The sequence below is a fragment of the Rattus rattus genome, chromosome 14 (genome assembly GCF_011064425.1).
Source record: "Rattus rattus isolate New Zealand chromosome 14, Rrattus_CSIRO_v1, whole genome shotgun sequence".
NCBI lineage: Eukaryota > Metazoa > Chordata > Mammalia > Rodentia > Muridae > Rattus > Rattus rattus.
Genome location: NC_046167.1, coordinates 1,820,885 through 1,936,839, shown reverse-complemented (window position 1 = coordinate 1,936,839; position 115,955 = coordinate 1,820,885). Strand labels below are relative to the sequence as shown.

Below are 115,955 nucleotides of genomic sequence, written 5' to 3'. Positions count from 1 at the left end.
GGCAAGGCTGGGTGGAGAGAGCGCCCCGCATTCCAGGAGATGTTGCCTCTGCCAGCCGAAGTCACCAGGCCTGGAGTACCCTAAAGACTGACCAAGTTAAGGCTTGCGTCAAGATGACTACCTTCCCTCAACATGCTCCTGCTTTTGGCTTAGAAACATGCCTGGGTAGCACCTCAACAGGGTCAATCACACTCCCCACGCCTCCCTAGTCCCGCGACTTCTGTGGGCATCCACTATCTAGATCCTCCCTGGCCCCCAGGATTCTGGCAACTGGGAAGAAGTAAAGCTTTGGGGAGAGAACGCACTTGGAGGCCCAAGACTTGGGCTTCTGCACAGTAACCCGAGGTCTCAGGATCCCTAAACAAAATAAGTGATCCTGGTCGCCAAAACCAAGTAGGGTCCCTGCTCAGGCAAGAGCTTCGGTGCCTTTTTTGAAAACTCAAAAGAAGGAACGAAGAAATGCTGTGGAGACCAGGGAGACTGCAGCCCCTTGCTCAGGGAGCGCAGGAAAGGAGATCCGGATGGCTGAAAGCAGCACCTTCCCGCCAGTCTTTCTTGAGCTATGTGTAAATCGGAAACCATGGGTCTAGTATAAGCAAGCCGAAACAAAGCGGAGTCCGAGGGCCCCACATCTTCCTTAAGGCGCTGTCCCGCAGTTTATGGGCCTTTAGGGAAGAGAAAACAGAAAGGATTGTTTCATTCCTTTATTAGAAAACACAAACGAAACTACTTCTCTCTGGGCCGGGAAATTGCCAATCTTGCGTTCCTAGGCACCTCCTGACCTTAAGGACTCTTCTGGGGAAGGGGAGAGGTCAGTGGTTTCAGTACTCCTGAAACTACCCGAGTGCCTTTTCTCCTGGAATTTGGAAAGTCTGGTTTGCTTACTTCGAAAACCCCTGAATCCCGCCTAAGCACAGGTGCATAAGCAGCAAGCCAAGGTCACCAAGTAACCGGATCCCCTCCCCCATCAACCATAAATCCTGTGGTCTGTGTCAGTTCTCCGCTGCTCCCTTTCAAGAAGTTTCTGTTCGTTTTATTTATTTAATTTTTCCCAGCCTGAGGTCCTCAGTGATAGACTCCAGCGTGGATTTTAATTGCTTCAATCAGCAGTCTTTCTCCTCAGCCGTCAGTCAAAACCTGGACGGTGGGTCTGGGGACTCAGCGCCTGACTGCACAGGAAGGGGACGACCCCCCCAGGCTGGCTCAGCTCAGCAGGCAGACATTTTTAGGCTCGGCTAAGGAAGGAGATGAAATGAGTCCGTTGGCGTGGAAGCGATCCACCTTCCTCCCTCTTTGGTTCCTTCCCCGTGCTCTGGAGCTCTGCCTGATTGCGGCCAGGTGGCCTGGGCTCTTGAGGTCACAGCGACCTCCGCACGGGTTTGGAGGAAGGAGGGTACGAAAACCGCTTTTGCTCGGCCGGCCTCAGCCAGAGACAGCTCTCAAACAATGAGCCAATCGATGCACATGTGAAGTCGCTTTCAGTCACCCCTCCAAGATTGTCAAGGTCTCCCTGGTGCCCAGGGTCACCGAGGCCAGCGTGCAGCGGGCTGCGGTAGCACCCTGGACAGCGCGTCCGGGCCGAAGAGGACCTGGAGCGCCTGTGGCTGGGTCAGCGCTGCGCAGGCACGCCTCCCACCCCCGCATCTGACTCGCGCTCGAACGCACAGCCTCGCACCTCACGACCCAGCTCCTCCATTTCCCTTTCGTCACTCTCTGGTCTCCCCACCAAACTCCTCTCCCTAAAAATTCCCTTGGGTCCTTTCCACTTTCCAATCTCCAGACTGCGAGGATCAGGCTACTCCCCCATTTAACCACCGCGCAGAGCACAACGGCGCGTCCCTACGCCCCGACTCGAACACTCACACGCACGAGCACTGGCATACGCAGACAGCACGTTTCCTGTCCCTGTGTGACACCCACCCTCGTCGCGCGGCTGCTCCAGCCCTCGCGCGGTGCCCTCCTCCCGCCACACGCACTCGCACACGCACGCAGGCGCGTGCAGGGTCGAGCCGAAGGCAGCTTGCCCGCAGCCACTCGGAGGCGACCAGCGCCAGACTAGCAGAACCCATGGCATCTCCCGGCTCTGGCTTTTGGTCCTTCGGATCTGAAGATGGCTCTGGGGATCCTGAGAACCCGGGAACAGGTAGGAAAACCAGAACCTGCAGCGGGAGAGCTTTGTGGATGGATTAGGGTTTGCCCGGCTACGCAGATGATCAAAGCTTTGACATCTGCAACAGGAAACTTATTCCGGCGCTTCGCCTGGCTCCCTGGGTTAAGTCCTTAACTGTGCGAGAACCCCAACCCCTCCCCTCAGCCCTTTGTCCCCCTGGGAAAAAGCCCAGGGTTGTCTCGGCCCCTTCCCCTAAACGTAGGTTCCTAAAAGACTGCTGCATCTGCTGTCATCGGAAACCTGAGCTTTGCTTAGGGACGTCTAGACCCCGGGCAGGGAAAGACAATATAGGAACCGGGTAGAGTTAAGGGTCTGAGAGGCAAGCGCCGCGAGAAACAAACATCCTCGGGTCTAGGAAAGCCAGCCCCGGCGCGAACAGGGAGGGTCTGGAAACCCGAGGACCTGGCGAAGAAGTGCAAAGGGCCGCGGTGTGGACTGCTTTCTTTCTGGGACACGACAAGATGAGGGCTGGCCCGGGCGCCAGGTTCCCTCGGGCTCCCCCACCTGCTGAAGGCAGAGTCGCTAACCCGTGGCCGCTCTCGAGGTTGGCGCCGGGTCCCCAGACTCCGGACTCGGAGACCTGGTTCACGTAGAACAAAATTTCTCACTCCCCCGTCTGTTCTCTTTCCGATTCGCTTTTCCCTGCCTGGCGATTGCAGCGAGAGCCTGGTGCCAGGTGGCCCAAAAGTTCACGGGCGGCATCGGAAACAAGCTGTGCGGTGAGTGGTGGCGCGGTTGGAGAGAAGGGCGGACAAGGTCGGGGGCGCACGCTGGCCGGAACAATGCCGCCTGCTCCGCTCCGTGCCTGCAGCCTATGTCGGCCCAGTCCCTCGGTTGCGGGTGGGCGGGGATGTGGGAGCCGGGACGGTCAGGGGCTGACCTAGGTCCGGCGCTCCGTGTCCTTGTCCAGCTCTGCTCTACGGAGACTCTGAGAAGCCAGCAGAGAGCGGCGGGAGCGTGACCTCGCGGGCCGCCACTCGGAAGGTCGCCTGCACCTGTGACCAAAAACCCTGCAGCTGCCCCAAAGGGGATGTCAATTATGCACTTCTGCACGCAACAGGTAAAGAGGTCGGCTGGCCAGAACCGCGCTCCACCCCTCGGACGTCTGTCCCCGCCAAGTGGGTGACAGAATGGGGTGGGGGTGGGGACTCTGAGAATCTTCCCCGGAATTGGAAGGATGTGGGGGTCTGTGTGCTGGAGTTGTTCCAAGAACGCGGCCCTGGCCTTCCCCAACCCGAATCGGAGACCACAGTGCCCTGCACTGGAGCAGCCTCAAATAGAGTCGGAGGTGGCAGTGGCAGCGATGTGCACCATAGTAGGCTTCTTGGTGCTGCCCCAGCCTCTGGGTAGCACAGATTTCCAAAATGCCCTGGGAAGTACTTCGGAATTGCAGGGAGTTTTACGTGTTCGTTTGGATCCAAAGTAGTTTGTAACCGTTATTTCAAAGAGGAACGATTCTGTTTACCTGAGCCCTAGGCGCTAAATTTTACCTACGCATTCATGACTCCCTGGCTTCCAAACAGTGCGTGAACTCGCGCACACATCCACACCTCCCCCCCACACACACCCCAACTTTGGAAAAATCCGCCCTTCAAAAAAAGCCAGAGATCATAACTTGGCATGAATCACTTTTCCTGGTTTGCCGGAAGGTATTTCTCAAACATTTCGGAAGTGGAATATTGACAAACCATTAAGATGATTTACTCAAATAGACCATTTGGGACTAACGCTTGTGAAACGGACAAGCTGAAACACTCATCTTGGGAAAAAAAATTAACCAAGCAACGTAATTTGTTACAAATAAAATGCAAAACTTAATTCCGGGAGGAGGTTTTATTTGCTTGTGTTTCCAGATGCTCTGGTTTTGTTTGAAACAGGGTCTTCTCTCCCTAACCCGATGTGGTCTCCGATTTCCAGAGATTCCCCCTTATTTTAGCGTCCTGAGCACTGCGATCACATCAAATCAGTTCAAAGCAAAATTGCCCATTCACTAATTGCCAGGGTCTTTGTAGTGACATCTAAAATGTCCCTCCCATTCCGTTCTTCAGACCTGCTGCCGGCCTGTGAAGGAGAAAGGCCCACTCTGGCATTTCTGCAAGATGTTATGAACATTTTGCTTCAGTACGTGGTGAAAAGTTTTGATAGATCAACTAAAGTGATTGATTTCCATTATCCCAATGAGCTTCTTCAAGAGTATAATTGGGAATTGGCAGACCAACCGCAAAATCTGGAGGAAATTTTGACGCACTGCCAAACAACTCTAAAATATGCGATTAAAACAGGTATTGTGCAACCAGTAATAATAAAGCTATTTTTCCCTTTTGCAATTTTATTTTTTCCCTATAAAACCGTTTTTCTTATGGTGGGTCGTGTTATTTCCAAAATTACAAAGTTACATTGGCTTAAAAATAGTCATTATTGGAGTGATTCAGAGGCACCTTTCTAACAATAACCGAGCCATAGTCGGGGTATAAATTATGAGATTGGCAAGGAGATTAATTGGAGGCTGTAGAAGCAACCATTTGTCAGCAGGGGCCAGTACCCAAAATGAAGAAAGAAAGGGAATGTTGAAAGGGATGCTGTAAAGACTAAAGATGCAATCCAGTACACCTGAACTGCATGTGCTAGTGTCAATTTTCTCCACCTGGAACTAGTCAAGAACCCCAGCTAACCAGCCTGTGCAATCTTCAGGCTCGAGGGAGAATGCTGTAGCATTGTTTCAAAAGACTTAATTTTAGATTTCAATTCCAGTTTTTCTCCTGGTTTGAAAGAAGTATGGAGGCGCGCGCACGCGCACGCACGACCCGCTCCCCCGCCCCCCACCAATGCTTAGCAGCCCAGTAGTATTACTCAAGGATTTTCTCCTTCGCTTATGTGGATAAGAATACCCGAATTGTTTAAGGGTCCATTTAAAGATGTGTGTTAGGGTCTATTAGAGTCTCACAACATCCTTTAAAACTGGGTAAAAGGATGTTGTAGTCCAGGGGCAACATCATTCGTACCTCCAGAGCTTTCTTCCTCCCAGGTCCTGAGTGCCCTGCTTTTTTCCCCTACATTGTCTCTAATCATCTTGATACATGGTGAAACAAAGTAAAGTGATAAATATGAATGCCTTTATGAGGTGGAGGAGGGAAGGCTTATGGACTTACAATGATTTGTAGACGTAAAGATGTGCTAACGAATGTGAAATATTAAGTAGGCATGGGTTACCATGCAAACGTCATGCTTTATGCTGCCATTTTTCCAGTAGTTTATTAGTATAACAAAGGACAAACATTTTAAGAATTTTGCTACAAACATGGTTTGGCCTTTTTTCCCCTGAGCATTCTTTATATGATTAGAGAAGAAAGATTTGTATAGATGCCTTGGAAAACTGATTTATTGTGTAATTATTATCCACTTTGTAAGACTGTAGACTTGGAAATAGAGTCGAGCCGAAATGAGCTGAACTTGATTTCCAGGGAGTATAGACATTTTTTAAATATCGTCAGTTAGTCCTCCTGAAACACCAACGGAATATACACGCCAAGCATGTGAGATACTCTGCTCCCAGTTACTTTGCATGCACCCACCAACCGAAGCTTGAGCCGTGCTTTTAATCTGTCTCTGCTTGACCCATCCCCCACACCTGACATTTAAATACGCTAATGGCAAAACTTCCTACCGTTTGTTTATGCTGCTCACAAATAAAAGAGAACACGTACTTTTTTTTTTTTTTACCTCTTTGTTTTCAAAAGCTGCCAGCTAGTCTTCGAAATGCAATTTGGAATTAAGATAGTGGGAATTGCCAGGCAGTGGGAGTAATAGTTCTATATATCGATGCTCCACCATCGGGGAATAAATGGGTTCGTTAAATTATCAGATTGTTGCTATAAGTTTTGTAAAACTGTTAGTCAAATGTTGCTGTGGTGCATCTCATTTAGAGTGAAGATAAAATCTGTTAGATTAAGATGAATATCTCAATATTACTGATGCCACGTTTTGTCTTCTGCCCTTATATCCCTAAATAGCACTTAAAAAAAAAAAAAAAAAGGCATACATAGGCAGCCTTTGTCTTCAACGGAAAAGCTTGTGGCTTCTTATACTGTTAGTGTCCTGTTTATCAGCTGACACTACCTAGTCCATCAAAGCAGTTGCACTCCCTGTCCCCATCCAGTATTCTTATGATCCTTTGAAGATCATTTTATAAAATGTCACCTGGCCCCTCTTAACTTAATTTCTGTCTGGCCTGGAGCTTTATAAAGGATTGAAGGGCAGTGGAGATTTTTAAATGAGGCGTCTATGTCCTATTTAAATCACTTGTAAAGAAGCGGTAGAACTAGAAACTTCCATGGGTGGTAGGATTCTAGCACGGTATCTGCAGGTATTTCTTCCTTTATTTGTGGTAGCTGGGAGGCATAGGTTCATGTTAATGTAGTCTCCAATCTTTAAGAGAAGCCTTAGACAAAGGAAACTGAGCCCAATGTAAGAGGCACATCCTTCCGTGGGTTGTCAGTTCACAAAAAGCAATTTTAGAGGACGTTTGGCTTCTCTCCATCTGACTGGAGACTACCAGGTCTTATTTGCCAGGTGTTAGTTTTTGCACATCTTTTAGGACTCATGTGCTAATCTGTGCATGAGACACCCTGTGCTTGGAGCTCGCTCATCCTGTTCAAATCACGTGGGCCCCGGGCCCCCGCAGGATTCCAGCTCTGCTGGAATTACCGACAGATTCAGAGGCTGCTTCTCATGCTCTCAGACAGCTCTGAATGGGTGCAGTGGGAAACCCTTGGAGGCAGTGCATGGGGCCCCAGGAACAGAACAAATGTAATTAGGGGGATATTTCTGCCAGAACCCCAAATGGCACGCTGTTCTGACCAGTCAAACTACCTAGCTATGTAGTTTCATACAATCAGTGAGGGAGAGCTGTGGCACAGGAGAAAAGTCAGATAAAATCGGACCAAGGCAGAAAACTATATGCAGGGAAGGAAACCCAGTAACAGAAGCATCTCGCTTGCCTTTAGTTTACCACAAGTATTTGTTCAGAGCTCCTGCACATGCCCTAGAATTCCTCTCCGTCTTATTGAGAGGTTTTTGCTGCCAGAATTTCCACAGTTAAATCCTGTGTGATAATAGGAAGGTTCAGCTAGAAATGCATATAAATTATAAAAATAAATCCAGATTGATTTCCTCACTCAAAAAATGATTTGGGGATGGAAGAGTGGAGGGCCCTCTGGAGAGAGAAGTGGGCTGTGATGTCAGCTTCGGGCTACAATGAAATGGGGAGTCAATGAGGCAGAGAGAAGAGAGTGGTGTGTTGCAACAGCAACTGCAGCAGCTGAGGGACTTTATACCTTTTCTGAATGAGTAAACTGATGAGGTCAGAGTCAAAGGGACCGCGGAAGAGAAAAAGGGAGCGGGGGCATGATTTGAGGCCTTAAAGGAGGTAATGCAAAGAATTAACTGGAGGTGCACAAATACCAGTCCCTCTAAAAAGCGCTCCTTCCTGGTGCCTGTCTGTTCCCATTGTCAAACTCTCTAGCTGCATGCCTCCTGCTGATAAGAGAGCCATCTAGTCCCAGAGATAAGCAATGTGCTTTCCCCAGTGTTGTCCTTTATCTTGTTTTGCCCACGCTTGGGATGTGAGACTCACATCACGGGCGCTGGACAGATGTCCAGCAAGTGACAGATACTGTTTTTTATCAGATACCACTTCCATAATTATGCTTCCTCTCAAACTGCTAAACACAACATGCATCTCTTGGTCGCCTTCTACGAAACAAGATGGGAAACAGGATCCCAATGAGATATTTATAATCACATTTTAAATAACAGCCTCCAGGGTGTGTGCAAGTCAACCCATTTACAGAATTTTAGAAAAATCTAAACATTAATAAGATAATCCTTTTAATGGGTCAGTCTATCGTAGAATGTATTATTCACATATCTGTCAACAAGACAGTAATGCTGGCTGCTCAGCTTTGTTCTAAATTTTACTATGAGGGACCTCTGTTGACTGTAATCAAATGTTCAGACAGAGAAGATCTGTCAAGAATTAGCTTTGTCTATTCCATCTCTAGACACTCATCACCTTTGAATCCAAGACTAACCACTCAGAGTGTCCTATTTTTTTATTTTTGTCTTGTCTTTGTAATCATCAGCCATTTGTCACTGATATTATTACGGATGGTGGCATGCCTGAAGGATGTCATGGTATGACTGATTCTCGGGACAGCTCAACAAAAGGGCTGTTAGCAGTATTGATGCAAATAAGAGGAATGATTTGGGGTACTATAACATTTTAGTTTGCAATTATATTGGAAGTATAGTAGGAAATGTTCTAGTCTCCACGTTGTGAAATACATATTATTTTTATAGGGCCTATTTAGTGTATGTCTTAGGGAATATTATGTCCTAAGTAGCCCCTGGTTAGAGGAAGGGTTGCCTCAGTGTGTGTGCACATATGTGCATGTGGTATGTGTCTTGTGCCCACGGGCACGTTTACATATTTGATTTCTGAATACGCATCTCTTGTACCTGAAGTGTCTTTCAAGATTCTTTAGATATAAAAACCATGTGTTTGGGAGACAATTATTTTCACTGGTTCCAATCCTAATTCCATTTTATTCAGGGCATCCCCGATATTTTAATCAGCTGTCTACCGGATTGGATATGGTTGGATTAGCAGCAGATTGGTTGACATCAACAGCAAACACGAACATGTAAGTAACTGATTACACAGAAACCTCTTTTGTGTAAATCCCTTCGCATCGTGTGTTCTCCTTACTCTGCCTTAATTAAAGAAATAGCCTTGATATGTTTTTTGATTTTCTCAAACTTTGCAAATATTTAAAATGCGAAAGAGACTTTAAACATTTTGATTTAAAATAACTCATCATGTAAAAGAGAAATAAAAGCCAATGTTGCCTTTTATGTAGTCCTACTATGTAATATTCTGCATTCAATACCTTAAACTATCCCTATACATTATACCAATATTTGAAGATCTTGCCTTTAAGGCAATGGAAAAATTAGCAATATTTTAGAAAACTTTTATAAATAATTTTATATTTGATATTTTAATCTTACATCAATAATTATAAGTTTTAAAAAAGGAGAAATTCTGCGATATTACAATAGTAAATAATTTATCTGAGTTAAGGACATAAAACATGGTCATTTCTGTATTTCAGGTTCACCTATGAGATCGCCCCTGTATTTGTACTACTGGAATATGTGACACTAAAGAAAATGAGGGAAATCATTGGCTGGCCAGGAGGCTCTGGTGATGGAATCTTTTCTCCTGGTATATACATTTCATTTTTTCTGTTTTGTTCTTCTGGTATGCTATGTTATAAACATCTATTCTGTGTTTCTGATTAAGTCACTTAAGCTGTGTTTATGAAAATAATGAGTATGGCTTAGTCCATTGAACACACCTTGGAACTTACTAATCTCATGCTTAAATACCAATTATCTGTGCTCGACCGAGTACAGTCAGACGTGATATCACCTCATACTTCTCCATGACCCTGCGTATAAGAGGTATAGATAGTGCTGGTCAAAAGAATAATTGCCAATAAGGAAATTCACCCTTGCTGCATTCCTCAGAATGAGTGAAATGAAAGCATCATTTAACACAACACTCGGTGTGTAAATGTATATACCGAGCTATATTTCCCCCGAAAAGCCCATTCCCTCTTTTCTCTAGTCTCTGGAATAATGAACAGAGAAGTGGATTTAGACTCATTCAAGGAGGGCATCGAGTGCATGGAGAGGTGGTTCCTTAGAGCTAGAAGAGAGTGCTGATTTGTTTGAGGTATTTTCTCTCCTCTTTATCACACCACAAGATGTTTCCTATTTTGCTTCTGATTACCAGTCACTGCGTGCTAAGCTCCCTTATTTATACCTCTCCCAGCCCAGAGAATCAACCTGAAACAAAATGCTGTGACCTTGACTTGATTCCTAGATGAAAAGGGAGTTAGGAAGGCAATGGAAAAAGTCACTGACCCATGAAAAAGTAGCCTGGTGTCAGAGTGATACCTAATCAGTGAGAGGAAGCCAGTCTTCAGCAAGCTGTGATAGGTGGGTTGGACAGGAGAGGCCAGAGTTACACCTGCAGCTGTCAGCCAGGCACAGCTGGGCACAGCCAGTCAGGATTCAGAGCCCTCTGAAGTCTGCAAAGGAAGTGAGAGGTGAGAGGGTCTGAAGAAGAAACAATGACCAAGCAGTAGTGGCCTCAAGGACAAGACTTGTTTGTGTCTGATAAACCATCTCACCTCTGTTGTTTTGTGTTTTTAAGTACATAGCATGTTTTTTTTTTCAGATACTAAAGGGAAATGGAACAGAAAATTAGCCTAAAAAAAAAAAAAAAAAAAAAAAAAAAAAAAACAGTCATTGAACACTAGTGGTGATGGATTCTTTCATTTTCTAGGCAATTTAGTACTTATTCTCCCTTCCCGCTAAGTTTGTGGTTTGTCTTTATTGTCCAAGATTGATGCTTAGAACATATTTTCATGAAGAACTAGGTACAGTTACAAGGGTTACGATGTCAACATCATTTCTACCTTATTCATTCAAGAGAATATTCATATAAGGATAGTGTTGATTGGAAGTTTAAGTTGTCCCTGAGATGCACCAAGAACAACATGGTTCAGTTTTAATAGCTCACAGAAGTAGGAAATCTTTGCTAGTCTAAAGAGGGGCCATGCCTAATTATCTAGCCTGTCTTGGAACCTAAATGCCCCAGATAACACACACCCCAAGAAATCCTGCTTGTTGGTTCTGCTAGGTTCTGTCTGACACAGTGGATGGTGGCAAACAGTGGTTGGAGGCTATGAAACTTCTTCCTTTGAGCCTGAAGATGCATATGCTCTAACCATGGTGTAAAACCCATAGATGTAGCGTTACATTGTAATATAAATATTCCAAAGTCAGTCAGAGGGTACAGCAACAGAAAACAATGCAGATCTGTCCTTGCTCAACTTCCTACAAGAAGAGCGAATGTATGTAGCATCCTAGTTTGCTAGTAGAAGTAGCCTTGCTCCTGGGCTACAGAGTCAAATGATCCAAGGGACAGGAGTACAGAAAGTAGGCTCACAGGCACGTCCTGGTGCCCTCCGGTCCTGGGAATAATTGTAAGACTTGGGTCTTTGACGTGGACAAAATGCTTAGCTTATTTTGACTGTTGTCCAGTTCTGCTCATCCTTACCACAAACACCCAGGAACTTGGTGCTTCCTGAAATTGCCTCACGACTCCTGAAAGAATTCCGTACATGCAATTTACCTACACCTGAGAATCAGACAGCACTCCAATCTTTGGAAGGCCATAAAGGATAAGGACTGAGGGGGGTAAAGGCCCGACTTCGTCTCAGATCTTTTCCTAATATAATCATTAGAGGTTGTAGGGCATCACTTCTGATCTTCATGTGGTCTTGCACAAATCCCTTCATCATCCTCAGAGCTGCAAAACCTTTCGCTGGAGGATGACTGAGATGCAAAATGAGGAGCAGGAGACCAGGATTGAAACCTTCTTGAATAATTACACATGAAGAGTGCTTTCTTTGTTTATATTCCCCTTTCTTTTCTAATCCCCACCCCCCCCACCACCTACCGCCCACCATCCCTTCCCCACCAGACTGAGAAATGTAGCAAGAGCAGCTGTTCTCAACTAGGGAGCCAGTATTGCCCTTCCAAAAGAGGGCAATGTCTGTGGATATTTTGGGTTGTCATAGCTTGGGAGAAAATGCTGTTGACAACTGGAATCCATGACTGAGGCTAACTACCCAACATTACTTCCAACAACACTCTTTAAGAAGTTCTCTAGCTCAGAATATCAGTGAGCGCTAAGACTGAGAAATCAGAAGCTAGAGTGAGCCCTGCTCAATAGCTTTCCATTGAGTACAGCATCACAGGTGGGAACCTGGGTATCTGATCAGAACATACTTGACCTGTTTTCTACTGTCCTGAGTCTCTAGGGCCTAACAAGGTAGCAACTGCCTACATTCTGACTGTAGAGATGCCAAGGGCTGGTTGATGGCTTTGTACCAAGTGCCCTGCCTGTATCAGAGTGCAGGGCTCATAAGGCAAAGGTCATAGCCCTGCATGGACTCTTCAACTTGGCAGAGCCTGCCTGATCCTCAACTAGAAGAAAAGGCTGTGGAATAGTCTTAAGAGTTTCATTCTTAGATTGGGGCAGAGAGGAAACACTTGGAGTTCACTCTGCCTTCTGATCCTGTGTCCGCTATGCGTGCCTAGTCAGTGCCTTCATATTTCCTGGAATATGAAGCAAAATTCCTAAGATTCTGAACAGTCCTGCAGAAAGTCCCATTGCTTGTGAAGTGAGACCCTCCTTACGCAGCAGAGTAAAACGTGATCATGTGAAGTCTTGACAGTCTTGAGGAAATACAAGAAATACAACTCTACATGGAGCTGAAATCAGCAGCAGCATTGCATTCGTGAGTGCAATTGTATCTCAGGGATCTCTTTGAGAGAAAGGGCCTTTTAAGAGGAATCAACAGAGGATGAGGAGATAGATGAATGTGGATGTTCTATAGGAACCATTAGCAGGATGCAGAGTAAAGGGCAGCGTGTTGGTCTCAATTCAAGGACAAGACATTGCTGAAAATGAAAAGAAATAGTTATTTGCCACCATGATAGTACAAGAATTTTATAGGCTTTGCTATATTTATAAACTAGAGAGAAATGAAAGAAAAAAATCTCTTTTTAGAAATCTCTTCAAGGGGTTGGGGATTTAGCTCAGTGGTAGAGTGCTTGCCTAGCAATCGCAAGGCCCTGAGTTCGGTCCCCAGCTCCGGGAAAAAAAAAAAAAAAGAAAGAAAGAAATCTCTTCAAGTGGGCATAGTGGTACATATACGAATCCTAGCATTTGGAAGGCTAAGACAAAAGTATCATGAATTCAAAGCCAGCCTGTGCTATATGATAAGACTTTTAAAAAGAAGATTTATATATTTTATTTATGAGTACACTGTTGCTGTTTTCAGATAAAACAGAAGAGGGCATCAGATCTCATTACGGATGGTTGTGAGCCACCAGGTGGTTGCTGGGAATTGAACTCAGAACCTCTGGAAGAGCAGTCAGTGCTCTTAACTGTGGAGCAGCCATCTTTCTAGCCCATGATAAGACTTTTAAAAAGAACTCCCGATCAGAGTGAAATAAATGAAAATTCCCCTTGAAGTTTCTCTCTCCCCATCTCACTCCCACTCTTCCTCAATCTTCCTCCCTCTCTGTTCCCCTTCCTCTCTGTCTCCTCCCCTCCTCTCCCTCTCCTTCTCCATATCTGTTTCTCTGTTGCTATGTCTCTCTGTCTCTCCAGGGTCTCTTTGAAATCCTAACTGTTCTGGTACTCACTATGTAGCCCATACTGGCTTTGAGTGCATGCACCACCACACCCAGCATTTAAAGTGCTTTTCTTACTGTAGTTGGGGCCCAAGGTGCTTTCCTGAACCCTCTTAGCTGTATCTTAGAATCTGAAAATAGACTTTATAGGAGCTGTAAGGTCGGTGCCTTTTCAATTTTCCCAGTCATGACCCCTTTTTTCCTGGGAAGTTTTCAGTCTACCTGGGTTTCTAGACATATAAAATAATCACAAATATAAAATTATATATAAATAAATTATATATAAAGTATATATATAATTATTATAAAATTGTTTTAAATTTTTTATGTATGATACCTTTGGACTCATTAAAGATGAAAATGAATTTGCAAAATAATGAGATAAATGTTTAGTTTATTAAAAATAGCCAAGCCTTAGGTGGTTACTTGATACTGGACTACGTAAAGATGTCACCATTTTTAGAGTTACTTCTTATTTTTATTTTATAACAGTCAATACATTATAACGCCACATTGCATCCATATTCAATATCAAATGGCAGAAGTGTATTTAGGGCCATTTTAGGAATCATTGAAAATTTTGTTCGAGACCTAAACCAATATTCATTCATCAGTTATTTATGAACTCATATCAACAACTCAAACAGCAGCTTTCAAATCAAACATTCTAACACAACACCATCCAGATACATTGGTATGTACCAGCTAAGTCAAATGATGGAAAAATACTAAATGTTTGTTTTCTATAATTAAGCCATTAAGTTTCTGTAACAGCAGAAAATCTTGTGTGTATAGTAAAAAGCATTGCTACTCATAACATACAATAATCTTGTAACTGACTCTTTAGGCAGCATTGACATTGCACGCTTTGATGGGGAGGGCAAAGTGAGCATGATGTGTGTTTAGAACCAAGGTTACAGTGACGTCATGTGATGTGACATGAACTGTTGAACACTGCTAGAAACATCCCAGACTTAGTATATGGCTGATTTTGAAGTAATTTTTGGTTGTTGTATATTCAGAAACGTTTTACTGTTTGCAACTTTGCAGACTCTTCTCTCCACCAAACTCTGTTACATAATCCCATATTGGGCTGTGACCCACAGTTCAAGAAACTATTCTAGGAACTCAAGAAGGATGACCAAAATGCGAATGCTTCACTCCTTCTTTAAAAGGGGAACAAGAAAACCCTTGGCAGGGAATAGGGAGGCAAAGTTTAGAACAGAGGCAGAAGAAACACCCATTCAGACCCTGCCCCACATGTGGCCCATACATATACAGCCACCCAATTAGATAAGATGGATGAAGCAAAGAAGTGCAGGCTGACAGGAGCTGGATGTAGATCGCTCCTGAGAGACACAGCCAGAATATAGCAAATACAGAGGCGAATGCCAGCAGCAATCCACTGAACTGAGATCGGGACCCCCGTTGAAGGAATCAGAGAAAGGTCTGGAAGAGCTTGAAGGGGCTCGAGACCTCATATGAACAACAATGCCAACCAACCAGAGCTTCCAGGGAGTAAGCCACTACCCAAAGACTATACATGGACTGACTCTGGGCTCCAACCTCATAGGTAGCAATGAATAGCCTAGTAAGAGCACCAGTGGAAGGGGAAGCCCTGGGTCCTGCTAAGACTGAACCCCCAGTGAACGTGATTGTTGGGGGGAGGGTGGTAATGGGGGGAGGATAGGGAGGGGAAGCCCATGTAGAAGGGGAGGTGGAGGGGTTAGGGGGATGTTGGCCGGGAAACCGGGAAGGGGAATAATAATCGAAATGTAAATAAGAAATACTCAAGTTAATAAAGATAAAAAAAGAAAAGATAAAAAAAAGAAGAAAAAGAAAGAAAGAAATAAAGAATGCTGCTTGCATGAGAAGTGTTGACAGAGAATGGAAGGCTGTAACTGCTTCTGTGCCCTCTAGGTGGTGCCATCTCCAACATGTACGCCATGCTCATTGCCCGCTATAAGATGTTTCCAGAAGTCAAGGAAAAGGGGATGGCGGCGGTGCCCAGGCTCATCGCATTCACGTCAGAGCATGTATGTGTTTATGTTCTTTCCAGCATAAGATCTCAGGGATGGGGCCAGTTCAATGAATAATGCCCGGAAATGCCCTTTCTCTCAATGTGCTATTTCCAGGAGACACATCTTGAGAGAATGAGGGGAACATTGAATTGAATTGAGCTGAGCTGAATTGAGTTCCTTATCTCTGAAGTGTAGGGAAACCTCAAAGATAAAGCAGAATTTATACCTCTTATTTTAACAAATTGTTTTTAATTATGTGTATATCTGTCTATGGGTGTGTGCACATGCATGCTGGTACTTATGGAGGCCAGCCGCCTCCCTGGAACTGGAGTTACAGGCACTTGTGAGCCACCTGACGCGGACAGAAACTGAACTTAGTTCTCTGCAAGAGTAGTACCTGGGGGGATTGGGGATTTAGCTCAGTGGTAGAGCGCTTGCCTAGGAAGCGCAAGGCCCTGGGTTCCGTCCCCAGCTCCGAAAAAAAAAAAAAAAAAAAAAAAAAAAAAAAGAGTAGTACCTGGCTCTCTAACCACTGAGCTGTCTCTCCAACTCCAAAGCGGAACATACTTCATTCCAGCTCCCGTGTGTCTGTAATACTGTGTGGTGAGGGATAGGAGCAAGAGAAAAGGCAGTGTGGGGGGCTGGGATTTAGCTCAGTGGTAGAGCGCTTACCTAGGAAGCGCAAGGCCCTGGTTCGGTCCCCAGCTAAAAAAAAAAAAGAACCAAAAAAAAAAAAAAAAAAAAAAAAGAAAAGGCAGTGTGATGTTCAATTCTTCCGAATCACTGATGCAGTGCTGTGTGTAATCCAAACTCTACAAGGCCCGAGGGATGCACTCTTTCTGGTTAAAGCTGGAGTCTTAGTGATTAGACAGATTCAACCCTTGTGGTGCCTTTAGCCATTGAACTCGAAGCTGCCTGGCTTGATTTAGTTCTGTATTAGTTATGTTTTAGCATGAAACGGTCTAGGGAAAGATTAATGTCCTCCTGGTTTCGGACAATTCAGTCCACTGTGGTAAGAAGGAAGGTGGAGAAGAACAGTCACATAATGACGAGCCAGGGAGCAGAGATTGATACGCTTCCTCCTCTCCGATTTTGCTCTGTCCCCAGCGCTAGTCCATGGCTCAGTGTTCCCCACTCTAGGGTGGTCTTACTCCCCTTAGTTGATCGTCTCTGGAAACACTCTCAGACATACTTAGAAACGCTCTACCTCATTCTAAACTTAGTCAAACTGTCAATAAAGATTAGGCATCACAAGTACCAAAAAGAAATAACGTAGGGGTCCTTTGTATCTATCTTTGAGTCAGATCGATGCTGTACACCAGCTCCTGCCTACCACTGGGGTATTAGCTCGACAGAGGCTAAGAAGTTTGGTCTTCCTTGTTGGATGGAACTTAATGCTCCTCCTGTGCCCCTCAAAGAGCACATACTACCCTTTCTGCTACCATGAAGGCATGAAAACAATGTTCCAGTTGGTTCACATACAAACAGCTCTCTATTTCTCTCTTACCTAGCAGTGCACAGCAACAAAAGAGCCACACTGCAGCAGACTATCCAACGTCATTAAGACTAAGTGCTGCCGACACAGGTCTCATGATTTGACCTATATCAGGAGACGACTTTCATTTAAGTGTTGGTTCTCTATGGGTAAAACAAGCATAATCTTTCCTGTCTCTATTTCCCCGATGTGAATTCGGATCCCTAAATAATTAAATAGTTCTGTATGCTCAGCTTCAAACTGCCCAATATTGCAGCTTCAAAATGGTTTTACATTAAACATCCTTTTCTTTGGCTCTCTAAAGTTGCCCCAGCAGCCAGCCAGCCACCCTATGCTCTCTGCCTTTAGGACAACCTTTCGAGCCTCACGGTCGATAACGATGGCTTAGCCTGTTTTAGAGAGCTCAGGCCACATGTGTGCTCTGAGACTACTTTTGCTATACTTTCCTTGTATTATAAACTCGAAGCTCGTTCCTTCATTTCTAAGAGAAAGAAAGGTAACGCGTCTGTTTAATTCTCAATTCACATAAGTAAAAATGATAATTCGATTATGAAATTTACCTGGAATACCAACTGGCTCTGGCTTAGACTTTCCATTTTGACACATGGGTTATTTTTTAATGTGTGGTACCTCTGATTATTCTTTGACAGTCCAAAAGTATGGGCGAACATACACAGAAGAACTGCAGCAGACCCATACAGGCCCTGTGCATGCTGCCTCCGTCCCTCGGAGTTCCTATGACCTTTGCTTATGCTGAATTAGACGCCCTTACTTTCTTGGTGCCTTCCATCCCCTCTAACTCTTATAGTCTTTCCATCTCATCTTCCACAGAGTCCCCTGAGCCTTGCAGGGAGGGATTTGATGGAGAAATTCTGTTTAGGGCTGAGTATACCAAGGTCTCTGACTCTTCACGTAATATCTGGCTGGGTCTCTGTGTTTGCTCCAATCTGCTGCAGGAGGAAACTTACGCACTGATGACTGGGCAAGGCACTGATCCACGAGTATGGCGGTATGGTATCAGGAGCCATTTTTACTGCTACATCTTTTTAGAACAATAATATTTGGTTTTACCCTAGGTCTCTGGGCTATCTAGTCTCAGATCCTTGATGATCCCAGCAGTAATGGGTATGAGTTCCATCTTGTGGAACATGTTTTAAGTCAAATCAAAGATTGGTTGGTTATTCCCACAAGCTCTATGTCACCATTGACCTAGCATAACTTACAGTCAGGACACCATTGTAGATCAAACTGTTTATGGATAAATTGGTTTTTACTTTTCTCTTTTGGTAACATCTTTCTGGCCAAAGATGCTGGAACATAGGGGTGAAGGTTCTATGTAAACACGGGCTCAACTTCTTCATGTTCAATGAGTTATGTGGGTGTTGTAAACTTAATGATTTTTACTTTCCACGATAAACATTCTGCTGTGAATGTTAAATTAGAAGTTGATATTAGATTGTTACTCCTTCCCTTTGCCTGGAATAAGCCACTTTATCTCCTAAGCCAGACTAGAGGGACATTTAGGGAAAAGTTCCCCAGCTTCTACTTGTACCACTCACGCAGACCATTTTAGATACAGACAAGTGAGTCCTGCTCTTGAACTTACAGGTAGAGAATTCACTTGATTTCCATCTCTAATTCCTTTAGATCTGATTTATCATTTCCTGTAGCTTCTCTTGGCTTGGGGCAAGGGAACAAATTCCCTATGTATTGTCATTTTGTCATTTTGTCCTTTTGTCCTTTTATTTGCACCTGCTCCTGAAATAACTCCAAAAAATCTGAAGAAAGAAAATTATCAAGTCTTTCCTAAGTCACCTTTTTCTCCAGTCTAAATATGGCCAGTCCTTACAGTGAGGTTTTTCAACAAGGAAGGAAAAGGAGCTGCTGTGCTGGTGCAGGAAAGGGAGGGGAGGGCAACTGGCTTCAATGTCTTTCTTGCTCTTTGAGATGTTTGCCCAGCCCTGTATTTACAGGACTCAGAGGAGGCCCCAGAAAACACTTGCCTGCTGCCAGGAGCACAGGAAAGCTCTCTCTCTCTCTCTCTCTCTCTCTCTCTCTCTCTCTCTCTCTCTGTGTCTGTGTGTGTGTGTAGTAACTTTGTAAAACAACAAGCTTGCTTAATAGAGGAAGAACCAAGCTCCAGAAGTGAGCAGTGCTTGGTTCTGGATCACACAGCCAATGTGGCAGAGCCTGATCTACAGCCCCTGTTTCTCAACTCTTTCTGCTACTGGGTTGGGAGACTGAATGCCATTCTACAGCTAGGAGCTCCAAATTTACTTGTAGTGTGTTGTCTTAAGTGATGTTCTCCTTGCCTGATTATTGTAAAGCTAATAATTTCCTAATGTACCAAACCGGGTCAAGTTACTGTTATTTTATTCTGGGTGCTGACTTTGTCATGTGGCAAGTTTAGTTAGAGCCATTGTCCTAGTTAGGGTTCCTACTTCTGTGATGAAACACAATGACCAAAAGCAAGTTGGGGAGGGAAGGGTTTATTTGGCTTACACTTCCACAGCACTGTTCATCACTGAAGAGAGTCAGAACAGGAACTCAAACAGGACAGGAACGTGGAAGCAAGAGACGATGCAGAGGCCATGGAGGGGTGCATTAATGGCTTGCTCCTTATGGCTTGCTCTGGCTGATTTCTTATAGAACCCAGAACTACCAGCCCAGGGTAACACCACCGATAATGGGCTGAGTCCTTCCCAATCAATCACTAACTAAGAAAGTGCTCAATCTTATGGAGTGTTTTCTCAATTGGGGCTCCCTCCTCCCTAGTGACTCCAGCTTGTGTCAATTGACATAAGCTATCCAGTGCAAGCATGGAGATGAAAATAATGTTTAGCAACGCCATAGCCCATCACATCCAACTGGAAATTTCACACATTGTGTGTGCAGGGGAGGGGGATGTCACCTCACGCACTCCTTCCTCTTTTGCAGAGACCAGTGAAGCTTCATCTAGAGAGCAGTATAGACTAGAACTTCATCTAGCTGATAAGTAGGACAAGCTATTACATTTTTTTTTCTGTGTTCAAATGAGCTGCTTTCTCGTAGAACTTGGATAAGACTAAATTAAACAAACAGTATTAGAAGTGAGTGAGTCACTGGGCTGCAGCAGAGGTAGTACTGAGGCAGGCCATGAGCAAAGGGCTCCAGGATGATTTCCCTGCAGTATACAGCATCACAAGATCACAGCACTGGTAGGGCCATACAGCTGTTCATTCCACAGTCATCCTCTGCTGAATCATCACCTCCCCCAAGGTTTCCATGAAAGAAGAGCTTAACAAAAAGTAATCTAAATGAGTTCTAGAGAAGTTCTTAAAAGCTGATATAGAGAAATCTAAAATCCAAGCTCTAATCTCACCTGTCACTCTGAACCCTCAAAACCCCACACTTTGGGAAGTGTTGCACATCTCTCTTTTGCATTCATGTGACACAAGCTCTTCTGGAAATAGCATCCATGAAACAGCACAATGTCATTGAGAAAGGCTCTTTCAGGCAAATCCCCAGGACAAAGTCACTTTGCAGATCAACTACTGCAGGTAGACTGTCTAGACTGTCTTCACACATCCCCTCAGCATCTTGTGAGAAGTAGGGAGACGATTGCTCTGCTTGATTTCTTAAAGAATGCAGGACTACCAGGCCAGGGTGGTGTCACATAATGTTCCCATGCATGTTAGAAAACAGTTTACAGTTTTTGGAATAGACATCCTGGAGGGAATAAATTTCCAAAGTAGTTCTCCTTAAGTAACTTCCACGAAAATACAAAAAGGTTTTTTTTACGTTCTACACAGCATGGAAAAGGACCCCTCTCATGAAATTCAATGGCATGTGTGAGGCACAAACTCAGCCTTACAGAAGAGAACATGAGCCAAAGTCAGGTCAACTTGAGCAGGCCTGATTTGCCTCTGTGTTGACCTCTGTCTCCTTCCATTCTCATGTTACTTTCTCTTCACTCTTACTCCCGGCAAAGAACTTAATAGCCTTGCCTAGGTGTGAATTACTATAACCACATACTACCTCTCCTAGAGGTATTTTTATAACCAGGACTAATAAGGGACTAAGGCAGTGTGGCATAATCCCTGAGCTATGAGATTTTTTATTTCATCTTTCTTACCCTTGCTCACCCTTCTTTGTCCTTCCCTCCCCTTACTCCTCTTCCCTCCTGCGTTGCTTACTTGAGGGAGATAGGAGCAATAACCCAATGTCTGAACTTAGGGAACATATGTTGTCATGGGAAGTGTCTAAAGGGAAGTCATCTGTCTTAAAGTCCATGAGGCTGCATCCCATGTCGGGTGAAAGGCCAGATGAGGAGTGCTTGGATAGGCATTGTCTTCAGGTTAATATAAAGTCCACAAGTTTTAAAATTAACTCAAAATGGGGATGAGGTCTGCTTGGTCTCCTCATGGGCATTAATTCAGGTGAGTTACCTCATTTCCTATTCCTCTGTAAAAGGAACAACTACCTACATGTTTGTCAAAAAGATGAAGGAAGCTAATAAATACATAGGAAGGGTAGAGCCCAACTACATGACCTTTAGTGGTACTCTAGAAATGATGGCCAGCATTGCTGCTATAACCAGATACCCACTTGGCATCCCTTGTGCAGAAAGAGCTGAACTCGCCCAGGTGAGATGGGTGTAGCAAAGAGAGAGGGGGAGAGAGAGAGAGAGAGAGAGAGAGAGAGAGAGAGAGAGAGAGAGGCGATGAGATGATAACTTGTTCTTTAAAAGAGACATACCGCCTCACCTCCAATAACGAAGGTGTTGTAATCTTCAATAACAGAGGTATGGGAAGTACTAAAGCCCTACGTGATGAAACAGTAAGCAAAGGCCATGAGTAAATAAATATAAATTCAGGAAGAATTAATTCACAATGCTGAAAGAGTATAAATTCTCTATTGTTATGGATGTCATCTTCAGACTTCTCTCTCTCTCTCTCTCTCTCTCTCTCTCTCTCTCACACACACACACACACACACACACACACACACATATATATATATATTTGCCATTGATCTTAATTGAAGTTTTCAAAATTTCACTTGAGGTAACTAGAGAGACCTGAGGTTGTCATCACACTGGGTAAGAGTATAAAAAGGACTATGATTTGTAAGAACCTACTGAGGGCTACTAGATGGTACATCATCTATGATATCTATGCTAGTCCTGCCTAGAGGCAGATCTATTGCACCTCGGTGTTAGTAAACCAGTGTCAGGGACATATGCACATATGCAGGAGGATACTAGGATCTGCACATGAGGGAGAAAGTTGTGTCTTTCTGAGCCTGGGTAACCTCACTTAATATGTTTTCCAGTTCCATCCATTTTCTTGGAATTTCCATAATTTCATTATACCTTACTACAAATCTATTGCATATATTACCACATTTTCACTATCCCCCATCACATGACAGACATCTGGGATGACTCTGCTTCCTGGCTATTGTGTGAAGAGCTGTATTGAACATGGATGTGTCTTTGTAGTGTCCTTTGGATATCTGCCTAGGAGTGGTACAGCTGGGGCACGGGAAAACTCTGTTTTTAGCTTTGTGAGAAGTCTCTTCATTGATTGGCACAGTGGGGACACTACTTTACACAGGAACGAGCAGTGTACAATGGTTCCTCTTTCCCCAAATACCCTTGTGAGGAGTATGCCAGGTTTGTTGACATTTGCTTTCTTGATTGTCATCATTCTAACTGGGGCAAGTTAGAATTCCAAAGTAGTTTGACTCTGCATTTCTCTAATTTCTAGAGATGTTGTGAACATTTAAAAACCTACTTATTTGCTATCTGTCTTTCTCTCTTTGATAACTGTCTGTTTGGATTATTGGTCCATTTGTTACTTGTCAGTTGGGGGTTTGAAGTGTTTAATTCTTGTGGTTCATTATATATTCTAGATATTAACCTCTTGTCTGAGGTAGACCCGACAAGGGTTTTCTCCCATCTTATTAGCTGTCAGTTCATTCTACTGACAGTTTCTTCTGCTGTGCAGAAGCTTCTAATGTCATGAAATCCTGTTTGTCACTTTTGGGGTCTGTTGTCTGTGCTACTGTGGCGCAGAAACTGTTGCCTGTAACTTTGTCCTGAAGTATTTTCCTCTAACAGATTTCAACATTCCTATATGAAAAATACAGAAACGAAACTTTGCATCAAACTGAAGTTTTGCTTTAGTTTGAAATAAAAATCAAACAGGTTTAAAGTGTTACTAATGAATAGAAATATGACTTAGTTCTAAATGAGCTCTAACCTCTGTCAAGGTTTCATTCATAACCTTTTCTAAATCAAGAGAGAGGAGAGGGTTGTGCTCATTGATGAACAATAGAGTATTATACTAATCTTCATTATCGAGAAACAAATTTTACTACTTGAGGCTTTCAAATTTGTTCATAATTTTGTTTTTTAAAGCCACCCATAATAATGTATCCTTTCCAGCCACATATTGGGATAGCTATTCCTATATGAAGACCACCTGACATGGTGTTCTTAACAAGCATCCTCTAAGTTCTCCCTGTACAACTTTCCCCTCAGAATCCTCAGCATCTAGGAAGAAGCTTGTCTTTTAGATGCTATTTCCCTCTGGTTTATATACAAGTGGTTGCATTATGAGATGCAAAACATTAAAAGCGATTTCTTATGTTGTCTCATACACAGAAAGGCATCCCATTCAACTGATCTCTGCTTTCTTTCTTATTAAATGTCTTTGTGACCCTCAATTTCCTTCCTCCCCGTGGATGCCTTACTATTTGTGGGTACCACTTAGCTATATGCCTCTGTCCCTTTTCCTGAAAATACAAATACTGCCTGGTGCCTAATTTTCTTTTCTCATGCCTTATGTTGCCTTTGTTCCCATCTTTAAACTCTTTTGAGGCATGTAAGTTTCCTTAAATCTGTGGCATTTTTACAGCAATCAATTATCCTTTTGTAATTACTCCTCAATTACAGATCCCTGTTCTTTCTCATTAAAGACCAGACAAGAATGTGCCACTCATGGGCAGGTGCAGCAGATCTCTTACTTAGCTGCAATTTGTCAATCTGCAGATCAAGGCTTCAGAGCACATTTACTGAGGGGCACAGTTTGAGGTATTTGTGCTTTTTTTTTTCCAGCAAAGACAGCTGGTCTTTGCTCTGAGACAGAGCTCTCTGCTCTGAGCCCTCCTGGCAATAAAGGACTGAACACTGCTTTCCTCTGAACTTCTACTCTGGGTTTCCCAGTGTCTGCCAAATACAAAGAACAGCGGTTTATGGTTGAAGGGGTAGAGAGGGGACAGTCATCATCTTTTAAATCCCTGGCCTGACTGAGCTCTTTATCCTACCTCCCAGGTAGCTTAGTGACAGATATCTACTTATTCATTTTGAGGTTGTAAGAATAAGCTAATGGCCCTTTCTGGTTACTTCTAGCTACACTGAGGTTTTTAGAACTTAGCCCTTTGGTGTGCCCCCTTTATTGGTTGATGTTATTTGTTGCTGTTAAAAACATAAAAAGCTCTTCTGCTTTATTAGATGGTTTCCCTAAAAATATACATGTTAAGAGTTCGTGTACTGCATACTTAAAATTTCAGATGAATGGAAACTGGGCATTTGGGAAGAAGATGCCTCTTTAGAAGCAGAATTTAAAATTCTACTCAGCAGCCCTTTGGAGATGTAAATTGAGCTCTCCTTTTGGACGGCTTAATGATCTGTAGTTAATAGTAAGAGGCTGATGGGCAGATGCAGTACAGCTGGGCTTAGGTTAGTCTTTCTCAGCTCTCCAAATGTCACAGCGATTACAGCCTTCAAGACCCAGAATTCAGACAGGAAGTAAAAGCACAAAGAGTGGCCAGCGGGCTGTCAGTATGTCCCACCTCCTAGGACTCCAGAGGAAGAATGCGGGACTTAGGGTCTACTTCCCTTTCTATTTGATGCATACAATGTCACCAAATATGTGAAAAACTAAGTAAAGTTTCTTGAAACTATACAGGGGAGAATAAGAGGAGAAAGAGATCTTAAGAGAAAGAGGGGTGTGTGTGTGTGTGTGTGTGTGTGTGTGTGTGTGTGTGTCTGTATGTATGTATGTATGTATGTATGTATGTATGTATGTATGTGGGGGTAGTAGAATACATGTGATGTGAAAGCAGAAGAAGATCACTGGAGGTGGAAGGGAAACAGCCAGAGGGGAACGGAAGACAGGGGAGAGGACTACAAGAGACAAATCAAGGAAAATGAAATACCCATGAGAATGTCACAGTCAGGTTCATTAGTTTATATGCTGATAAAAAAAATCAGAAGAAAACCAGGAAGGAAGGAAGGAAGGAAGGAAGGAAGGAAGGAAGGAAGGAAGGAAGGAAGGAAGGAAGGAAGGAAGGCAGGCAGGCAGGCAGGCAGACAACCTTTGAAGAGCAAATTGTAAGTTTGAGAATCTTGCAGTGCATTGTTACTGGAGGCAGTTGCTGAATGCTTGTGAAAAGTTGGTTTAGGGCTGGGGGATTAGCTCTGTGGGCAAAACATACTGAGTTTTGAACCCCAGTACTCACATAAAAAGCAGTTGCTCACAGTGTTGGTAATCTCGGTATGTCCCTCCTGAGAGATGGAAATGCAAACATGGGAGAATTATCCCAGGGTTAGCATGGCTTACAGGTGGAAGGTGACTATTGATACCCATGGTTGTCCTCTGACCTCCACAGGCAGAGAGAGAGAGAGAGAGAGAGAGAGAGAGAGGAAGGAAGGAAGAAAGGAAAGAAAGAAAAAAGAAAGAAAGAAAGAAAGAAAAAAAGAAAGGAAGGAAGGAAGGAAGGAAGGAAGGAAGAAAGAAAGGAAGGAAGGAAGGAAGAAAGGAAGAAAGGAAGAAATTGGTTCAGAATTACTTTGTGCTGGGACCTTACATCCAGTTATAATTCTCAATATGTTTTTATATTTCCTCAAGAAACTCATTTGAATTCAACAAAAATAACAATAACTAAAACAACCCCATTTAAAAATAACCCAAGTATTTGAATAGACATTTCACAGAAGAAAATCTACAGAGGGCCAAGAAGCACATGAAGAGAGTCTAGGTCACTCATTAGAGAGCGCACATCAAAAGCACAAAGTATTACCATCACATCTACTAGAAGACTGTCCTCAAGAGCCAGAAAAGCACAAGCCAACTTCAGGAGGCAGAGGCAATAGAATCTGAAACTAGAGAATCAAGGATTGCCTGGGCAACACAGAAAGAAGATCCTGTCTCCAAAGCAAGCAGAAGTAATAAACGTTGGCGAGGATGTGGAGAAAGGGCCACCTTTGTGTGCTATTGGTAGATGTGTTAAAAAGCACAGTAGCTGTAGAGTGTAGTAAGGCAGTTACTCAGAAGTTAAAATTATATTAACCATGTGGTCCAGTAATCCTGCCTCTAGGCATGTACCTTTAGCAATTGAAAAGAGCATCTTAAAGAAGTATCTGTACACTTGTGCTTCTAGCAGAACTATAACCACAGTAGACAAAGGTAGAAGCAGCCTGACTGCCCATGCTAGGGAGAGGACATAAACAAAAGTATAGTGAATGCTATGCCTAAAATAGTCTAATTTTCAGGGGTGAGGAAAGAGACAATAAGGAGTTACTGTTTAGTGAAGAATTTTGGCTTTACACAATAAAACAGCTCTTTGAAATAGATGGTGGCAATTGTTTATAAAGTATGAATATAGTTAAGAACACAGAAGTGGTTATTTCTCAGAGGTGGTCCTCATGCTACTTAAGTTACACAGTTAAGTGTTACACCACAACCAGTCTGGCAATATAGATCTGTGGGCACAATAGTGACATGAATGTTACAGAGGCAAACGGCTTGTTTCCAGTTGGATTTAAAGCATGCTCTACAGTAGGAAACGCATGCCTGGCAACTGACCAAGAAGCCATGGCTGGGGAGCTCATTGGCCCCAGAGGTAAACCTACTACTAGTTATTATTTTCCTAAGCTGACACAGCATCATACCCCTACCCACAAATCCCTATCTCTATACCCACAGAGTACTGAAACTCTCAGACCCCATCAGAAAACTTGCTTTGTTCAGGAAATAGTGGTTAACACAAAAACTCAGAACTAGTCAAAGTACCCTGTGGAGTGTTTGTCCACAAATGGTGCGTTTATATCACATCCTTTGCACAAGGCTTGGGGCCTAACATGGAAAGGGTTGGGACTGGAAAGAACATAAGAGCCACAGGTCAGAGAGGACCAGATGGAAATAGGGTCTTCTGTACATGACAACTGCACGCATACACTCCCAGAAGCTGTAGTTGCTGTACAGGACCCTCACGTGATAAAGCCAATCTACATTCTGTAACAGACTGTGGAAGGACTCAGACTCCTTTCCTAGGTGAGGACCTATTGAGAATGATGGCTGCTATGGAAGCAAGGGTGACTGTTACTTAATGGAATGGTCCTCTGGCAGGTTGACCATGCTCCAGTGAAAGGCTCCACTCCTATGAGCATGTGGGTAACACAAACTGAACTCAGTGGGTTATTCAGAAGGAGAAGGAAAGAAAGGAGGAAGAAGAGGAGGAGGAAGAGGAAGAAGAAATGAAGTCAGGGAGAGGGTAGAGGGAAACATAAAAAGATATTGTATGCATATGAAATTTTTAAAGAACTAATAAAATTAGTATATTTATTTTAAAACATATAATAAATAGATAGCCGAGGAGTTAAGAGCATTAATTACTCTTTTGGAGGATTTCGATTCACAGCACCCACATCGGGGCTCACTAGTGTCTGTAACTCCAGTCATTGGGGATCCAATGCCCTCTTCTGGTCTTTGTGTGCACCGTCATGGTACACAGACATACATGCAGGCAAAACACCCATATACCTAAAAATAAATTAATTAAAATTCAAAACCACACGTATAATAACTAAAACAAACATAAGCCCAGCATGAGTGAGCAGGTTATCCTCTGAGAAGCCCAGACATCGGAGGAGCAAAAGGAAAACAGGAGAAAATCCAGGCGGTTGGATTCTTGTCTTCATAAAGAACTAACCATAATATCCTTTGTATTCTTCACAGAGTCACTTTTCTCTCAAGAAGGGAGCTGCAGCCTTGGGGATCGGAACAGACAGCGTGATTCTGATTAAATGTGATGAGAGGTGAGCGCTGACCCCCACTCCCCCAGGTATCTCTTTGTCTACAAAGAGGCAGTAACTCCTGGGCAGCAAAGTTGCTTCTGAGATGAAGCCACACAGTTTCCTGGGGGCACAGACTCCAGGCAGTTCCAAATGCTCTTCCTTGAAACCATAGTGCCTTTCACAATTCCTGGAGGAACTGGAATCTTTCCTAAATCAATCAAAAATGCCTTCACTGGCCGGTGTAGAGGGACATTTTTCACTTGGGCACATTAGCAGCAGGCGTCTGAAGCAGTGATCAGTGCAGAGGAAGCACTTAGCTTACGTAATCTTCCTGAAGTAAATGATGCCCCATCAACTCAAAGGCTTTGGGCAGCAACCAAGGGTTCTCTTGGGGAAAGTCTGTCTTAATTGTCACCCAAGATCCAGAGCTTTCTAGGAAATAGGTATGATTCTATTTGGGGGTTGGAGTAGCAGTCAAAAGCATCTTGAGACTAACCATGTAAAGTACAGCTAACTGACAAATACGGATCTTAAGAAAAATCAGATTCAGACCATTCACTGAATTAAAAGGAAGTGGGTCAATGAGGCATTTCTTGGTTCAAAGGTGTTTATCAGATAGTTGTGCTCTGTCTGCCACCGTATCCCTGCCTCCAGAAGTGGGAAGATGCCATAGATCAGGAGACAGTTTATGGCTGGGTGTCTAGTGTAGGCTATACTGAAGCTTAAGGAAGCTACAACTGTCCTCTGATTGACATTCATGGGTGTCGGTGCCCGTGCTGTCAAGGTACCGAGAAGCAGGTGTAAGCCTGCAAGGTTTAAGAAAAAACACATACTCGGGTCATTCGTGTTATGAAAATGCCAAAGCTTTACTGAAGTTCACAGAATATATACCCCAAGTTCACCAGTGGAGAATTCCAGGAAGCACAGTGGAAAAACAGGCTTACCTTCTCCCACGAGGAAAGAAAAAACAGGAACAAAAAACAGGAATCTACTTAATACTGTTATTGCCAGGTGAACACCCAGGCCAAACAGAAAGGTCAGGATGTTCCTTTGTTAGGAACAAAAGCCTTCCACTTGCATCAGCAAGGCTCAGCAGGGATCAAACATTGAGGGGCCCAGGAGGGTCCAACACATGGGAACTAGCTTTGGTGATCTATTTAAAGCAGAACTCAGTCCTTAGTTGAAACCATAAAGAAGGGCTACCACACATATTCTATTTAAGCTTTTGTTTGATTGGACTGTGTTCTCCTGAGCTGAAAAAAAAAATCAAAAACTATTCTAAGTTTATATATACTCAAATAAAAGTAAAGTAAGATAGGGTGATATCCAGTTCATCACTTGTATATTAACGGAAATTGCCATAACAGAAAATTATTTTTACGTGTAAAAAATGAGTCAAAAGAGTGACGTGAAAGTCAGTCCTTTACTCACAAACTGGAATTCAAGAGTTTTCTTTTCTTGTTAGTAAAAAATTTAATATTCTCAGTGATAGGACTACTGAATGTTGATTAATATGTCATTGGGTCTATTCTTTTTCTCACTTGAAAGTAATAGTCACAGATTTTTAATTTAGTGGAATCCAAATTAGTGGCATGTTCATGTGTCTAAAGGACAGGAGAGTACATTAATATTTAGGGGAAAATATGTGTGGAAAGAATTGAGTATTCAAAGTTAGAATAAGCTGTTGGAAAAAAAAAGATGTTTCTTAAAGATTTAGTTTTAAAAAGGAAAAGAAATGTGTGTTTTATGGATAATAACTTAGAAGGGTACAGAATTCACTCGTCATCAAAATGGGCCCTGTAAGTGACTTGTTTGGCTTCAGTGCGGTGTCAGGCATGATGACTGTGGTTACAGATGGTACAAATACCACAGCCCAAGCAGCAATCAATGAGACATGAAGTACTACAGGGGACTGTGTGACAGGGAGTCACACAGTGGTCCATATGCACCTAGTTGGACCTCTAGAGGAACGGTGGTGGGAGTTAGATGGATAAAGAGGAAAGGAAAGAACGTTCCAGGCAGGGACCAGGGCACATCTCAAGCATGAGTCATATAACAACTCATGGTAGAAGGATGTGGTCACAATGTCCTTGTCAGGAAGGAGCTTGTGAGCCACGTTGAGCTGACTTTCTGTTGAAATTACAGACTGTCACTGAGGTGTCCTGAGCAGGGAGGAAACACTGTAGCTCTGTTTGTAGGATCAGCTTAAATGTGCATGGCGCGTGGGCTAGAGGACAGAAGTTGGTGGCTGTGGTAGCAATGTGAACAGGCGGCGGCAAACAGTGGACGGACTGCGTGGACAGGGAACACAGGAGTGGCATCCAGGCTGAGAGGGTGGGTCAGGGATGAATGTCAGACTCTGGCTTCTCAGCTCAGATGGCCCGGTGCTGTTCTTTAAGATAAGGCACTCTGCTAAGGGGAGGAGTTGTGGAGACTTAGAGATAGTGAGTTTATACATGGGAGTGTAACAAGTAGTGGTTGCACAGGCGAGCTCAGGAGACGGAGGAAGCCAGGAAGCAATGGGCCTAGGAAGGAACCCAGGAAAGAAGAATCAGAGTGGTCAGAGGACAGAAAGGGGAGAGTCAAGGGCCATGAGAGTTCCTAGAGGCAGAAGCTGGTCAACAGTGTTAACTCTGCCTCCAGCGAAGTGTGACATAGTTAGCACCATAATCAAAAGGAGGGAGCTGCTTAGGCTGTGAGCTGGTTCAGTAGAGGCGTGGGGGCTGAAGGCAGTTTATGGGACTGGTAGTGAGTGGTAGGTGTGGAAAAGAACAACTAAACTTCCAAGTCCTAGAGGGTGAGTCCAGAAAGGCCGATGCCAGGAGGAGTGTTAGTCCGCGGCCATCTTTGGTTGTATGTGCCTGTTAATGTTGATAGGTCGGAAACAGGTGGGTACTGTTAAACCCAAGATGATTTGAGCATGATTCTTTTCTTCAATTTTTGGCTAATAACTATGTGAAAATTTTGAACATTTTTTTAATGCAAAGTAATAGGCACTATAGAAACTATAACTGTTAATGACTATCTTTTTTCTCAAACTTGCTATAATCTGATTTGCAAACAATATAATGATTAAAATGAAGTACCAAATAGGAGAGTTCAGAAATAGGGTACTGTAGGAGCAAATGGAGTACCACAGTATCAACAATAATTGTTTTTATTATAAAATTACCTTTAAAGTGGTGTGTGTGTATGTGCATGTTGAAGCCAGAGTTTTCCTTAGGTACCGTTTGCCTGGTTTTGAGACAGATCTCTCATTGGCCAGGAACTCACTGGCTAGTCTAGGCTGGCTGAGGACCCCCTCCCCCACAGCCACTGCTGCCACCAGCATGGTGACCACTACGCAGCCCTGTGGTTAAATAGTTCTTCATTCTCCACCAGTCTGGAGCCTTTCCTCTGCTGTTGTTTGCCCCTTACCCTATTTCCGAAGGGCTAGATAATTTATTTGGATTGTCTGATCTTTTTCTCGTGATTGAATTCAAGTGAGGTGTCTGCAACAGGACTTCCAGGAAAGCAAGCTGAGCAACCATTTCTGATTCTTATCTGAATTGTTTTGGGGATTTTCGAAATGGTCATTTTCTAACTCCATCCGTTCTTCATTTGTCAATCCCTGCCTTCTATGGGAGGAGGCTCATTCTGTTTTCCTGCGTCTTCTCTTTCTCTCTCTTGCTCTATCACCCACGTGGACTCATGGCTACTTTCAGAAACTAATTCTCTCACCGTCTCCCACTCCCTCTCTTCTATTTCTCCATCTCTTTTTCTTTTCCCGTCAGACTTTCCTTTCCATTATCTCAATTGCTAGTAATTTGCTGTACCGGTGCAGGAGATAAATCTGGCAGAGACATGTGGTTCCTGGTTGGCACTGTGGTAGAAGGGGTCACTGGCTGCACCCAGCTCAGGCAACAAGAATTCTATTAAGCGACTCTGACTGATGTTGTTGGAACACAAATTAACTACTAGTATTTTGTGCACATTTTTGCTGTTTTAAAAAACGCTCTTCCAGCTTTTGAAATCACAGCTCCCTGTGCTTTTGAAAGTACCACACTTTGTCATACAATTTACTAAAACAACTGGAAGTGTAAACAATCCGGGGTCATTAAACTCTTTTGTTAAATTAACGAAATTGTAGCCAAGGCTACAGCTGAGAACGCTAATGACCTCCTTCAGAAACCCGGGGAGCACACGTGCACAGTAAAAGGACAGACCAGCAAAGACACTGAACCAGTTATTATAGAGCAGAGCTGCAAAGCCCAAGCATCCAATTCCCTCTGAGTTTCTATGCAGAGAATTCAGGGGCATTTGTGATGTATTACATGAGGAAGTTACAAAATAGTAACAGCCAAGATTCGTTGTTCTTTACAAGTGGGCACAGTCCAGCTGCCGTATGTAACTGATCTAATTAATGCATCTAATTAGAACACAAAGTGGTATATTGCCTCACATGGACCCTTACTGACAGTTTTATTATGGTATGTGGCCACACAGGCAACCATATAAAACATCATGGCAAGATAATTTTTCATTTAGCTTATAACAAAGCCACAGATGCCAGGGTCACATGATTGGTAAGTAAGAAATCAGGACTCAGACTCAGAGAGCTACTAACTTTTCACCAGTTAAGAAAGCTACTTCCTCTCTCTCCCTTCATTAATAGAGTCACATGCGTAGCACCGTCTTAACTGCGTTACACATACATTTTAGTGGCATCCAACGTTCATACTGTAAAGCCATCATAATGAAAACTGAAAACATGCCCATCACACAACAACTGCCAGCCACCCTCTTCCCCATGCCTGCCAACCACTGTTTACATTTATTATATATTCTTTATATATGGATTGGGTAGACAGTTCTATTACTCTTGGTCCCTACTTGTTAAAGTATGATAACCCTGTGACTTTTTATGAGAAGTCTTAACATAATGTCCTCAAGGTTAGTTCACATTTATATCTTGGTACCTCTTCCTTTTCAGGGGTAAATAATATCCCATCGTATACATGTATACTGCATTTGTTGACTTGTTTTCACTCTGGGGTATATAAATCCATTAGCTCCTTGGTTAAATGCGTCTCTAAGTATTTTATTATTTTCTTTTTTAAAAGATTTATTTATTTGCTATGTATACATGCTTACCTTTGCATCAGAAGAGGGCACCAGATCCCATTACAGATGGTTGTGAGCCACCATGTGATTGCTGGGATTTGAACTCAATACCTCTGGAAGAGGAGTGAGTGCTCTTAACCTCTGGACTATTTCTCCAGCCCCAATATTTTACTATTTTCAATCGAATTGTTTTCTTATTTTCTCGTTTAGATAGATCATTGCTGGCATAGATGATTCCAGTGATATTTTTTCCCCTTGTGGATTTTGGTGTCTAGCAACCTCACCGAATTCAATTATTATTTCTAAACGACTTTTCAGTGGAGTCTTTAGAGTTTTCCCTCCATACGACCTTTACTTTCTGTTAGTCTTGGCTGTGTTTTACTTCTGTTCCTTGCCTTGTCTCTGGCTGGGATGTACAGTGCTGTGTTTACTAGGAGAGACAAGACTCGCCTTCTTATCCTTGCCTTGTCTCTGATCTTTAAGCTTCCAGTTTTCCAGCACTGAGTACAATGTGCTAACTCTGGACTTTTCATATTTACCTACACGTTTTGCTATACCTAATTCATTAGGAGTTCTTATCACAAAGGGATGTTGACTCCAGACAAATGCTGTTCCTGCAACTGTGGAAATGGTCATGTGTTAGTGGTTTTTTTTTTTTTTCCCAAAAAATTGATACAGTTTTTTCCTTAACCAAGCTAGCTCCCAAATAATGGAGACTGGAGTATTATTTTTATTTACATCTTTAAGGCACAACAACCAAGCAATATCAATCCACCTTAAACCTCTAAACTAATCTGGCTACCTCTCAGCCAAAATCCCTGATATACTTGCAATTTATGGCTTTCTCTACTCTAGCTGTTTTGCCATGGTCTCTCTTGAACTCTCTTCCCATGACTTGAATACCCACTTTCTCCCTCCCATCTTTCCTCTCTTCTTCCTTCTTTCTTCCCCTGGCTTGGAAGAAGTCTATCCAATTCTCTCCTCTGCTCAGTGATTGGCTGATCAGCTCATTATTGACCAATCAGGAAATAATAGGTAGCAATATTTACACGACATTAAGACAGGAGATTCTAAGAATAAGGACTGTATCCAGAAATGGGGGCACAGAAATCAGCAGATGAATAATACAAGGACAATTTTTACACAGTGCACAATAACACACCTACTGTCATGCTTTTGTCTTTCATTCTGTTGAGATATGGTGGGTTGTGCCTTTTGACTTGTGTATGTTGACACACCCTGTATCATCACAAGGATATATCATGTTTAGCTGTGTTATCAGATCCTATTGAAATATTACTGTGTTGAACTTGCTTGTGTTCCCTTAAGGATTTTTTCATCTGTTACTATCCTGCAGGTTCCTTCTTTGTAATATCTTTTCTTTATTTTCACATCGAGGTAACTCTGACCTTACAGAAAGAATTTGGAATATTAATTCCTCCCTTATACAGAAGACTGTAGACCTCAATAGTTATGATTATTCAAATGTCTGATGAAATTCACTAGTAAAGCCAGTAAGGGTTTGTGTGGGGGGTGATGGTAAATTTTTATTGTTGATTCAATCTCTTGGACTATACTTGGACTCTCATTACCTAAAGAAGAATGTTCACAAAAAATTTGTTTAAAGAGTGTTATTGTATTGTTCTTAAATTTAATGGACAAGTATATAGGGTATTACATTTTGGTATAATGACACTTACTTTGAGGTAGATGATTTTAATTGTGTCACAGAAATGTCCTAGTTTTCTTAAATTACCAGGAATTTTTTCTTTTTCTCTTCTCCCCTCTCTGCCTCCTTCCTCCTCCTCCCCTTCTTCCTCTTCTAGAATAGATGCTGTTGACTGTAAAATGCCTTTCACAGCTAGGTGTGCTGGCTCATGCCGGTAATACCAACTCTTGGGAAACTGAGGCAGGTGTAGGCCAACATAGTGAATCTCTTTCTCGAGAGGAAAAAAATGCTTTTTGCACACTAGTTAGGGCACCACTGCGGTTTCCCCGTTTTGATCTATTACAGAGATAACGTACACTAAGATGCTAACAGTTCCCATCTCCACATACCTGTACCAAATCCTATGTGGTTCTGGTGGATTTCTGATGTCCTTGTTCATTTTCAAAGATGTCCTGATTCCTTGGAGACTTTGTAATATTATTTGTGAAACGTTTCCATATTTAACAGAAACAGCAAGTTTCAGAAAATGAATTCCATCCTTTTCTCTATGAATTTTAGCCCATTATTACCCATGGTAGACTTGTTAAGATTCCCACCCAAATCCAAGTCTGGTACTGGGGTGACTGCTTGGAGCAACTTTCTTCCCAATTGTTTCTACCTTTGGATTTGGGGAGTTTGGCAGTGTTTGTTTGAATGTTTGGTTTGGGTTTTTGTAATTAGGTTGTTCTTTGCTTTAAATATTTTGTATGCCCCCTCCACCCCCAGCATGTGCCCTGTGTGTTGGGAAAAGGATGCTAGGATGCTGGGTGCCCTCCTTTGATATCTACTAAGTCCTTTGAGACAGGGTCTCTCACCCAACCTGGAGTTCACCTTTTTGCCCCCTTGTTTATCTGGTTTTTGGCTAGGCAGGCAGACCAGTAACCCCCTGTCTCCACCCCTTCTTCCTACCCACCACAACAAGGGTTACAGGCATAGAAAGTGATTGCCTGGTTTTTACTTGGGCAGGAGGGATCTGAACTCAGGTCTTCTTACCCACAGGGTATCTCCCCACCCCTCACAGTTTCTCTATGTCCTCGAGTCAACTCTTAACATTCGTATTTGCCTAAGGAAGAATCGAGTATTTCCTCGAGATTAACCTATATTGACACAGAGCACATTTTATGCATTCAGAATTGCTCATAGCCTCCTTTCTCGGCCGAGATACCGCTACTTCTCTTGTTACTCTTGTGTGTGTGAACAGTCTTCCACTTTCTGTTGAAGTGACCCAGCTTCTGATGTCAAGAGCTTGCTCTCCTCTGATGTCCGCCTCACCCTGACAACAGCACCTTTCCTTCCTCCGCATCAGCTCAGGCTGTCTCCTTACCCTCCTCTGTTACCTAGATGGTTTTCTATTTCCTGTTTGATCTCAAAACATTTGGGCAAAACATTTTCTTCTAAGGGTGATTTGTAAGGTGCTTCATATTTTTAATACAGAATAATCTCCCACCATTATTTTTCTCTATTTTTTCATCTTTTTATTCATTTTGTTTTTTGTTTGGTTTAGGATTTTTTGAGACAGGATTTCTCTATGTATCCCTGACTGTGCTGTCTGTAGACCAGGCTGGCCTTGAACTCAGAGATCTGCCTGCCTCTTCCCTCCCCAGTGTTGGAATTAAAGGTGTATACCACCACTGCCTGACTTATATTCTTTTTTTATAAAATTGTTTTTATGCAATATATTTTGACCATATTCTTTTCCCTCCTCCAACTCCTTTTGGATCCATCCTACCCACCAAACTTCATCTTCTCTCTATCTCTCCAAAACAAACAAAAATTAAATCAAACAAACTAATAAACAACAACAACAAAAAAATCCTAGGATACTAAAACAAAATAAAACAAAAGGCCCCCACAAAACCATAACAGAGTTCATTTTGTGTTGGTGAACTACTCCTGGGCACAGGCCTTCTCTGGAGAGTGGTTGGTATATCCAGTGATAATCAAAGAAACCGATTTCCCCTTTCCCTGAAGACTTCAATTACCGAAAGCTTCTTGGTTAGAGTTGGGCCCCATGTCCATGTTTCCTTCTCAGGGTTGGGACATGTTTTCCAGTCTAAGTCCATGTGGGTTTTGTGCATGCTGTTGCAGTATCTATGAGTCAATGTGAACATCAGCCCAATTGTGCCCGTAAGATGCTATCTCTTTAGAGTACACTCTCACCTTCCCCCCTTCCCCTACCAAACAGATCCCTGACCCCAGAGGGTTTGATGAAGACATCCCATTTAGGACTGAGTGCTTCAGACTTCTCACTCTCTGCACATTGTCCATTTGTGGGTCTCTGTGCTAATTCCCGTCTACTGTAAGAAGTCTCTCTGATAAGGTCTGAGCAGAGCTCTGCTCTATGGGTAGCTCAGTATATCATTAGAAATAATATTGCTATGTTCCTTTGGCAGAATAATAGTACTAGGTCTTCTCCCAGGGTCACAGCCTAGCTATTTTTAGGTTCTTGGCCACCTAGCAGTGTCAGGTATGAGTTCCATCTCATCAAATGGGCCTCCCAACATTAATGAGAGCAGGTGGCTGAGACAGCGTCTCACTATGTAGCTCAGGCTGTCTCGGACCTCACTATGAAGGCTGGCTTCAAACTCTCAGAAATCCTCCTGTTTCTGCCTCCTAAATATTGGGATTAGAAGACTTTGCAACTACCGCCACAACCACCCAGCTACATTATTAGTTTTTGATGTTCTACAAAAGCCATTGGTTTGGTTTTTTGTTGCTGTTGGGTTTTTTGTTTGTTTTTTGTTTTTTTTTTTTTACCTCATGTGTTATTTAGAATATCCAAGCATGATTTAGTACATGATGTTGCGTGTTAGGCAGAGTTTTGTATTTTGTTATTTTGTAGTTTATGGTTTCCCACCCCATTTAGTCCTCATAGAAAACTTAGGACAAGCACTACTGTTTTATAAATGAATAAAAGGAAAAACTTATTGCTTCTAATATAGCTAAGTTAGACTTGAATCTGGGATAGGATCCAGTTCTACCACCGTCAGCTATCACTTATCTACAAAGTAAGCAGTGATAATTCTGCATTGTTGGCCGGGAACATGGGAGAAAGCATCGCACGGTGAACACCTCTAAACCTGCTATTCATTATCTCTGCCAGAGGCACTGCAACATTGGTTAACAATTTCCATGAGTCCTCTCTTCGCACATGAATGCTCTGGACAAAACCAGGCCCATTTCCTAATAATTAATGAAAAATCTGGTAGGAACGTTTCAGGTTCTGAAGGACTGTAAGAAGGTCAATCAGTATTCAGCACCTTCTGTATGACCATCTGGAAGCCTGCATAGAGATATGCCCTCTCTCTATTAATGAGTTCATGTAGATACATCCTCTCCTTTATGACCTCCACGTAGGAAGATAGTTTTCACCTTTGGGTGCACAGATACGCAGGCATGAACTACAGCCCACAGTCCACAAAGACTTACCTATCTGGTATTTTACCACAAAGAGTTTCCTAACTAACTAGTGTCTTTCTGGTGTTTTGCCCAGGAACTTAGTATCTGACACTACAGTGTGACTTTTTAAAAGCTACACTTATCAAAAACTTCAACAACAAATTATCCTACCGAATCCTCAGCTTGGTTCAATCTCCCTCACCCAGCTGCCAGTGCCTTCCTCCACACTAATGGCTGGCACCAGTGGTTACAATGAGCTCACTGGCTTTTGGACATGTGAATGTGAAAGGCACTTATCACACACACACACACACACACACACACACACACACACACACACACACACATATATGGTAGGCCAGGCACAGAGAATGCAAAGCTGCCATACAGAGCCTCTTATGTACTACACAGTGCTTATCTGGAAAGGCTAGAAACCAGACAGACAGCTATAAATCCTCAGAAAAGCCTGCTGGTGGTCACCCAATGTTCCCTGGCCCCATAGCATATGGGCAGGCAGAGGGTGTCTGTGCTACATCTGGAGCCCCTTCTGCTTGCTTCCTGATAGCCACAAGGGCTCTGAACTATGGATCACATGAAAAGCCTTTAGCTGGCTTGCTACTTTATTACAGTGACACGCGGGCCGAGTGTCCATTTCTAAAGCATTATTTCTCTATATGTGAACTGGGTCTATCCACATCATAATCATCATGTTAGAAATGCAGCTTCCTACATATTTGTCTATCTATTGTTTCCTTCCATGTTAGCATGGGAGACGCCCTGGAGTGTAAAGTGTTCTGTCACCTTGCACGGCAAATCATAAAATCATACCTGCTCGTCGTAAGTGCTTATAAATATTTTTTCAATAACTTAATCCTTCTACTCTATACTGACCTACTGATTCAAAACTCCCTAAGATTGAAGCAAAGGGATGCACATTTTAAAGTAGTATTTGAGTGGTTTGGGGGCTGTGCTACATATTAGGCATTGGGGTGCCAAAGTAATGCAGTTAATTATAGGATCAAAGAATGGGAAGGTTTTTACACCAGTTTTGTTCAGGTGACTTTATTGTTGAGATTTCAAGGATGCGTGCTCTCTGTCATGTCTAGAGGACATTGTCTATCAACCTGAGCCTCTGGCCCTCACAGTGGCTCTGTCTCCTCTTCTGAGATTTCCCTGGAGCCTTGGGTGTAGAGGCAGCAATGTAGGCTTGTCTGCTGGACTTGGACACAGTCACTTTTTCTCTGCATTTTGCCCAGCTGTAGATCTCAGTAATAGTTCTGTCTCCTGCAAAAAGAAATGTCTTGGATGAGGGGATACATGTACATATGAGCAACAGTAAATGGTCTCATCAAGTTGTATACATGTGTGCATGTGTGTAAAGAAAAGATCTTGAATTAGGTAGTATGAGAAATAACACAGGAGGACCTAGAGGAGGGAGGGATGGTGGACGTTATATAGATAGAGTGCCCACATAGGACATTTTCAAAACAAAATAACATCAGTAAAAAAGCAATAAGTCTTATGCCCGCAGCCCCATACTGTCTGTCTGATCAGACATTAATATCCTTAGATTCCACTATGGAAATGTATTAGGAAGTGAATTCTACGTTCACTGGTGTTTCCCAGGCAGTTTTGGATGATAATTCTGATTCCTGAAAACAGGATGTTATCACCAAAGAATACCACCTCTCCTTGGTTTTCTTCAGGGATTGGCCACTGGAAGACTATATACATCTATGCCTCAGTAGATGGCTCCACACCCATTCACATACAGGCAGCAAGAAGTGGATTCTCAGTGAGTTAGAAAAAAAATGGATGAGTACCTAAATTTCAGAGGGGAAAACGTGATGATAAAGACAAGATAAGTTGTAGGAGGGAGATGATGTGGGGTGGATTTGATCAAAACACATTACCAAATTCTCAGACAATTAAAAACGACAATCTAACCTTTCCAAATAGCCTTACTAATCGAATGATCCCTTTAAGTTTGTCCTGGTAACTTTATGTTTATTTTTGTTATAATCCATGGTCTGTTGACAGACTCTGGTATCAGGTGGTCATTTCCCCTCTCAGCCTCTTCCTCGTTTGTTAAATGTAATGAGACTAGAGCTATGCCTGGAGGTCATTCCCAGGTCTAATGTGCCCCAACTCTTGACCACTCAGTAACAGAAGACTGGTTTACATGTAACAAAATACGCTGATGTAATTTGAGGAGCAAATAGAGAGAGTATCAATTCATGCAAGACTCTTGAAGCCTGTGGAAAGTGGAGAAATTTAAGAGGTGTATAGATAGTTTCTGAGAGTTTTCTTTGAAGTTCCACATTTCTATGCAAAAATACTGTGGCAATTTTAACTCAAATCTTTCTTTAAGAGAGAAATGCATTGCCAAACTTTCCTCTGAAGTTTGAACAGTTTGATAGAAGCAGGGTGGAACATTCTGTGATCTATGCCACAGCTTCATCAATGGTGGGTCACAACCCTATCGAGGGTCACTTAACCTGGGGAGGGTCATGAAATACCAAAAGATTTATGACTATGCAATGAGCAAAAATTAATTCAAAACCAACATGTAGTGATTCCAAGATGTTTCTGGCAGCACCCAGACTCCACTGCACACTTGATTCTGAACACTGTAACAAGCACAGTCTGTTCACTGCATGCCTGCCTGTTACACGATACCAGCAACCATCATCTGCAACAACCTGCCTAAGTTTTAAGGCTATTGTATGCTATGAATTGCTGTGCTTTGACTGCTCCTACACAACTTTCTGTTCCTATAGAAACTCAAAGGTTCAATGACAGAAAACAGTTTTTTCGGTCATGCTTCATCATATAAATATTGGATTAGCGTGTCGCTGGATTATATGTTAGGATGATTAATTTTTTTAATTGCTGTCATAAACACATTTATCAACTCTGGAAAATCCTGAAGAGGATCTACATCCTGGAGCATAAAGTATTCAGCCAACGTTAATTAATTCGTTGTGTAAAGTTAAACAGGAGCGCGTATCACAATGGTAGGCGTGTTTGCTTTCCTTGTTAACAAATGATAACATTTTATGCATGCCAAAAACTAATGTAAGTTTCTGAGCTAGGTGAATAGCTCAGTCTATAGTACTTGTCTTTCAAACACAAAGTCATGAGTTCAACCCCCAGAACTCATGTTTAAAAAGCTAGGCCTGCCATGGAACTGAGAATGGGACCCCCATTGAAGGAATCAGAGAAAGGACTGAAAGAGCTGAAGGGGCTTGAGACCCCATATGAACAACAATGCTAACCAACCAGAGCTTCCAGGGACTAAGCCACTACCTAAAGACTATACATGGACTGACCCTGGACTCTGACCTCATAGGTAGCAATGAATAGCCTAGTAAGAGCACCAGTGGAAGGGGAAGCCCTTGGTCCTGCTAAGACTGAACCCCCAGTGAATGTCATTGTTGGGGGGAGAGTGGTAATATGGGGACAATGGAGAGCAGAATACCCATATCGAAGGGGAGGGGGAGGAGTTAGGGGGATGTTGACCTGGAAACCGGGAAAGGGAATAACAATTTAAATGTAAATAAGAAATACCCATTTAATAAAGATGGAGGAAAGAAAAAAAAAAAGCTAGGCATGGTGATGAGATTAAGACAGGCAAATTGCCTGGGTCTTGCTGGACAATCAGCCCAGCCTACTTGGTGAGTTTCAAGCCAGTGAAAGATCCTACCTCAAAAGAAAATATGGCCTATGTCCAGAATCTGAGAACCAGCCTCCACAGACATGCATACACACAAGCATGTATGCCCGTAAACATGTGCACTTGTATACACACGAGCATGTAGGCACAGGCATACACCCATCTAATCACCATAAATTTATCTGATTTATTACCAGTAAGTGTTTACTTGGGCACCTGTTCTATATCTGTGTATCCAGAATCATACAAAAATTTCTCAGGCAAAAAAGATCATGAATAGAAAAACCTTTCAGAAAGATGGTCTAGGAAAGCTGGAATTAAAGGATATCCCTGGGCATCTCTGATGGATGGGAAATATACGGAGCGAGATGCTTGTCGAAGCTCATTCCCAGCACCGTTTCCCTCCCTCATCCCTGTCTCACAAGAGTCTGGACATTGTGATGCTCTGGTCTTGTTTGTGGACTTGCTCCTCATAGCAATATACCTGTAATGCCGTTTGCTAAATGTCACCCTGACAGCCCAGTCCCTAGTAACTTATCCATTACTGTTGACCGAGTATTTGCATATGAATTATTTTGCTCTGACATTGCCATCTAAGCCAGTGGTTCTCAAAGCTTTGAGGTTTAAAGTCTGCTGTACATTCCAACTACTTTGTCTTGCTTCTTTTTAAATCTGGAACGAAGTTGGTAGAAAAACGTAACTGACATACTCTCAATAGAATTTTCAGATTTTTTTTAAAGGCTAAAGAAAAGCTAGAGAATGAATCTGTATTGAAATCACATATTTTTGGAAAGACACCCAAAGGTATCATGAAGTAGCCAGTGGTCACTGTGTGTTTGGGAATGAGACGGTATCAGAATTCTGTGATGCCTCTCCTCTTTCCTTTATATCTAACTCATTTTCATAGTAAGTAAGACGGTACCTCTGTCCTTTAGGAAAGAGATCTATTCGGAACAACATGGTGCTTCTTCCTCATGTGTTTTTCTATCTGAGTGTTTGAAATCTGAGTTCCTGGGTTTTGACTTGCTTTATGCTTTCAGACTTTGTGGGTACATGGGTGATTAGGGGCCCCACATTTTCATTCAAATGTCTCACAATGGATTTTTTTTTCTTCTTAAAAATTACATATCCGGGGGCTGGAGAGATGGCTCAGCGGTTAAGAGCACTGACTGCTCTTCCAGAGGTCCTGAGTTCAATCCCCAGCAACCACATGGTGGCTCACAGCCATCTGTAATGGGATCTAATGTCCTCTTCTGGTGTGTCTGAATTTACAGTGTACTCATATACATAAAATAAATAAATATATCTTTTAAAAAAAGAGCAAAAAAAAAACTACATATCCACCCATTACAAGATTTGAAGTGAAATTTTGTTCTGAATTTCTTTTTCATTACCAAATTGCATTGTTCCCAACAAGCACTGTTCCTATTTTTTTTTTAATTTTATTTTTCTTGGATATTTTATGTATTTACATTTCAAATGTTATCCCCTCCCCTCCTCTCCTACACCCTTTCCTCCCTCCCCCTGCTTCTATGAGGAAGCTCCCACTCTCACCCACCCACTCCAACCTCAACACCCTGGCATTACCCTACACTGGGGAAATGAGCCTTTACAGGACTAAGGACTTTTCCTCCTATTGATGCTGGACAATGCCATCTTCTGCTACATATGTGGCTAGAGTCATGGGTCCTTTCATGTGTACTCATTGGTTGGTGGTTTAGTCCCTGGGAGCTCTGTAAAAGACTATTTCAAATTAATCAAAAGGTTGAGTTTTAATAGTCTATGAGCAAAGGAGAGAAGCCGTGTGGCCATTTTACTAAACATGCAAAGCAGTAGTCATATGTCACCTAGGGAGATAACTATAATTGTTTCTGTTCCTGGAGACAGCCAATGAGCTACGTTAATTGGGCACTAGTTAATGATATGAGTTGGAGCCAACATCTTGAGGTTTCATATGCTTTAAAGACAGCAAAGCAAACTAGTCCAGGCAAACCAACATATATTCCTTTTTCCTTACAGAGGGAAAATGATCCCATCTGACCTTGAAAGAAGAATCCTTGAAGTCAAACAGAAAGTAAGTTTGTAGGGATCTTTGACCTATAGCAATATGTATTTCAATTTATAACATAAAAAGGTCATTTGGGCTTTATTTTTAAAAAAGAATTCAAATCATAATCTCCAAGAATATGGAATTTTTCATGTAGTCATCATGTTGGTTTCTGAGTATACATACAGACACACACACACACACACACACACACACACACACACACACACACACACATTTATACCATAACTTGGAGAATAGTTAGTCCCATCATGGTGATATATATATATATATATAATATATATACATACATATATATATATGTGTGTGTGAAGTATGTATATATATACATATGTGTGAAGTATGTGTATATGTATATATGCATTTTACAAAAGTTTAAGTGGTAGAGTAGATATCTATACAGGGATGGGATTCCGAAGCGTCCTTATGTGCTGAGCTTGGCACTAAGCAGACACATATATGAACAATCCTTCTCATAACTAAGAACATGCAACATGTGAGTGACTGTCACATGGAGATTTGAGGGGACCCTATTAAAGCATACAGCTGATTCTGAAAGCACAAATGTACAACTCCTTTAAAAATAACAAGACCATTCTGGGGTGTAACTCAGTCAGTAGAGTGCTTCTCTGACTTGCAAAAGGCCCAGGGTTTGAGCCCAAGCATCCATAAGCTAAGTGTGGTCGAGGCAGAAGGGTCAGAAGTTCAAAGTCATCCTCAGCTATATGTGAAGTTTGAGACCATTTTGGAAGCTATATGAGACCCTGTCTAAGAAATATAAGATAAAATAACAATATCCATCAAAGAACATGCCCTTGGATTGATCTCTCACAAGCTAGAGATTACTTTTAGAATTCTTTTAGCAGTAACGCAATTATGTGTGCTCAGTAGTAATTATTTATTTTCATATGGCTTTTTTTCTCCTGCAGCTTTCATGAATTAGAAAGGTATCTATAACATGAACAATAAGATTAACCTTTGCTGCCACCTAAGGACAAATCCTGAGAGCATCAGAGTCTATAAACCAACAGGACAATGAGGACAGCCTAGTGTAACGACTCTGATCCTGTCTGTGACTTTCTTCTACCCACCTGTAGCCTCAGCCATCTCCTGTTATTTAAATCAATGTTCATGTTGCCGTAGCTTGGAGAATGGTTAGCCCCATGTGAAGACCTCCCCTCTAAAGCCCCGAATAAATCACTGAGCTATATCACACAGGAGCATGGGCTGGCAGCGTCCCTCTTTCCCCCACCCTTCCCACCTGCCCATGCTAAGGGAGGAGTTAAACCCAGGTGCCTGGCTGTGAAGAAGAAAGACTAGAAAGTGAGAAGAAAATGAAAAGGATCAGTAGGTCTACCTAGAGTGTACAAATGACTAGTGGGCATCACTGGAAACCTCCAGCATTGCTAACTGCTGCTGTCATGGGGCAGCTGTCAGGGGCAGTTAGTGGACACTTCAAAATCTTGGATGAGTCATTGATTTGGCCAATCTGGAGTGCAGACAACTCTTCTGACAATGCACATGGCAGGGGAGAGCATCCATGTTTTCAATGAGCTCACTAAAAGAAGCCTTGACTCCTGGTGTGCCTGTAGTTCTAGCACTCGGGAGGCTGAGCTGGGAGGATTGTCACATACTGAGACCACTCTGCATACTGAGTTCCAAGTGAGACTGGGCTAAAAATTGAATGAGTAAAGCCCTGTTTTTATACAATTGGGGCTTTCTTGGTTTTGTAGGGATTTGTTCCTTTCCTGGTGAGTGCCACAGCTGGAACCACTGTGTACGGGGCTTTTGATCCTCTCTTGGCTGTAGCTGACATCTGCAAAAAATATAAGATCTGGATGCATGTGGATGTGAGTACCCTCTGCAACTACCCGTGAACACCTTTGTGTGTTATTTAGATCAAACTCATCATATACAGTTTGCTCTCTCTCTCTCTCTCTCTCTCTCTCTCTCTCTCTCTCTCTCTCTCTCTCTCTCTCTCTCGTTTAGAATGGTGGCATCTCACCTTTTAAAGATTTCAGAGGCACAGAACTTACACAGTGTGTAATATTGGCTGGAAATAGCTCAAGATTGATTTTGCATTAAGGTTCCCAACATGAAAATATTCTCCACATGGCCAGGACTTGAGCTGAATGCTTGGTTCTCAATTTGCTGATCTATAATATACCTGGATAAAAGTCACCCACACACCTGGTTATACATATATAGTCTCCCTTGTAGATAGCGTCAGAATTTACATTTGTAACAAAAACCCATAGGGTTATTAAATTCAACTTCAAGTTAGAAAATCACGTATTCAGTGGGAAAAGTGGGCTTGATGACTTAAAATTAGGAAATGTGGATGACAAAGTCTCCAATATGTTAGCTTGGTGAACTAAGAAGCTGAACTATATTTGAGATATTTTAACATAAGGCACCAAAAGAAGAAGGAAGTACACCACCATTTTCAATAAAATAAGTCTATTTTTACAAGACTGGAGGAATTTTAATTGTGCATGTTACTTGGTGTGGCTTGAAGACCAGTTGCCATCTGCAAAGTGCTTGCTAACGATCCACGATGAGATAAAACGTTTGTGATAAACAGCCAGTTACAAACCATCACCAACTAACCACAAGGTTTAACTCAGCTGATCTGTTGTTGTTGTTGTTGTTGTTGTTGTTGTTGTTGTTGTGTTGTTGCAATATCTTCTCCTTTTAAGGAACTGATAAGTTGTAACACAACTAGGTGCAAACTCTTTATGCTGTTGTAATCTAAAACTGCAGATAGCATTAGCATTAGCAAGGGTCATTCTGGCATTCAACATGGGACCTGTTTAATGATTCCCCACCCCACTTTTTCTACTCCAACTGTAGCAACCATAGGCTTTCTTGTTCTAGAGCATGGGGCATCCAAAGGAACAACTTTCAAACCACAACAAGGGATGGGAAGTCTATCTTTCTCCAGCTCATGCAGACTAGAGAAATGTGTTCCATAATTTGGTTCCATAATTATAAAGAAATAATATACAAATGTAAGATAGAGCCGGAAACCTCAACCTTGAAATTTAAGGCCCTCACATGAGGAGGAGGTGGTCTATTCCCACTCCATTATTCAACATGGAACTATGCAGGTCATTTTTATAGAATGGCCATTGAAAGGTGCTACATCCTTTCTCATCTGTTTTGCCTTTTCAGGCTGCTTGGGGTGGAGGGTTACTGATGTCCCGGAAACACAAGTGGAAGCTGAGCGGTGTGGAGAGGTATGTGAAATTTTCTAGTGTGTAATGTAGAGTGTTAAAAGTTACACAGAAGAAAATGGCACTCAACTTCTAAGGAAGTCTTAGAATGCCAGCAAGCCCACTCTGCCTGTACTTAGGAGCCTTGCCTATGCCTAAGTGCAAAAAAGAGTAACCTGAGGAGAATGTCTTTCAAAAATGGAGTTTGTCTCTAGCGTTCATGCCTTCCAACTTTGAATCAAACCTACAGGATGTCCACATGTTTCTAGAGAGATAATATATCACTCTCATGTTACCGTAAGAATAGTACTCATGGCTTTAAGGAAAGTAATACATAGTTTATCAAAATAGGAAAGCACCTTGTCGTTTGTAATGCTGGAAGTTACCTTTGGGATTAGACCTAGCCAGCCGAGTAGAAGTCATGCTGGTGACTTCATTCTCCTGGCTTCATTCCACCATGACCCTTTTCTGACATAGCTCCGATTGATGCAGTAAGTAGTTTTTATTTGGGGCTGGTGCACCAGATCATTGAGAAAGGCTGCAGAACACAAAGTAATACTTGATTAGCATAAAACACATTGAGGTCCAAGGGGGGAAATGCAGCCTACAAAATATGGCCTCGGGCTGTGCTTCTGCCACACATGTAAAGGGCAACCAGTTTTCCCATCACAACCCAGCAACCAGGTCAGCTACAGTTGTGAGCTCTGACACTCCAGACAACAGAGAAAGCCTTAATTCATCAGAGGCTGCCAACTGCCTACTGTGCCCTGCCAAGCAGTCAGATACTGCCCAGGAAAAGCTTCACCCTGGCTCTGCCCCTGGACATCTTGGCACAAGTTCCATTTCAGGACTGGACAAGAGGCTTCGGGAGCTTGAGAGCATCTGTTAGCACACAGAGAGGCCAGACAGAGAGGATCTGTGTGATACACAGCCTGCTCACAGGCCTGCACAGAACCTATGAGCATTGACGTGGGAGAGGAGGAGGCTGAGAATCAAGCCAGGAGTGTCCTGTTGAATTAGCAGAAATAACCCCGGGGAAAAGTCAGGACAGAGCAGCCAAGCCCATGCCGTGAGAAAACTGTTCCTGAGTCTGCTGCCAGGAGCCCTGGCTTTTGAAACACAGCAGGGTTAAATCACTAGCACTATTCTTTTTCTGACTCCAAGGCTCAGGGGTGAGGGGAGAGGAGGGCAGGTGTGCTGCCACCTTAGTTTGACTAAGGACCATACTTGCCTATCCAGAATTGAACTCACGTGCTTTCAGAAGTGGCCAGTGCACAATACCTTCTATTCTCTGTTGTTTCTGACTGACAGAAAGTAGAAGCGCTTATGCTATCTTTAATGCTTCCTCACGCTGCAAGTGCAAAGAACCATGGAGCACCCCACCACCACCATCACTTGAAAGCTCGCTAAATTGCCTACCTGGAGACTCAGAAAAACAAACACCCACACGCTTTTGTATGGAAGACTATTATTTGAGAGAAAAGCTCAGAGTATTCATCTTGGAACACGAAGTCCTTTGTGTTCTTGTTGCCACAATTCTCAAACCCAGGTTATAACTAAATTATAACCAGGCAATAGCCAAGGATGGAATACTCAGAAATAAGGACACTGCCATGTCGTGCTCTGAGCACATGAAGCAGATGGTAACCGTCCTAGAGTTTCTTAGCACGCAGTACACTCTCTTTGGTGAACGAGATCACAGAACTGTTGGAAATTGCTGGAGCACAACTATATGTGGGCTTAATTTTAGGAAAGAAATGTGCCTACATTGGAGAAATAAATTTTCTCTAAGTATCACAAGCTAATGCTTATGCACACTCCAGAGGAAAGGTATCCATGATCCATTGCTTCTCTGTGGTTTCGGGCATTCCTCAGTGACATTCACAGTGTAATGGCAAAGCACTATCCAGCAACCTGTTTGGGAACAAACCAAATTCTTCAGATGACTCTCTTGCTAGCACTGCCTTTCCTGCCGCCAGTGTAGCCAAGAAGTCCTAGAGCCTAAGTACTCCAGAGCAAGTCGGACATTGTAAACCAACTCTCTAGTCCCTTCCTCCAGGGAACTTAATGACTCTATGAGAGTTGTAGTAAAACAGAAGCAGCAGCATCAATTGCCTTTGATCCCGCTTGAGAGCCAAGGCAAACATGCTGATAAGGAAGATGGAGGAGGAAATGGTCCTTCCTAGATCCCCTCATTCCAGGCAACATGTGCCAGGCATCAGCTCTGGAGCTTAGCATCATCCAGTGAGGGGCAGAAATAAAAGAAGGGCATTCCCTCTGGAGAGAAAAGATGTTTGGTAAATGTCCTTGAAAAAAGTTGAGCTCTGTTTGATTAGAGGGTAGGATATGTTTGTGGCCTTCCATGCAGAGGTAGGACAGAAAAATGGTAGAAAGTCAGAAATCCTGTCCATGGAGTTGGCAGAATATTTTCCACAAATATAAGTCATCAGTGATGCTGTCCAGATGCCATGGACCCCCCTGAGCTGTTCATTGACTTAAATAAGATCTCAGGTACAATAAGTACCATCATTCATCATTTCTTCCCAAAGCTCTCACACCTTCATTGGAGAGTTAAGGGAGCAGCAAGCTAGGACACTGTGGACAGTTGCTATGGGCTGTTCCACTGCCTTCCTTCCTCCCATGGGTTCTTTATACAAAGCATCATGGTAAGCATTGAGCTTGCTTGATGAATGTGGAATTCTTGTGGAAACAGTTGCTTTCTCTGGGCACTGAAGGGAGAGGTTGGAGTAGCACAGTGGGAGTGAGGGGGAGATGTTAAAGGAACATGAGTAGGGCTGCAATGACACTTTCAGAATCAGGATCTAGGGACAAATAAAATTTAACCAAGTGAAGCCAAGAAGAGGAAGTAGCAGGACAGGCTCAAGAGCAGAGTAGACCATTCAGAGACCAAAAAGCAATCTGTGTGATCGAGATGGTAAAGGAAGGGAAGGAACATAGGCTGAGTGAACACAGGCCACCCTGGGGCATCATTAGTCATATGCAGTGGCTTGGAATTTGAGCTTTAGGGGAACGGGGTGCTGACAATTTAGGAATAAGAGAGACCGAGACTATAAACAAAACTGTAAAATAATTCCAATGCCAAGGATGGGGGTGGGGATCAGTTAAGACTATCCAGATTAAGCTAATTGTAATTACTAGTAAAGAAATATGACCCATGGTCATAATGTAGTGTAGTCACTGAATAGTGATGCATAAGAATGAGGACAAGCTTTATTGGAAATTCTGCTGTAAGGAGGGTATGGGACACACGAGGAGGACAAATGCCATCAAAGAAAGGACAATCAATGGAGTAATGTTTCCTCATGCAGGCCACTGTGACAAAGTAAGAAACAGGGACAACAGCAGCTCAAGGGTTACTCAGTGCTCTGGTTAATCGTGGCTAAAGGCAGGACCCTGAATTGTTGTTACCCGGCTAACTAAGGGCCCTAAGACCGCCCTTAGGCAGACATATGCTTTCACTGGAGGTGCTGAGAAGGGAGTGAAGCATTGTTCACCATCCCATTCTGTGGAAGGCTGTGTTCTGGAAATGGGATGTCATCCGGAGCGTGGGAAAAGGACAGCAAACTGGAAGCTCTGAGGGGCAGAACCTCAGTAATCTGAGCCCGATGTGGGATGCCACCCTCTCATGTGATTGTCTTTTAGGGCCAACTCTGTGACATGGAATCCCCACAAGATGATGGGTGTCCCCTTGCAATGTTCGGCTCTCCTGGTCAGAGAGGAGGTAAGCGTTTACTGATCTGGGGCCAGTTGTGGGGCAGATCTAACTCCTCATGCAGTTGGTGTTCTCTGCTGAGGTCCAGGTGCTCAAGCTTCCTACAGGGAGCCCTGCTGATCTCTCTTTGGGGGGAAAGGATCAAATGCCTAGAGGGGAGAAAAAGACTGAACTCTCAGCCTTCAGAACTGAGACCTTGACTTCATCTGCATGTTCTCTTCAAACTCCTTTCCTCAGCTCAGACCTCCAATACAGAGACCTTCTATGTTCCCCTTTCAGAAAATTAAATCTACAGTTTGTTTTCAAAAATAAGAGAAGTTTTTTACTATAGATAATGTACACATTATGAAGGATTAAAGTTAGTGTTAGGATTTACATATATATGCATGGATGTATATGCATGTGTATATTTTATATCTCATATTTAAATTTGAATGTCATATTCAGGATGTAAACTTAATCTATCTGCATATGTATTTACCACAATGAGAATAAGTGATGACCACTTTTATTCAGAATACTTAGATGTTTGCAATAGAGTCTCACTGTTGGCCAACATTGCTACCTCTCCCTTCATGATCCCTGGATGTCGTCATGGTCCTCCCCTTACAGTCATTGTTATATTGTTAACAAAAGCCAAGCAAGGAGCCAAATATGGGGTTCACACTTGTCATCCCAGCACTAAGGAGCCTGAAGTAGCATTGCTATGGTTCAAGTCCAGCCTAGGCTACAGAGCCAGCCCTGCCTAGAAACAAACAACAAAACCAAGCAAGTGAAAGAAAAGACTAAACCAAGGAGCTTCAGTTTACCCTAATTAGATTTTATCATGTTAAAATCATGACACTACATTTTAGTATCATGACTTTTAAATATTTAACTTTACTTGCTTTAATAGTATTTCACTTCTTTCAGGAAATACAGGTAAATTTAGACTCACGCAAAATCCTGTTATTTAGAGGTAAATATCATTACTGTCTTTAAATATATTCTCCCACAATTTTATGGGAATGTGTATGTTATATATACATTCATTTTTGTATATTCAAAATAAAATTGTTATTGTGTATGGTACATACAAGCATTCTATACTTAACATCCTAAGACGAACACGATTATTTCAAAATGTTATTTAATGGTCCTTGAATATTCTATCACATAATACCTGGTCACTTGATAAAATCCGTAGGCATGTATCTCTATCACTTTTCCAATTAATCATCCCTTTAAAAGGATTTCTGAGTCAAAGGGCATGGCTATTTCTTTCATCTTTCACTCTTCTTCACAGCTACTAATTTAAGCAGCATGCCTTCTGTGTCTTCATCAAATAAATTAAAATCTGGACACAAATTAAAGACAAAATGCCCTACAAAATTGAGAGAAACACACTGTAAAATAATCCCTTGAGACTGGTTTTCAAAAAGATACTCAGTTACTTTGTCATCGTCTACCAGAGTCCATGTAAAGCTCAACCCCACTGCTTGAAAGAATAAATCTTTGTTACTTAGGTCTCAGCCAGACACTTGGTACTGGTTTGCATTCTGTCACAGCAAGACGGAAAGAGAACTGCAAGTCAGATGAAAACAGGCCAGTCTGGATCTGATTAGATTCCTGCATTGGAAAGAAAGACCTGACAACTTGATGCTACCTAGGATAGAGCCTTGCATTTGGCACCTAACCCATTCCCTTCCAAAATATGCCTTGACACTTTGGGACATCGGGGCATCTCTCTGCTTCAGATGAGAGGAAGGGAGAAGGCAGACTGAATCAGATACAGGATGTTTTATAGACTAGAACAGCTAGTCTCATCTGAAAGGATTACTATTAATTGTTTTTCTCATTGCTGTGACCAAATACTTGATAGGGAGCCATTTAAAGGAGGGAGGGTTTACTTTGGCTCACAGTGTGGGATGATAGTCCATCCTGATGAGGAAGGTACATCGGCAGGGGACATATGGCATGTGGCTGGGATATCTCATTGCTTCCAGTCTCTGCAGTACACAAATTCACAAGCAGAAGTGGGGCTAGGCTATAACCCTCCAGACCCACCGCAAGTGAGCTATTTCTTCCCGAAGTTTGCAGTCTCCGAAAACAGCACTACCATCCAGAGATCCAAGGTTTCAATCATGTGCCTACGGAGGGATGTTTCATATTCAAGCCATAGCGTTCTCTCCCTGGCCTCCATACACTCAGGGCTATCTTCCGACACAAAGGGCAGACAGTTCAAAACTCACTGTAACCCAACAGTTTCAACATTGTCTCAAAGTCTCTTCAGTGACTCAAAGCTGTCTTTCAACTGTGAGCCTCTGAAAAAAACAAAAGTCCTACAATGGCACAGAGTATTTCTGTTCCAAAGGGAAGAATGGGCACAGCAAGGAAAGGCTACATCAAAGGAAGACAGACTGACACAGACCAGGCCAGGCTTGAGCTTGAGGAGACAGGCTCATTTCACTTACTGCAAAGACCTGTGTAAAGGGCGTGGGACTTCAATATGCAGTATGCAGGGTCGATAAAAGCAAACCAAATGCCATTCAAAAAAAACACCAAAGAAGTATAAATTCAACACAAGAAAGTGGGTGTCTCTACTTGCCACTGGTTAGAACCCTCTCTGCATTGTCGCACATCTCTTGATGCCAAATCATACATGAAACCTCATCAAGTGAAACTTGTGACTTGTAAGATATAAGCGTCTACAATTGATTGATGTGGGCAAGCCCAGCCCACCGTGGGAGGTGTTCTACATGGCTCTCCATTTACCTTTTCACACAACCTAGGACCACCTGCCCAGGGTGGCACCTCCCTCATTGTGCTGGGCCCTCCCCTATGGATCATTAGTAAAGACAATGCCCCAAAGACTTTCACAGGACAATCTGATGGAGGCGTGTTTCTTAATTGAGGTGTTTTCTCAGACTCTAGCATGTGTTAAGTTGATAAAAAAAACTAACCAGCTCACACACTGATATATATAATTAAAAATAAAGACAAGAAAGAAGCAGGTTAACTCTAAGCTCTCCCTCAAATCCAATAGCATATGATGTTCTGACCACATACACACCCCACCTTTGGAATATAATGAATGATGGCATTGCATAAAATTGCAGTAAATATTCTGTAGTGAGAAAAAAATCTTCAGTTTTAAAAAGGTTGAGATATATTGATGAGAATTTAAAACAAATCCTAGCATTCCAAGGGATTGTTGAAGCCTGTAATATTCTGTTATATGTTATAATATCTAAACAACGCATGCTTAAATATATGTGTTCTGAAGTCTATTTGAACCTGAGACTTCCCTTTTGAGCAGCACCCTTGTATTTAGACTCATTTGGAAAACAGTGGTCTTTGATGGTTTCTTTGCTCAGAACCAGGACATTACTTCATGAAAGCCTGTGTGTACCAACCTAGATCACTGCTTACTCCCATTGTAAGCCTGGTCCTTCCAGTGTCAGTCACGAACATTGAGGGCTGCAAGCTCATCTGTCTATTTTAGTTGGAGCTGTTCTGACCCACTCACCATCCCATAATTTCCTCCATTCTTTCATTTAGTACTGATCACAACTATTTTTGAGCTCTTGATGACAAGGAAAAACCCATATAAAGTTTTTGTGAGCGTGAAACAAAATAGAAGCCCCTGCTATACTACATCTTATGGGTCTTTAAGGGGATTTTCTTTTTCAAATGCAATGCCTTCCTCTTGCTCTAATATGAACACATTATATTTTTGTCTTATTTTCAAACCTGAAGCCCAACCTGAAAGTGGAGTCGATTCTATTGTCTACCAAGCACTCTGTCTGTATGGCTCTGCATTTCAGTTTGAATAACTTTTTTAAAAGGTCCTTGATTCTTCTCCAGCTCAGCGATCACATTTTGGTCTTTTCTTCTCTTGTCATGAGTCACAAGAGAAAGAAAACCAAATGCCAAAGCTTTTATGAAATCACAATTACACAGAGGCTGACAGAAGAATCAGAAGCTTCCAGCAGATGTGATAAATTGAATCGTAGTGGGGTTTCCAGTAAGAGACCGGCGATGCTATTGTAGTCAGAAGCATGAGTCATTTGCCGTTCTTTGGAACAATCACTTCGCTGCCTATTTCTAGAAGAGGGTTATGGTGCTTGGGCAAATTCGTGATCACTGACAGGAAACTCTTCTTTGCAACTGCCATAAGCAACGAAATATGAAAATGTAATCCCTAAGCCTGACCCTTGGGAGAGGAGCAGGAGATGGGAAAGGTTGCTCATGTAGGTTCAACTCAGGATTGCAGCAGCTTTTGATACGTTCTATTGTGTAAAAATAGGAGCAGTGAGCTATTGAATAGCTCAACGTTTCATCACTACAGGGAGAGAAAATACTAGAAGAACCGCAGTAACTGCACTCGAAGAACCAGTTGGAGCTGCAGAGATTAGACAAAGGTTAAGCACACTGGCTAATCATTCAGAGGAGCCGTGTTTGATTCCCAGCACCCACATGGCAGCAAATAATCATTCGTTACCCCAGTTCCCAGGAATCTAATATCCATTTCTGGCTTCTTTGGACACTAATACACATGGAGGACAGACATACATGCAAGTGGACAGGCATACATGCAGGCAGCCTGCCCACACACATAAAATAAATCTTAAAAGCCAAAGAACATACAAGTTTCTGAAGCCTCTTCCTCCCCTTCTTTTCCTCTGTCTTCCTTCCTTCTTTAAAAGGGCAATCTTGCTATGTAACGTTGGCTGTCCTGGAACTCACTGTGTAGACCAAGATGACCTCAAACCTTGCAGCAATCCTCCTACTTCTATCCCTGCCCCCTGTATTAGGTTTCTGAAATATTTTAACTACAACAAAACTAGACCAAGATGATCTCCCAGAAAATGAGCATCACACTGTGAATTCTATTTATCTACATATGTGTGTGTGTGTGTGTGTGTGTGTGTGTGTGTGTGTGTATACACACACACGTGTGTCCCTGTTAACTTCTGATAGCATCCCACCTGAGCCTTCATCCCACAGAATCAACCCATGATGTCTGCCTAGGCAGTCTTACCCAGTCAGTTTTCTATTTAATTCTTGCTGTATTCTTCTTCCAAAAGATACGAGAACATTTGGCTCTATGACTTTTCTTTCTTAACAATTACGCACAGTTCAGTGCTAAAGACAGTGTCCTGAATTTTCTCTTTGCTTCTGTAGGGACTGATGCAGAGCTGCAACCAGATGCATGCTTCCTACCTCTTTCAGCAAGATAAGCACTATGACCTGTCCTATGACACGGGAGACAAGGCCTTGCAGTGTGGACGCCACGTCGATGTCTTTAAGTTATGGCTCATGTGGAGAGCAAAGGTGAGGCCAGGCCAGCTGAGTGATAACTAAAATAAAAGAAAACCTATCTGACAAAGTTTTAAAAGCATGATCGCTAAATGAAAAGTTACTCGGAATTCTTTTTAACCTGTGTCTGCATGAATGCATTCTCCATGGGCAAGAGCATGATTACACCCACTGTTTGTCTCCTCTCACATCCTGGGTTTCTAAAGATCCCTCAACTCAAAGACCCATTTTGATGCATCTAACAGAACACCTTGATTCTTTTTAAGAAGCACCTCTTACTGTTGTCATTCTCATTATTTGGTTTCTTTTCTGCACCCCTTCTCCATCTTGGTTGATGATCTGTCTTGATGGCTGATTGCCTGAGTAGGTTAGTATGTTTTAGAATGAAAACACCTACCACGGCCACTTATTACCATGGCCACTTATTTTCATGACCACTCCAGGAGATGACTTATAATGAGAAAATAATTTTCAAAACTCCAGAAGTCCCCAGTCTTTTGTATGGGGTCCTGCATACTTCTAATTTTACCTGGGTGGTGATCCTTCTTCCACCAGAGAGGTCATTTCTGTAGCTATTGGTGTACAATACAGGTGAGGCCTCTTTGCAACCTTCTGGAGGCTGACAGTTATGTTAAATGTAAGGAGGCTGCATAGGTCAGAGGCTATGTTTTATTAGTTTATTCTTGGACTGCTTTATGCATGTATATAATCTATTCTAGTCATATTTTCCCTCCATCCTTTGAGTTATCCCTCCGACACACAAATCTCAAGCCCAAATTCCACTTTCATATGTGTGTGTTGGGGGGGTTCATATGGGGGTTTTTTGTGTGTGTTGGGGGTGTTGCTTTGTAAGGTACATGGTTTAATTTTGACTAGAGTCTCAGTTTACAAATCGCAAAATCAAACAATGGCAAGAGCTGCCTATGTATACTACAGAACCTAACTGAAAAATACTATACCAAGGAAAGCAAAGGAAAACAAGCAAGGGGTAACTGAAGGGGATGCAGGGATACCCTTCCTGTGTGTTTGGTCAAGAGGCCACTACACATCTGACTCTGTTTTCACTGCCTACACGTGGGCAACAGGCTCAGTCCCACAGAATGAAGTAAGCAACTTATGAGCAGACATGTAAGGGATTCCAGGAAGAAGGCAAGCAAAGGCCTTTGTAAAGAGGTACAAACTGTGTCCTCAGGAACAAACTCCACAGACTGTTTTAGGAAGTTTTTCAAGTAGAGGGAGTGGCCTTATACAGGTCAGATACATGTGAGATGGCCAAAAAGAAAAGAGGAAAATTTTCACTGACAGAGAAACATATAAGCCACAAGTGTTTTGTGGAATCTTCTTTAAGCCTATTCTAGACAGAGACAAGCTTAAGTGGGAAGAACTCCGAGATGGCTCCTGGGAATAGCATATCCTCTGGCAGTCTCCTATATAATATTTACCCCAGTGAGTTTTCTCAAGCGTTTGGAAGTGTCACCACTGCTTCTGGGAAGCCTCGGAAGAGTGGTATATACTGGGCCCCTATCCCTTTGACCTTTACAGCATGTCTCCTGGCCCCCAATCACCCTTGAAAGGGTATGCTTGTAATTCTAGCACTTGGGAGTAGAAGGGTCATTCATTGTAAGTTTGTGACTAGCCTGGTCTGTATAGCAAGTCAGAAGCCAGACAAAGGTATACATAAGAAGATCCTGTCTTACAAAGAAAGAAAGAAAACAAAGCAAAAGTTAAGTCTGCTGAAAACATGTAAGCAGCCCCCACTCCTCAGCATAAGACTTGGTCATCTGGTCACAACATCAAGGTCATATAGTGTGGTGGGTTCCCAACCAGCCTTTACAATTACTAGGTTCATTTCCCTGATGAATTGTCAAATACTAAGTTAAGACGTATCTCTACATAGAGTGGAAGCGGCTCTCTCTCTCTCTCTCTCTCTCTCTCTCTCTCTCTCTCTCTCTCTCTCTCTCTCTCTCTCTCTTCTCTCAAACACCAGGAGCAGGTCACCCCTGATGAAGGTTAAGGAGCCAGCTTTTCCTGTCCTGAAATAAAAGACTTCAGAGAAGGGAAAAGAGGAAGGCCAGGCTGCAGTATTTAAGAGTATTTCTTGATTTGTTACACAAAGCTTCAAAAGGCTGGACATCCAAGTGGAACAATTTCCCATTTGGCTTCCAACTTAAAGATTCATTTTTGTCTCAACTATGAAAATAGTTCTCAGAATACTAAGCACAATCTTTCAACATAGACCAGAAGTGAGGATAATTATCCCATCAAAAGCTCCTTTGACATGCTTGTCACAGGAATCAAACTTTCCCTGCTGGAACAACCATAGAAAATTTGGCTACAATGGTTACATGGTTTTGAGACAATATCCTATTCTGAAGGCAGGCTGGTCTCAAACTCCCAGCAATCCTCTTGCCTTAGCTCACTGGGTGCCTGGTGATCTTTCTTTTATCCCTACGAGAATTAGGACTTCATCTAAAAAAGAATAATGAGGAAGAGTAGACAGAGGAGAACTCCACTGCAGGGGCAACATCTTCTGAACCCATCTCATTTCTTCAATAAAGTTTATCCTGAAGCATGCTTTATGTAGACTGGATTGGGTCTTCCTTTGGGACAATGATTGACCCGCCCATCTTAACTCTATACTTACAGTTGCTTCCTCTGAGTTCCACGCTGGATTAGGTTATGTACCAGATCCAGGAGCATTAACTGTTTTCATGGGATTTCCATTTGCACTTAGCAAATACAGAAACTGGCAGAGGAAAGGCATTTTGGAAATCGGCTCCCTAGTGTGCCCAGACATTGGTTAGGTAGCTCTGGTTTAAGGCAGTTGTACTGTTTTTTGTAAGGCCAGATGCAAGGTTTCCAGAACTGAGAAATAAAAGCTGCTAATAGCTTATTGCTCTGCTGCTGCATGCGTCACTACCGAGGAAGACACCAAAAAGCTAGGCACAAGGACAGCCTTCCTGAGAGTCATTTGTCTGATCAACTGACGCTCAGCAAGTGACTGTTTGTTCTTGCTGAGGCATAGAGGGAGTTTGGGGATGGATAATTTACATCATGAGTAAGGGCCAAGCAGGCATGGGGGGATGGGGGGAAACCCCTGACAAGGCTTCTTATCTGCTGGAAAAGACTAGCCAAGCCCTTCTGTTATTAATGACTTCCATGATTGCATCTATGAGCTGCAGAGGCAAATTTTCCCCCTGAGTAATCAAAATAATTGCCTGGGGAATTAAGCCCCGGGAACAAAAGGAGTCAACTGTGGGGCCTATTAATGAAAAGGAACAAACACACTTTGGGGGGAGAATTAAAGGAGGGTAATCACCAGAAAAGCCTCTGAAGCAGCTTTGTCTAAGGCGTGTCAAAGTGGCAGGGCTGGGAATGGCAGAATGAATAACTGCCAATCCCCAGGGGATTCATGTTGTTCCCTCGTTTCTGAGAGCTACCCACTCGCTTGGTCTGCCTAATGCCTTTTCCTTCTTCTCTTTTGTAGGGGACTACTGGATTTGAAGCCCACATTGATAAGTGTTTGGAGCTGGCAGAGTATTTATACAATATCATTAAAAACCGAGAAGGATATGAAATGGTGTTCGACGGGAAGGTATGTGCTCACATTTCAACAGTCACCATGAGCGGCTTCAATTGCAGGCTTTACCCCTGGCGTTTTCTGACGTCAGAAATGTGCTTTCTGGCTAAGTGGGATCATTACAAGGGGAAACAATAGGGGTGGGATGGCTCCTTCGACCTGGAGTAAAGACTGGACTCTCAGCTCTGAAGAATGTGAAAGGGAGAGGTCCAAAGGCAATTATTCATTCAAATACAGGGACTTTCTTCTGAACCTGAAGAATCAATACAGTTGAACCATACTTGGAATTTTAGACCATGTCTGAATCCTATTTTCTTCTTTTTTAGCCTCAGCACACAAATGTCTGCTTCTGGTTTGTACCTCCTAGTTTGCGCGTTCTAGAAGACAATGAAGAGAGAATGAGCCGCCTCTCAAAGGTAGACCCTGAGTGTTCCTTTGCCCCATGTGTCTTCTCTATGACATGCAACATCTTTGTAGGGAATTCAGCTGTAGCCTGGACCCGTCTCCTCCATGAGCTCTCACAGAGCCCGGATGTACAAAGCCATCATTCCCTGACTTTTCACAATTCCATTTGCTTGTTCCTAGAGAGAGAGTTTATGATGCCTTAAAATAATTGATTGGGTGACAATCTTTACTGACATTCAGAAAGCACCACAAACTGTCCTTGAAGGTCACTGGTTTTTTAAGGGAAATGGATACTCAGTTATAAATACAAAAGAAACTTCAAGTATGAGAAAGGTTCAGCCAAAAGAAAAAGAGAAAAAGAAAGGAGAGAAAGGAAGGAAGGAAGGAAAGAAGGAAGAAGGAAGGAAGGAAGGAAGGAAGGAAGGAAGGAAGGAAGGAAGGAAGGAAGGAAGAGAAAAGATAAGGAAGCAAAATAAAAGATAAGAAAAAGACCCTTTTGAGATACCAAGATCCAGGCTACCCAGTAGAAGGAGCAATAATCTTAACAGCTCCCGTTTATAGGGTGTACTATGTGCCCCAGGCTTCACAGTCACCAGGTTTTAGGCCACTTAAAGTCTCATAGCAGCTCATGTGAGTTGATGTAGCCGAGCACTGTTGCTCTCCCATTTTATTGAATGACCTGGGAAAATGTAATGTTCTCCAAATTGCACAGTAAGATTGACTCTGGTTAGAAAGGTGCAGGTTTTTGATCTTTAATCTCTGTGTGCTCCCAACACTTACACATGGATGAAGTTTGCTTTATGGTGCACACCAAAGGGAGAGGACGCCAGAGTCTATTTCTCACAGCGCCGTAGGAATGGGAGGCTAGGGCCATCCATCATTTATACATAAACCTCAGAAGGTTAGTTGTTGTAGGCTTTGTTTCAGTGATTCAAGGAGGCTGGAGGCATAGCCAGGTTAGTCAGGCATGTATTTTCTACTGCTGAGAGTCTTGCCTTACCTCATTGACCTTCTGGAATAAATGTATTCCCTTCTACATAAAGGGAAGTAAAGGATTCCTGTTAAGAGCAGTGGTTCTCAACCTTCCTAATGCTTCAACCCTTTAATACAGTTCCTTATGTTGTGGTGACCCCCAACCGTAAAATTTTTCATTGCTACTTCATAACTATAATTTTGCTACTGATGAATTTCAATGTAAATATGTGATAGGCAGGGTACCTAATATGTGACTCCAAAGGGGCCACGACCCACAGGTTGAGAACCACCGATGCAGATGAAAACCCCTCAGGAAACTTTTTAAAATATTATTATCTGCCCTTTAACAATCTGGGACCACATTCTTCAGCAGGATGAAACTCATATGTGGTAGAGTCTTTTTTATTTTTTTTAATTTGTCAGTGTATGTTGTATATGAAGGTACCTGTTCAGGTAAATCTGCAAATGCACATGTGCGTGCATATATGTATGTGTGCGGCCGCATGCTGGAAAGAGAACAAAGTTAAATTTTAAATAAGACGAGGCCAAGAATTTGCCTAGTTCAGAGCTGTAGTATTCGAAAGCCACCAAAAGAGTGGCATTGGGGCTTGCAGGACAATGCATTGCTACAGCTTAGGTGGGTTATGAGCAGCAGAAATTGATTCCTTATAGTTCTGGGGCTGGGAAATCTGAGGTGAAGAAACCAGCAGATTCCTATCAGCCAATAGCCCTCTTCCTGGTCCATCAGCGGCCCTTTTCCCTGTACCTTCTCTGGGGTGTTAACAAGACAGAGATTCCCAAGGTACCCCATCTCCTTGAGGGTTATGATTGCAAGAGAGAAATTTGAGGGGACACAGTATTCAGACAATAGAAGGTGCTTCTCACATACTTTCTTGCATAAGGGAAAAAGAACATTTGCCAAGTTTGATGAGCCTTTCCCAAGAGTTCACTGGAAGGGGACAAATATCTAGACAACAGAAGCAGTTGTGACTAATAGAATCATTCACTCCTTCATGAGGATGTGAAGATGAGGATCTGGTAGGTGCATTTCTGGTTGCCTCAGACGCTGGCCTCGAGCTCACTGTGTAGCCCAGCTGGCCTAGAACTCACAAGAGATCCTCCTGACTCTGCCCACTAAATCCTTAGATTCAGGGTGTGTCCCACCACGCCCAGCAATTCACTGACCATTACCTGTATCTATTTTAACAGCTTTTATAGTCCTCCACTAATTGGTGATTTTCCAAAAGGCCAAAGATGGGTTTAATAGCAAATTGGTAAAGAAACAATTTGGCCTCATTCATGAGGAGACTTTGAAAGTCTTCCGTGGAGTAATAAAGAACTCATTTGGCAAGATTTTGACATACATTTCTAAGATTTAAACACAAAAGCTTCTTAACATCTAGTGAAAATAATTTTTAAGATAACTGCATGTTATTTCATGAATGCCAGCCCCCTCGGGAGGAAACAAATGCACAGTTTAATTATGAAGAGGTGAATTATGAATTATTTAATTATGAATACAAGTGATGGTCCCCATTTTCAACTGAGTCTATGACTGCGTACATCTCACACCCCAAGTGGAAAAAGCCTCTCTGGCTTCTCACTTCTGGCTGCATCTTTGTAGTGAGCACCAAAAATCAGATGCTGCACATACGAACTCCAGTGGCAAATTCATGTGGACAGATCATGCATCTGAGTAGAATCATTCACTCCTTCATGAGGATGTGAAGATGAGGATCTGGAATGTGTGTCTCATCTCGGCGAGCTGCTCTTCTCATGCTACTGCGGGGCTTGTTAGAATTCAGGAAGCCCTCTACAGTTTCCTGCACCGTGTTAAAAAACAATAGAATGAAAAGGTAGCATGCCTACCATCCAGCAGCTTACAGATGGGGTAGAAAGGGAAAATGTAGCTGCTCATTGGTAAAGGGCCAGTTAAGAAGTTAGGATGTTGTTAGGCTCAGAGTGAAAGATCCTGTAGTTATCACTCAGAAGAAGACAGTTGATGGTGGGCAGGAAAGGGCTCACTGCAGTTGTGGCACTGTGGGGGAAACCTGCAGAGGACCGAGGATGTGGACTGGGAGACGTGCCACGATATGACTGATACTAGGCATGAAATGACGAAAAATGAAGATGGTTCAAAGGATATTTAATAAATGGCCCTTGTCAGAGTCGAAGACTCGCTTTAGTGAGCAGTTGAAGATAAATTGCTGGAGCTGATGACAAAGGGCCGACTTGCTGAGCTGGAAAGCACAAACTTAGTTTGAAGCAGCAAAGAGAACCCAGGAAGCTGCAATGAAGTGTGGCAAAAGCATTGTGATCTTGTCTGAGATGTCCCTCTGTGTATGAAGTCTCGTGGGATCAGCCATTTACTCCTAGATAAGTCTTCATATCACTAAGGCCTCGTGTTTTATTTTTTTCAAAATACTTATTTAAGTGAAAACCATGTAAAAAGAGAATGGGAAAAACTAGAAAAGTTTAGGATCACAAGAAAGTTGACAGAAGTGTGTTTACTAATGTTTCTTTTGTGCAGTTGTGTGCTAGTGGGGGGTACGTATTTCAGGGGAGGCTAAAGGAAGGCACTGGGCAGTCCTCCCTTTCTCTCTGACATTCTTTTTTTTTTCTTTTTAAAATTTTTATGGTTCCCTTTTTTCAAAAACATTTTTTTAAATGTAGGGCTGGAGAGATGAGTCAGTGGTTAAGAGCATTGGTTGCTCTTCCAGAGGTCATAGGTTCAATTCCCAGCAATCACATGATAGTTCACAACCATCTGTAATTGGATCTGATGCCCTCTTGTGGTGTGTCAGTAACAGCGTGATCATATACATAAGATAAATAAATCTTTTAAAAAATTTATGTGCATTGATGTTTGGCTGCATGTATGTCTATGCAAGGGTGTTGGATCCCCTGGACCTGGAGTTATAGACAGGTGTGAGCCACCATGGAGTTACAGACAGGAGTGAGCTGCCATGTAGGTGCTGGGAATTGAACCCGGGTCCTCTAGAGGAACAGTCAGTACTCTTAACTGCCCTTTTTTATTTCACTCACATTGGTGTTTGCCTGCATGTATGTCTGAATGAGGGTGTTGAATCACCCAGACCTAGAGTTTTGGGAATTGAACCCAGGTTCTCTGGAAGAACTCTTAACTGCTGAGCCATCTCTCCAGCCCTTACTTGATACAGGGTCTCAAAGCGGAACCTGAAACTTACCGTTTCAGCGAGGCTGGCTGGCCTAAGTTCCAGGACCAGCCTGTCTCCTCCCCACAGCCTTGGTGTTACAGCCATGTACAACTGCTCCTGCCTTTGCTACCTGGGTGCTAGGGGAGCCCAGGTTCTCATGTTTTCAAGCAAGTGTACTCACCCACTGAAATATCTCTCCAGCCTTTCTGTCTGCTACTTTTACCCATCACTTGATACCGAGGCTTGCCCCTCGTAAAAATGTTATTAACATTGCTTTCTTTCAATGGCTTTGCATTTTCTGGGGTGAAACTCTCTACAGTGTAGTACTGCTAAACCATTTAACCTGGGGACAAGATTCTACCCATTCCCTGCAAACACTAACAAACCATCAAGGTGGTTCATCTCTTATTACACTTAGGGTTTTAATATTTCAAGCTGTTTTTATTCTCTGATCTCTTGAAAACTTGAAGCAGTTCCTTCAAGAGAAAACTGTGATCCTGTTTAGTTAAAAACTAAAAACATCACTTGCTCTGGGGTGCATTGCATAATAAAATAATAATTAATTAACATTGCATAACATGGTCTCTCCCACAGGTGGCGCCAGTGATTAAAGCCAGAATGATGGAGTATGGGACCACAATGGTCAGCTACCAACCTTTAGGAGATAAGGTCAACTTCTTCCGCATGGTCATCTCAAACCCTGCAGCAACTCACCAAGACATTGACTTCCTCATTGAAGAAATCGAACGCCTGGGACAAGATTTGTAATCACTTTGCTCATCAAACTTTCAGTTCTCTAGGTAGACAGCTAAGTTGTCACAAACTGTGTAAATGTATTTGTAGTTTGTTCCAGAGTAATTCTATTTCTATATCGTGGTGTCACAGTAGAGTACAGTTTAAAAATATCAAAACCAACAGGAAACATCGCTCCTTTTAAAAAATCCTTTCTTAAGTTTAGAATACCTCTCTAATAATTAGTGACAAAAGGCTATGTTCTAATCAGTAAGAGAAAGTATAAAGTTGTTATAAATACTTCCCTTTTAATATTGTATGCTAATCCAACCTTATTTTCACTTCAGAGCAGTAGTGCTGATTAGTGCCAAATCACCCTTGAATCATAAAAGGTTCTCTGGGGTGCAATGAAAAGGACAAAGTAAATATAAAATGTACGCTGACCAGAAAAACTCTTGCCTTTTTCATAGTATTAGAAAAAAAAATTTCTAATTTACCTAGAGCAACATTTCAAATGTATTTAAATACATATAATTTTACAAAAAGAAAAATATATATTAAAAGAAATCCTATTTTGTAACATATAGATTTTATTTTATATGGGTTATACAAACTTCAGGGGCAGATATGAAACCTAAGCCAGATTTATTTCTTTATTTTTTTTCTCTCTCTTTTTCTTTTCATAGAGGCACAGTAAAACACTTTAGCAAGGTAATTTTAACACAGAACCCACAAAATTCTTTTAAAAATGAAACAACTTACTTTAGTATGTACTGTGGTTTATCATAACCTAAAGATAGTATCTCAAAATGAAACTTCTAAAAACAATTGACCAGATCAACAATTAAGATGTTCCTCCTGTTTGGGCATTGTACTAGTTGGCCCTAGAAGACCCCGTCTATAGGCCTGACAAGCTCCGCTTGGACCCAGATCCAGGCAAGCATGTCCATTCTCCTTCCCATGTAGCCTGCTTTCAACCAGAGGTTGACACTAGTTCTTGAAGTGTCTTTTCAAATCATATTCTTTTATTAGATCATTTGGATTAATTAGACAAAAAAAAATAAAAGTAAAACCTAATCAGCCCTAGCACAGGGTGTGCAGCACACGCCTTACGTGTTAGGCACTCAGAATATTAAACCCAGCCATGGGAGATGAGACTTCTGTGTGACAAAAATGGCTTCCTCCCAACTGCCATTTTGCTACTGTCTGGGTAAAGGGTCATTTGCATCCCGGATGCTCTCTTGTTCAGTTTCCTTCTCCGTGCCACACTTTAAAGTCTCTCCTGCTAGACACCCCGTGCCCAGACCCCAATAGTGAATTGCTATCCCACGTGGCTCTTTTCCTTTTCTGAAATGAGCTCCTCATGCAAGCAGTTTCAAGATAGCCTAAGAACTTCTTTTATCTGCCTCCCATAAAGACCCACAGTGACCAGAATATGCAGAGATCACTACAATTCAAAATAACACTTTGAAAGTAAGTTTCTTTCCCTGTAAACTGGATGGAGAGCCATCCACAGCTCCCATGATAACTTTAAGTCACAGATGAACAGATCTAAGTGCTGGTAGAACTATGGCCTTTTACATGCATAAGGCAGGTATGGGTCTGGAAGCATTCTCCCACTCCATATAGATGAGCATTTCGATACTCAGAAAGACTAAGGGAACAGAAGAAAGAAGGACCTGTCCTTCCTTACCTACCACAAACCTTCATGACTTTTCCCCAGACTTTATTTGATCAGACATACTGATCCTCGGTATGAATGTAGCTCCAGGCCCTTGCTGTCTAGACAGCCAATGAATTCCCTGGAGCATGGAAAAGAAAACTCCCTGTGCACCAGAGTTTCAAGAAGTAGTACCACTTTTGGTACACTCCCTAATGGGCAAGCATGACTTTCCTTTCTAGAAACTGGTTACCAAGAGTAAACATGCAGCTATTCATCCATCTTGAGCCTCAGGCCCACAGACCTCCCTTCCCTTCATATATCAAACCCACTGTTCCACTTAGAGAAGGCAATAGGGCCTAATGTCCTACTAGATGGAAAGCTTAGCCTTGGGGGACAGACTTGGTAGCTCAAGCTGGCTTCCAGTTTGATGAGATGATAGAACTGAAAAAGAACTTGTGTCCATGTAGCTTTTGGTAGTGAACTGAATCTCCGATCCCCTTCTTCTCCAGATTCTTCCACAAATTTTCTAGGAACCTTGCTCAGGCATGGAAATCTCTTCATACTGTATCCTAGAAAAGGAGGTACATGCATGTCTAATAGGTCCCAGTGCTTTAGTAGATCCTCTACAGTAGCTCTGCCATCCACTCAAAAGAGCGCTAAGGAAGATGGGAAGAAGGAGTAGTAATGGAGGGAAACTGTATTGAACATTGGTCCAAATTCCCAGTGCCAAAGGTCTCTATCTGTGACCTTTTATTTTTCTTTTTTAATTTTAAAACATTGGTTTCAGCTTTAATCAGAATTGATATGGCCATTTTTATTACAGCAATATTTCATTTATTATTTAAACTACTTGAAAAAAGTGCAGTTTGTGTTTATCTAAGACTTCTAAGTGGTATAGACTTCATGTACTGTCACAGGATTTGAGGAAAGAAAATCGTGTGTGTGTGTGTGTGTGTGTGTGTGTGTGTGTGTGTGTGTGTTGCTGTTAGTACATCGTTAGTACTCTTGTCACCTCAGATTGAGGTTGTGCACTTTATATTGAATTGTGTGGTGTTGCAAATCAACATGTGTTGCTGTAAAAGCTTGCACAATGTATTATCAGTGTGTCTTCTTCTATGTGGTAGCTGTATTGAACTTTGAACTTTGAGATTATGAGAACTACATTCGCATCCATTCCTGTCCTTGCCTCTCTTCTCCCTCACCCTCTCACTGGGTCCCAGGCTGTGTGCCCTCTCCATCGGCTCTTAGAGAGAACATAACCTCAGCTAAGCCCCACCCTAAGAAATCTCTTTGATAACTGTGTGATCACACACAAAATGCAAAGTAAACACTGCTTCATCTCTGAGGCCAGAGAAACCAATTATAGAATGTCACAGGCTGTTCACAGGGCAGGTGTTGATTCCGCAGGGTCTTGGAGCAGGTGCTGCTCCTCAGAACATGGACAAAGGATGCACAGATGTAAATATAGTAACAGGACAAAGAAGCAAAAACATCCAACCAGGTATCATCTTGCACGTGCTTTTCTGTTTTCAAGTGCTAAATGCAAACACTGTGTATTAATTAGTTGTGTGTGCCAAGATCTTGTTGCCAAATGGTATTTCTGAATAATGTCAACATTTCCCAGCACCCCTCCATTAACTAAAGACAGAAAAAAAATTACAAACGTGGCAACCTGTTCTTCCTACCAAATATAAACTTGTGTATGATCAAAGTATTTTACCTGTGTTTTCTCTCTAAACCTAAATAAATGTGTAAATGTAGACACGTCAGGCTACGCGTGCTCACTTCACACTCTGCCATGTTGCGGAGGTCATTTATAATTTTTAATGACTTTCCTGTCGTCAGGTCTTACTTCTGCTACCACCTTCTTTCCTCTTTAGACAGAAATGACCAATTAAAAATATTTTATTATGAGAATTTCACCTAAAAATGAGGAAAACAAAATATCAAAGTCCCACGTAGTCTCCAAACTTTACTCTGGTAATCATATTTATTTCCCTACACCACTTCCTTCCCAACATCAAATTATGTTTTTATGAATATGTGAAAGATAAGGACTCTCAGATGGGAAGGACTCAAATCCTGCCATTCCTCTCTGTGTGCAGGAAGAATTTCCTACTCTTTTTGATATGAGGGAAAGTGTCTTAGGAGTAATAATATAGGTTCATGTATGGCCCCATCACTGACTCTCTGAGATATCCCAACAATATCACCAAGCCTCCTTGATGTGTGCAAGTTTCTTTCAATGGTTTTCGTGTTGATTTAATTGAATGTATATCTGAGACTGAACATGACTCTTGGTATTTGTGCTGGTTAATTTTCATCATTAGCTTGACTGAATTTACCTTCAGGTGTACTTTGTAAGGATATGTTCATACCTGTTTAAGTAGAGAGAGAAGGACCACTGTCAAAATGAGTGATATCATGTTATGGGCAGGAGCTCTGGACTGAACAAACGCCATTAAGAGGAAAGAGAGCTGAGCATCAATATTCATCTCTCTCTACCTCCTGACTACAGATGCAATATAGCCAGTCCCCTCTCACTCCCACTGCGGTGGGACTGTATCTCTTCAAACCATGAACCAAACAGATCCTCCCTTCTTTGAATTGCATTTGCCATGCATTTTGTCACAACAATGAGAAAAGTGGCTAATACAGCATCCATAAGCCTTGATTGTATCATATCCCTATTAATTTTATATGGATTCTGTAAGACACCTCTTGTCATGTCCTTAAACCCTCAAACTCCACTAAATTCTTTCACTGCTGACTCTCCATCAGTGGTGTTCAATGGATACCCACCTAACAAGTTTAGTTCAGAAATCATATTAAACATTGTTGTCTACTCACTCATGTAGATTGCCTGGCTACCCTATTTATCCACCATCATCTAAAGCACATAGATCCCTAGCAAATTTTCCCCATAACCTCCTGTGGTATCTATAGTGAGAAGTCACTTTATCCATATTTTGTGCACTTTTCCCAGATGCTTAGTGTGATCTTGACTAAGTGTACTAATGTCTCTGAGATTCCTTAGTTCTGAGATCTAAGGCAGTAGCTCTTAGGAAGAAGGTAGTTGGGAAGTGGTTCAACATACAAATTTATGCTTGTATCCACTCAACCTAGGCAGATAAGAGGTTCAGACCTTCCACTTCCAGCACACATTTCTTCTGTCCTGTGCCAACTTGAACATTCCCTCAAATGCCTGTCATGTCAAAGGCCTCTATACTTCATACCTCCTAAATGCTACCTTTGCCACTGGGGTGCATGTGTCACTCATTCCTTAGTTATCTCTTTCCTCCTTTTAATTTCTGGAACCTTGCTACACCACCTGATGAGCCCCTCAAGTACACAGCCCCTCACCCCACAAGTGACACTTCCTCCTCAGTCTGGGATCCCACTGCTGGCCAAATAAGGCCCTTCCCATTACCTTGCTTATTCTCAACTCCCCCTCCCTCTGAGATTCTAATGCCACTGGGGATCTAAAGACCCGTAATGGTACCCAACGCCCCACTGTAGCACTCTATCTTCTCTCTGGCATTCTAACCTGTTTCTGAGAAGCTGCCAGGAGGATCTGCTTGTTCTCTGGGGTATTTGTTGATGAGGCCAGAAGCTATACTTTTCCTTAGCTGTGCTATAAATACCTCTGCTGCCCCACTCATAAGTCAGCACTGAGTGACCCTAAGACTGAACTTCAGGCATTTGCTGATACAAAACTTGTCAAACCAGAGTAACAGTAAACAGAGAAGCAAATGCCTCTTTACAAAGGTGGGCCAGACCATACCAAAAGACATGACCAAAACCCTAACTCCAGACACCTACCCAGGCCCTTTCATAAAATCTCAAACATGAAAAACAAAGACAATACATCTCCCCCAGGAAATCTTTAATTCCATAGAAATGGTCCCCATTGACAACAACTAAAACAACACTTAAGACAATGAGTTCAAGAGAACATATGTTCAAGAAACTCAAAGAGAACATGAAAAAAGACCAGAATGAAGATTAAGAAAACCTACAAAACAAGAATGACAGTTTAGGGTATGGAAATGAAATTCAATAAAAAGATTGAAATATTAAATAGAACTTGAGACAAAAACCTCAGTGAAAAACTCCATCAGTAGACACAATGAAGTGGAAGATGAACCATCAGGGCCTGAAGTCAAGGTGGATGAATTGTAACATTTGGTCTAACAAGACAATAAATCGAGCTCACACTAAGAGAACATGTAGGATCTTTGATACACTATGAAAAAACAATCCTGCAAATATTATGAATATAAAAGAAGATGAAATCCAGATCAAAGGCACAGAAAATATTTTAAATAAACCACAGAGAATTCCCCAAATCTAAAGAAAGAGATGTAGAAGAAGCCCACTGAATATCAAATAGACAAGATTAGATGAGAAATTCCCCATGCTCTATAATAGTCAGAACAGTAAATGGACAAAACAAAGAAATATTGAAAACTACAAGAAATAAAAACAAAGTTGGATACGAAGAAAATCCAATTAGAGTAGCATTGAGTTTTCAATGTAAACTTTAAAAGCCAAAAAGGCTGAAGTGGTATATGGATTGCAACCACATTTACTGTATCCAGCAAAACTGTTATAATTGAAGTAGAAAGAAAAACATTCCTGGATAAAAGCACTCTAAAGGAATACAAAAAGAGTTTAAAAAAATATCTGAACATCAAGAAAACAAGCAATGCACAAAAACCATTGACTTTTATACTGAGTTAAGCATACTAGCTGTTGCCAGGAAACTGTGGGATGGAGCTTAGACAAAATGCTAACATCCTCTCCCCTTTTCCTCTCTTCCTTCTCCTTTACCCCCTCCCCTCTCCCCTCTCTCCTCCACATTTTCCTGTGAGCCGCTTCCTCTCCCTCTTCCTTCTCTTTCTGTCCTTCTCTGTCCCACTTTCTCTGCCTCTACTCCCTTTCTCAGGTCCCCTTGTCGTCTACCAATAAATTTCCTTTTATACTAACCCTGTCACATGTCTTGATTCTCCACCTTGGCCTGCCTCTGAGATGCCCACTCCTGAATTATTACACCACATTTTATAAAACACAACAGTTGAACCTTGGTGGTCAGCCTAAAGAATGAATCAGTAGCTAAATAAGGAAATGGACTTTGGAGGCTAGCTTTAGGAATGTAATCTAACAGTTTTTAGCAAGGTAGAAACATAAGGGTCAAAACCTGTATATGCCATGTTTGCTAGGCTAGGATCTGTCACAGAGCCCTTCATTTACAGCTAAATTACAACACACTCCATTGTGTGCACGTGGCACATTTTCATCATTCATTCATTCCCTCTCCTCTCTCTCTCTCTTGCCTTCTTGCTCTGGTTCTCTCCTCACCCCTTCCCCTTCTCTTCCCATTCCCCTTCCCCCCCACTACATGCTTGTGGCTGACCTCTACTTCCCTGCTCTCCCTCTCCCTTTCCCTTTCCCTCTCCCCCTCTCTCCTTTTCTCTGTCTCTACTACTCTCTCTTCCCATGCCCTGAATAAACTCTATTCTATACTATCCCACAGGAGGAAGGAGTGCCTCAGCATGGGCCTATGGAGACACTCCCTTCCCCCACACCTGACTATCCATCCACCAAACATATTCTCTCTCTCCTTACCTTTTTATAAAACACAACAGAGGGGAGAGGGTGAAAAGAGAATCCAAACAATTCTTTTTATAGGACTGGCTCAGTAACTATTGGGCGAAACTTAAAGGAAATGCTAACACCAACTATCAAAACATCAAGGTCCAGCTATCAAAACTCATTATTGGGGCTGGAGAGATGACTCAGTGGTTAAAGAACACTGACTGCTCTTCCAAAGGTCCTGAGTTCAATTACCAGCAACTACATGATGGCTTACAACATGGCGGCTTACACCCATCTTTGATGGGATCTGATGCCCTCTTCTGATGTGTCTGAACACAGTGGCAGTGTACACACATAAAATAAATAAACAAATCTAAAAAAAACCCCAAAAAACAAACAAACAAACAAACAAAAAACCTCTCTTCTGATGTGAACCAGTGCTCTGAGCAGACATTGGACACTACCTCTCCACCCATGCCTACAACACCCAGAGGGAGCCTGCCTCCCAGGTGCTCTGAAACACCCAGGATCACAAGAGAGACCACAACATCTACCCCAACACCCAGAGTAACTGGATCCCCCAGGATTCAGGGACATAGGAACCCCTGCCCAGCTAGTGGCATGGGTTCCTTCTGGTCTGAACCTGGACGTGGAGCAAGCCTGGGGTACTGGCTCTGCATCCACTCTTACAATACCTAGAGAGAGCCTGACTTCCAGGTGCTCTGAAATGCCCAGGATCACAGAAAGAAACAGGATCACAGAGGAAACTCTACTCCCAGGAGATAGGAAACAACCAGGAGCACTGAACCTCTGACACAGTTGAGGCCACAACATCTTTTGCAACACCCAGCATAACAGGGACCCCCCCACACAAGAACCAGGAAAACACAAACCCCTGTCCCGTCAGAGGCATGGGTTTATTCCAGCTTGCACCAGTGCCCAGAGCGAACCCAGGGCTCTGGCTCCCCACACACTCCTGCAAAACCCAGAGAAAGCTTGACTACATGGAGCTCTGACACACCCAGGATCTCAGGATCACAGATCACAGAATCACAGGATCACAGAGACAGCTGAACTCTGAGGAGTTCTAACAAAACCAGGATTACAAGAGGAAGAGACTCCAGAGACAGGAAAGGCAAGTAGCAGTAGAGACGAGGAGAGGCAAACACAAGAACATAAGCAACAGAAACCAAGGCTGCTTGGTATCATCAGAACTCCACCACAGAAATTCCTGTATACCTATCACACTGGAAAAGAAAGAATCTGATTTAAAACTACATCTAATGATGATGGTAGAGGACTTTAAGAAGGACATAAATAACTCCCATAAAGGAATACAGGAGAACACAAGTAAACAGGTAGAAGTCCTTAAAGAGGAAACACAAAAATCTCTAAAAGAATTACAGGAAAAGAAAATCAAACAGGGGAAGGAATTGGACAAAACCATCCAGGATCTAAAACTGGAAATACAAACAATAAAGAAATCACAAATGGAGACAACCCTGGAGATAGAAAACCTAGGAAAAAGATCAGAGGTCATAGACACAAGCATTACCAACAGAATACAAGAGATAGAGGAGAGATTCTCAGGGGCAGAAGATACCATAGAAAACATTGACACAACCTTCAAAGAAAATGCAGAACACAAAAAGCTCCAAACGCAAAACATTCACGAAATCCAGGACACAATTAGAAGACCAAACCTAAGAAAAATAGGTATAGAAGAGAGTAAAAACTCCCAACTTAAAGGGCCAGTAAATATCTTCAACAAAGTTATAAAAGAAAACTTCCCTAACCTAAAGAAAGAAATGCCCATGAACATACAAGAAGCCTACAGAACTCCAAATAGATTGGACCAGAAAAGAAATCCCTCCAGTCTTATAATAGTCAAAACAACAAATACACAAAACAAAGAAAAAATATTAAAAGCAGTAAGGGGAAAAGTTCAAGTAACATATAAAGGCAGACAGTCAGAATTACACCAGACTTCTCAACAGAGATTGGGAAAGCCAGAAGATCTTGGGCGGATATCATACTGACCCTAAGAGAACACAAATGTCAGCCAAGGCTACTCTATCCAGCAAAACTCTCAATTAACATAGATGAAGAAACCATGACAAAACCAAATTTACACAATATCTTTCCACAAATTGAGCCCTACAAAAGATAATAAATGGAAAACTCCAAAACAAGGAGGGAAACTACACCCTAGAAAAGCAAGAAAGTAATCTAATTTCAACTAGCCAAAAAGAAGATAGCCACACAAACATAATTCCACCTCTAACAACAAAAATAACAGGAAACAACAATCATTGGTCCCTAGTATCTCTCAACATCAATGGAATTAACTCCCCAATAAAAAGACAGAGACTAACAGACTGGATATATAAAGAGGACACAGCATTTTGGTGCATACAGGAAACACACCTCAGAGAAAAAGACAGACTCTACCTCAGAGAAAAAGGCTGGAAAACAATTTTCCAAGGAAATAGTCCCAATAAACAAGCTGGAGTAGCCATTCTAATGTCAAAGAAAATCAACTTTCAACCACAAGTTATCGAAAAAGATAACTCTTCATATTCGTCAAAGGAAAAATCCACCAAGATGAACTCTCAAACCTAAATATATATGCTCCTAATGCAAGGGCCCCTACATTAATAAAAGGAACCTTACTAAAGCTCAAAGCACACATTGCACCTCACACAATAATAGTGGGAGTCTTCAACACCACACTCTCAGCAATAGACAGACCATAGAATCAGAAAATAAACAGACACAGAGAAACTAACAGAAGTTATGAACCAAATGGATTTAACAGATATCTATAGAACATTTCATCCTAAAACAAAAGAATATACCTTCTTCTCAGCACCTCATGGTATCTTCTCCAAAATTAACCATATAATCTATCACAACAGGACTCAACAGATACAAGAAGATTGAAATAACCCCATGCATCCTATCAGATCACCAAGGGCTAAGGTTGGTCTTCAATAACAACAAAAATGACAGAAAGCCCACATATACATGGAAGTTGAACAACGCTCTACTCAATGATAACTTGGTCAAGGAAGAAATAAAGAAAGAAATTAAAGATTTCTTAGAATTTAATGAAAATGAAAGCACAGCATACCTAAACTTATGGGATACAAAGTAAGCAGTGCTAAGAGGAAAACTCGTAGCTCTGCGTGCCTCCAAATGAAAATGGAGAGAACATACACTACCAGTTTGACATCACACCTAAAATCACTAGAAAAAAAGAAACAAATACATGCAAGAGGAGTAGAAGGCAGGAAATAATCAAACTCAGAGCTGAAATCAACCTAGTAGAAACAAATAGAACTATACAAAGAATCAACAAAACCAGAAGCTGGTTCATGGAAAAAAGTCAACAAGATAGATAAACGCTTAGCCAGACTAATGAGAGGGGACAGAAACAGTATCCAAGTTAACAAAGTCAAAAATGAAGAGGGAGACAAAATAAAATCTGCAGAAATTAAAAAAAATCATTAGATCCTGCTACAAAAGCCTATACTCAACAAAACTAAAAGTCTGGAATGAAATAGAACATTTTCTAGACAGATATCAGGTATCAAAGTTAAATCAGGAACAGAAAAACCATCCAAACAGTCCCATAACTCCTAAAGAAATGGAAGAAGTCATTAAAAGTTTCCCAACCAAAAAAAAGCCCAGGACCAGATGGGTTTAGTGCAGAATTCTATCAGACCTTCATAGAAGACCTAATACCAATACTCTTCAAACTATTCCACAAAATATAAACAGAAGGAACACTACCAAATTCCTTCTATAACGCCACAAATACACTTATACCTAAACCACACAAAGACCTAAAAAAGAAAGAGAAATTCAGACCAATTTCCCTTATGAATACCAACACAAAAATACTCAATAAAACTCTGGAAAACCAAATCCAAAAACACATCAAAACAATCATCTGTCAAGAACAAGTAGGCTTTATTGCAGGGATGCATGGATTGTTCAATATATGGAAATTCATCAATGTAATCCACTGTATAAACAAACTCAAAGAAAAAAAACACATGATCATCTCATTAGCTGCTGAGGAAGCATTTGACAAAATTCAACACCCCTTCATGTTAAGTCTTGGAAAGATCAGGAATTCAAGGCCCATACCTAAATATAGTAAAATCAATATATAGCAAACCAGTAGCCAACATCAAACTAAATGGAGAGAAACTTGAAGCAATCCCACTAAAATCAAGGACTAGACAAGGCTGCCCACTCTCTCCCTACCTATTCGATATACTAAAAGTCCTAGCCAGAGCAATCAGACAACAAAAGGTCAAAGGGATACAAATTGGAAAGGAAGAAGTCAAAGTATCACTATTTGCAGATGATATTAGTATATTTATGTGTCCCCAAAAATTCCACCAGAGTACTCCTAAACCTGATAAACAACTTCAGCAAAGTATCTGGATATAAAATTAACTCAAACAATTCAATAGCCTTCTTCTACTCAAATGATAAATAGGCTGAGAAAGAAATTAGGGAGACAATACCCTTCCTGATAGTCACAAATAATATAAAATACCTTGGGGTGATGCTAACCAAGCAAGTGAAAGATCTGTATAACAAGAACTTCAAGTCTCTGAAGAAGATCTCAGAAGATGGAAAGATCTCCCATGTACATGGATTGACAGGATTAATATAGTAAAATGGCCATCTTGCCAAAAGCAATCTACAGATTCAATGCAATCCTCATCAGAATTCCAACTCAATTCTTCATAGAGCTAGCTGTGGTGGGAGCAGATTGGATTGTCTGACAGGTTCCATCATCTCCCATCCAGGACAACAGAAAGACATCACAATGACCCACTTGGTTACTTTGGAATTCACCCAGAGCCACTAACCTTTGTTGTTGCTGCTGCTGTTTTGCATTGTTTTGTTTTGTTTTGCTTTTTGTTTTATTTCGTTTGTTTTATGACCCTCCCTGGGACATGGGCATGCCCTGGTGAGACAAGGGTCTGAAAAACCAGAGAGTCCCAGCACCTAAGCACCCAGTATTAGGTATTAGGTCTTTCTAATACAAATAATATAACAAAACCAAGAGACCCTGAGGACATTCCAAGATACCAGAAGCCAAGAGATTTGATTGGCCCAGCATTGGAAGTCAGACGTTGCTGGGAGCTGAGATGGAAATTGGAGAGGCCCAATCTAACTGAACTTGGGAAAGCAGATGCTTAGAAAGCCTCTGGTGAGTTCCTGTTGCCTGGGTTATGCAAGCAGACAGTTGAGAAAAAGCCTCATTTGTTCAAACAAATAAAGAAACAACAATGAAAAAAAAAAAGAAGAAACTGTGACTACTTCACTCCTTCTTAGAAGGGGGAACAAAAATATTCATAGGAGGAAATATGGAAACATTTGGAGCAGAGACTGAAGGAAAGTCCATCAAAAGATTGCCACACCTGGGGATCCAGCTGATTTACATACAGCCAACAAATACAGACAACAGTGCTGATGCCAAGAAGTACATGAAGACAGGAGCCTGATGTAGCTGTCTCCTGAGATGCCCTGATAAAGCATGACAAATCCAGAGGCGGATACTTGCAGTCAACCATTTAACTGAGAAAGTAGCCCCCATTGGAGGAGTTAAAGAATTGAAGGAGCTGAAGGGACTTTAAACCCCATAAGAACAACAATACCCACCAATCAGAGCTCCCAGGAACTAAACCACCATCCAAAAACTACACATGGACAGACCCATGCCTTTAGCTGCATATGTAGCTGAGGATGGCCTTGTTGGGCACCAATGGGAGAAGTCCTTGGTCTTGCCAATGCTGGACTCTCCAGTCTAGGGGAAGGTCAGGGCAGGGAGGTAGGAAGGTGTGGATCGATGTGTTGGGGAACACCCTCACAGAAGAAGGGGGAGGAATAATGGGATAGGGGTTTATAAGCCAGGAAAGGGGTTTGAAATGTAAGTAAATAAAAAATATCCAATAACAAAAACAACAATAAGGATTGACAAATGGGACCTCATAAAACTGCAAAGTTTCTCTGTAAGGCAAAGGACACTGTCATTAGGACAAAATGGCAGCCAGCGGATAGAGAGCTAATATCCAATAAATACAAAAGAAAACACAAGATGTTAGACTCCAGAGAATAAAATAACTCTATTAAAAATGAGGTACAGAGCTAACCAAAACATTCTCAACTAAGGAATAACTAATGGCTGAGAGGCACCTAGAGATATGTTCAGCAACCTTACTCATCAGGGAAATGCAAATCAAAACAACCCTCAGATTCCACCTCACATCAATCCAAATGGCTAAGATCAAAAACTCAGGTGACAGAAGTTGCTGGCGAGGATGTGGAGAAAGAGGAACACTCCTTCATTGTTGGTGGGATTGTTGGTGGTACAACCACTCTGGAATTCAGTCTGGAGGTTCCTTAGAAAATTGGACATAGTACTACCTGAGGACCCAGCTATACCACTCCTGGGCATATACCCAAAAGATGCTCCAACATATAACAAAGACATGTGCTCTACTATGTTCATAGCAGCCTTATTTATAATAGCCAGAAGCTGGAAAGAACCCAGATGCCCTTCAACAGAGGAATGGATACATTAAATGTTGTACATATACACAATGGAGTACTACTCAGCTATTACAAACAATGAAATTCTTAGGCGAATGGATGGAAGTTGAAAATATCATCCTGAGTGAGGTTACCCAATCACAAAAGAACACACATGTTGTGCTCTCACTGAGTAGTGATTACTAGCCCAAAAGCTTGGCATACCAAAGATACAATTCAGAGACCACATGAAGTTCAAGAAGGAAGACCAAAGTGTGGATGCTTCAGTCCTTCTTAGAGGGGGGAACAAAATACTCACAGGAGGAAATACCAAGAAAAAGTGTGATGCAGAGACTGAAGGAAAGGCCATCCAGAGAGTGCCACCTACGGACAGCCATTCCACATGCAGTCAGCAAACCACATCACTATTGGGGATGCCAAGAGATGCATGCTGACAGGAGTCTGATGTAGCTGTCTCCTGAGAGGCTGTGCCAGAGCCTGACAAATGCAGAGGCAGATGATCACAGCCATCCACTGGACTGAGCATGGAGTCCCCATTGGAGAAGTTAGAGAAAGGACTGAAGGAACTGAAGGCAACCGCATAGGAAGAACAGCAATATCAACGCTCCCAGTGCTCCCAGGGAATAAACCACCAAAAAAGAATACACATGGAGTTACTGATGGCTCCAGCCACATATGTAAGAGGATGACCATGTAGGGTATCAGTGACAAATGAAGACCTTGGTCCTTTGAATGCTAGATGCCCCAGTGTAGGGAAATGCCGGGGGTGGGGGGAAGTGAGAGGAAGTGGGAAGTGGTTAGGGGAGCACACTCACCTAAGCTGGGGGAGGGGGGATGAGATAGAGGGTTTCTGGAGGGGAAACCGGAAAAGGGGATAATTTTTGAAATGTAAATAAATGAAATATTTAATAAAAATAAAATTCCCATTCATCATACATAAAGAAAAAGAAAACAGAAAAATTTTGGCACTATGAAAGATAGGAAGCTTTCAACTCAGTTACACCTTGAGTTTTCTATACCTTGGAACAAGGGCTTTTATCAAATAGTTGGGTGGGCAAGCGAGAAGAATGAAAAGATCCTGTATTATTTGGGGGATACAAGGGCATCTCTGACCAAAAGCTCAAAAGAAAGTATTTCATATTAATAACTCTTGGATCTCAGGAGCAGCATTATCCAGACACACCAGATATTTTCCTCCTGACTGTCTCCTTGACTTATACTTAAAGCATACTGTCAAAGTAGTCTCATTTTGCCCAAGGCCATATTAACCAAATAACAGACGGTTAGATTTTTTCTTTTATTGCATATTTTCTTTATTTACATTTCAAATGTTATCACCTTTCCAGGTTTCCCCACCGAACATTTCCCTAAACTGGGGCATGGAATTTTCACAGGACCAAGGGCCTCTCCTCCTATTGATGCCCAACAAGGCCATCCTCTCACATATGCAGCTGGAGCCATGGGTCCCTCCATGTGTACTCTTTGGTTGGTGGTTTAGTCCCTGGGAGTTCTGGGGTGTCTGGTTGGTTGATATTGTTGTTCTTCCTATGGGGTTGCAAACCTCTTCAGCTCCTTCAATCCTTTCTCTAACTTCTCCATTGGGGAACCTGTGCTCCATCCAATGGTTGGCTGTGAGCATCTGCCTCTGTATTTGTCAGGCTCTGACAGAGCCTCTCAGGAGACAGCTATGTCAGGCTCCTATTAGTAAGCACTTCTTGATATCAGCAATAATGCCTGGGTTTGGTGACTGCATGTGGGATAGATCCCCATGTGTGGCAGTCTCTGGATGGCCTTTTCTTCGATCTCTGTTCCACACTTTGTCTCCATATTTCCTCCTGTGAGTATTTTTGTTCCCCCCCTTCTAAGAAAGACTGAAGCATCCACACTTTGGTCTTCCTTCTTCTTGAGTCTCATGTTGTCTGTGAATTGTGTCTTGGGTATTCCAAGCTTTTGGGCTAATATCCACTTATCAGTGAGTGCATACCATGTGTGTTCCTTTGGGACTGGGTTACCTCGCTCAGGATGATATTTCCAAGTTCCATCCACTTGCTTAAGAATTTCATGAAGACATTGTTTTTAATAGCTATTGTGTAAATGTACCACATTTTCTGTATCCATTCCTCTGTTAAAGAACATCTGGGTTCTTTCCAGCTTCTGGCTATTATAAAGAAGGCTGCTATGAACATAGTGGAGCATGTGTCCTTGTTATATATATATATATATATATATATGTTGGAGCATCTTTTGGGTATATGCCTAGGAGTGATATAGCTGGGTGCTCAGGTAGAACTATGTCCAATTTTCTGAAGAACCGTCCAGACTGATTTCCACAGTGGTTGTACCAGCTTGTAATTCCACCAACAATGGAGGAGTGTTCCTCTTTCTCCACATCCTCGCCAACATCTGTTGTCACCTGAGTTTTTGATCTTAGCCATTCTGATTGGTGTGAGGTGGAATCTGAGGGTTGTTTTGCTTTGCATTTCCCTGATGACAAAGGATGTTGAACATTCTCTCTAGGTACTTCTCAGCCTTTTGATATTCTTTAGTTAAGAATGTTTTGTTTAGCTCTGTGCTCCATTTTTTTTTTTTTTTTTTGGTTCTTTTTTTCGGAGCTGGGGACCAAACCCAGGGCCTTTCGCTTCCTAGGTAAGCGCTCTACCCCTGAGCTAAATCCCCAGCCCCTCTGTGCTCCATTTTTAATAGGGTTATTTGATTCTCTGGAGTCTAGCTTCTTTATATATATAAAACAATTGTGAAGGGTATTGTTTCCCTAATTTCTTTCTCAGCCTGTTTATCCTTTGAGTAGAGGAAGACTACTGATTTGAATTAATTTTATAACCAACCACTTTGCTGAAGTTGTTTACAAAATTTTTCTCTACAAGTGCTTAAGGCATTAGTCTTACCCAACTTTGAACTAAATACCAACATTTGGACTACAATACCCATCTGCCAGACAAGATGTGCCAACTGGTGCAAAGGTGGTACAAATGCCATGGTGATAACCCTCCGCTTCCCTGATTGGATTCCCAGCTTGATCTGTGGAGGGATTTTAAGGATCCTATAAACCCTGTTATAAACCCATGACTGAGGAAGCCTTAAGTCTTTGGGGTGAACATATTATTGTTGTTTAGCTAAGCTATCATGCTGCCGACCTGTCATCTAAATATTTGTGTTTATACTCTTAATTAAATGTTACTCATATAGCTACAGAAACCTCCTTGCAATGAGCAGTATGAAATCAGGGATGCACTGATGTTTAGGCCAATATTTATACCACCCCTTCTAAGGCTCGGAGATCATCCTATAAGAAGGAGCAGAGAGAATGTAAACTAAAAAGTAGGGAGGAAGCCTGCAAGATGCTGTCTTCCGGGCATGATCCACCCACTATAGTCATGACCTCATAGCACCTGTGGCTGACTGTAATAAGCCTTCACAAAGCTGATCTCCCAAATCAGCCATGGATCAGGGAGGCACTCATGGGACCCTACCTCTCCGCAAACTGGGTATTGATAAATTCTGGGGTAGGGACAGTCGTCTTTAGCTGTGTATACACTGAGGGATCCACCGGGTTTCCCTGGGTAGTCTTGAATCCAAGTTAAGCCCTGTGTATCTCAAAAACAAACAAAAGCATCCAAACACACACAAAGCCAAAAATACAACTGTGGGTTAGAGACCTGCTACAAAGAGAATAATAAGAATCGGAAGGAGTTGGAGAGAATGGTGCTTATAGGAATTCAATGGACCTTATTCTTATGTGAAATTGTCAAAAAAAAAACCCAAATTCAAAATAATCAATAGAAAAATGTCATCAAGGAATAATCAAGTATATTTCAAAAGAAAATAAAATCACAATTAAAATGTTTTTTAAGAAGAACAAGTTTTAGCTGGTCACGGGGTCAAATATCTATAACCTCACTATCAGGAAGCTAACTAAGAAGGTTGCACGTTTGAAACAAGTCTAGACTATTTAGTGGTCTCCAGGCCACCCTTTAGTAAAAGTTACTTGAACCCGCTTCAGTGGTTGCAAATCTAATTGATAGCTTTGGAAGCGGGTGGGCTGTGGTGAGATCTGTATGTCAGTAGAAGCGAATGATCCGTCAATTACCTTTTCAGGCCAGGGATGAAAGCCCATGGCTCCTACCCTAACACTTTGGAAGCTGTGGAAAGAAAAGCAAACGATTTTCATAAAAACTGAAATAGTAACAATAATAATGGAGATATCTTCCTTTTCAAATGTATACATATTCCCCTGCACCCCTTGGCACTGAACATCTCATACCTGAATGCATGCGTTTTACTGCAAATTATTTAGCAGCTCTCTTTGGTCTAGAAATGGAAAATGATGATATTTTTATCCCCTCCTCCCTGGGAGTCTTTTAAAGATACAAGGACCTAACATCTAGGTCCTGGTTTTAAAGAAACAAATACCTTCAAAATTAGTTCCTGAGAGACAGGAGACCCTGGGATCTTGAAACACCTGTAAGCAGTCTTTTTGATCTTTTGTGTATTGTGGAAGTGGGGGAATTACAGGGCTGCAAGTGCTTCACTGGCTCCCTGAAGACAGCAGCAATTTCTCTACTTCCTGTTGCAAAACCTTCTTTGTCCTTAATCCAAATAGATCCACACATTAAGCAACATTCTCTGCTACGTGGAAAGAGTTCCAAACTGTGAATTTTGGAAGCACACCTGCTTTAGCATCTGCCTTTGATGATGCAAAGAGAGTTGTGCCTTGAAATGACTTTTGAAACTGCTTGTCTGGATTCTTGCTGTCCAGATTCCCTGTGCAAGCTGCAGCAGTAGTCAGGGATGGAGCCGAGCTCTGGAGCTGCTGCTGAACTGGCCTCTTCCCCCAGGATTGTGAGACCTTCTTTTCTTCTGGTGCATGAGCACGCTTACCAAATTTGCACACCCTGGGGGTGCGTGAGTATTCTAAGACTAAATCTTTAAGAGAATATGTTTCATGGGGAAAACAATATTATCCCGGTGTGTGTGAGAGATTTTTAAAGATGCCCCCTGCCTGAGGGTTTTTTTTTTCCCATGTATAACAATGAAGGGGGTTTGGTTTGGTTTGGTTTGGTTTGGTTTGCCTCGTTTGAGGCAGGGCCTACAGTATGCATCCAGAGCTCGCTTTGAACTTGTGACTCTCAAGTCTGGCAGTAAAGGGGTTTGAACAACCATGTTAACCCAACCAGCATTTGAATAACCTGCTCGGATTTGGTGCTGAAACAAGAAACTGCAGATGTTAATTCTGATAGCCAAGGGTTCTTCTTCCTGTCCTTAATGCCTGTTGAGGAACCAAATCTTATTAACTTCCTTCCCAGAAACTTCCATAGCCACAACCCTGGTGCATGTGAAGGGAGGAGCTGAGTTTGCCCAGGCTTGGAAAATAACCTCCTGCCAAGAGAAGTCAGAACTGCGGGCCCATGTTTTCATTCCTCTCAGGAGCTGGCTGACAGCTCTACAGCTGGAGTGAGCCTGGTTTGCTTGAAAGCTTGCTCTGCCATTTATTAGCTGACTAGATCTCTTATGCTCCCCAAATTCAGTTCTCTCATCTGTCAAACAAGGACAAAAATAGCATTTGACACTCAGGGTGATAATGAATATTCAAATGAGAAAATTGCCCAATGCCTGGAACGCAGTGTACGTTCATCTTACATGGAGCTAGTTTCGTTTTGTACCACTGCATGGAAGGACTTAAACACAGACCCTAACGCAAGGTCTCCCTCTTACAGGAATCTCTAGAGGACTGTGTCCTGTCAGTCAGTAGTTCTAAGCAGGAACAGACAAAGGTCATCCATGAAGACAGAAGTCATGGTTGTAATGGTGAATGGGGGGACAAGACCCAGAGAGTGTGACAGGGACCTAAGGAGAAGCAAGAAACAATAAGTTACTTCGGGAGCTGAAACAAGAGAATATTAAATCTTGAAGCAATTCTGACCTACATAACAAGGTCCTGTCTCAAAAATAACAATAAAAATGTGCTAATACTGACCTGACAATATGTGCTCACTGTTTCAATAGTAGCATGACTACTATTGTGGAAACCAACTACTTTCTGATTGGACTGGAGATCCTCTCCACTGGAGGAGGATCATGACTATCATTATAAGCCTGGTCAAAAGCCATGGGTGGAAAGGTCAGGGTCCTAGGAAGAACCAACCATGATGTTCTGCTTAATGCATATGTTAAGATGCCATCTAAATATTCATGTTTAGACTCATTTGATTAGTGCTGCTCTCGGACTCTTCAGAGGTTCTTCTTTACCATGAGCAGCAGTGAACGCCCAAACTCATAATTGGCAGAATGAGAATAAGTGACTTGCAGAATTTACCCCCCCCCCAGAATTTACTCCTAACTAAGACATTTACATTGTTCCCTCTAGGGCTCTGGGAACAGAGCGCTCAAAGCAGAGAAGATGGAAATACAGACCATACAGAAGATGGAAATGCAGAGAATGGGAGGAATGTAGTCAGTGTCTTCTGGGCGTGGCATGGCCATTGCACTCATGGACTCACAGCCGCTGTGCTTCCCTGCACAAGAAGGAAGGAGTCTGTCAATAACCCATTGCAGATGGAGAAGGTGCTTGCTAATGAGACTCACCTCCACCTGAGTAGATAGAAGCAGTTAATGTTTGCTGGAGGAGGGAGAGTCATAGTTCCTGGTGGAGTAGCCACTGGCAAGTTGTCCCAGCTCAGCAAGTAACACCCCATTTATTCTCATGCAAGCAACTATGATTAAACACATGTACACAGATGCACAGACACACATGCATACAAACACACTCACAAACATGTATCCACACAGACATACACATGCACACACATGCACATGCACACAGACACACATGCACACACATGTACATGTATGCATACATGCACATACAGTCACACACAGAGACACATAGACATACATGCAGACACACAGAGACATGCATGCATACACATATACATGCACAAATAGACATGCACATACACAGACACAATTGAACACACATGAACATGCACACACATGCACACATACATATGTACACACATATATACATATACACTGGCACACGGAGATGCACACACATACATACATGCACAGGCATGCACATACAGAGACACAAATGCACACACAAGAACATGCCATGTATGTGTACACATACACTGGCATACACACACACACATTCATAGACAGGCACATACACCCACATGGACACACACACACACACACACACACACACACACACATGAGAAGGGTTATTTGGGGAGAAATTTAGCAGGAGAGGAGATGAGAGAGAACAGTGGGATGTGAATATAATCAAAAGTTCGTAATTGACGACATAAATAGCAGATGACTCTGCTTAGTTAGGATACCTAATCCTTGTATAGAATCCCTTCCCCACATGCATGATTCCCCCAGGAAGACTCCATTCAGGGCAAAATGTCATGGCATGTGTGCCTTCCCTCACTGAAATCACTAATATGGTTGCTTGCTTGACGTTTAATGGGTTTTTCCAGTCACAATGGGACATAACCATTGGTGCAAGCAAAACATTGTATCTCCCCATATCTTAGAAGCAGGGTAATAAAATTTGGAGATCGGCATTTTGGGGATGTGCTCAGTCATGAGAAGTGAAGCCCTCATGAATGAGAACTGATGTTTATACAAAAGGGAGGGAGAGAGGGAGGGAGGACAGAGAATCCAGAGAGATCTCTCAGCCCTCTTTCAAATGCAGACATGGGGAGAATTCAGATGTGTGAAGCTCAGCAGAGCATCCTCCCCAGAGCCAGGCCATACTGAACTCTTATTCCAACCACCAGCCTCCATAATGGTGGGAAATGAATTTCTGTTGCTTGAGGCACCCAGCCTATGCTATATTTTTATAGTAGCACAACCCAATATAACTGAGGACACATCATGTACAAAACATGACTTTTCAAAAGCAGCAAAAAACACTTAAAGACCTAAAAGAAATTCTAGATAGCTACCCAGTAATGGGAGAATTTCAACTAGCTTCATCTTATGCAGGTCTTGCATGGGTAATCCTGGCACCTGAGAGTTCCTAAGTATGACAGCCATGTCATATCCAGAGGACAGCCTTTCACAGCTCCCCTCTCCAGCCTCTGGCTCTCACCTTCTTCCTTCCTTGTCTTCCTTGAGCCTTGGTGGAGCGCTGTGATTTAGATGTCTTGTTTGGGGCTGAACACTTAGTCTTTCATTCTCAGCATTCTGACCAGTTACGTATCTCTCTGGTCGCTGCCGCCCACTGCAAAAAGAAGCTTTTCTGATCTCCTCTTCAGAGGAGAATTACTGTTTTTTGAGGTTGTGATCAATGATAGGAGCACCATGTTGCAGTGACCCACACACTCAAAAAATAGGGGCAGCACAAACCAGACTTGTTGGGTTATATTGAGAGACAGAGAGAGAGAGAGAGAGAGAGAGAGAGAGAGAGAGAGAGAGAGAGAGAGAGTTGGGAGGGGAACATGTTGGGGGAGGTTTGTGGGGGTCTTGAGGGGTAACTAAGGGTAGATAAGATCATGTGTCAATTCTGAAAAATAAAGAATCATGAATGCAATTCTGGAAAATAAAGAAAAAAATAAAAACAAGTTTCAAAAGACCAGAGTTCTGAATGGAAATTCTGAATGGAAGGTCAAATCTGCCCCAAGCTTGTCCATATAGCATCTATCATATGTATCACAGCAGCACAAATTCCACACTCCGGGACTGTCAGTCACTTTTTTTTTTACTTGGAACTCTGTTTCTACTTTTGAAGGGAAAAAAAATATTCGTGACCCAGAACTGAGGCTTCTGGCCTTGGAAATGAGTTTAAAAGCATATTGTAGTTGGCAAGAAGTTAGTTTCAAGTTGGTTTAAAATGATTTAAACACAGTAACTGTAAACCCCTCAAAAATTTAATTATCCTACTATAGTTTGAATCTTGACTGCTTCACAATGGCCCACGAGACAAAGGCTGAGTTTCCAACCTTAATACACGGGATCTAGGAGGAGGCAGTTAGGTTATTAGAGCTGTGCCCTGGCAGCAGATACTGGAATCCAAACCCCTTCCCTCTCCCCTTTTCCCCTGTGGTGACTAAGGGCAGCTCACTAGCTCCTGTTGTGACATAATATGCTGACAGAGGCCCAAAACAATGGAGCCCCAATGGTCCTCACAGAAACTTCTGAAACCCTGAACTAAAACAAATCTCTCCCCTCTCTAATGTTTATCTCGGGCATCTTTTCGTGGTGACCAGAAGATGACTAACACATACACAAACCAGTGTGGAGGATGAGAGAGTAGAATCAGGGATTTTTTTCTTCTGTTCAGGTTTTAGTCCAAAGCAAATCTTGCCAGTACGATCTTTTGTCCTATTTCCTTATATTCCTATTTTAGGGTGGTAGGAGATTATGGTAGTAAAGAATAGGATTATTTTATCATAAACTTCACTTAAGTTGTTGCATGAGGTTTGCACTCGCTCTTTCCTATGTAGATGTACTCTTGCGGGAAGCGCCATTCTTCATCCTGCCTCTCCACAGCTGGCTGGCTGCATGGCTCGTGCTCAGGAAAGAACAGATGGCTCCAATTATTACTTAGCAGCCATGGTGTAGAGAAAGAGCTTCTTCTGTATGAAAGCTTCTTAAAGTTGCAATGTTCACTGTTTTGAAACACGGATGGAACTTCGGGAAAAGTGTCTATCAATAACCCACTATCCGTACCTTGACATGGGTGAGGACCCTGAATGATTGTTTCTGCTTCTGTCTGCCTGTTTTCGTCTATGAGTAAATTCAATGCAGAAAGCACCTCAACTCACTGATAAAGTGATTACCACAGAAGGTGTGTGGTAACCGCACCGAGGGGCTGAAGAAGCTGCAAAGCCATGGTCCATGTTTCTTCCTTCTTGTGTCTTGTCTCATTCTGAATGCAAAGCAGCTACAACAACCTGAAGCCCCTTTCAACAGATCCTAGATTAATGGAAGAATCTTCTACTTCCTTCTGTTTTTATTGGTTATCACTGTCTGTACAATGGTTAGTGGTATTTAACACAGTTCTGCTAGTGACTGACCTCTGCACACACCCCTTGCCTTCCTTTCCTTCCAAGAATATTAGAATTGCCTTCTAGTGACTCCTGGCCACTTAGCCAGGTCAGCAATTCACTGGGTGTGACTGTTTGCTACCCTGAGTAGCTCCTCCTGTAAACTAAGGGGTGGGTTTTGGTGGTGGTGGTGTTTTTTGTCTTGTTTTTACTTATATAAAACATCAACTAGGTTGATGAGAGAGAGAGAGAGAGAGAGAGAGAGAGAGAGAGAGAGAGAGAGAGAGAGAGGGAGTTTTGTACATTGGGAGCAGATTTTATTCTGGTGGGCACATTTGTAGGGTCTTTATTGATGTCTATTAAGACAGGGCCCCCTAGGGGTGTGCTAGATAATCACTTATTAGCTGAGGCCACCTGAGACACAGGACTGCAGGTTAACAGAGCATTGCAGCTGCCTTTGCTGCAGAGTTAACTCACATGAGCCATGGAAGACTCAGCACTCAGGAATAGAATCAGCAAGGCTGCATGCCTACATGGTGGTGGGAGGCAGCTGCTGGCCAGGGATCTCATTTTACCCCTATTTACCTCACAAACAGACACAGGAATCTACTCTCCCAATCTTTCACTCGCAGCTGCACCGCACCAGGTCTCTGTCCGACGAGAACAAGCTAAGGAGGATGAAACACTTGAGCTTCCATTTGAAATAGGAACCGTGATGATCTTACCTCCCTATGCTCAGTCAGTGAAAGGTGGGGAGAGGAAAGAAAAGGATTGGAAAATGTGTTCGTCATTATTCCCGTAGGGGGAATTCGTAGGCAAATGGTTGGAACTGGAAAATATCATCCTGAGTGAGCTAACCCAATCACAGAAAGACATACATGGTATGCACTCATTGATAAGTGGCTATTAGCCCAAATGCTTGAATTACCCTAGATGCCTAGAACAAATGAAACTCAAGATGGATGATCAAAATGTGAATGCTTCACTCCTTCTTTAAAAGGGGAACAAGAATACCCTTGGCAGGGAAGAGAGAGGCAAAGATTAAAACAGAGACTGAAGGAACACCCATTCAGAGCCTGCCCCACATGTGGCTCATACATATACAGCCACCCAATTAGACAAGATGGATGAAACAAAGAAGTGCAGACCGACAGGAGCCGGATGTAGATCACTCCTGAGAGACACAGCCAGAATACAGCAAATACATAGGCGAATGCCAGCAGCAAACCACTGAACTGAGAACAGGACCCCGTTGAAGGAATCAGAGAAAGAACTGGAAGAGCTTGAAGGGGCTTGAGACCCCATATGTACAACAATGCCAAGCAACCAGAGCTTCCAGGGACTAAGCCACTACCCAAAGACTATACATGGACTGACCCTGGACTCTGACCTCATAGGTAGCAATGAATATCCTAGTAAGAGCACCAGTGGAAGGGGAAGCCCTTGGTCCTGCTAAGACTGAACCCCAGTGAACTAGACTGTGGGGGGAGGGCGGCAATGGGGGAGGGTTGGGAGGGGAACACCCATAAGGAAGGGGAGGGGGGAGGGGATGTTTGCCCGGAAACCGGAAAGGAATAACACTCGAAATGTATATAAGAAATACTCAAGTTAATAAAAAAAAAAAAAAAAAAAAAGAGGAGTTTCTGAGACCTGGGGAGGAGGGTAGAGGAAGAGAAAGGAAGACAGAGAAGGACAGAAAGAGAGGAGAGAGGAACAGGAGAAGAGAGAGAAAGAAAGAGATTGTAGGATATGGGGAAGAGTAGATGGGGCAAGAGGGAGAGAGAATAGGTAGAGAGAGCTTTCTTATACGCAAACCAGGTGTGTACCTGGTTATTGCTAGGTAAATGTTGGGCTGAGCCTAGAGGAAATGCTAACATTCCGCCATTTTAGTTTCATTGAAAATGAGGAACAAAGAAAGAGGTGGTAGTGGGGCAGGGTTGGGGTCATCGTGTTCTTTGGATGCTCCCTGCAGACTTTGGGACAATGGTTGTGTCTTTTGGGAACCTAAAAAAATTGGGATGGGAATTCTGGTCAAGTCCTAGGAGAGGTGGTTTTTTTTCATTGCTGTCCAGGGTCCATGGAATCATTTGTGGTAGGAAAGTGCAGGCCCCGTAGATACATTTGTAAGGGCAGACCAGGGCATCTGTGGATTGCTTCTCTGGAACTGTCCTGTCTATAAATTTTGAGTAAACACCTGGACTTCACAAGATGCCGAAACACACATGCATATTAGAGGCATAAAAGTTCGGGAGAAAAACTTTTTCTTAGGTATTTATTTGAAACCATTAGGCCCAGGGTTTTGGTGGTTGCAGGGAGGGGAGTCCCAAAACGAAGGAAGAGTGGAGGAGTTCTCTTCTCTATACCTTAATTTTGAGGCATGATCTCTTACTGAATCTGGAGCTCCTCAATCCCAGGATGTCTGTCTCCAGCCGCTAGCACAGGGTTAGAGAAATTGACCACCACACTCAGCTTCACAGCCAGGCTGGAGATGAAACTCGGGTCCTCATGTTCACAGAGCAAACCAACCGTTCACTGAGCCATCTCCCCAGTAAGGATTTAATTCTAAATTATATTATTCCAAAAGCAAAATGTATGAGGAATTGATTTGTACATTCAAAGGAACGGTGCTTATAATGTGTAGTCGTGCCTGGGAAAGGTAAAAGTAAAAAGGTAAAAGTTTATCGCAGTAGTCCAGGAAGACCTCACAGGATCTTGACCCCAGTGATTCCACTATGTCCAGCACCTTCAATTCCCAGAATCCTCCATCCTGTCCCTCTACCACTACTGTAGCCTATGAATACGCATTTGAACATCGATTAAAGACAGTATCGATGAAGAGAAGATACAACGAACACAGAAACCGAGCACCATTCATTTTCTAAAAAGAAAAGAACCTTTTATTCAAGCTTTCGTGTAACTGGAGGACAGAACACGTGTACTTCCTGTACCGTATCCAGATTCCACAGGGAGTAAAGAGATAAGAGGTCCGTTCCCAGTGGTCTTAAGAACAGGAGGATGAGTTGCCAATGCACGGGGTTTACGTTTCTGAAAGAAGAAGGGAGGAGGAATGGTGTAGAGAAAGCATCAGTTTAGAAGTGGCCAGGGAGAATCTGGGGTGAAGGAAGGAGCCAATATTCTAGGAAAAACTCTCTGAAGGTGACCTTTCTCATTCATTGTGTGTATGTTATTTGCTAGAGCAGTTATTAAAACAGCTAAAAGCAGTTTGGGTCCAGCACCCCCCTCCCCCCAAAAAGGACAGCGTGGACTGTAATGGCATAGAACAACGTATTATCACCTGAGCAGACCGCCATCTTCTGTCGTGGAGCGGTTTCTTGTTACGTCTGCAGTGGACACTTCCAACCAGACAGAGCTGCATCCTGCCCTCAGGCCTCAATTCTCAGCCTCCAGTTAGGAGAAGATGTAACATGCATGCTTAACTACAAAGGAAAGCCATGTTTGCTACTTCATTAGTGTATTCTGTGTAAACAAAACAAACAGGAGGGAGAAACAGGTAGCCGACCAAACCCAAAGCCCAGAAAGCATATTGCAAACTGATGGAATGAGGACTCAGGAGGCAGAAAAATCAGGAGCAGAAAGGAGCACACAGAACTCTAACAAATGTCACCAGAGTAACTTAAGAAATCAGTGTGCCCGAAAGAATTGACTAAATTGCACCTGTAAAATTAATAATTAGGATTAACTGACATTAAAACATAGATGAGTATATATCATAAAATAGGAAATATATAAGAATACAAAATAATAAAGAGAAATGAATAAATAATAAATGATAGTTGTTTATTAATTAAAATAATATTAATTAATTAAAATTAATAAATAATTAAAACACAAGATAAAATTCAAGGAAAACTGTAGAATTTAACCAAGTATTTCAAAACCATAAAGAAACTGTAGGTTAAAATATAAAGTTATAACGAAACTGCATCAGTAATACAACAGATTACATTCTCATTGACTTTCTAACTGAAAATCGCTAAAATTGAATTTAAAATCTCTTAACCATTAATGAAAATATACTCAAATGGGAACTCAGAGAATGAAGAAAGTCAGACAGGTAAACCTAGCCCTAAGCCAGTCTACCTAAAGGCCTCTTTGTCCAGCTTCATGAATGTCAGCTTTGTGGGAGAAAGGAGACCACCACAGTATACAACCCATCACAGAGTTGGGAACTCGGTGTGCATTTTTGAAAATTCAATCATATGACCTTGAAACTATAAAGACTAGGATGAGCATTCCAGCTAGAGTGATAATGACCCAGAAAACCAACAAAAAGCAACAGAAAGGAACCAAGTGCCTCAGTGTCAGCAGGAGAGCGCTCACCCAGCAGGAAAGAGGCCCTGGGTTGGATCCTCTGCATATGAAAAAATTCCAAGGCCACTCACCAATAATCACCATAGCCTTTAACCATGAACCCAAATCATCTCCCCCCACCATATAAGACCTGAGATGTTGATTATCTTGATTGTAGGGAGGGAAGCATTTTCTAAGAAAACTGAGTAATAAATCCTGACATGGGGAAAACACAAGACATAGGATACTTGTAAAATCTAAACTAACCTGGTAAAACACAGATATTTGGTGAGAGGTCTTTATTTTATTTTTGAGATTATAATATAATTACAACATTTTTTTCTTTTCCCTTTCTTCATCCAAACCCTTCCATCTCTTTCAAATTCACGGCCTTGTTTCATTGTTTTCATATATATATATATATATATATATATATATATATATATAATTTCTAAATATTATATATATAATAATATATATTTCTAAATATTACCTGAAGTCCATATAATGTTACTTGTATGTATGTTTTCATGGCTGAGCCTTTGGTACTGGACAACCAATGGGGAGAAGACTATCTATCCTGGTCCCAGCATTCCTGAGCTGCTTGTAGTTGCTCGTATATAGTTGAGGCCTCTGGGATCTCCCATATTCATTTGGCATGTTGTATTTTTGAGCTTGCTCAAATCATAATTAGGTAGTCACGTTGGTGAGATTTATGAGTATAACTTCCGATGTTGCTAGAAGACACAGTCTCACAGAAAACTCTCTGATCTCCCAGCTTTTGCAACCTACCTCTTTTCTGCAGGATTCCCTGAGCCTTAGGTGTAGGAATGTTTTATAGATGAGTCTATTAGGACAGGGGCTCCAGAACTCTGCATTCTGATTGGTTGTAGTTTTCTATAGTGGAAGAGACCTTTCTTCTATTTCTTTGACTCAGGCAAAAGCTTTACTAACCATTACTCAAAGATAGATAGAGATAGATAACTATAGATATCTCACTAGAGATAACCATGCTAACAATATAAGAATTCAAGTATAAATATTTCATTATGAAACCCGTTACTTTGTTTAACAGCCCAAAAATTAATTTAGAAAATAATTTAGGAAATAGTAGATACAACATGGTGATGTAGAGTAATTAATCCTAATGTTTTTTAACTCCATGCCTGCTAACTAAAAGACATTAGCCCAAAGACCACAGAAAAGAGCATTTACAACAAAGGCTCTCAATCTTAATTCATTGTACCTGGGCTGCCCTGCCTCTTTGGTGAGGCAGATTCCAGAAAGGGTTAGTTCAACAGGAGATCCCATACTAGTCATCCTTCACAGCAGTTCACTTGCGAGCAAAGAACTTAAACTTCAAACTTGTTCTGTTTGGTTGGCTGATTAAAATCTTCCTATACTCCCAACTGACTCTAACCTCTTATTCAAGTCTATTAGAACATTCCATGATTGGCCCTTTAGCAGAGACATGTGTAGTCCTCTTGCAATTGCCTGACTCCATATCAGATTTATCTGCATCACTGTATTTCATTCTAAAGCATTTGCCATTTGGCATTGAGATTAGAAATAGATTGAACCCAACTGACTACAAGAATACATATGAAAAAGGTTTTTAAAGCAAAATGCTATAGCATACCAGATGCTGGTTCTCTTTCATAAAAAAAAATCATAATATATGAGGGACTTCTGTACACTGTTTAGAGTGTCAGATGCCAAGTCAGGGACCCCAGAGAGATGGTACTGAAGAGTAGTTTTAGAGAGTCTGTGCAAGCGCGTGTGACTATTAATTGTTTAATTAGGGTTATGAGTTTGACAGAATTTAGAATAATTTGGAAATGACCTCTGGGCATGCCTGCGAGGGAGTTTTCTAAAGCATCAATTGAGATGGGAAGCCATGTTCATTCTGGGTAATACCATTCCCTGGATGGGATCTTGAAATGTACAAGTGCAGAAAAGGAACTGAGGAGGAGCATGCATTCATGCCTCTTGGATTCTACTGTAAAGCTCCCACATACTTACTTTCTAGCCATCATAGACTATAATAGCCCCGTTTATCATTAAGTGGCTTTTGTCAGAGTATTTCATCACAGTAACAGGAAAGGAAACTAAACGAAGGAAAACGTGTAGGTTAAAAACTACAAAGTAGCTTCAGCGCAGAGAGAGGGATTTCTTCTGTCCCCAGAGGTACCAAATGGCTTTTAAAATCTTTTTGTTGTCTAATTGCTCTGGCTAGGACTTCGAGTACTATATTGAATAGGAAGGGAGAGAGTGAGCAGCCTTGTCTAGTCTCTGGTTTTCCTGGGATTGCTTCAAGTTTCTCTCCATTTAGTTTGATGCTGACTACTGGTTTACTGTATATTGCATTTACTATGTTTAGGTATGGGCCTGATCTTTCCAAGACTTTTACCATGAAGGAGTGTTGGGTTTGTCAAATGCTTTCTCAGCATCCATCCATTATGAAATATATCGAACTACCTATGACCCTTTAAGGTCACACAGACCTGGGTTGTCCTTCTCCTCCCCCATCTTGGTTCTTCCTTCTCTTCTCTTTCTTTCTCTCTCTCTTTTCCCTCCTCTCTTCGAAACTTTGTGCCTGCCTTACTTTTTCACTGCCCAGTCACAGGCCTTGCCTTATCGTGTATATAATAGAAAACAATCCACAGGTGATGTTCAGCCTGGCAAGTATCGAACAGAATGGCTATTGTAAGCCAACAGGTAGATGATCTGAAACAAGATCGTGAACAACCACAAAGGGTCTGAAAGTACATCTGAAACAATCAGACTAATCTTTGATTGACAGTTGCTAGGAAGTAGCTAGGGAGTAACTCTGGGATATGGGCCAAGGACAAGCTGTGGGGTCCTTCCTGTTACTTGGGTGCAACTTAGGTTCAGTTGCAGGTCAAGTTCAGGCCTTTTTCCCCCTTGAAGATGGAGGCCTGTCCCAAGATGGAGAGGTTTGGCCTGTCAAGCTCACAGGCTTTCTTCACAGCATCTGGCTCCTGAATCTTTATTTGGTAAATCAACATTTGAGATTTTGACTTAAAAAAAATTCTACTGTCTTGCCAGGCACTGAACTTAAAGATATCAGAGTGAATGTTTTTGCATAACCCTAGGGGCAGCACACGATTCCAGTCTAAAGGACTGTCACTCAGGAAGCAAGCTGTGTGCACCTCCATCTCTGTTCCCTAACACCATGTGCTAGTGTTGGAAGCAGATAAAAGGAACTTACGTGCTTCCATTTTTACATCACACTCCTCTTATCCTAAGTTAGGCCCTCTCTAAGCAACAGTAGTTATCTAAAACATAACGCCTGTTCCTAACAATGGGAAAAAATAAATGAATTTGATTGGTTGGGCAAAAACACTTTGACTGTACTTATGGCATTCAATGTCAATTGACAATACTGGAACACTGGGGAAATTCCCTAATCCCAGAGTTCCGATTGGTAAAATTCTAACTCTAACTTCTCCCAGATGCCTGCAGGTTTTATGTTATAAACCCTGCTTCGGCCCTTACTTGGGGGTCCCAAAAGAAACAAAGCTCTCAAAACACCCGAGAGTCCTTGTCTGGTGGCCTTGATCAATCAGCAACTCTAGTTATGTTGGGAGAATAATAAAAGATTTTGTTTTAGGAGCTCACTGGTGTATTCTCTCCCCTTCTTCCTGGTACCCATCTGACACTGTGTAACAATAACAACATCCAATAACAACATTGCATTTAGTGCTTTCTGCCACAAGTTAGAAAAGTTCAGCCCAATAATATGTTCCTTGTCAATGCCAGCTAAACTTTTACAGTCCTGAGAGAGCTGTATCCTGGAAGAATCAATAACCAGCCCGAAGAGCAAATGCAATCATTGCTCCTGGATTCTGCCCCAAAGCTGCAGCTCAAAACACTACTCTGAAGAAATCTCCAAAGTGAATGATTTCCTGAGAATTATAAAAAGAAACACAACTGTGTCAGATATCAGAATGAACCGACATTAGTGAGTAGCATAGAATTATCCAGAGTAATGAAGAAAAGAAAGACAAACTTTATAAACGTTTGTCAAATAGTCTCTAAGCATTTTGATTGCTTGGTTCTCCATCCATAACTGAGTCTAGAACCCGGGATAGGTCAGTGAATAGGCTCCCTTTCTTGTTCAAAACAGACAGATTCCCAGCTCCTGCTAGGGTGAGGCAGTCATTCTCACCTCCGTCCGGTACTGTTTCCTTTCTAGCCCATCTCTATTTTTGTAGAGGCCTGACAGTCTAAAACTCCTCCTAGAAAAATCGCAAGGATATTTGGAAACATAAACCTCCTACACTGAAAAACTATTTCTGCCCCAGGCCTCTGTGGAATACCATCTCTGTTGTGTTCCAGGATGCCTGAGAACCAGGACAAGGAGCCTTCTCCCATCCAAAGTAGGTATCTCCGTGACCCCATCAAAAGTATTTTATTCAACTTTGTCTCCAAAACATATAACACTGAATATAATATGAAGTTCTTTCAAAAGTGTTTACTGGGCAGCAGGATGGGTAAATTTATCTAGAATAAGGTTCTTACTGGAAAAGGGGGGTTTAACTTTGATCTATTTAAGTGCAAAAAAGAAATGCATAAGATGATGAACTTTTTGAAATAGTTTGGCTGTACCAGGGTAGCCTTTAATAACAAATAAGCCCCCAAACCTCAATGCCTAGATACCCAATAAAGGTGATTTCTCATTAACAACACAGCCTAAAGCAATTAGCAGCTCTCTGTCCCTTGGAGGTTTTTTTTTTTTAATTTTTTATTCTTGATCCTTTCCTCTATCATCTGTACTGTGCTGTCTCTGCCAGAGAACATGGGAGTTCATTAGAGATAAATCATTTCCATCAAGAACTCCCTACTTTAAACAATCCCTGATCTGGAACTGACCTGAATGCCTCTTCCCTGAGGACTAGCTCTCATGGAACCCAAAGGCCTCATGCAAGCGTCCAATATTCTTACTTCCCAGTTATGACACCCACGAACCAATCAACAACCACAATGGCATGATAATCCTAAGAGGGCAGTAGTGGCACACATACCTTGGTGGTAATCACATCTCTCTAATTGGAGCTAAGACCCACTCAACACAGAAAAATAAAACACAACAAAACAAAACAAATATATCATCCTGGTACTGGAAATCTAGCTGACCACTCAGTGTTAGTGAAGTCATGGTAACTGTACAAGAAGAGCAACCACTAATTTCCTAAGCTATCATAATCACTAACAATAATCTATAAACATTTGCTCATATACTCACAGTTAAACATAGTCTTCATCTCCAGCAAGGACACTTCTCTTCGCAACAGACAGAGACCATGACAGAAAACCCTAACCAATCAAAATGCAGAGTTTTACAGCCCAGTCCCAGTGGACACATCTATAAAACACTCCCTCACCTAAGGCTCAGGGAACATTGTGGAAGAGAATGCAGAAAGATCTTAAGAGCCAATGGATCGAGGAGTTTGTAGTGAAATTTTTTCTCCTGGTAATATCAGAAGTGACACTCATAAACTCTCATCACCCTGATTGTCCAAACATGAGCTGAATAAGGGTAAAAATAGACACACCAAAGAGGACAGGGAAAAGCCATGAGGCTTCAACCTTACAAAGAACTGCAAGCAACTGAGGAAAACTGGGAGCGTGAGAGGTATCCCCCCACAGAAGAGCATGCCAGGTGTTTATCGAGGACCAAATGGTCAGCCCTGAAAACATTCATGCAAGTAACACATGGACTTAGCAGGTAATATTTTAGAAATATGTGTGTATGTATGTACATATATGCATGCCATAACAATTAATGAAAGCGAGTCTGTGAAGTTGGAAGGGAACAAGAAGGATTATATGGGAAAGGTTATATGGGGAGGAAAGAGAAGAAGAAAATGTTATAATTATATTGTAATCTTGGCCAAGAGAGCCAATTAAATTTTATACATGGTAAATAGATGATGTGATACCAACTTTGTATGTTAGTATGCTTTCAAATATGCTAATTTGAAACTTCTCTACAATAGTGCCTCTTCTTTGGCTAGACCAAATAGCTAACCATTTTTGGTAGCTGTTAAAACTCAGTTTAAATTAACCCTTCTAGAGCATGCAGGACAAATTCCTCCAAAGCCCTCAAAGGGAATAATAGTGAATGAATTTAGCAGTTGTTGTTTTTTGTTTTCTGTTTTGGTTTTGTTTGTTTATTTTGTTTTTAAATCACATGGTTCAGAAACTTTTATTACTTGGATTTCTGTAACTGCCTTTTTATAAACCCAGCATCCTTCTGGTTTACATCTGTGTCCAGAGCTGACCCTGAGACACAGTTCTCTGTGCCCAAGTACCACCAGAAAAGAGCAGTACTCCCAGGAGTGCTGACACACCTGAGAGCACAGGTAAGACCAGCACTTCTGCTCAGAGGGACCCTCCCTGAGACCAAGACACAGGAACAGAGGAGCACTCTGGGGCAGGACCCATCCAGTTTCCATCTGCACCCAGACCTGACCCTGTGCCACAACTCTCTGTACCTAAGTCCTGCCAGAAAAGAGTTGGTCATCCAGGAGTACTAATGCACAGGCTTACAGGAGGGTCAAGCCACTGTCAGAGACATCAAGACCAGCTAACACAGGAGATAACCAGATAGAAGAGGTAAGTTTAAGAACCTAAGCAACAGGGGTTGGGGATTTAGCTCAGTGGTAGAGTGCTTGCCTAGCAAGCACAAGGCCCTGGGTTCGGTCCTCAGCTCCGGGAAAAAAAAAAACAAAAAACAAACAAACAACAACAACAAAAAAACCCTAAGCAACAGAAACCAAGGCCACTTGGCATCAGCAAAACCCAGTTCTCCCACTACAGCAAGTCCTGGATACCCCCAACACACCGGAAAAGCAAGACTGTGATTTAAAATCACATCTCATGATGATGTTAGAGGACTTATAGAAGGACATAAATAACTCCCTTAAAGAAGTACAGGACAACACAGGTAAACAGGTAGAAGCTCTTAAAGAGGAAACACAAAAATCTCTTAAAGAATTACAGGAAAACACAAACAAACAGGTTAAGGAATTAAACAAAACCATCCAGGATCTAAAAATGGAAATAGAAACAATAAAGGAGTCACAAAGGGAGACAACCTTGGAGATACAAAACCTAGGAAAAAGATCAGGAGTCATCATGCAAGCATCACCAACAGAATACAAGAGATAGAAGAGAGAATCTCAAAGAGAATCTCAAAGAGAATCTCAAAGGCAGAAGATACCATAGAAAACATTGACACAATACTCAAAGAAAATGCAAAATGCAAAAAGATCCTAACACAAAACATCCAGGAAATCCATGACACAATGAGAAGACCAAACCTAAAGATAATAGATATAGAAAAGAGCAAAGATTCCCAACACAAAGGGCCATAAGTATCTTCAACAAAATTATAGAAGAAAACATCCCTAACCTAAAGAAAGAGATGCCTACAGACTCCAAATAGATTATACCAGAAAAGAAATTCCTCCTGTCAAATAATAGCCAAACTAACAAATGCACAAAACAAAGAAAGAATATTAAAAGCAGTAAGGGGAACGGGCAAGAAACATATAAAGGCAGGCCTATCAGAATTATGCCAGACTTCTCAACAGAGACTATGAAAACAGATATCATACAGACAGAAAAGAATACAAATGCCAGCCCAGGCTACTATATCTAGCAAAACTCTCAAGGACCATATGTGGACAAAACAAGATATTCCACGACAAAACCAAATTTAAACAATCTTTCCACAAATCCAGCCCTACAAAGAATAATACAGGGAAAACTCCAACACAAGGAGGGAAACTACACCCTAAAAAAAGCAAAAAAATGTAATCTTCTTACAACAAACCCAAAAGAAGAAAGCCGCACAAATATAATTCCACCTCTAACAACAAATATAACAGGAAACAATCACTAATCCTTAATATCTTTTAACATCAATGGACTCAATTCCCCAATAAAAAGACATAGACTAGCAGACTGGATACATAAATAGGACCCAGCATTTTGCTGCATACAGGAAGCACAACTGAGTGACGAAGACAGACATTACCTAACAGTAAAAAATTTGGGAAAAAAAATTCCAAGCAAATGGTTCCAAGAAACAAGCTGGAGTAGTCATTCTAATATCAAATAAAATCAACTTTCAGCCAAAAGTTATCAAAAAATATAGGGAAGAACACTTCATAGTTATCAAGGGAAAAATCCACCAAGATGAACGTTCAATGCTTCAAATGCAAGGGCATCCACATTCATAAAAGAAACCTTACTAAGGCTCAAATCACACACTTCATCACACACAACAATAGTAGGAGTCTTCAATAAACCACTCTCATCAATGGACAGACCATGGAAAAAGAAACTAAACTGAAACATGGTAAAAACCAACAAAACCAACAGTAATGAACCAAATGGATTTAATAGACATCGATATAACATTAGATCCTAAAAGAAAAGAATATACCTTCTTCTCAGCCCCTCATGGTACCTTCTCAAAATTGACCATATAATTGGTCACAAAACAGGCCTCAATAGATACAAGAACTAATCTCAGCATCCTATCAGATCACTACAGACTAAGGCTGGTCTACAATAACAACAAAAACAACGGAAAACCCACATACACATGGAAGCTGAACAACAATCTACTCAAGGACAAGCTAGTCAAGAAAAGAATGAAGAAAGAAATTAAAGACTTTTTAGAATTTAATGAAAACGAAGGCACAATATACCCACACTTGTGGGACACGATGAAAGCAGTGCTAAGAGGAAAACTCATATCTGAGTGCCTCCAAAATAAATTGGAGAGAACATACATTAACAGCTTGACAGCACACCTGAAAAATCTAGAACAAAGAGGAGCAAATTCACCCAATAGGAGTAGACAGCAGGAAATAATCAAACTCAGGGCTGAAATCAACCAAGTAGAAACAAAAAGAACTATGCAAAGAATCAACAAAACCAGGAGCTGGTTCTTGGAGAAAATCAACAAAATATATAATCCCTTAGACAGACTAAACAGAGGACAGAGAGACAGTATCCAAATTAACAAAATCGTAAATGAAAAGGGAGACATAACAACAGAAACTGAGGAAATTTAAAAAATTATCAGAGTCTACTACAAGAGCCTATACTGAACAAAACTGGAAAATCTGGAGGAAATGTACAATTTTCTAGAGAGAAATCAGTTACCAAAGTTAAATCAGGACCAGATAAACCATCTTAACAGTCCTATAACCCTAGAGAAATAGAAGCAGTCATTAAAACTCTCCCAACCAAAAAAAGCTCAGGACCACATGGGTTTAGTGCAGAATTCTATCAGATGTTCAAAGTTGACATCATAGGAATACTCTTCAATCTATTCCACAAAATAGAAACAAAAGGAATATTACCCAATTCTTTCCTGAAGCCTCAATTACACTTATACCTAAACCACAAAAAGACCTTACAAAGAAAGAGAACTTCAGACCAATTTCTCTCATGAATATCGATATGAAATACTCAATTAAATTTTTGCAAACCAAATCCAAGAACACATCAAAATGATCATTCACCATGATCAAGTAGGCGTCATTCCTGGGATGCAAGGATGGTTCAATATGCAGAAATCCATCAATATAATCCACTATATAAACAAACTCAAGGAAAAAAACCATGTGGTCATTTCATTAGATGCTGTCAAAGCATTAGACAAAATTAAACACCGCTTCATAATAAAAGTCTTGAAAAGATCAGGAATTCAAGGCCCATACGTAAACAAAGTAAAAGCAATATATAGCAAACCAGTAGCCAACATCAAACTAAATGGAGAGAAACTTGAAACAATCCCACTAAAATCAGGGACTAGACAAGGCTGCCCACTCTCTCTCTACCTATTCAATATAGTACTTGAAATCAAAGCCAGAGGAATTAGACAACAAAAAGAGGTCAAAGGAATACAAATTGGAAAGGAAGAACTCAAAATATCACTATTGCAGATAATGTGGCAGTATACGTAAGTGATCCCAAAAATCCCACCAGAGAACCCCTACAACTGATAAATAACTTCAGCAAAGTGGTTGGATATAAAATTAACTCAAACAAATCAGTAGCCTTCCTCTACTCTAAGGATAAACAGGCTGAGAAAGAAAATCAGGAAATGATACCCTTCACAGTAGCAACAAATAATATAAAATATCATGGTGACTCTAACCAAGCAAGTGAAAGATCTGTATGACAAGAATTTCAAGTCTCTGAAGAAAGAAACTGAAGATGTCAGAAGATGGAAAGATCTCCCATGCTCATGGATTGGCAAGACTAATATACTAAAAATGACCATCTTGCCAAAAGCAATCTATAGATTCAATGCAATCCCCATCAAAATTCCAACTCAATTCTTTATAGAATTAGAAAGAGCAATTTTCAAATTCATCTGGAAAGGCAAAAATCCAGGATAGCAAAAACTATTCTCAAAAATAAAAGAATTTCTGGGGAATCACCATCCCTGACCTCAAACTGTATTAAAAAGCAATTGTGATTTAAAAAAAAAAAAAAAAAAACACATCATGGTATTGCTACAGAGACAGGCAGGTAAACCAATGAAATGGAATTGAAGACCCAGAAATTAACCCACATACCTATGGTCACTTGATCTTTGACAAAGGAGCTAAAACCATTCAATGGAAAAAAGATAGTATTTTCAACAAATGGTGCTGGTTCAACTGGAAGTCAGCATGTAGAAGAATGCAAATTGACTCATTCTTATTTCCTCCTACAAAGCTCAAGTCAAAGTGGATCAAAGACCTCTGCATTAAGTCAGATACACTGAAACTAATAGAAGAAAAAGTGGGAAAGAGGCTGAAACACATTGGCATAGAGGAAAATTTTCTGAACACAATACCAATGGCTTATGCTCTAAGATCAAGAATCGTCAAATGGGACCTCATAAAATTGCAAAGCTTCTGTAAGGCAAAGGGCATTCTCAGTAGAACAAAATGGCAACCAACAAAGGGCTAATATCCAATATATACAAAGAATGCCAAGAAGTTAGACTCCAGAGAATCAAATAACCCTATAAAAATGGGGTACAGAGCTAAACAAAGAATTCTCAACTGAGGAATATACCAAATGGCTGGGAAGCACCTAAAGAAATATTCAACATCCTTAGTCATCGGAGAAATGCAAATCAAAAGAACCCTGACATTCCATCTCATACCAGTCAGAATAACTAAGATCAAAAACTCAGGTGACAACAGATGCTGGCAAGAATGTGGAGAAAGAGGAACATTCCTCCATTGTTGGTGAGATTACAAGCTCGTACAACCACTCTGGAAATCAGTCTGGTGATTCCTCAGAAAATTGGACATAGCACTACCTGAGGACCCAGCTACATCACTCCTGGACATATACCCAAAAGATGCTCCAATATACAACAACAACACATGCTCCACTATATTCACAAAATCCTTATTCATAATAGCTAGAAGCAGGAAAGAACCCAGATGCCCTTCAACAGAGAAATGGGTACAGAAAATGTAGTACATTTACACAATGGAGTACTACTCAGCTATTAAAAACAATGACTTCATGAAATTCATAGGCAAATGGATGGAACTAGAAAATATCATCCTGAGTGAGGTAACCCAATCACAAAAGAACACATATGGTATGCATTCTCTGATAAGTGCCTATTAGCCCAAAAACTTGGAATACCCAAGATACAATTCAATGACCACATAAAGCTCAAGAAGCAGGAAGACCAATGTGTGGATGCTTCAGACCTTCTTAGAAGTGAGAACAAAAATACTCACAGGAGGAAATATGGAGAGAGAGTGTGGATCAGTGACTGAAGGAAAGACCATCCAGAGACTGTCCCAACTGGGGATGCATCCCATATGCAGTCACCAAACCCAGATACTATTGTGGATACCAAGAAGTGCATGCTGACAGGAGCCTGATATAGTTTTCTCCTGAGAGGCTCTGCCAGAGCCTGACAAATACAGAGGCAGATGCTCACACCAAACCATTGAACTGAGAATGGGATCTTCAATGGAGGAGTTAGAAAAAGGACTGAAGGAGCTGAAGGGGTTTGTAACCCCATAAGAAGAACAGTATCAACCAATCTGACTCCCCCAGAGTTCCCAGGGACTAAACCACCATCCCAAGAGTACACAGGGATGGACCTATGACTCCAGCATCACATGTAGCAGAGGATGGCCTTGTTGGGCATCAGTGGGAGGAGAGGCCCTTAGTCCTGTGAAGGCTCCATGCTCCAGTAATAGGGTAATGTCAGGGTAGAGAGTTAGGAGGGAGTGGGTGGATGGTGGGGGAGCACCCTCATGGAGGCAGGAGGTGAGGGGATGGATAGACTATTTCTGGAGGGGGGATGGGGGAGGGGGCATAACATTTGAAATGTAGATAAAGAAAATATTCAATAAAAATGTGGGAAAAAACAACTGAAGCTATGACTGACTTGGAACTTGATATGTAGACCAGGCTGGTCTCAACTCACAGAACTTTGCCTGCCTTAGCTGACAGAGTGCTGGGATTAAGGGTGCACCTCAGTATTGTGAGCCCTTATCCGTTTCTCTTTCTGGTGTTGAGCCTTGTGTAGGTTCAGTGATCACCCATCTTTAACACTGAAACTTATCCTTCTTAACAACAATGTGGAAGGCACGAACCTTCCCATCACTACTCAGATGAATTTTCAAAATAGGTTTTTCATAATTCTCTTCTTGAAAAGTAAATTGTAAAATAGCATCTTTAAAAATTACACAAAATAGCAAAAGTAAAAATTGCATCAAGCCCCAATGATTGTGTTTGTGACAAATGCATCTGAACTCTCCAAGCATGAGGATGTGTGGACAAGACTGGATGTGACAAGCATTGTCCCGGTGTGGACTGAAGGGATCCTACTTTGCTTTAGCACACTGGACCCTATTTCAGGAAAATTGAGTCCCACGAGGATTTAAGAAAATTACAAATTTACATAATAATCTGAATAATACAGTAAACCATAAAAGGACTCTAAATTTGCTTTTGTGTGATTTCATTTCTGGTTTCTTCTTTGAGATCATTCAAACTTAGCAAAACTAAATCCACGTGTTTTTCTTTAAAATAGCGCAATTGAATGTCTGTTTTTGGGTGTAAAACTGTCCCTTCCTCTGTAGCCATCAGAGATGATGATATTACCAAAAAGCTAATCTTCGAGTCTGAGTGCCATCCACATCCTTAGCAAACCGTTTACAATGATCCTTCAAATGTTCGCCTCTTGGGTATAAGCCCAAATGCCTGTTCTAGTTCTGTCCTGTCATTCCAACCCAGCACCATCCTATCACCTTAAGTAGCTCACCACTTCCCCTTCAGCCATTCCCACAGGAAGTAACCTAATTCTTGTCTCGGTGGGCATGGCTGCTGTACTCACCAAAGCACGTCAACAACCATTTCTTTCTTTACTGTTTCCTACCCTCATCCATGAGCTCCTTGAAGTCAGTGAGTGTCCTTTGTTTCATGTACCTACATTGTTCCTAACGAAGAAATACTTTATGGATAAGTGAAAGAAATAGCTAGGCAATGTCAACCAACCATGATTACATAGGATAGAACCATGAAAACCTGACCAGGGGCAGAAGTTTGATTGGGTGTTATGCATTATTGGTAGTAATTGATGGTCTTTGGAGCAGTGACTCCTTGAATGTTTATGAAGTACCAAGTAAAGACAAAGCTATCTTTAATCTGCATATTAAACATTAAAGCTTTAGGGATGGTGGATTTTATTGCACTTTACAGCACATATCAATACTTATGGAAATATTGCCAATATTGAAACACAGTGAGCTGAAGCATCCATCCAATTCTAGATGAAAGGAGGCTGGTTTCACCCCCAACAGTAGTAAAATATATTTCTTCTTTCATATAAGCAATATTCACAAGATAGATTTTAGAGCCTGTCAAAATTTACTTTGAAAGTAAGGATAACATTTGTTTCCAGTTTAGGATCAAAATCTTGGAAAAGGAACGTGGCTGACAAGAACCCTCCATGGTACAAATGTCTGGCTCAGAGATGCTAATAGAGGTCCCAGCCCTGAGTGTGCAATCCTCCCTCACCTGGGAAACGCCTGGACATTTGATCCCCTGGCCATCTCCCCCCATTTCCTTCCTCACAGCCACCACTTCAGAGATCTGGTGGCCCAGGCTTTTTGAACAAATGCATTTGGCCTGTATTTGCAAGCATTCTCCCAAGTTTTCAGCCTTTTCATTGAAAAGCATTTCTTTTTTAATTCTACAAAAAAAAATACATTAATTTGTTCAAAATAGCTTCTATTGTTTACTAAAGTAAACCCAAGGCAATCTAAATTCTCATGGATTCTGAAATAGTTTCTGAATGAATCATCAGCATCACAAAAGGAGTAATAACAATTTGGCTTTTTTTTCTTTCTACTTGCTGTCATATTAATTCATGTTCCCAACTTCGACCAACAGTACCAGTTATCTTTATTGATACATCATATTTCATCAAATTCCAGACAGTCACAATAGAAAGAAGAATAGAATGTATAAAAGTGTAAAGCTATAGGCACTCAGTAGCGAATGAGAAGTGCTGTTCCCGAAACATGAACGGACAAAAGCTCCTTCTCCAAGCACTTCCTCACTCTGTGAAGCCACATGCGTAGGATAATTTCCAGATTTCCATGCCTGTTAGTTCGCACTGAGCAGGCCCATTATGTCACCAACATGCAAAGCAATGGGAAGTCAGCATTGATGGGGCGTCTCACTTCTGACCTGTTTACTAATACCTAGCATGTTTACTAATCTTCCAGGTGCCTCTAAATCTAATCAAGTAAGCAATAAAGAAACAGTCATCGCAGATGAACTCCAATGCATGGAGAAGCTCTAAGGTTTAAGTCAACCGGATACAGTCACTGCCTCAGACTCTGATCAAGACTGTGCCTGACCGTAAAACTGAGAGACTTATTCTGGGAAAACAGGATCAACCTATAGGAATCAACCCTCAAACATTTGAGATGTTATTAAAGCAATCTAATGTTTATACTAAAACATTAAGACTTCCAGAGTCTAAATTGGTATATTAATCTTTTTTGTGCTAAATACTGTATGTCATCTGTCATAGTTAGGGTTATCATTGCTGTGATGAAACACCATGGTCAAAGCAGCTTGGGGAAGAGTGCTGCTTACTGGCTTTCTCTCCATTTCTTGTTCAGACTGCTTTCTTATAGAACCCAGGACCACTAGCCCTGGGATGGCTCCACCCACAATGCACTGGGCCCTCCTCCCACATCAATCTGTAATTAAGAAAATGTCCTACACTCATGCCTACAGCCCAACATTGTGGAAGCATTTTCTCAGTTAAGGCTACTTCCTCACTGAGGACTCTAGCTCCTGTCAAGCTGACGTATCTAGCTAGAACAACATCTTTTCAAGCTCCTGTAAGAAAATTTCAAGTCGCTTCACTAGCTTTCTCTAAAATATGATTTTAAAGAAAAAATTTCTAACTAGAGTTTCAAGCATTTTAAGTACAATTTAATTATACCCTCATGACAGCATTATGTTTTACATGGAGGCTTCACTTGGAGTACATTTTCTCAGAACTAAAAGAAATGGGGATGAACTGCATTTTGGCCACCCAGCTCCTCCCAGTGAGGTCCCTTCCCTTAGTACATAGTGTGACTGTGAGTGGAAAGCTCATGAAACATTAGACTATAACCAATAGATATTGACAGAAACATAGCAAGCCAACATTAAATTGAATGCTTAAATATGTATGTTTTTCTCTCAATCCTAATAAAGATCTCATAATCAGATCATAAAACTACAGCTCTCTAAGCACTGGCTCCTTCAGATGAAGCCACCTGGTGCCCTTTTATATTGCCACTGTTGTAACTCATTGTAGCATTTACTCAATGTTTGGAAACTGTTACCAATGCTACTACCTCATGGAGCAGGCTCTGGTAACTGGTGTTCCGACAACCCTACAATTTCAGCTCATTGCCACCGCAAGTGTCAGGCCATAACAATGTCTCCCTAGGACAATTTATCTTCTCTGCTACCATTTATTTCGTGCAGTGCTTATATTCAAATTCTTTCTCTCCAGTGTTCACTTCTCTGTCTCAAGGAATCATCCTATCTGAGGAAAATTATATTCTCTCGATCCTCCTTTTCATATCTTCTGGTCCTCCCCTGTGGAAGGAAATATGAACAGTAGCCCCACCGTGTTTGTGTGGGGCTCTGGGGCTCTAACACGCACTTCTTGTGAGCTCTCCTCTGCATTAGCAAAGTTCTAGCTTCACCTCTATTACTAAGGACACACAGAAAAAACATTTGGTATTTGTGCCATTTTCTTGTTTTTCATCTTTAATTCTCTATTATGGTTCTTAGAAAGGAAAAATCTTTTTCTTTCTCCATTTATCTATTCTTCTTACATAATCACAGCTCTCCATTTCCTTTCACGAGCACAGGGTGGAGCTGAGCACATTTAAATCAAGAGAAAGTGTGTCTGAGTCACAGTCGTACTTAAATGGCCTGACTGCTCTGCATGCTGCGTTTGAAGCATCACACTACCCCCTAGCGGTCAAGCATGAAATTACCTTTGCTGTGAGATATGTTGGAAGTGTGAGACCAGGAGAGAACATTGGTGGAGGTGTAGCCTCAATTGCAGTAGAAACCCCAAGGCTGGAGTGTCATGGAGAGAAGCTGAGGGTTGGCACCATTTGACAATGTCAAAGTCCCTGAAGAGGCCAGGCCAGTCCATTTTTAAAGATGTAGGCTTAGTTGCAGTGACACGAGTATATTGTAGATGTCTGAACCAACCTGAGAAGACCTCTGAGCACAGCAGCAGGTATGGAGTGAAACCAAGCCCACCAGACAAGCTGTTTGTACTGCAGATGCCAACGAAGTGGAGTTGCCAAAGCCCTTTGGATCACAGAAGATCATGAATGTTCCAGATGCCGGGAATCTAGCTGTAGACTTGACTGATTAAAGCATGATGTTGGCTGTACATTGACTTGATTGTAACTGTGCTCTGACACTTCCCTCTGGATTTAAGAATCATGTGACATATTTTGGGATTTACAGGAGCTTGTCGTTAAGAGAGAACTTGGACTTCTAAAATGTTTTAAATTTTCAAAGAATGGGGGAGGGCGGTTAAAAGCTATTGTACGTTTTATATTGTGATATTAACATGAGATCTAGGAGACAGACGAGAAAGAGACGATTATGGTTTAATAGTGATGTATTTGTGTGTCGAGTTGACAAAGGGTCAATTGTGTTGGTAGGTTTTTGTCAGTTTGACCCAAACATACCTAACATACCTGGAAAGAAATCTCAAGTAAAGAATTTGTGTTGGGCTGTGGACATATCTATGGAGCATTTTCTGGATTGTTTATTAAAACGGGAAGGCCCAGTCTACCCATCCCTGGACAAGTAGCTGTGTATACAAGTAGCTGAGCAAACCAGTAAGCAGCATCCCTTCACAGTCCCTACCTCAGTTCCTGCCTCCTGGTTCCTGCCCTGACTTCCCTCAGTAATGCATCGTAAGACCAGAGCTATACAACGACATGAACTTTTTCTTCCCTGGTTATTTTCAGTCATGGTGTTTTAGCACAGCAGCATAATACAAACTAAAACAAGAAGAATTCTACTATAAAACAGTAAACAATATAAGTTAGGAAATGTAGATGCATACATACTATAGATTGAGACAAGAAGTGAAGAGATATGGTAAGAGACCACAGACCGGACATACCCTGCATATACACACCTTCAGCAAGCTACTTCCTGTAATCAGACGTCTCCTGATCACTGATTTGGTATGGACTCATCAATGGATCAACCCATAATGAAGTGGCACCCTCATGATTGCCTCTCATAGCAGCCAGCAGCTGAGAAGCAAGCCTCAGTATGTGAGCCTTCAACTAGACGTTTCATATTCAAACCGGGCAGTGATTGGCCTGGACCAGGGCCTTGGTTGATCACAGCTTCGGTTGCAAACAGTAATCGAAAGAGCATAACCCCTTCTGCCGCTTTTTCTCAAGCTCTTTTCAGTAAATACTGCTAGATCCTATTGTTGTGGGAGTTCTCAGGACCCTCTCTGGTTTCAAAGCTATCCAACTTGAAAATATGTGGGTTTTTTTGTTTTGTTTTGTTTTGTTTTGTTTTTGTTCTGTTTACAACTGCTGAAAATAAAACTTTTTCATGCATGTTGTAAAAGCTTAAAACTCCAACCTCAACTGGCCAGGAAACACTCCTTTTCTGCTAACTAGCTTATACAGTGTAAGAAGAAGGCATGCAGAATACTTAGGGAGAAATCAACTGTCTCACCTAGCACTGGACCCTGCAAGCAGCAACAGACACCCTGCAGGCAAGGCAGGTCTAACGTTGCAATAGCAGCATGTGGCTACAGGAGGAATTGACTATTTCCTTTTTCTGATTCTTTATTTAGATATATTTATTTGTGTTTTGTGTGTATACACGTTTGTCAGCGTGGATTTCTGTATACCATGACCACGGCGTGTATTATTTCTGTATACCAGGAGCATGGCTGCTGCCTAGGAAGGCCATGTAGATACTGAGAACTGAGCCCAGGGCCTTTATAAGCATAAGAAGTGCTCTTAACCACTGAGCTATCATTCCAGATGCCACTCCCTCCCTCCCCGTCACCAGCCTTGTGCTTGTGTGTGTGTGACTCCTGCTTCACAGGATGAAGTTCATGCCAGGTACTGTAAGCCTGGTCAAAAGCACATGACCAGAGGGATCACAGGCTCTAGAGGACATCTGTTGTATTATCAAATGGTCACACTGTCAAACTTCCTTATAAATAGTTACATTTATCCTCATAGATTTGTGTTACTTTCAACCCTGATTAGAGAAATTTCTCATTGCACTGAGTTGTGGTCATTAAGGCAGAGACTCCCAATTGGACAATGTACTCAGTGTAACTATCAGTGCTGAGAGACGGATGCTTCATCTATGTCGGTCAGTGGTGGTTTGAATGACAATGGTCCTTATAGGGAGTGGCATTGTGGCCTTGTTGGAGTGGGTGTGGCCCTATTGGAGGAAGGTGTCAGAAGCTCAAGCCAGGCCCCCTGGCTTGCTCTCCTGCTGTCTGCCAATCCAGCTGTAGAACTCACAGATCCTTCTCCAGCACCCAGTCTGCCTGCATATCACCGTGCTTCCCACCATGGTGATAATAGATTCCAAGTCAGCCACAATTAGATGTTTTCCTTTGTCAGGGTTGCTGTGGTCATGGTGTCTGTTCACAGCAATGAAAACCCTCACTAAGACAGGGACACCATGGAAGAGGGGACAGGGAGACTGTAAAAGCTGGGAGACAGGAAGACCACGAAATGCTGAGTTCTAAACATGACATGTCTGTTTTGTACATCAAATGACAACAGCCATTGTTACCTACACAAGACCTGCACAAAATCAAACTAGTTAAGAATTCCAGTTTTGGAAGAGGGACCCTAAAAGCCTCATGCCGAGTGGAGGAACTGCTGGCTGTTGGTGGCTGCTGAGAGAGGAAGTCACTCTCTTTGAGGATGTGGTGGCTGGCAGATTGCTGGTGCCTGAGTGGATGGCCCCACACCATGCATGGGCAGCACTCCTGGGTTTCTGGGGGTCACTAATAACCAAAAGAGAAAGGACTTTATGAGAGTAAAGGGAACTGAGAGCAGTTGGAGGGGAGAAATGATACATGTACATAACAAAAATATATCATATAAATGGCTGACAATCTCAAAGAATAAATAAAATACTATTTTAAAAAATCTAAATCTGAAAATATTTTTCTATTTTTACCTTTTATACTTTCACATTCTATATTACTATATCCTACTTCCTAGCTTATGCTTTTCTAAAGCAAAACAAAAAATTCAATATAGAAAGGATAAGGATCAAGCAGGAAGCCCTTCCATGTCCCTCTCCTAGCAATAACCTCTCTGAGGAGATTTGAGTATATCACATTGGAGTCTTTCATACTTTACAAGTACATTTTGTATGTTTTTAAATAGAGAGATACAGAAAAACTGTGTGATATTGTTCACATACATGAATATATCTCATATGTGAGTCTTATATGTTTGTGTACGCATGACTATACATAAAAGCAAACATGTTGAGCAAAAATGGAGAAATATTTAGATTCAAGTATGTGCATAGTATACTTATATATTGAGGAGCTCTATAACAGCATTTAGTCAGCAATGAACATTCCTGTCATCTAATGATACAAAATCCCTCATATCCCCACGTAGAGCAGACCTCTCCCTTTCTTTGTCTTTTAACATCTTTCCCTTAATCTTAAACACTCCAACTTCCCTTCTCGCCCACCACCCACCAGAGATAGTAGAAAAGAAAGGATATTAGGAAACAGGGTTGTGGACCTGTTTAGAAACAGTTCTTTGGGGTGATTCTAACCTTTGTTGTCATTGTTAATCCAGTCCTCTAGCAAAACATGAACCCACCTCAGCAGTGGCAGTCCAGTCCACTCAGTAATCACCAATCAGCAACAGCAGATCAATCCAGAAGAACCTGCAAGGCTCAGCCAATCAGCCTAAGAACACAGAAGTGGCAAGAAGCTTCCGGAATATCCCGAGAAGTTCTTTGGCAAGTTATTCTCTACAAAGTCAGGACAAGAGACAATCAGCAACACGACGCAAAGTGGACCAATGCCAGAGCTTAGTTAGCAAGTAATAGTGAGACAGAGCAAGGCAAACCAACATCAGGGCTTCATCCCACTGTCTGTGGGCCATATTTATATTCTTTCTAATCATCCAGTGTCCTCTATGTGTCTGCTTCAGAAAAAAATCTTCTCACCTGTGTCTGCTTCAGCAAAACATCCTTTCACTTGTCTGCCCCTGCAAAACATCCTATAACATAACTGAGTTTCCAGAGAAACCAGAAATTTCTACTTCACCCAATAATATTTTCAAGCATCCCGCATAAGATGTCATTCCCACTCTGCTCCCTCACCTATACTGACTTGTGGCCTGCGAGGGACAGCCAGGCAGTAAGGGAACATGACAAGAACAGACTCTCAGGAGACAGGCTTCAGTGAGACAGTCATTTAATAGGGGAAACCTTTGGGGATGAAAGGGGGTATTGAAGTGGGTGTACACTACTGGCTAGGACCAGGGTGTTGGGGATGTCTCATTTGCATAAGGAGGAATTCCAGGTGCGCAGGATGTGACCTTAGAAGGAAAGAGGAAGTTTAACCTGGCTAAGCACTATGTGACCTCCTCTGGTGGGGCAAAGCCAGGGAGATGCAGGACTACATGTGTCAGGACACACAGGCCTGAGGCATGAGGGTTTGGGGGAAAGGTCCTACTCCTTCCAGTTTCAGGATGATATTTCAGTAGTTTGGGGGACACACCTTGGCCCCACTCCCCAACTCTTGCCCTGGACCAGTTAGCTCCCCCTAGTCCCACAGCTACCAGACCCCACAAAAAGACCCAGACTTCCCATTATATTCCATAACTAAATATTACTAATATAAAATGTCAGCTGAAACCTACTAATGACATGAAACAGCAGGGATAATCCTGTTTCAGTTTTATTTGCTATTTTTTATATAACGGCTTCTAATGTTTCCCCCAAAAACGAACCTACATCTGAAAAATGTACTTCTATTACACTAAAGGAGTGCTCATTTATTCTTGTTTTATTGTGAATTCTTGCAACTCTGGAACATTTTTAAGGAATAGCTCTTCTGTATCTATCCGTGTGATCATATCGCTTTGACTTATGAATATGGTGCATTGTGTTAATAACCCCCAATACTAAGCCTTCCTCAAAACCCTGAAATAAATAAAGCTCGTTACTACTCCTAGTTTATTTCTCAGTTCTCTCTCAGTTTATTCTCAGTTGTCACTTAGAAATTTTGCATAGAAACTCACATATTAAAGTAACCTATAATTTTCTTTCTGTGTTATTTTCGTCAAAATTTACATGCTGATTTTGTAAAAAGAAAGGCTTCTTTATGCACCAGCATTTTATAAAGGCATCATGATGATCTATTTCCTGAATTATTTGAAAGCGTTCGTTCAGGAAAACATTGGCCACTGGGACTTCTTAAAGGCATAACTTTGACAAAACCTGGGCAGACCTAAATAAACAAAATCGACACACCTCTGACAAATGTCGGTTGCTCCAATTTCCTCAGTGTGGAAACAGTCAGGACTTAGGTAGGCAAATGACAAAGAAAAAATCAAACTGTATAAAACCAACAAATACAGCAAAGAAGTCAGAACGCCACACAGGAGGGAGGGAAAGTTCTGGACTTCCAAACCCCTTTGTGCAATTGCTGGTGGCACTCCACCCTCACCATACCCCAGGCAAGTCTGGGGGGATCTGGGGATGCCTATCTTTTACTTCTCCATTAGCCATCTCTCTAAATAAGCCCAGGTATCCCTGCAGTTCATCCGTTGCAACTCAGTCATTCTGAAGAACAGGGATCTACACCATATTCATTCCCTCTATGAGGTATTAAGTTCCAGCCTCTCTGCTTTGTTTTGCTATAGCGATCATCACAAAGCCACTAATACTCTTGATGTCATCTCACAGAACTCATTTTTTTTCACAGCATGAAACTTACTTCCCTGTGTCCCTATAGTGCAATAG

General features: G+C 41.9%; 1 protein-coding gene across 1 annotated transcript; it reads left to right on the top strand.

Annotated features, from left to right (window-relative positions):
- Nucleotides 1-1,263: 1,263 nt before the first annotated feature.
- On the top strand, nt 1,264-68,584 carry Gad2 (glutamate decarboxylase 2). The gene is made up of 16 exons (XM_032885304.1): nt 1,264-2,143; nt 2,830-2,889; nt 3,081-3,230; nt 4,219-4,452; nt 8,781-8,871; nt 9,343-9,455; nt 15,428-15,543; nt 28,030-28,109; nt 43,994-44,048; nt 45,776-45,892; nt 47,217-47,281; nt 50,921-50,999; nt 56,157-56,306; nt 59,779-59,886; nt 60,198-60,287; nt 65,022-68,584. The coding sequence occupies exons 1-16, from the start codon at nt 2,068-2,070 to the stop codon at nt 65,193-65,195; spliced, it is 1,758 nt and encodes a 585-aa protein (XP_032741195.1). The 5' UTR covers nt 1,264-2,067; the 3' UTR covers nt 65,196-68,584.
- Nucleotides 68,585-115,955: the final 47,371 nt, after the last annotated feature.

What these genes read in the sequence shown, in the direction of transcription:
- Gad2 (XM_032885304.1), top strand. Translation starts at nt 2,068, where the DNA reads ATGGCATCTCCCGGCTCTGGCTTTTGGTCCTTCGGATCTGAAGATGGC. An exon ending in CTCTCCTGGTCAGAGAGGAG is followed by an intron (nt 51,000 to 56,156) that starts GTAAGCGTTTAC and finishes TTGCTTCTGTAG; the next exon opens with GGACTGATGCAGAGCTGCAA. An exon ending in GGCTCATGTGGAGAGCAAAG is followed by an intron (nt 56,307 to 59,778) that starts GTGAGGCCAGGC and finishes TCTCTTTTGTAG; the next exon opens with GGGACTACTGGATTTGAAGC.